This window comes from Lepisma saccharinum, chromosome 16 (genome assembly GCF_977018435.1).
Source record: "Lepisma saccharinum chromosome 16, izLepSacc3.1, whole genome shotgun sequence".
In the NCBI taxonomy this organism is placed as follows: Eukaryota; Metazoa; Arthropoda; class Insecta; order Zygentoma; family Lepismatidae; genus Lepisma; species Lepisma saccharinum.
In genome coordinates, this window is record NC_139244.1 from 49,642,153 (window position 1) to 49,786,331 (window position 144,179).

The window sequence follows — 144,179 nt, forward strand, 5'->3', positions numbered from 1 at the left end:
ATATATTTACGAAATATTCTCATCACAAAAATATAAGTGTTATTTTTATAGTACAAAATTTATTTCACAAAGGTGCTAAAATGAGAGACATAAGCCTCAACTCACACTATCTTGTGATATTCAAAAATCCACGTGACAAACACCAAATATACCATTTAGCACGACAATTCAAACCTGACAATAGTAAAAGTGTTTTGGAAGCTTTTCAAGATGCAACTAAAACACCACACAGTTATTTAATGTTCGATTTAACACAAAATACACCTGAAATTTTACGTATGAGGGCGCATATTTTCCCCGATGAACAAATGGCTATTTATGCCACTGGAAAGCATGTAAACAAACCATTTCTTGTGCGAACGTCATAATGAGATCACAACTAAAAGAACATGCTCCGGCACTTAAATTATTGTGTAAATTAAAACCTATTCAACGGAAACGCCTTTTGCAACGAGCAACACCAGGACTAGTTCGTGTAATAGGACAATGTGCAGCCAATACAGTACGCGGTAATATTCCGCTTTCAGGGGTACAAAAAACCAAGCTTCAAAAGTATAAGGCCAGTTTGCGTAAACTAGCGGCGAAGGGCACTTCGCTCAAAAATAAAAATAAAATATTAATTCAAAAAAGCGCCGGCTTTTTACCATTTTTAATCGGTCCGATTATATCAACGTTAGGTAGTGCATTGTTTTCACAATGAGCGTGAGAAAAATGATTCTTGTTCCCGAGGACTTTGCCACTAATATGCATGCCTCCGTTGAGAAAGCTCAGAGACACGAATCAAGATTAGATTCTAATATTCGTACAATATTAGCACGTGAAGATATAAGGGAAAGTGAAAAATGGAAACTTTACCAACAGGCAATTCGACCATTTGTTAATTTTACTAAGCCTATTACCACACACCTACCATTGATCGAAGAAGAAAATAAGCTGCCACAAATAAGTGAACCAGTGCAACAAGACGACCCCCCTCCTAGTGTTACTCTCAGAGAAGAAATTCTTGCTTCAGTACCGAAAACTGTTCAGAAGAAAACAGAACTTTTACTTAAAAGACTATTCTCTTCTCAATATATAAATTGGGACACATATGGAACAGTGTACATAAATGGAAAAAGAATTCAGGGTTCAAATATCATCGATCTGATTAATGATTCTGTTCGCCCCCGTAAGAAAAGTAGAGATCCTGTCGGGAGAGATCAGTTCCAATCTATCCTTCATTCTCTAAACATACCCAAAGAATATATAGTTACACGCACGCCCCCACCCCCTTCAAGAAATAGGAAAGCTGAGTTTATATGGGAAGATATATAAAGTATGGATCTTAAAACATTGTATTATACACATGAACTACCGACTTCATTTTCCAATACTGAAAAATTATCCAAACATTCTACGCAATCACGAAAGAATATTTCTCAGTGGCTATCAAAACAAGATGCATATACTTTACATGTTCCAGTTAGAAAAAAATTCCCACGTAAACGTTACGAAACCACTTTTCCCCTGGAACTTATGCAAATGGATTTGGCAGATATGCAGAATATCGCCAAGTACAATGACGGTATGCGCTATATACTTTGTGCAATTGACGTGTTTTCAAAGCAAGCGTTCTGTATACCAGTGAAAAGCAAAACGGGTGAAATTATGGCAAAAGCAATCACTAAAATTATAAACATGTTAGAATATCCTCCTGTTTACTCCCAGACAGATCAAGGAAAAGAGTTTTATAACGCTCAAGTGAAAAAAGTGTTTGACAAGTACAATATTATTCATTATAGCGTTTATTCAGAACTAAAGGCAGCAGTAGTGGAACGATTTATTCGTACTTTAAAATCAAAATTGTATAAACACTTCTCAGCCAATAATACATATCGTTATGTAGATATTCTCCCCCTTGTAGTAAAATCATATAATCACTCGTATCACCGTTCTATAAAAATGGCTCCCGTTGAGGTGAGCGAAAAGAATGAGCTGCAGGTCTGGTCTCAGTCTAGAAACAATACAAGTCAAAAAACCAATAATATCAAATTTAAATTTAATATCGGTAACTACGTAAGGATAAGTAAAGCCAAAATGAAATTCGAGAAAGGATATCTACCTAGTTGGACAGAGGAAAGTTTTATAATTAGTGATCGTATGAGTACTGATCCCCCTACATATCGTATAAAAGACTGGAGTAACGATCCTGTCAAGGGCATTTTCTATGAACCAGAATTACAAAAAATTACACTTGATCCAGACAAACCATTTACTATCGAGAAAATTCTAAAACGAAAGGGAGACTTTGTTGTAGTAAAATGGAAAAACTACCCCCTCGCATGTGCAAGTTATGTACATAAATCAGATATTACGCGTGTTTAGGTTAGTTGCCATTATGCCGCTGGACGAATTCTATGTTACATTACCTTCCAATGTAAACTTGAACTTGTTTCCTGATAATAAAATAGCACATTACCGTACTAAGCTGAGCGAACCAATAGAATTAAATGAACAATGGGTGGTGGCGGCCACAGAGCTTCATTTAACTTGGAGTTTTTATAATATTGTTTCCGATACAAATAGCATTTCATATCAATTTAAACCGAAAAAGAAGGACCAGATTTTTTATAGTGAAAGTATAGTTCCTAAAGGTTACTACTCCAATATTCAATTATTATTAAACAATATTCCCCCTTCAAAAAGAAAACTGCTTGCTCAACATGTCCGATTTGGCTATACTTTGTCCACACATAGTATGTATACACAAACAACGCTAGAGGAAGATGAAATTATGAAATTGTATATATCTCCACAATTAGCTCCAGTGTTTGGTTTTTCGTTGGATACTCCCAAGTCAAATATATCTATACATTCGGTTATTGGTCCAGGTACGGCAAAATCAAGTTCTATTTATCCTTGTAATTTAGATTATCATATCCCCCGTGAAATCAACATATGCACAGATATTGTCAAATATCAAGCAAATATACAGGGTGGTGCAAAATTCCGTTTACAACGCTTGGGAGGTGAATCGCCAAGTAGAAACAAGGAAAAAATGCCATGTGGAAAAATGTCGAAATCGGCACCGTTTGCGAGTGACAGGCGTGCGAAAATCGCCTCACACCATGTGTAAAGTACAATAACTCAAGAAGGAAGAAAGATGGTAATGTCGGATTAAAATAATACAAAGAAAGTCGTGTCTGACGAATACAATGGTGCAGCAATTGAGGCCCAGTGTAAATTGCGCAAGGGGATTCTCAAAGAAAGTGGGGAATCCCCTGATGGAAAATATAGGAAATTTACTACTATTTTCAACATAATGTTGAGATCGGAATGTAGGCAGTAAAAAATGACGACGTATGTCCACATGTCCCACTACTGCTGGGACACCGTCGCAAATGGAAAAAAATACCGGAAAATCATAAAAAAAATGTTTTTAATCCCTTAATGTTGACACACTACTTTGCAGTACGAAAAACAAAAGTTAAACAATGGCTACATGACGTCAGGCTGTACATACTACAAGAGAGCTCCCCAAAGAAAGTGGGTAATTCTCGAAGGAATGAAGACGGAGAATGGCGAGAAAACGCACACAATGGCATGTAACATTTCCAGGCACAGCTCATCTTGAAGGGATTCCATTGAGAAGCGAACAACCTCCGCACATGCAGATCGATGGTATGAAGTACAGCGATCTCCAGCACTATGAGGTGCTGATAGGGACTCACAATCACCGGTATACTCAGAGACGTTGTTGAAAATGTCCGCTATTGACTTCAAGACAAAGATGGCATCGGCGAAGCACTGATTGTCTGGTACGGTCAAATACCTCTGGCATGTCACCAATTGTCCCAGCAGCGGCACTAACACGAGCAACGAGGTCCTGAGCACTTTCCACAGGGGTTTCATACACGAGCCTTTTCATTTCTCCCCATACAAAGAAATCCAGTGGTGTGAGGTCGGAGGAACGAGGTGGCCACGGTAAAGGTCCACCCCTGCCAAGTCAACGATCGCCGAGTAAGGCCCTGGCTCCCCGGTCGAAATGTGCGGGGACGCCGTCGTGTTGAAACCAGATACGTTGTCTACCTGCCAGTGGCACGTTTTCCAAAAGTTCGGGTAATACGTCATGTAGAAATACCCGATCATTCCCACCACACAAAGTAGAGTGCAAAATGTACGGGCCTATCAAGTGGTCACCTACTACGGCACGCCACACATTCACTGCGAACCTATGTTGATGATGGCGCACAATGATTGCATGCGGATTGTCCATATCCCAGACGTGGCTGTTGTGGCTATTGAACATGCCGTCCCTGGTGAACATTGCCTCATCGGTCCACAAAACTATTGTTGGGAAATCTGGAATGGCAAGAGTTTCTTGCACGTATCATTGGCAGAAATCCATGCGTAGGGGAAAGTCCGTGGGCAGTATGTGGTGCACCTTATGCAATTTGTATGTGTGCAATCCCTCCTCCTGAAGAACGCGGAACACATTGCTATGGTGAGTTTGTGGCGTACGAGCAATGACACGTGTGCTGGTGCCAGGACGGTCTCGTATCGCGCCCGCAACACGTCCTCTTCAAATTGCACAGTGCGCACAGTGCGGGGTCTTCCACAATCCCACCTACGGGGTAGTAGAGATCCAGTTTCACGCAGTCGAGCATCAAGTCTTTGAAAGAGTGCATGTGCTGGTAACTGGCTATTGGGAAAACGTTCGTGATACGAACGCCGTGCTTCACGGCTGTTTCGGTTTGCCTCTCCACAAACGAGATGCATATCAGCAAGCTCGTGGGTAGAGTACTCCGCCATTGTCCTGTTCGAGAACTGCCCAGCAACAGGGGCACTTTCCCTCCGAGTGACGGATCACAACTACCGTTATTAGCACCCACGTAATGTCACACAGGTCCACGCAGTTGTTGCAAACCGAGAAAGAACACGGGAATACGTACTCTATGTACAATATTCCTTGGCGCAATTCAACCAGACTAAACTCCACGCTGCGACACGCAGAACAGACATAAAGAACAACGGTCGACTACACTCTGTACGTAGTATCCACCAACGCTAATACGTAACAGGTGACCTACAGTTCCAGCGTCTCTAGTGGGGCTTTCTGTATCAATTAGCTGAAATCAATCTCAGCGTAATCTGACGGCATAGCGTCATTATCGGGTCAATTTCCTATTTCCCGAGTGTGAGACGGTGTCCCAGCAGTAGTGGAACATGTGAACATACGTCGTCATTTTTACTGCCTACATTCCGATCTCAACATTAACGTTATGTAGAAAATAGTAGTAAATTTCCTATATTTTCCATCAGGGGATTCCCCACTTTCTTTGAGAGTCCCCTCGCACAATTTACACTGGGCCTCAATTGCAGCACCATTGTATTCGTCAGGCATGACTTTCTTTGTATTATTTTAATCCGACATTACCATCTTTCTTCCTTCTTGAGTTATTGTACTTTACACATGGTGTGAGGCGATTTTCGCACGCCTGTCACTCGCAAACGGTGCCGATTTCGACATTTTTTCACATGGCATTTTTTCCTTGTTTTTACTTGGCGATTCACCTCCCAAGCGTTGTAAACGGAATTTTGCACCACCCTGTAGGTCCCATAATACGAACGGTTAGTGTGGTTGATTATGAATATGGAGCAATAAAAAGTTATATATTTGAGCCCAGGCAGTATCTAAAAGTCGAGAAGCGTTACTTTGAAACAATTGAAATTATATTAAAAACAGAGCATGGAACTTTGCTTCCATTTGAGTTTGGAGCGTCAAGCGTTACATTACATTTTTAAAAAGTGGAATAATGATTTCTGAAGGCAGTGATAATGATTACTATGTAACTTTGGTTTCAAATGCATCCAAAAATATTTTTCCGACTAATACACCTTCTCATTTTTTAACTAAACTTTCTAATGCTGTTAAGCTCGAGTCTGGAGGCTGGTTAGTGGGTCTGTCTGAAATTCATTTCACAAACAGTCTGTTTAATATTCAAAAAGGACAAAATGAAATTATGTGGACTTATTATAACCAAGACTCGGATCAGTCAAGTAAACAGAGCGGTAAAACAATTGTTTCCCCTGGATATTATTATTGAAGTGTGGACTCTGTTTTACAAGTTTTAAATCAAGATCATATTGGAGAAGGGCTATTTCGATTCGGTTATAACTCGTCCAGCAATATTGTTGAGGGAAAATACAGTGCACAATTATCTACACTGAACTTCTCTGATATTTTGGCTCTGCAGTTAGGATTCGAACCAAATAGAAATCTTGTTAAACAACAGCATAGTTCGAAACAAACCAACCTAAATATTGGTTATCCCCAGCAGGTTTTAGTATACACTAATATACTCAGTTACCAGTTTGTAGGAGACACAATGGCACCTCTTTTAAGAATGTTTACATTTTCTTCACTACCTTATGGACGGTCACAATCTATAATATTTAACCCCGTTCATTATATGCCTGTATCGAAATATTTATTTGATACAATAGAAATAGTTTTAAGAGACAACACAGGTCGTAAACTCTCATTTGCCTTCGGAGATCTGAGTGTTAAACTACATTTCAAGAGACAATGAGATACGATAGACGTCAGTTATATCGAGATTATTATCTCAACCAGGCGGGAACAGGTTTACCTTATTTTTCCGGTCCTCCATATCAGAAAGGCCACGGAGCCCTCGGTTCAATATTTAAAAGCTTGTTTCGTTTTGCGGCCCCTTTATTAAAACAGGGTGCTAAAGCAATTGGCCATCAAGCTTTACAATCGGGAATGGAATTTGTTGGAGATGTTCTACAAAACAGGCCTCTCAAACAATCTTTCAGAGATCGTGTAAATCAGGCTGGACAAGCTCTTCGTGAAAAAGGTGAGAGAAAAATTTCTCAGATTTTTTCAGGAAAGGGGAGACAGAAACGAAAGGCTAAAAGTATAAAATTCGAACCACCTTTTATTACCTGCCAGTCGCGCAAAAAAAGGCGAAGGGTACACAAAGATATATTAGCTAATTAACTACCATGTCGTTAGTAAACTGTAACTCATCGGAATGCACAAATACAGAATTGGATTTGTTTTCTCTGCCATTAACTCAAACTAGCATTGAAAATTCTTGTTTAGTGGAGTATCGTCCCATTTCATCTTTAACTAGTAACAGTCCAGTCGAGTTTGCCATTACTGGAGACAGTGGGGAATACATTGATCCAGCACACATTTATCTGTACCTAAAATGTAAAATAACTAAACCAGATGGTACAGCTTTAGCTGCCGATAACCTGGTTGCCCCCGGAAACAATTTTCTACATACAGCATTCAGTCAGGTCGACGTTTCGTTAAATGACAAATTGATTTCGTCCTCTGCAGGGTGTTACGCTTACAGAGCCTACATTGAAACATTACTCAACTATTCTAATGAGGCTAAAAAATCTCATCTCACTGCTTCTCTCTGGTATCGCTATACGCCTGGAAAATTAAAAAATCTAACTGAAAAGAAAGGAATTGAAAAACGAATGAGTCTTGCTGCGCAAAGTCGGTCATTCGACATGTATGGTCGACTGTATTCTGATTTTATGTACCAACCTCGTCTTCTCTTGAACAATGTGTCCATGAGAATTAAATTACATAGATCAAACGATGCATTTTCATTGATGTCCGCCGAAAATACTTCGTATCGTGTAGAAATACAGGACATTTCTCTTTATGTAAAAAGAGTTACTGTATCTCCAGATATAGGTCTTGCTCATGCAAACGCTCTTGAAACTACTACAGCTAAATACCCAATTACACGCGTGGAAGTAAAATCAATAACTATCTCTCAAAATATTACTTCTTATAATCTAGATAATATATTTTTAGGCACTGTTCCTAAACGTGTAATATTAGGTTTTGTTGAAAATTCAGCTTTCAATGGTCAAATACATAAAAACCCCTTTAATTTCCATCATTTCGGATTGAATAAAATTCAACTCCAAGTTGGAACTAGAACCATTCCAAACCAACCTCTCTGCCCCAGCTTCACAGACAAAAATATTATCCAAGCATATTACAATTTATTCTCTGGAACGGGAATACATTACCAGGATACAGGAAATAGTCTCTCCCGAGAAGATTTTGATAATGGATTTGCTTTGTATCCCTTTATTCTTTCACCCACAATGGAAATTGACTCTACTTGGGACATATTACGCGATGGGAGTGTAAGTGCTAAACTGTCATTCTCTGCGCCGTTGCCTACGACGGTCACGTGCATTATTTATGGAGAGTTCGACTCTTTGCTGCAGATAGACAAGCACAGAGGTATTTTCCCAGATAATACAAAATAATAATCAGTTGAGCACCAGCCTGGAAGGAGTACGGATCACAATATGAGGGCTGTCGTTGATTTTCAAGGATTCCGAGACAATTCTGGCAACTTTATTCCTAAAGAACTAGCTATTGTCGATGCAGACTCAGATAGTATGCAATCATGGATATTTCTACCACCTTACGAATGGGATACTTTAAATATTGGAGCAAAAAACTAAAATATGTGGCAAACACAAAACAAGCATTCTCTCGAATGGCCTATCGGTGAACTTTGCTATTCAAATTGTTTTCTGTACTTTCCCAGTACACCGGAAACGCATCAGTTATCTATTCTTTTGGAGCTGACAAATGCAAGTTTCTGATTAAAGTACTTCACCGCACTGTGGTTAACCTCGAGGACTTAGGATGCCCTAAAGCGTCACTGTTAGCCTTCCCTGCACAAAATTGCTGTCGCAATTATCACAGATTAAGGACAATCAAATGTGCTCTTAGAGACGCACATTTATACGCATCTTATCTCCGTAGCTTCATGCTTCAACAGCATATTATAGGAGAAGCCACAAGGACTTCACCTAAACAGAACACCTCAACATCAGACAGTGGATATTCATCCTTAGCTTCGTTTTACAACGACGCTTCAAGTGTGTATTACTTATCCGAGCAAGGTTGCTGTTCCAAGGATAGTGCATTTTCGGATAGTGAACAATGAATAACATTGAAATTGAAAAAAAAACTGTTCAATCAGACAAATGTCTGTCTTTTATTTTTCGAGGTGTTTTTGCTAATAATACATTGCCAAAAATTGTGCAATTGCCTGCTGCATTGATTATTAACACCGACAATGAATCTGGACCAGGGATACACTGGACAAGTTTGTTTATAAACAGTGATAAGGAGGCCCAGTACTTTGATAGTTTTGGTCAGCCTCCTAGTGCAAATGTACTAAAATTTATAAAAAAGAACTGTATTTCATGGTGCATCAGTGAAACGGTGGTTCAAAACCCAAACTCATCCATGTGTGGAATTTATTGTATTATGTTTTTACATTATATGTGCCGTGAGTTACCCCTAACCTATTATCTGTCATTGTTTGGAACAAACTTAAAAAGAAATGACAGAATTGTATGGACAAAATTCTCAAGGGCCTTTAATTAATTTAGTGTGCCTGCAGTGAATACTGCATCGAAGACCAGTGTCTTATTTTCTCTATTGCACAAGCAATAGTAGAAAATTATCCCAACCCTACATGTTCAAAACATAAACTTGGTGTGAGAAAAATGAAAAAACTTCTGGCGTGTCAAGGTTGACATTCCAGAGAAAGAACTTTATATAAAACTAACACTGTCATTTGAATATGCTTTACATATGCGGGTACATAACAAAATAATTGAAAAAATAAAAAGCGTTGTGTGAACGCTATGTATTACAACATGTGTACAAGGTGACTTATAAAAAACTGTAAAGCGTTGTGTAAACGCTATGTGTAACCTTTTTGTAAAATTACTTTGACTCTGTATTCATTTTGTAGTAGATTAGTTTTATAACAATAAACTTGTATGTAAGGACTTGTGCGTTTTATTTCTTTTAAAAAATAAAAGGTTTATAGTTACATGTAGAGTAAAAAAAAGCTAATATTGTTGGTGCAAACGGTCCTAGGTTCGATCCTTGTTAGGGATCTTGTACAAATCTCAAATACATTAATCGCGACTGTTACTAGAATTCACTTTTATTCCGTCTCGCCACGCTAAACACTTTGCCGCTAAAACAAAAAAACACAACCGAGATAGAACTTGACAAGTTAGTTTGTATTTCGGATAAAACACTAGTCAAATTCCATTCTCGTATAACACTTGTACTTAGATAAAAAAATGCAATACTTACAATATGAATCATCATCGTGAAGAACAGAAAACTCAGCAGAAAACACAGAACAAACACAGTAGAAAAATAACAAAAATGTGAGGACAAATTCGGATTACCAAGTTTAAATACCCCAAAGAATTAAGGCCTTTTCCAACCACCCCTATTTTCCACACTGGGAAATAACAATCCCTTTAAATGCACGCTGCCTCGTTAACTCTAGACGTCCAAATTTAAAACCCACACCCTCTCTTTCCATTAGATAAATTCCTTACGTCCACCCGCCTTGAATTATATCACCTTCAACTGATGTCCTTTTAACTTAAAATCCTTTTTTCGTCCAAATTCTGTACCTGCCTTGGCGATTACTATTTTACTGCACATATCGCTCCACACGCAGACGGACTTTTCCGCTTAGCGGGAGACTTTTAAAATTAGCATTTTACAATCTCTTGTCTTTTTTCAAGGGACACAATCACCCCGTGATACATTTTCTTTTTCCACCTGAAATCGAAGCGGTTCGTATCTCTAACCAATTTATTTTCCCCAAAATGACTTGTTGTGTATTTGTCCCGTCACAACAACATCCCGTCTCGCCCACAACCCTTTCGCCTTGAACGCACACTCCCCAAATTTCTTTCTCCTCTACCTGCGCGGAATATTAATTCATTCTCTCTGTCGTCTACCTTCACCGCACTTCCCCAAATTCCTTTCTCGTCTACCTTCACCGCCGAGTCGAGATTCTGAGACAGTATTCTGTCTAGCGTGTCGTACCATCGTCTTTCATACCATAATGCAATTATTGCATAGTACTAATTAATAACGTTGCATATCGCGGGTTCGAGTACCGGGACCGTCCCCAATCGTAATTGAACCTGTACCTACACCCATTACCACCGTTCATAGCGGTTCATAAACCATAAACTCTTATTTTCAATATTATAAACATTAATATTATCGATTTATACATTACATACTTTGCAGTAATGAATATAAAACCATATGCATAGCGTTTAGTACCTCTAATTACCTTCTATATACATATTTTTCATAAAATAAAGAATTATATATTCATAAAAGTTATAATTAAGCAAATACATAAATGTAAAGTATTCTAAGTACATGCTAATTAGTTCTAAATACGTGCAAATTAGTTATAAGTACGTGCAAATTAATTAACACCCGTACAAATAAACTGCGAATATTAAATAGCGACCGAGCTTGGCTGGGATACCATCTACTCCTGTGGATGTTTGGGTGGTTGTATATCCGCTACATGTTCCTGCAGGAAAGGCCAGCTTGTATGTGCTGCAGCTTTCAAATGTGCAGATACTGGCACTAAGGAGTGCATGAATATCCGTGACTAGAAAAATGTTATAGCTACTATTCTTGTAGGCAAAATAAGGTTGAATAAGGATAACGTGCGGATTTATCATACACTGATACTGTTAATATTTCAATATGGTCTTATGCTTTGAATAATATTATTATTTTGCATCTTTACTTTAGCAATGTTCTTTACTTTTTTTCTGTATTAAAAACCTACTGTTACACTTTTTATTACTAGTTCAAAAGTATAGATACGAGACATAGCATGGATGCACGTAGCCGCAATTTTGTTTTTTAGCGATTTGGAACAAACAGCTTAAAATTTCAGATTAGAAAACATAATATTTGGATTCAGCATACCCAAAAACATAATGTATGACACCAAGATCACTATTTTCTTTCTGTTCCTTCAAAAGTTAATAGGAACTCATTTCGTATGGCCGCCATTTTGTTTTTTAGCGATTTGAAGCATATAACACCAAAATCGAGGGTAGCAAACAAAATATTCGTAATCAGCACATCAAATACATTCAGAAAATGTTGTTTGCCCGCTTTTCCTCAAAAATGCTTCCTACAGTCAGAATTTTCGAAAATTGTCCCAGTCTAGTACGAGATCGTACTGCACAGCGTAAATTTTAGTTATTATCCCACGAACATAAATTGTGTTCATTTTAAATTAATAGATTCTATAATATATTCATAAGCACCTATCACACGGAACTGGATTTCTAGTAGGAATGCCCTAGTTTGCGCTGATTCTGTGGAACAGCCAATCAGAGCAAAGTTTCGCCATGTGAAGATAATCTGTGAGTGTGCAAAGGAGCGCTTTTGTCCGTGGTTTCCGAGTGTTACTCCAGCAATGTATAACGTATACAGCATGAAAGGCGCGTTGAGTTACACCATCTATGCTGAGTGCATGGCGTTTACATTTGAAACAACTAAAATATTCTTCCATAGCTGTACAGTAAACGTTGTAAAGTATGTATTTAAGCAGCGCCATTGTTTTGTACCTAATAACGTTTTATACGAAACGTTATTCCTCTCGGTTGAATAGTTATCGGATTTTAAAAATGTGAAGTGATACATTGTTTACATCTCACGCGGCCGCCATTACAACTTCCCTCGTATGGGAACAAAAGTCTATCGACAAGTACGCTGATAAGTATCGTGTGAGGCGAAAACTAGCAAATTGGTAGCCAGTCCAGCGCCAACTATACCGCGTTTGATAGATCCTGTCCCGTTTCTCGAGCTTGCCGGTCGTTGACATTTCTAGCAGATACCACGCGCGTTGCCGCTGTAGACCGAGTGAACCCCGCATTGGGTAAAGTCGAAGCCAGTCTGCACCAGGCGCGGAGCGTCCATGTAAGCCGTGTAAGCCGGGCTTACACTTTATTAATTCTAGTAAAATGTATGTATTTATATGGCAAACTTCGTAAAAACTTCAAAGTTCAACTCGGCCCGATACCAGTCTTCGAGATCCTGTTTGTTAGATTGCAACACTTCAGCACCAGGGGGCTCATGGGAACTCCCGCCTTCTGCTTGCGGAAAGTTGTAAGCCGTCTGAATGTTGACTTACAAATTTCTGACCGCGAAGGAAGCAGTGCCTACCGTATCTGGATGGAGAAGAGCAAGGAATATAGGGAGAAGAGCGGGCCAAACCCTAGGATTGTAAACCTACGGCCACAGGCTTACAGCAGCGTTGCAAACCTCATGTTTAGAAAAAAGTGTTGTTCATGGAAGTCAGCAGTATTTCTTTTCACCAGGGAGGATTAAGCAAAGTATTTTGTTTTCAGGGGTTGGGGTAAACTAGGTGTATTTCCCTTCTCAAAATATCTGCAACGCCCTTACAATAATTAACAATTTGATGTGACTGAAATGAACATTCCGCGAGTCGCCACTGGACAAGACCTATAACTACGAACGATAGACATGCGAAGTGAACTATTGATTGATTGATTTTGTTGTTTTAAGTCCATTTTATGCACAGAAAGGCTAATCGGGACTGGACCTACAGTTTAAAGTGGGATCCGAACCACTATGTGCCTCCACTGGGTATCGAACTCCTGACCAAGGCGACGACGCTACCACTGCGCCATTGGGGAGGCCGGCGAAGAGAAGTAAAGCGTATCTGCGAACGCTAAAAGGTTGAGTTTTAGTGTCCTACGCGGAAAATCAGATATTCCTCGTTCTGGCTGACTATGTACGAGAACCAAAATAAATTTAAACATTCCACGTTATGATGATTCCCTTGCCTAAACCACGGTCTTGGCTGGCACTCAAATCGTGCTAACGATAAACATATATCGCCAACATGATTTCTATTATCACCTCGATAAATATTGTGGAGACATATATTTCCCTACCCGGCAATACTTCACAACATTGAATAAATATAGAACATATGAAAATTTCATTACTTCTTCACGAAGATCATAATTATTTTTAGCCGCGATGCATTTCACATGTATAATGAACGGGGTAGCATTGTATCACTGTATTAAGGGAAATGATATACAGTAGAGCGTCGATTATCCGAACGTCGGTCAACCGAACGACCGCTTAACCGAACTGTGTACTCGCTCACTTTCAGATATCTGTAATGAAAAAAATACGTTAATTTTGTGTACTGTGTGTATTGTTCATGCAAAATGAGTATGTAATATGTACATATTTTTGTTTAATAAACTGTACCACATACTATATATTCCTACTAAAGTTGCCTTTGTACGTTACTTTGTAATACATACTTAAAGAGATGCCTGTTTTTATGAATAAATTTACTGTACAGTACTTCTTTTTGGCAAATAAACATGTACAGTTCGATTATCCGAACAAACCAGTTTTCCGAACACCCATGTCCCCCAATTACTTCGGATAATCGACGCTCTACTGTACTTTCAAGCTAGGGTTTTTGTTTGGTTTTTTATCAATCAAGAGTAATGAAGAGATTCGTCACGCAATTTTGAGAACGTCACTCGAATGCCACTGCCTCGATTGGAAATGCAAATGTTTGGCTCCTTGCAGATTTGTCGACTCCCCGTCCACGGCACCAGCAATGCACGTTGCCGTCGTCTACCTTTCAGACGCAACGAATTTCCATCCTCTCTGAAGGGTACGTCACTTATATGAGTCAGCTTGCTCCTTGTCTCTAGTTTATCAACATGCATAATCGCAAAAGTTGGTTTTACTTGTATAAAGAACATAAAAAGCTTTCATCTCTCTGCGGTTAGGACGAATATTTGGATTGCTCAGACACACACACACACTCACACTCACTTCATTAATTACAGGTAAATTCGTTAGGAAAATGCAGGATAAACCAAAATTTAACCCGACAGAGGGTATAAAAAGGTTCTTGAACCTAGGACGAAAAAAAGTGGGATGTAGTTATCTTGATTGTAAGCACTACTATTTTAGCAGGACAATTCCATTGGCAATTGGGGTCATTTTGTGCTCCATTAAGGAATAGCTAAAACATTTTGCAGTTCTCGCTTCAATCAAGTTTTCTATTACGAATCTACTCCCCCACGCAGTTATGGTATCCGCCAAAAATATATTATACTATACTCTTTCATCGCAAAGATCAGGCTTATCATGCATCAGTCTTTCGTAAAATGAAATCTCAGAGGTACGAAAAATATCAGACTTCATATCATAAAAGTGTCATTACGGTATATTGAAAGTGTAACCTCAAGCACTACCCAGAGTGGAAGTATGTGATTATTTCACGACAAAATAATTTGTGTAACATTCTATTTCCAGGAGAATTTTTCAAGAGCTTTCTTGTGGAAAACAAAGAGAAAATGTATACGTAATCGAAACAAACAACTTCCTCAAATTCAATGAGAGGTGATTGAATATAATGCAGTGCGATAACTATACTTTCCTATGAAAGCTAGGATATTCGCACACAAATAAGGAAACTTAATAAAAACTAATGAGTTATGTTTATTCTTGTAAATACCATAAGCTGCATCAGGATGATTTTAGAATATCAAAAAATCAATATAGTGAGCTGCACAATTCATTCTTCACAAATAATGCACCATAAGCGCTGACAGACTAATTTAACTGTAACAAGTGCTTCCATATTTCCGCATTCGTCCAGCATTGTTAACGAAGTTTTATTTTTGACTTTTTAGTGCTTCTATTTAAGCCTAACACTGTATACGGCGCATGTTGATCGTTAATAGTTGCCCAGAAAGACAAATTTTATGCTTATTTTTCAGTATTTAAGTCAAACAGCGCTTCCATGGCATAAGGGGGTAAGTCGGGTATTAATTTTGGACACGATATATTTCGCTGACATGATAAATATTATGGATGCTATATCGTTGACAAGATACAATCACGTGGTAACATGTTCAGAATCTACCGATGTTCTTCGGTGCAAATATTACCGAAATTCTGAGCGTGAGCGAGCGAGAGAGAGAGAGAGTGAGAGAGAGAGAGAGAGAGAGAGAGAGATATGTATTCAATATTATTCACACCCACACCTTCCTTTCAGCACAAATTTCCTCATAAATACACTGTGTAAGGAAGAAGGAACGGAATAAGGACTGACGCAACAAAAAGGTAGGCACACGTACAGTGGGATCCATGAGTATTACCGTGCAAATTGTCCACGACTATATTCATTAAGTTTTCTCTCACATCCTACGTGTTTTTAAGCGATGGATTTTTATGTATGCTGGAGCAGAAGTTATCATAAGCTTTTTTGGTGTTGTCTTCTAATTCTTGAAGCTCTTATTGGGTCAAATAAAGTGCACGAACATGGTGATGGACAATTTGCACTGTAATACGCATGGATCCCACTCTACCATCTTCATGCTTTACCAACGAACACGTGCCAATAAAATTACAACAATCATTCAAATTAATAATATATCGTGGAAACGATATATATATCGGTGACACGATATATATCGCCAATAAATCGTGACGATACATATCGGTGACACGATATATATCGCCAAAATATCGTGACGATACATATCGTAGCCACGATATATGTCGCCAAAATATCGTGACGATACATATCAGTGACACGATATGTATCGCCAAAATATCGTGACGATACATATCGGCGACACGATATATATCGCCAAAATATCGTGACGATATATCGTCTCGTTGTTATTGCCTGGACGATATTTTTTCAATATCGCGATTGCCCAACACTAATTTTGACTCGTCTCATCTCGATAACATTTCTAGTTGAAATGGGGCAGTGATGCTTCCTAGAGATTAAAAAAGATTGCGACCTTTGATTTTTTCATAGGGAGTGATGGACTTATGTTTATTGTCTCAATAAACGTATAGATATTTGCCAATGCAGATCTCCAGAAACACAGGTTTATATTAATTTGAACCCCGCATACATTTTTCTACCTAATTTGTAAGTATGCTTTTAATTGAGTGTTAATTGTTTCAAATCTAATTTTGATATTGAATTAACACAAATCAACATTCATGCTGTACATCCACCATAAATGGCTTAACAATAATTTTATATACAGATATGGGATTTTAAAATTAACTGAACTGGAACTCTACAAGTGCGATATAATTTGATAATTCGCGATTAAAATTACCACCTGAGCGCTAGTGTCGCTTCCAATATGGCCGCTATAAGTAGGATAATTCTTTGTTTACATTCAGCAGTAGTACGAAACAGCAGCGTGTTATCATGGCTTCTATGGAGGAGAAACGTTTAAATTACGCGATATTTTTAAATATTGCGAATGCATATGTGAATTCCAGGAACTCTTACGAAGGTGAAGCTGTGATGAGGACGAAGCAGTTAATTATGATAGGCAAAAATAACAGATAAAATGCAGACGAAACTAATGTATAGCTACGCACTGGTTCTTCAAAGCAGTGCGTGCTGTATCATCTGCACCTCATGTTGTAACTGGGATTCTCGGCAATTATTGAAAATAAAGAAATTTTAATTGACCTATACTTGAAAGGCTGGCAGGAGAAAATTGCGAACATATCGTTGCAGTTCTTTCTCGATAATATTCACGATTTCATGACCAGGCTTCCTCACTGAAAAAGGACATCATATTGAATGAAGCAGCAACATTAGCATTTCCATTTTCTTTTTCTGGTTACATTTGACATTAATTCATTCTCAAACTATTTTCATCTTCTCTCTTAATCGACTTGCACCTGTTCCAAATTTCACACATACATAATACATGAATGCATTGGGTAAGACGCTTCATGACTTTTCCAAAAAGAAAAAAAAGTTTTATGTATAAAGTACAATTTAACACTTTACTTTCATGGCAATCTCTCGAAAAATAAAGTGAATAGACTCGTGCATTCTTCGTAATTTCCTTGCCGAATTACAGTGTTATTCCCCATGCCAATCTTCTGGCAATCAATTACGTTCCCCTGATTTATTTACAAATTTCATTTTGTTGATTCCACGGGGTGGAAATACAAGAAAACGTTTCATTTGTTGTGACCCATAAAACGATTTAGAGCACCAAAAAACCTGAACAGTAGACCTTACTCTTTCGCATATTCCCCATGCTTTAAACGACTTCAACACAACGTAGCCTACTTAGACTAGTTCCTGAAAGTCCCACCAGATGGCATATCGGTTAATTTTAATCGCGAATAGAGTTTACATATCCAGTGAGTGTGAAGTAATTATCCCTGGTTCGGACGTGTCATTCATAACCAGAGCTTGGGACATACATATATAATTCAAACACACACACTGGCGTACGCAGGATTTTTTTTCGAGAGGAGCTGGAATTGCAAAGGTGGATAGTAGCCCAACACATATATTTCTGCCTTGCGATACGCGACACAACTCAAGAAGCAGCGTTGCTAATGTCACAGATAGAAAAATCGCTGCAGTGCGCCGATGCACAGCTGTTACGTGCAACAAGAAAATTAGAGAATTCAGGTCTATCTAACGTTGAATTTAAAACGTCATGCATTATACCAGGACTAGGATTAATATGTATTAACAGGTGGCTTTGTATGTAGCTACATACATATGGACTAAAAATTCGCAAAATATGTACTAACACATATGTAAAATTGCCAAAAATGCTGCAAAGAAGACTTCTTCATAGTGATTCCTTATTTGAGTGATTTCAAACAAAATAAACGCTTTATTATTTTCCATTGCATTAATGCACTGGTGGCGTTCTAACTGTTCACTCCCAAAACCCGTCTACACTGGTACGGAACTGCAACGACAGATAATACATGACCGACACTACCACTGCATTGAGAACTAATAACATGCGAACGTGTTAAACCGCGACAATTGGAGCACAACACTCCTCCTCAAGCAGTATTATTGCCTCTCTGTGATCGGCGACAGTCGGTTGCCTTTCTTGTACATTTACAAACGATGCCGGCTTCCACAACAATATTATTTATTATTATTATTATTATTATTATGAACTTGTCACCCATCAAAGCATGGCAATTTTAACACAGGAAACAATATGCATTGCATTAAGCAGCAAAAATGACAGCCTCCTCTATGCAATTTCTACAAGAACACGTACCGGAGCCAAGAGTTGAAATGCTCATGGAGCCACATAATTTATTTCTTTTGAACAATTCCAAAATTATGAAATATGAACAATTTGTGAATTTCCCGAGCTTGGCTATGCAAGGTTTTGGATTTCAACTTTGACAGAGCTGGAGGCATTATGGAATTTGACGTTCATTAACAAACACACACTTTCACATACACACAGTGATGTGCGTCTACGCGTAAACAACGATAGTCTACATTCTACACGTAGACTATTTTATACACGTAGATGAAGTAATCTATGTAAACAACATGGCGAAAGGTGATAACTTAGCAAAGGGCGCTGTGGAAGTAAAACAAAATAATACTGCGTATCAGTTACTGATGTGTGAGGAGAACTTTTCATACACTTTCTTTCAAATTCGAACAATTTCTCATCTAGGAAGAAACTTAATATAGGAAATATTCTAGTGTTTTATGGGGAAAAGACGACTCTTGCCTCACGACTGCCATCTGTTGTTTTTTGCATACTATTTATCTTCTTCCATAGTTGATGAGAGAAGAGAAGAGAAGAGAAATTTTGTTGTAAATAGATTCTTTTCAGTTTGTTAGGAACCAATATAGTTGAAAATGTCACTTTTCTTTCATGAAAGCCTTGAAAATTAATTTTAATGCACTTTAGATTGTCTACGTAGTCTATGTAAACTACAACCCAATGTAACCTACGCGTAGATTACGTGGGCCTCCCCCCATGGCGCAGTGGTAGCGTCATTGCCTTGTAATCAAGGGGTCCCGGGTTCGATTCCCGGTGGAGGCACAAGTGGTTCGGATCCCACTTTAAACTGTAGGTCCAGTCCCGATTAGCCTTACTGTGCATAAAGTGGACTTAAAACACCAACTCAAACGTGTAGACAACGCATGTAGACGTAGACTTATAGTCTACGGCACATCACTGCATACACACACGCAATACACGTACACAACGTCAAACCGGTCAAATAGTATAAAATAAAAATATGGTGCTTCCAATCCAACAAAACTCACCGCCACTTTAACTGCCTTTCTCCTTCCGTGACAGAAATAGTGCTTCATTATTACAGTTGGCAACACTAGTTCCTAGCTAGCCAATGAACATGCACTGCATAAAAGAAGCAACCACTTCCTCATGCTATATTGCCACATTACCGTCCCTGCCGAACAGTGTGAACCGTGAGCTGGAGCGCTATTCATTTGTTTTCAATGATGTTTGCGCGAGTGTGTCCAGGAATGGAATGACAATGGCGAAGGTTGGCGAGCAGCGTAGAACACATGATGCTAAGAGAGAGGGAGACGAAACGAAAATTGGTATGTGCGCAACGGCAAAGATATGTGTGTTGCACTCGGAGCTGCTTTCTAGGGAAACGGTTTGCACAATAAGATATTTCACCATATAGAATTTTCTACTCTGAAAAATGTCAATCGGGGATAATTGTAAATGGGGTTTGAATTTACCAGTCTGGTTTTTCTAGAGTTCAGGGGCGGCGCCAGAAATTTTTCACCGGGTGGGCAGAAGCTGTATATTGATAGATTTGGGTGGGCAGGTATAAATGTAAGGCCATATACATATATGTATGACATACATGTATATGTATCCCTTCCTCTCTTACACTCCCCATTTCCCTTTTCTTTTTTACTCTTTAATGCCTTCTTATATCTTTCTCAGCTTGTTAACTCTTTCTCCCTTTCACCTTCTCTCGTTCCATTCTTCAAATGTTTCGCTTACCTGACACACACACACACACACACACACACACACACACACACACACGTGTGTGTTTAGTGTCTTTCATCTTTCTATTCTAATATATTCTCGCATCTTGTTCCACTTCTTCGTCTCCGATGGACACAATTATTTCAAGGAAGTGTTTGTGTGTTCGCAGCCATACGTTCTAATCACATTCTTTCATTCATATCAATGTAGTGAAATAAATGTGAATCGTGTGCATCACATTTTGTCCTTCAAGTGCAAAAAATACAAGGCATACTCAATTTTATATAGCTATCCGGCGACAGTGATGGAAAGTGTGATTGTAGATAATGGTGAAGAATGAAATTACTTTCTCGTAATTTAAATGCATTTTCCTGACCATTTAATTTTCATCATGTGAGTTTTGACTGAAACTTGGGGGTTAATGATCACTTTTCTTGGCTTACAAGGTTATTGCAACTGACAAATGTCTGAATGTATGTTTGCAGTAACGGCGATCGGGTGCCAAAACTTGGGGTCAAGAACAGTTTACTTTTTGGTAGAAAAGTCTTAGCATTAAGAGGCCATAGTGCAGAGGCAACAAGTGGCATAATGTGGCGGGGGGAAAGTTTCCCCCCTTGTTCCTCCTAATCGCCGCCACTGGATATTTGGATTAAAATTAATGTCTTATTGGGAGTGTGCACATACATACACATGCAAAAAAAAAAAAAAACACATATCTTTCTTCATTCTGCATAAAGTATCCCAAGGCTTATGAAAGGCTATTTTGACAAGACATCGCCCAAAAGTAATAATCAAGTAACATTGAAAAATCTGTTAAGAATTGAAGAGAGTATTTGCTTGCTAAGTTGCTATTCGTTTTCTGAAGTTAGTCTTTGTTACTCATGCGGGAGAAGTGATGCGCGTGTGGTTAGATAAACACATGCACTGAGGTAACAAATAGTTTACATTTTGCAGAAAGTGATTTTGGACACAAGGAATTTATCGAAATTGATCACCATACCCGGTAATTCATCTCTTTTTCACATATGACTTGGGTTGTATGGCGCGACCTTTTCGAAAGCGCTCAAATGTCAACCTCTATCCTGCCCAGCATAACCTGGAAACTTTAATCTTGCAGGTGAACGAATCTCTGGCGCCTGGAACCACAGTCAAAATAATAATTTGTGGTGGGTTGTATTTTCAGTGTCTGCGTGCATTTGTTTTCGTCCTTCGTCACTTTCACCAAATCACCATTGAACCTCATCGTCGCCATTAGCCAAGTTAGCAGAAAAGTGACTTCACATAGAACAAATCAGTCGAATCAGCAATAACTTACTCTTTCAAAAGTTGAGTTTCATTAGTTCATATCCTTCGAAAGTTGAGGTGGTAGTTTCAATTTCAAATTGTTTCATTCTTGGATCAAGGCAGCTAACTCCGTGAACAATAATGTTGTTTTCCGAAAGTCTCAAATATTTGTCTCTGGCAATACACCCTCTTAAATGTGGTGATAAAATGACATGTTTCCTGTAAGTTCTTTCTGTATATTATTTTTTCTCCAAGAGCATAACGTTGTCTCCTTATAATGAAGAGGTTCTGGCTTCTACTGTCACCTCCCCTGGTGGAAGCACAATGCACACTGGTTCGGACTCCACTTTAAACTGTAGGTTTAGTCCCGATTAGCCTATCTGAGCATAAAACTGGATTTAAAAACAAACAAACAAAATTTTCGAATGGATACTTCGTGACACCTTTTTCTTTACTTCATCTGCATCTACAGATTCTGTCGACCTTTTCGGTTGAACCTCTGATGCTTCTAAAGTTTAAACCATTCTCATCGTGATTGATTAGTTCTCTGACGCCCTCAAAACAAAGCTTTCCTACCAACCCTTTTCTTCTTTTAATTCTACGTAAGTTAATCACAAGAAAAATCGCATCATTACGTAACTGATAGGCTAGTATCAATTCAATAATTCTGTAGCTTTTTCGAAGGCTATTATCAATTCAATAATTCTGTAGCTTTTTTCCAAACCCACATAACTGTTACATCACAATTTATACACCTCGGTATTGTAGTGATTATTGTGATTACTTCTTATTAGTATTTATTAGCAGAACGAATACAAAGTTGTTGCTTGTATATCACGTAGATATTTGAAGATGACATGTATGTAAAAATTGTAATGAAATAAAGAAAGAGACACATCTGGAATTTCAATGTAGACCTAATTAAAAAGTCGAAATAATTCACAGTTTCAGTTATAACTTTTCGCCAACCTACATGAGGTGGTTAGTTATACGTATTTCTACATTTTTTCATCACATCCGAAGTACCTCATTTTTTTCTTTATGCAGTACTTTTCCAAGCAGTTTTCCCCAGTGAAGGCCCAGAGCTGCAGCCCTCAAGGTCACCCTAAATCCTGATCTCATCTTGACCATAGCCCGTACACCCGGCGTTCCCAGATTTAAAATTTCAAAAATGCTTAAATGCTGTGATTATAAAGTAAAACTTGACTAATTTCATATATGTTTGACCTTCATGGCATTATAATGGCTATTTTTCGCGATCCGCTTGCAACGCTCCACTCGCAACACTCGTTCTAGCATCTCTTTTCAATGCCTTTCCCGGCCGGACGCCGAGCACGTTTGACGTACAGGACTCCTATATTCCTTGCTGCCTTTATGGAGGGAAAGCTTCCATTTCTACAACACGCGCGTAAATGGGCTCTCTTACGCTGGCGTACGAGAGGTCTACCGTGATTGGTTCATGTGACCCTTCCTGCCTTCTGAAGCAGACGACAGCGGTAGCATTCCTACCCGGTTCTTCGCTCTCATGCAACTCGTGCTATGTGATGCTACAATACGCAATATTGACTGACGTAACTTTACCAATCTCAAATATACTGCTTCTTAATGGCCACTGCATTGTATAATTTATCGCACGAACAGCGATGTGTATTAGAAACTAAAAGATCAACACAGTTTTTGTCAAATAAGTTGGTGAAGTCCTCGTGATAGAAATTCAGCCTGTGGCTGCTCTACCACTTAACCCGCAAAACTATTATTTTTTTATTGTATTTTTTCGTTATTATCTAACTACTTAATATTGTCTGAATGGAAATGTTTAGCATTCATTTGAAAACTCTTAACATCGAATGGTCTCTGGAGAAAATTATTTTAAAATGTTTATCAGCATTCTCAAGATGTAATAAACAGTGGTCTGAATTACTAATCGGCACTGTTACGTCAGTAGAGTGTACGATATTTGGATCATCCACTCTGCTTTTCACAGTGCGCCAAGACGACAGAGGTCCCTGGTTCGAATCCCGGCGTGAGCACGGGTGTTCTTTGTCAGTGTCCCTTCATCAATATCATCACTCATATTCATATTCGCAATTAACCAAAAGTGGTAGAAAAGCGAAGTAAAATAAACCAAATCAATCAGTAGTTGGATCGCCCACAACAATGACATCTACTGTTGTGCAGAGGCGCTTGTGATTCAGGTAGGTTTTTAATGACTTGCGTCATGTAGAAAGATATAAAAAAAGGTATAGAACACCAGAGTTCAAAACATCTGTGGCATAGTGAGGCATCTAATTTTCTAGCTAAAACATGCAATGATGATGTTTTATTGAAAACCCAGCTTACTTCAGGCAAATAATACCTGTGGCGACTAATACCATAAGTAAATTATTAAGCAAGAAAGGGCCGACTCTTCCTTCGGACTTGGCGTTCCCACCCGAAATGTCCATGCTACGCCACTGTTCTCTAGTAATTCTTTTTGCATTCTAATGACAAAGTTAAGACAGCTTTTTATGGGATGATGATATGTGAACATTTCTATTATACGTAATATTCATGAGTAAAATATACAAGTAATGAATACCAGAATAAGTTTATTTATTGAAACATTCACATATCCCCCAGCGTATGTACTTAGTGAATTTGATTGGGTGGGCAGAGGATTTTTTGGGTGGGCGCTTGCCCACCCGTGCCCACCCCTGTCGCCGTCCCTGCTTGAGTTCTTCACTGCTTTAATTTGAAACTGTGATTTTCTCAAAATTTCGGAGGACTCTAGCCACATCATCCCCTCTCTGTACACGCCAGTGCATCTCCGCATATACGGTATATATATATATATATATATATATATATATATATATATATATATATATATATATATATATATATATATGTGTGTGTGTGTGTGTGTGTGTGTGTGTGTGTGTGTGTGTGTGTGTGTGTGTAGGGTTAAATTTTGTACCCCCCAAATGAAAAAAGTCCCTGCGCCCCTGCTTACTAAAGTAGGAAATGTACTTCAACATTCTAATAGGCTTGACCCAATGCAAGTTTTATAATGGAAAATAGAAGTTTCAAATTATTCGTATTTTCGGTCGAAATATGTCTACCGTTGTATAAAAAGCTGGGGGCTACAACAAGGGCTGAAATCAGATTTGGGAGGGCTTCGGCCCCTTTAACCCTCCTGTTGCGCCGTCCCTGTTCCGGAGGCGTGCGGAGGCATATGCATATTTTGATGTCTGGATTATAAATGATCAAGTTTTCATTGTATAAACGGAAGTCTTCTGCGTTGATAATACATGTATCGTAAACGTATTTCTATTGAGAAAGCGATAATAGAATATCTTCATTTTCTAAATTTATGATTGGCACATATTTTCTTGTTTCTTGCCGGTGCAAACTTGATGCGATATGATGTGGTTAAGTGAAATCTCTGTCACCGTGAAAGATAGCGAATATTAATTTGAATAATCTGGACAATTGATATAAATTTGGTGTATTTTAAATTACGCAAAGTAAACAAATGTGAATTATTCTTTTTCGTGCTCTTGCAGAAAGGAAAAGAAGAAGCGACATCTAGAAACGCAAGTGTAAACCCAGTGCTTTCATTTCGTGCGCAGTGTTGCTTTTTCATCACTTCCATCTTCTTCGACTGTACCTACGGATATTTTGTGAATCACAACTCACAAGATGGAATACGATGAGTGTGTGATGTAGAAGTGGAGAGAAGTTATTTTGTACTGGGTTGATTTTGTAAGACGATGCAGATATTATACATACCAGTAGTAAGTTGATTTCCATCCTGGATTACGTTGATTCTCGTAATATGTGCAAATTATAGCTAGTAATGGCCCCATGATGAGTGTTTTCAAAGGAGTTCTTAATTAACTCGGTGAAAACAGTGCAAACTGTAGAATTTGTTTCATGATGATATTATAGTTATTTATCACTATTCCAAGTTTAGATACTCAAATTTTGTTAATGACCATAAGAAGTGCTGAATTTCACACAAGATGCTTAATGTGTATTTTGACACTGACCTAGTAATATTTACTGTTGCATCCGTCAAGGTGTCATGTAGTATATCTATGTAGTTAAAAGTTATTTACATAGAAGTTTAGCAGGCGCGAATGTTGTGCACTTCATTATTGACATTTGATGAAATGTGAAAATAGTATTTTAGGCTGTTATGTTGGCATGTTACGATGGTAAATTAAGAAACCGACGAGAGTAAATGTGTAATTGTGAACAGCTGATAGCGAAGAAAAATAATTAAAAAAATATGTTAACAGTTTCATACATCGGAGACACATTTCTTCAATTTAACAGAAGAAACTACGGTACTACTTACGGAAATGAGTTTCTCTAAGGTTTCCAACGTTCGTCGAGGTATTTTCTTTCATCGTGGAATTATTTGACTGGGAAATAATGTATTTTTCAAGAGAGATATCTCACCGATGATCCCTACGTGAACTGGATGCTGCGCTCGTTTGATGACGTAATCCCCTGTCAGTGTTTCCAACCTATTTTTTTAAAACTATGCTTGCCTAATTTAATCTTATCGGAATGGTTCGTGGGGCTATCCATCAGCTACCTGTGCATAATGAACAATTTGCACACGTGACGAACACGATAGTAGGTATTTTTCGATGCATACCCACAATTGTAGTCAAGTTTTGCCGCTATATTGTGTGTTAAGGAAGCGAAAAAAAGGAATAACAAAAATTACTCTATGTGAAAAATTGTGTTTGTTTTCATGTAAAAAGCATAAAGGCACCTTGAACTATGTTCCGCAATACACAATTGGTAAGTACAAACCATGCGAAACACAAAATATCCCATTTTAATGTGTCTCCGATCTATGAAACTGGTACCGAAATATATATATTCCTCTGCTAATTTTGAATTGCATGACACTAGTAAGTTTCCTTTTAGAACAACAGCATGAAAATGGGATATCACATTGACTTGAGACTTCATTTCTTACATGTAAGTCTTTCGCTATTTTTCATGTAGTTGTGTGGCTCTTATTTAGAGATATCCTTATTACATTCATTTGGTTACTGATAGTGTTACACGTAATTTTGTCAAAAGAGGAGAGAAATGTTTTACTGAAGTGAAATCTACATCAGGCAATTTTAAATTGTTTCTGAAGTGTATACTTTTTTAAAGCACTATTTAAAACAATTTAACCTTTGACTGCATGTAGAAGATGACTTTATTGGTGTTAAAAAACCAGGTTTTGAATCCTAGATAAGACACCAGTAGACTACCATAATGGCTTTACATTTTATGATTGTGTATGAGAAGCTTTTTTTTTTAAGCATATTTATCTCACAAAAATGTTAAGTGAGTGTTCTGAGTTACTTCCGTAGCAGTATAATTTTCGTTTTTAAAATGCTACATTCATAGCCTATCTAGGAAATTTATCTCCGGCAGATAGCTACAGGTTGATAGTCATTGCAGTCTTTAAAAAATATAATTCAGAATGAAGGTTTTCCAGAATCTTTTAATTGCTGCACCTCAAACTTCACAATGTTTAAACTTTCCAATGAAAGATTCTTTGCAAAGTACAAATACACAGCAGGAATGTGTGGGTTTTCACTATGCTGAGTTTGCTTTTAGTTCCACACCATGTATCTGTTAATATAAGAACCACAAGTAAGGTCCAGATTCTGATTGCTTTTTTCCATACTAATTATTACATGAATGCATTTTCTACATGATTCATTTTCCAGTCATGGCTGTAACCACATATTTCAGCATAGTTATTACTTATTTAGAATGATTTTGTCATTCCACATACTCCTACATACAAGTCTCCCAGCAAGCAGCAATTTGTTTATTGCTGTCTTGGTTGAGGACTACTACTGTCATCTACAGAGCATTTCACATGGGGAAGGAAGGGATCCTTGAGACTGGTTTTCTTGTGAAATGATCTGTAGATAGCAGCAGTAGTCTGTATCCAAGACAACAATGAACAAATGGCTGCTTGCTTGGAAACGAGTATCTGGAATGGATCTCATTCATTGGAAACTTTTCAAACACCTTCTTGGTCAAGCCCCGCCCTTCGACTTGTAACAAACATTGCAGTGTATTAATGCTGAGACCTCTAAACCTAACATTTGGCCAGAGGTTAGCAGATGAAGGGTGGGGTTTGACTAAGAAAGGTGGTTGATAAGCATGCCAACAGTTATACTCATCTGAATGGACAAATCATTCTCTATTTTACAGTATCCAAAATAAATGTGCCTTTTTATAAATTGTTTTTTTTCTAGGATTGTCGAAATTCATTGCCGTATGGTTTTCACATTTTTCTTCCTCTTCTCCATGTTTATAGACAATTCTTCATGTGAAAATGATGATACAAGCATGGATGCTTGCAAAACTAATTTTGTAAGATGTAATTCACAGTAAAATAGTACTTTGCTCAACTTAATTACTTTCTTGAAGCTTCAAACTTACTTCCACAATAATTTCCAGTATTCTAAAAGACTTCCTAATGCTTGTATAAAACTTGTGAAAATCATTGTGTTATGAATTCTTCCAGAATCTTTTCAGGCAAAATGTTGATTTAGGATTTTTCATGTGATAATATGGTCAGTACCTTGGCATGTGTGTCTTGCATCTGCTGACAAAATGTTGACTGCCATTATTGTTAACCAAGATTATGTGTCACTTGAAATATTACTGTCCCTAACTATTAAGAGTCCAAGAGGAGGACCTAAATCCTATTGATTGCAAACCACAGATAGCATGGTGGCAGTCGGACATCTTTTGACCCTGTGTTAACATCTTGTCCCACACTGTGTCCGTGCAATCTAAAGACGCATCCCCGCTATACCTGTTGGCAGGGCCGAATGCAAATGCCATCATGCTTTGCCGATACCGATGGACGTCTCCACAGCACTACAATGTGGAGATGGGCATCAGTCTGGTTCAACAACTTGTTGGCAGCACACGTGAAAAACTCTGTGAAAATGCACGGTTGGCAATATATGTTGTTTTTTTAAAAAAAAATTAGCAGTTCTTTGTGTAAAAATGATTATAAACAGTGTTTTACTTAAGAACAAAAAAATATTTTGAACAAGTAAAAAGTTTAAAACAATGAGAAAAATACTTATTTTATAATAATAATGATTAATAAGGAATGTGTTAATCATCCAACAAAGGACTGTGTTTCTAGTTATAAAGTAAACACTTGACTAAGTGCTTAAAACACCTATGATTACGAGGATGATGAGCTTTTAGTAGCAGCTTCTGTAATTGTTATTGCTGGTTCTATCAAGCGCCTGCAGAGATTTGGGATTCGTCTTAGTCTGAAAAGTCAAAATATGTATAGCCGAAGTGATTTCATCAAATACTATTGGACTTTTTGTTGTCCTTTCCTCTTTACATTCTTTTGCAAAATTCTTCATTCAACTTCTTCAGAATTTCAAATTGAAACCACAGTTTTCATTAACTAACAATTTGTTCTGATTTTTATAGTCCTCCAGTCTGCACTCCCACAGCAGAGGATATCACGGTACATTTCTATTAACATTATAACTTGCTACTTCGTCCACTCTGTGATTAATAGTTGAATTACAAGACCTGATTCTTCCTCAACCTATGTAGACATGCTCGGTGCCACTTGGTGCACCCCCACTTCGTTCGTCTGCATGATATCCTTTGAATAAATTGCTGCTAGTAGGCTTGGAATCATCCTGTGTCTGACCTATTTGTTTGGCTTTGGCATTCAGTCCTGCTGACAGTCATAATTGGGAAGCGCCTTAAGGCTACGGGATGCAAGCAGGTTCTAGTCTCCTTGGGGAAAAATCTTTTCTCCGGTGATTTCGGCCTGTTTATGGGACTGGTGGCCACCCACCGGCATGAATGAAATTGGGGAGCTATGAGTGAGTAGCATAACCTGGTCATGGAAAGCCTACAATGTCGTGATGACTACGTGTCACCTTGTAACTGATTGGATGACCTAACGTGAGAGAATGTGGGTGGCAGTCTGTAGGTATGTCCTGTCCCTCGCAGGCTGTTACGCCATGGATTATTATTTATTGTTGATAACACCTTACCGTTTTTGCTCCCCTGAAATTATGTTCACTGGAGATATTAATTTCTAGAATTTCACGAATAGGATAAACTAACAATCAGAAGTATGGTACCAGTTTCATAGATCGAATACACATTGAAATCGGATATTTTGTGTTTCGCATGGTTCGTACTTACCAATTATGTATTGCGGAACATAGTTCAAGGTGCCATTATCCTTTTTACACAAAAACAAACACTTTTTCTACTAAAATAACGCATTTTTCTAAGTGCTACCGAACGCACGCAATGGTGCGATATCGCTTACTTTGCGAATGATATTCGCTTCTTTTGTTTTCGAATATCAGTGGTTCCAACCTTCTTCACCGAAAAATACCTACTATCGTGTTCGTCATGTGTGCAAATTGTACATTATGCACGGGTAGCTGATGGATAGCCCCACGAACCATTCCGATAAGGTTTGGTTAGGTTAGGCAAGCATAGTTAAAAAAGGGGGGGGGGGGTTGGAAACACTGACAGGGGGTTACGTCATCCAATGTATATAGCATCTGGTTCACGTAGGGAAGCCATGGCAATTGTGTGTCGGTGAGATATTTCTATTGAAAAATACATGATTTCCCAGTCAAATAGATTCCATGATGAAAGATAATACCTCGACTAACATTGGAAACCTTAGAGAAACTCATTTCCGTAAGTAGTACCGTAGTTTCTTCTGTAAAAATGAAGAAATGTGTCCTCGATGTATGAAACTGTTACCGAAATTCATTTCCGTAAGTAGTTTCTTGTGTAAAGTTGAAAAAATGTGTCTCCGATGTATGAAACTGTTACCAGAAGTATTTTAAGTGGGCAAGAACAATGTTTCACTGACAGACATAAACAGCAAGCAGAATATCAGGCGATATCAGGGATAACTCTGTTGGTAAAGCATAGGCACAGTATGCCAGAGACCTAGGTTTGAGTCCTGGTGAAATGCATTTTTTTTTTTTGCTGAAATTTCTACATGGTAAGAGTGTCAACAGTCATGTCATATTAAATGTGCAAAAAGTAGGAAATGTGTTCATGCTTGTTTGATAGATTTTTTCATATTTATTTTTGTTTTGTAGGTAAAGTGTCATACTGCTTCCTGCAGTAATGTGTGAGGAGGAATGCTCTCTGAACACAGGAGATTTGCCAGCTGTGAAGCTGTTTTCAGAAAACATAGTCTCTTCGACCAAAAAACCAACTGTCAAGATGAGGAATGCAGTTGCAGCTGATGCAAAAACTGTTGGTATAGAACAAAGCATGCACGTGAATCCTAGTGCAGGATCAGTCGTAAGCATGGAGACTTCATCTCCAGCGATGTTTGAAGTTCAAATGACTGAAGATATGGTAGCCGAGGAAGTTGTGTGTACAGAGGAAATGGAGACCGATTATGCAAGTTTTGATGCATCATCTTCCCTGTTTTGTTCCAGTGTTAAATCTGCAAGTGCTGTGATAACTGAGGAACAAGTGAAGGAAAGTTATAGTATTGACAATAGTGTTGCAGTCAGTGAAGAACAAAATCGGTTTATTTGTGAAAGTGAACTGTCTGATTTGATTGTTCAAAGTTGTACAGAGTCTGGAAGTGGGGATATGAATGCATCTCAAGTTACGTTCTGCTGCGAGAACTCTGGTGCTAGTGGTAGTGGAGAGGTTACTAAAAGTGGTGAAGAAGACAGTTTCGGAAAGACAGACATCACTGCTAAGAAGATTTATGGAACCAAAATACCTGCCTCAAGGGACAGGAGAATGAACGATGGTGCAAGGCACAGGAGGGAAATTCTTTCCTTGCCACATCTCTCTGATGAACTAAGACATGGTTACAGGTAAGTTACAGGCTACTATATAAAACGAACAAGATACTAGGTATGGAGCAGATTAATCAGCATGTTTCCTTGCATGTGTGTATTTTAGTTTGTTTTCATTCAAAAGGCCCGATTATAGTACCCTTGACCCTCTGTACCGCGTCAAGAAAGTGAAATATTTTGTATGCTCCATGAAGATGATGTTTACGAATGTTTTCTGTTGTTTTTAGCTCGTGGAAATGTGTTCTTGTGAAGTAAAGTATGTCTGTTACCTTAGCATGAAGCAGAACAGCTCGAAGGCTTCGCTCAAGTGAATATAGAACCCAACACAACATTCCACAACAGCTGGAGATGGGACGTTTCATAAATGTATTATAAAATAAAGTAAATGTAACATGAAGTACTGAAAACTTATGAAACCAAAATAGAAGTGAAATTATTGTTAGGAGTATTTGATTTATTGCTTATAATTTCACGAGGTTAGGTTAGGACTGTTAGGTTTTTGTTCAATTAGGATTGTTAAGTTTGATGGTGTGATCTTTTATACATGTTTTTTAGCTACTTCAGTGTGCATACAACCAGTTTTTACTAATAAAAAGTGGCAAAAGTACTCCAAGATGGCAGGTTTTTACTTACGCAGGTCATGCTTCATTATGAAATATCCGTTATTTTTGTTTTGTACATGCTAGAACCAATTTTATATATTAAGTAAAACATCATAATTTACTGACAAAGAAAATCAAATCAACGTGATTATCAAGGGGGTACAGTGGGTCAATGTCCCCCCCATTACTTTTCTCTTCGTAATTTTTCATGCAATATGACCCTTTGGCCATGATCAACTTGTGTGTGTGTGGTATTCAAGGTTTGGAATGTCAATGCTTTCTGAAATCTGATTGTTGCTACACTATGCTAAATTTAGACCTTCTATTAATTGGATGCCAAGAAACGAACTTACTTAAAAACAACTTTTTGCTTAGAATTGTGATTATCACCAGGTTTCTGAATATGTTTTGTGCATATTTGGGAAACAAAATTGCCTTTCATTATACACATGAGAAATCACTTCTTTCCAATTTTGCAATCCTAACAGATTTACTCACACTTACGATAAAGTAAAATTTGTGTATAGAGTACCATGTTTCCGAGCCATTTGCCTACTGTTTCGAATTTTAATTTCCTGTGCACAAATACATACAGGAGAGCATTAAGTAGCCTCTGTATTTTTGTTTAGACCTTCATGCAGATCAGCCTTGTCACTCGCGTGCTGCATATGGCCCCAGCGTTCCTCAATTCCTTGGCCCCACATACATTTCACGCATGCAGGACTGTCAAAACATACATTGTTGTCTAGAGGCCAGCATAGTCTGCCTTTTACCTACCCACTGCCCGCTTGCACGCAATAACAGGTTTACCTGCTCGCCTGCCCACGGCAACGAGTCGACTTGCGTCTCTACCCGGGTTCTTGGTCTTCAAGGCATTCTGCGCTTACAAGGTACCTGGGCATTCAACAAGACCCGGGCACCTGCAAAACCTGCTGGAAGGAAACAGCCCTCCGGCAGCGTGTCGCTCCAGGTGTTTCATCACTACGTGGACGGCTGCAGCCAGTGTTGCCTACTTACGTAGCTACTAAATCCTACGAAGTCCTAGGAGGAGCTTCTTCTCCAAGGAGAATTTATATACTTAGCGATTTCAGTTCAGCGTAAGCAGTTTTTATCTTATTGCCATGAAATGCACGCAATATTACAGCTTCATTTATCTAAATGAATGATCAAGCAAACAAAAATCTCACTGAAAACTAATTGTTTTTCATTGCATGGTGCCTTAACCAGGCACGCAGTGGCGCAACCAGAGGGGGCAGGGTGCATTGTTCACAACCTTGGACGAAAATTGTCTAGCGGAGGGGTCAAACATTAATGTACAAGTCTCATCAAGTTCAATGCCGTAGCAAAGGGGTAGCGGGAGTCGGCCCTGAGCACCGAACGATCTAAGTGAGAAAAGTTTTAAAACGGAGAATGCTATGGCGGCCCGTGATATTATTTGCTATTAATGTTGGTTTGTTACGAGTTGGATGAATTAATTATGTAATACGTCACTCCATGTGAAAAGAAAATATTGTAGATGGAAATTTTACATGCCATATGTATGTACATTCGGAATGCATTTAACATGCACTTTCTTTCTTTCAAAAATAGTTTGTGTGCTTGTTTTCCATTATTAGCTAATGTGAAATTGACGTGTTGGAAAAAAATATTTCTAATCCTCTGTTTCAACACAAATGCGTGAGAACCGACTTCTACCCCCTTTTTGCGTGATTTATGAGGATAATAATGCCTTTCATGCTACTTTATTACTATTATTGTGATTGTTGTTAACGTTTATCCAAGTACTTGCCCCCCCCCTCCCCCAAAACGAGGGTAACGGCAATGCCCCTGGCTGGCTACGGCCCTGGTGTTCGCAGTAGAACAGTGTGTTGTTTGACTCGCGACCTCAGCGTCGAACGTGACATGTTTCAGTCCTGCCCTATATCACTATATATACGTATATTGGTTATTTACGACATATACTTATGGATCCTGTGCCACGGAAAACCTATTTCAATGTGTGTGTGTGGGGGGGGGGAGCAACATTCGTAAATCTCATTTCATTGGTGATGTGGCTTACGAAGCGTTGAGTTCCCTTTTTTAAGTAGTGAAAATCTATTGCAGTTGGCAACACTGCAGAACGCTGTGGGCCAGGTGCAGTTTCTACTCGAAGCAACTACGTCATGCAGAGGGAGAGGTCTGCAGTTGATGGAAAGAACGAACTGAGACCTACTAGGTATCGTAAGACTGTGGGTACCCGGCGGGTCTACAATGCCTGCCAGGAACGATCTGGGCAGGTGGGCATACAAGGTGCTCAAGCAAGGGTGTTGCGCAGGTTGCATGGCATTTCAGGAGCGATGTCTCGTGAACGGGTCTGCTCCAGGTCTTGTGCAGGCCTCTGTTGTTGTCCAGCTTTTCCCTTTCTCATGAAAAAGCCTGGAGTCATCGGAACTTCACCAGATCGACCTTTTCTTCCTAAACAGATAAAACAGCCCAACTATCTAAAATGACTGACAAACTTTTGTTGTCTGCATTAAAAATTCCCTGCTCACAGAAACAAAATGTGGACAAGCTGGTTTCTAAAACAATGGGTAAAATCTCTGGGAAACAAAAGTAGAATTGTTCACAAACAGTTTCTTGCCAAAACATTTGCTCAATTGTAACCAATTTATATTTGAAATGAACATGTAAAATTGCATCACTGGTTGCTAATTTTTGGGTCTTGCTGGAGGACTCTGTATATGTATAATTTACATAATATACTGATTCTGCAAGAGAAATCACTGGAATTTCCCCATCGGAGGCGAATCCCTTAGTTTTGGGACCTCAAGGCTTGGTATGTGCAGCCCGGAGAGTTGTGTCATCAACATCATATGTTATGAGTTTGACATGGCTGATGCAGATGGTTGTGAGTGAGTAGCATGTGTCTGTATTAGGGTTTTGATCTGATACTTGGCAAGTGATACATAACATTTAGGGAGCTTACAGACTGGAGTGACAAGTAATAAGAAACTTATGAAAGGCCACAAGCAACATGTGTCACTTGTCACATGAAACAGTCTTTTTGTTCCAGAGTGACACTTCAAGTTGGATATGTTGCTTGCCTCTAGCCATTTTCTCTGTTGGTCATACAGATGCACGGAATGCTTTTTTACATACTGACGAAGCCGGCCCCCGTGGCAGAGTGGTTAGCACATCACGCTACGATGCCAGGTGCCCCGGGTTCGAATCCCAGCCTGGGCATGGATGTTTGTGAGTGTCCATTCATCAATTTCATGACATCATCACTCACCCCATCTTCGCAAATTAGCCAATAGTGCCACAAAAGGCGAGATAAAATAAAGCAAGTCAATCAATCAATACATGTAGCGCATTCGGTTTAGCCTGAGCTCTGGCATGCACAAAGCAGGAAATGTTTGTCGTCTGCAGAAGACGTCATGTGACTCATAGGAGCAGTGTTGCAATTCGTGCAAGTTACAATTCCACTGGACATGAAACTGGCAAAGACTATATCTATATCCTACGCTGTTGTCTCATTAAAAATAATATTTACAAATCTAAAGTAGTGCACTGTCCTTCATGATTGTTAAATTTGTCAATTGTTCTACGAAGAACACACTTGTCAAATTCGTTCACATCACTTTCTTTCTTCTGTGTGGTTTGTTAGGCGTTACTACTTCGTTCCGGTTACTTTCTTGCAATCATTTTCATTTAAGATGCGTTTCAAAGTACTTACTGACACACCAGTATCCGCGCAAACACACTTTTGCACTTGTTTAACATTCAACGGGAGACCACTGTCAGCTTCTTTCTTCATAAACTTATGTACGTTGAGATAATTTATCTACTCTGACCGTGAATCACTTTGCTTTCTCCAATATTCTTTCCAGTTTTCACCACAGCTTCCGTTGAATTAAAACACCCTTCAACAACTCAGCTCAACAATCATCTTACTCGTAGTGACACGATCTGCCCCCTCCCCCTGAAGAGGAAAGGTAGGAGAGGGGAGAATGCCTCTTTTGCCAAGGGGCTTAATAAATGGGGGTTACACCGACACAAATAATTCTGTCATTCTCAAACTGTCGCTTTAAAAAACAAAAACTAAATGCAGACACCAGTAAGTACAGAACACCCCTTGAAGTCAGATTATGGATATGGGTAATTGTTAAGGCGGTTAGCAACTCTGATCTCAGTGGAACTCTCACATAGTCGCGCTGACGGCAGACTTTAGCGCAGCTGAACGCCAGAGCTCAAGTTAAACCGAATGGCCTTTACTGACAGAGCGCATATCACTTTATTGTGATAACTGACTTAGTCACCAAAACCTTCAGTCACCAAAATGAGATTCCATAGCAAAATATCTGATGCCAAAATTAATATGTATCCAAAACCTAAATGATATTTATTTATTATTATTATTATTATTTTTGCAGAATATTGCAAGATCTGATGTCGGATTACAATCGAGGTACAAACACTCCTTTCATCAATCCTCCAGACTGCAGCACCAAAGAAACGAAGGATTATTATGAAGTTATATCTAACCCTATGTGGCTGAAAAAGAGTAAGTATAAGTACAATTCTAAAAATAAACATGAGGAATTAATTTGTTTAAACTTAAAACAGTATCCAAGGGCCTCCCTGATAGCGCAGTGGTAGCGTCGTTGCCGTGTAAGCAAGGGGTCCCAGGTTTGATACCCGGTGGAAGCACAAGTGGTTCGGATCCCACTTTAAACTGTAGGTCCTGTCCCAATTAGCCTTACTGTGCATAAAGTGGACTTAAAACAACAAACCAATCAATCAGAACAGTGTACATGTTTTATATTTCATTCAGATTCATATTTTTTTTCTCATTGCAATACCAAATGTTAGAATTTTTAGCCAGGCTTTTATTCACCATGTGTCTCATAAATTGAGTAATTTGGGCATTTGCTGCCTGGTTTAATTATGAATCCAATTCAGCTAATCCGATGCTGAAATGCATGAGAAAGATTTAACAGAATACCAAAGACTCAGGTTTGATTTCTCGTTGAAGCACAGTTTTTCTCTGTATCACTCTTTCATGTAGCGGGTTGTGAATTTATTCTTCTCATAATGTTATGTACCATTAATTATTGAGGGGCCTCCCCGTTACCCTGCGGAGGCACATAGTGGTTCGGATTCCACTTTAAACTGTAGGCAGAGTCCCGATTAGCCTTACTGTGCATAAAGTGGACTTAAAACATCAATTCAACCAACCAACCATTAATTTTTGATTTGAGGAAAATATGGTTAGATATCACATAAAATCTTTGAAGGATTACATGCAAATTACCGCTGACCCATTACCAGTTTGACCTGACCCCAAATTCCATACAAATTCCCACTGATATTGATATCAATATTTAGAAATTAAAACAATTTAAAAGTAGTTAAAAAATGTATATGCAACTTTTAAAAAATATTTTCTAATTAGGAACTATTTCATACTAATCTTTTAAATATTCATAATTCCACATATAAGGTGGAATATAACGCCATGCCAGGAAGGCATATTCACATGCATGATATGGCACCACAAATTCTTGATCTACCCCATTTTGGAGGTACCAGGCTGGGTGAGTCCCAGAGCTGCTTTGTGTGGGGATGAAGCCAGAAAAATTCCGACCTTTGATCACCCACCCTACTGACTAGACAACCATGGCTCTAATTCCACATATGATAATTATTTCTTCCTACAATGCTGTTGCCAAAATAATTAAAAATTCACGTTTTGCATAATTTCCAGGATATCTATCTAGACTGCAAAATTCTCGCATGGCATTTTTGCAGACCCCACAAGATTCCAGAACTCAGAAAAGTATTACCTGGTATCTGTCAATACCAATAACGTCAGCATGATTATCAGCTCCATCCTAATGCAAATATATGTTGATCTTGTCAAGAAAATACTTTTTTGTTTGAATCAGAAAATTGCACTATGTGACATTGCTATGCTTATGCGTGTGTTTCATGTAAAATGTGTATAAAACCAAAGAAGAAATGCATGCAGTCTGTCAAACTGCATATCATTGTAGAAACACTGCCATCGTAGGTGAGAAAATGAATGAATGCAGACACAATGTAGTAGGCAATGACTGTAGGGCAGGTACTAGCTATGTGATTGCTACCCTCAAGCCTTGTTGATGAGCAGGGAACTGATTTATATGTTAATACATATTTATGTATGAAGCTGAAATCAGTTATACTGTATTTTGTATTATCTTTGTGCATCATGTCATGCAGACTCGAAAAATTCAGTTTCTATTTTACATATTTATATATTATGTTTTGGCTCATATTTTACATATACTAGTTATTTTTCCATATTATTTCCATATTTCAGAACATTTCTCAACATATACTCTATATTCGCAAAATAACAACATGTACCCGTGTGATCGAAAGAGTTGGGTGAATTTCTTGCATATAACAAAGTCTGAAGTGACATTAAACAAATTTAAGTTTACAATTTTTTTTGTACCCTCCAATTGCGTTAATTATAAGTTTTCTGTCATCCGAATAATAATGTTTTTTGTTTTCAATTTTTTACACCATCCAACTGTTTGTTATTGTAAAGCACTTGAAATTCCTGTTTATTTACAGTTGTTATCAACAATAGAGAATGAGGGCTCAAGCATCGGCTCCTGGTTGTTACAAACATTATTTTTGCAACATTCGAAGAGAGTCCCAAGTCGAGCAGCCCATTGCTAACCCCTTGTTACTAGTTGTGTGTGGCCAACAGCAGTGCCAGAAACAATGATTTTTTGGCACACTTACGAGATTCGCTTCTGGTTCCTCTTCAAGACAGTCACTGTATTAGTTACAAATGCCGAGATTGTATTTTATGTAGCTCGTGTAGTGTCTTATATTATTAAAAATGTAAATTTTACAATTTTAAGTCCATATTTAACTCCATATTTAGGTGAAAATAACTAAATATGTATTTACATATTTAGCGCATTTTTACTACGTATAAATCCGTTCCCTGCTGATGAGTATCAGGTAGAATGGAAATGTCTTGTTGACCTTCATTACTTTTCTGTTGTGTTCATTAGTAGTTTTAATGTGGATATTGTTAACCCATTAATGATTTTAATGCCATATTTCACTAATGGAAGATGGTAGCAATTAACCACATTTCCTCATTCAGAACGATGGTGTTTTAAAATTCATACACTGTTATTAATTTATTTGCATCTTGAATTACCATTTTACCACTCCCATGTCTTTTTTGTGTATATCAGATGAGATTGGCTTGCTAGTGCAGCAATAGACCGTTGGAGTAGAATACAAACAATCGATGTTTGACCACAATTTTCATAATTGATATTCATCATGAAGATAATGGTAAATGTCTCAGAAAATTACACTTGCTTCAGAGTGTACTTGACATATTGTGTAGCATTGTACTCTAGCATGTTTAATTTTTTAATGGTTGTATTTCTATTTTCCAGTTAAAAATAAGTTTTATAACAATGAATACAAGTCATTAACTGAATTTGTAAATGATGTACGGTTAATGCTGGAGAATTGCTATCGGTTTTATGGTCCGGATAATCAAAATACCAAGAGGGCTCTTCGCCTGGAGCAGATGCTGGAACAGCGAATTGTCACTTTGCCAAGGTGAGTTAAACATGATTATGTGTGTGGGTAGTGTGAAAAAATTACAATAGAATTTTGTAGAAATTCCTTGTGTAATGTTAGCAACAATGTATCTGAAATAAGTGTTGAAGCTTTCCTTCTGGTGAATGATAAATAGATTCTTTCGGGCTACCTTGAAGATGAGAGTGATATGAGCTCTCATAACCGTGGAAACTCCTCCAGAACTCCTGGTCGATTGCCCGAGAGAATCTCAGAATATAATGTGCTCTGATTCGATGGCACTGTCTTGAAAGACTCTACTTAGAATTGTTTCTAATACTCATAATACTATTGGTTTGCAATTATCAGCAAGCCCATTTAGTGGAAACCACTCATTCAGATGTTTAAAACCTGATAGATCAAAGAACCAACTTCAAATTCTATGTTTGTCTCTTCCGTCGAAAGCCAGGGAGGGTCACGTGAACCCTTAAACCAGTCAGCTTGCTCTAGCTGTCAAGGTGATGGTGAAATTCTTGTGGTATTATGCTTTCCCAAACTTATGCCTGACAGCAAAATACACCCCCAAACAAGGTGCAGCTAAGCCTAACGGTTGCCACCGGGTAGCAAGCAAATGGGCCTCTGATTCTCTGCCTCTCCGTGATGTGCAAGCAAAGGTCACATGTTGACAGCAGAAGGTGTCGTTTAGAACTGGACAAAAATCAGGCATGTGGAAACACCACCTTTTCCCCCTAGGCGATCAGGCTTTAATGGAAAAATTATTTACATAAAATAAATTATGAAAGTAAAACTGTTATCAGATAGGATGAAGTAGTAGAAATTGTGTGAGCATTGATTGTGTTGTGTTATATAGAATAGAACAGTATTACAAGTTTTTTTTGTATATTTTGTCACACTGGGTAGTTTCTTTGTGCCCCTGCAAAATTAAGTGGCCATTAACATAATCATTAAGAACTATTTTAATGGTAATCTGACAGGCTAAGGGACATGTGTTTTTATTATACTGGTATTATTATTATTATTATTATTATTACAAGAAACAAATATTATTTGAACCAAGATGTTATATTGTCAATTTGTTTAAAAAGTATTATTGTTTTTCAGAAGCTAATATTCACTCTTTTGGAATGCACCTTTACTTCCTTAAGTTTTCACCACATCATGTGGCTTTTTCATGAGAAGGAACAAGACTTGGGTTTCATTATGTGTTTACCCAAATGGTATCCAACCTCATGAAGAAGGTAGATTATGTTGCGAGAGTTTAAGGGAGTAAAAGTACATGTAAAAAAAAGTGAATATTACGTGTGTAAAATTATTGACGTTTGAAGTGAGTTATGATCTATGTAATATTTGTGTTGACAAATTTTAAATGAATTATTTTTTCTGAATAACTGTAGGGAACTGAGGGAGCAGTGTTGTTTAGATGCATTTCCAGAATACACTGTTGATCTTGGACCTTATACCAGGAGGAAACCTGCTCGTTTGTCAAGTGGTAAGTTTCTTGTTGCTCTATTGTCAAGTCAGAATTTGTGTTGATAAAATCAGAGGCTTATGTTAATTAAATTCTAGGGATGGGCCGATACAGATACATACTGTAAGGTAAAAGCTAAAGTCCCCCATGCACATAGCACCATGTCATGAGGCACATTTAGGGGATGTGGAGGTAGGGCCCCACACATTCTTGATCTCTGCCATTTTGGAGGTGATGTGATCAGCACCATGCTCTGGCTGCCTTAAGTTTTCACCACATCATGCAGCTTGTTCATGAGAAGGAACGCGGTTTGGATTTCATTATGTGTTTACCGGCCAAAAAAGTGAATATTACATGTGTGAAAATATTAATGTTTGAAGTGAGTTATGATCTATGTAATATTTTGTGTTGTCAAACTTGGAATAACTTATTTTTCTGGAAAGGGGGCGGGGGGGGGGGGGTTATGTCCGAAAGAATGTGATCGCTTCTGTCTCAATTTTGGTGTTTCAAACACATTTGGCAATTTCCCCCTCCAAAAGTATTAGCAGTAAGTGCATACATTTTTCCACATCGATTTCAAGCATGCCAGGCATTATGCGGGTATCTTATGGAGATTCACATGCTGGCGTAGCCTGCGTGGGGGTCCGATGAATTTCAAATGTCATGTAAAAAAAATATTACTTTCCCTTTTTTATTCTTCTAACTGATTATGGATTGTTTTATCATCAGGATTATAGCCCAAAGTATACTGAACAAAACGAGGTATCATTTGTACCTCTAACGTTCTTAGTCTCTGAAATATAAAATTTCATTATTCATTGCAGCCCCAATAGTTCCCAAGAAAATGTAGCGAAACCCACGAGAGAAAACACAAATTTTAACAAAACCTATACGGCAGAACCACAGTTCTCTATGCGGTCCGTGCACATTATATACTGAAGGTGAAGAAAAAGAGAGCATTGTATCAGCACCTTTTTGAAAACATTTTCAGAAACTTTTATTTTTCCCTTTCCAGACCATAATTTTGCACCTTAAAATCCTTTCCCTACTGATAAGAATACCAATTAATCTGTCCCAGCTCTAATTTATAGTTAACCATATTAGCAGTTATGATTGAAAAGAGTTATTTTTCATGATGTTTAGTAACCATGGTGTTAGCAGTTTGAAGTGATTTTTCTTGTCCAAAAAAGGTGTAAGTTGAAATAACCTTGTGTGTTTGTGTTTTGAAAAAAATGTAGTTTATACTTTATAAGCATCATTTTATGGTTTCAGACAACTCGTTTTCATCTCAATTGTTGAATCGGGTGAAAGATGAGCGATCGAAGAGAGAAAGAGAAAACAGAAGGAAACAGCAGGAAGAGAGGAAGGCTGAGAAAGAAGAGAAACAGAGGGAAGTTATAGAATGGGAAGATGATCTGCTGAATGGAGACAAGAAGAAACAAATGAAAGCTATGTGGGAGGTAAGGAAACTGATTTGATTACCAGTGAGCCAAGGACTGTAAACTAGGGATGGTCACTAAATCCAAATAGTCACAAATCCAGATTGAGATATCTGAATATCCCGATAATTCAGATATGTGGATAGTAGATTTGATGAAGAATTTGTAGAAAATCCGTACAGTAAAATACAAATATGACGAATAAAAGAATATGTGGATAGCCAGTAAAATGGATAAACGATAAAACTGCCCGGATAATACACATTCGGACATCTAGACATTTTAGATAATCTGAATATCCAGATATCAGATATTGGCATAATCTGGATATCAGACCTGGATAATCTGAATATCCAGTTAATTTTGATATCCAAATAATCTGGGCAATTCGGATATCCAGATAATTTTAATATCTGAATAAAATTTTATCTGCATTTTGCCATCCCTACTATAAACCACCCGGTTTTCAAAGCCAAGTAATAGAGCTTCAACTTTTTGTGGGAAAATATTGGCTCTGAATAAGCAAGTGACTATGAGGGCTTCCCCGATGGCATAGTGGTAACATCATCACCTGGTATTTGTTGCCCTGGGTTCGATACCTGGTGGAGGCACATTGCACAGTGGTTCAGATTCTGCTTTAAACTGTAGGTCCAGTCCCAATTCCTTTCGTTGCATAAAATGGGTTTTGAAAACAAACTCAAACAAGCAAGCAAGTGGCCATGGTTGATTAGTAATGAGTACTTATTAATCTGTTCAGAATATTACAGGCTCATACTTTTTGAGTCTGGCCATTCCACAGTCTGGAAAATACCACATGACACTTTCATAGAGTCACAATATTCTGGATATTATTCAAAGTGCACAATTTTTATGATTTTTTTTAATATTTTAGGACAAGGATGGATTTCTAGGTTAAAAAATTGCTTTTTTTAATATTTCAATCATGTCACATATGAAACTGCTTACAGTGGAATACTTATATATTAGAGAAAATAACTCCATGCTGCAACAGCCCTCTAGGGCTTTGGCATTGAATGATGTGGTTAGTTCATCAGGTACCATTGCCTCTTCTTTCTGGCTTTCAAGACCGGAGGGATATACTATTTTTTATAAAAATTTTGGGAGCTCCCACAGAGAATTGAACCTGGGACTGCTCACTGAAGGTGAGAGCACTAATTGTTTTACTGATTGGGCCTCTTATGTGTTAAGAATTATTATTTTCAATGTTAAATTGCTCAGTGTTCAAGTATGAGTATTATCTAAGTTTCAGTATTTTATTTATATTTTTTGTATATAAACACAATGAAACCTGCTGTAAGTGGACTCTTTACGAAATGGAAATCTGGCTAGGAAGAAAATATTTCGTGGTCCCTTGTCAAGCCAACCTCTTTCCTCCTCTCGCTTTCGATTTCTGTATAAGTTTATAATGTCCATTCGTGGAAAATCTTGGTATAGTGGAACCAGGAGCAAAACAACCTGCGCAGACCCACGAGTCCTGTGCACCGTACCCCCGCGAGTAGGGGAGGCGGAGAGTTGACCATGCTTCCTTATGGCCCGAGGTGGAGGGAAGAAGGAAAAGGTGCGCGGGGACTTCTCGTCCCAAGGTTTTTTTCCTTGTGGTCGATCTATAACTCGGTGGTATAGGATGCAAAATACTCAGGTTTGATCCCTGGTTGAGCTACAATTTTCATGAAAATTTTTAGTAAGTTGCATCGTCTGTAAGCTATTTCATACAGCTGGCTGAGCTAGAATGAAAACAATTAAATATTTTCTGTGCTTTCAGTTGCCACAAATTGGCCATTTTGTTTGCCTTACGCTGAAGGTGCTAAACATCAGTGAAGTTCCGCAGTTTGAGCTGGAAAGAATATTTCTGATGCCTCAGGCTTCAAAGACGCTAGCAATGCTCATGACATCTCTGCTAAGGTAAGGAGGACAATTCTTTCTTCTCGATACTCTCTGTGCTTCACACAGTGATAATTTGGGTTGTGGATATTTATGGCTTTTTTTTTCTGGTATGTGTGATATGCTTCAGAAATATGGAGAAATTCACACCAAACCAGGGTAAGTTCAGTAGCTTACTTGGTGGAGAAATGGTATAGCTATATGTTCCAGGCACCTGGGTTTGAGTCTGGTAGAACCTCCATTTTCATGTTATATGTATATGTAGTTCATCTCCTATGTGTCAAATTATAATACAGTAAAACTTCTCAATAATGGACAGGCCTGGGGGAAAAATAAATATTCGTTATTAAGAAGTGTCCGCTATTCAGAAAAAAAGTGTAGGATAAGCATATTACAGTACGTACTTTACGAACATAATGTTTTTATTTTTCCTACATTCAAAAAACAAAATACTGTACTACATATGGTGAATTTAAATTTACTAAAGTATCCCTACATACATTACAAATTTCAAAATAGAAAATACAGTACACGTAGTGTAATCCTTTGTTAAATTACTGCATTCAAAATGCTCTGTCATTTTCAATAGGCTCTAACTATTTCTGGCCAGACCCAGATTGTCCAAAATAATCATCTATATTTTTCTGAATCTTAAAGTTCTTTATAATTGTCTTTTCAATGTGTGTTTCAAGTTCAGATGCTAAACTGAGTCCCTCTTCTTCTGTTTTTCTTTTTCCATTAAAGTCAGTCATTTTTGTTTCTGCGACATTGTAGCAGAAGTGACACACACTTCTCAATGTAAGCCTTGTTGTGTGTGTGATTTCTTATCTATACGTGCACAAGACATACAAAATATGTAGGTTCAAATTAAACAACATAACTTTAATGCCTGGAAGCCATTCACGTACATCTTACACATGGTTACTATAACAACCAATCAATAACATGCTATAAAATACAAATTCTTCTTCTTCCTCTTATCATGCATCTATCACTCAAGATAACCACAAAGAATACTGTCTACTGTCTGCACTTTTAAAAGGAAATATGCTCGGTGTAACATGAAACAATGGACACTAGTTCGAAATACTGACCATTGTTGTGTCGAATTCCAGGAATTGCGACCGTTTTCTTTCAGGCTGTCCGTTATTAAGAAGTTTTATTTGCTTTGGGAGGTAGTTTTCAGTGTCCACGTCCGTTATTAAGAATGTCTGTTATTTAGAAGTAATATTGCCATTAAACCCCATGTATTTCTGCTGGGGAATTTAAAAATGTCCGTAATTTAGAGGTGTCCGTTAGGAGAAGTTTTACTGTGTATAAATTCTTGTTATAAATACTAATTAAATTAAGGTAATTCATATTTTGGGAAATGAGAGACGTGGTTGTAAATACAGAGAAACTTAGTACAGGAACCTCAATACTACATCTTTCAGGGGACCAAGCTGAAAACACTTAAAATGTGGGAAAATGTAAAATCAAGGAAAATTTTGTAATATTTTACTATGTTGGGAACATCAAGATAGACCATATAATGTGAGAAAATGAAAAATTGAGGAACAAAATTGGGGTTCCACTGTACTCACTTTCCACAAAGTGAAGCTCTTTTTGCTTGTTCTGTTAATTTTGGTAGATGGCAATGGCCACTGATATTAATAGAACATCCAAAAATAACTTCATGGGAAAAGTGAGTAGTAAGTTTCTCTGTATTTAAGGTGCTGTGTTCCAGCATATGTATGCATGTATATTTGTTCAGACATTTCTATGTGATTGAACTTATTTTATATTTGTCAGATTTTAAAGGTATGTGAAAGTGGATTATGTTTGCTCCTCCCGTGTCAGATAAATTAGATTTGTTTGATGACAACATTTACATTTGAAAATTTGCACAAAGTAGACATTGGACATTGTAACTCAGGCACCCATGCAGTGAATGCACAAGAAGTATGTGAAAATATCCCACCACATATTATTGATGTTTGGAGTAGGGCTACATTTTCAAATTTCCTGCTTTTTACGTGTTTCACTCTTGTTGCAGTAGTTAATGAATAAACTTGAGATAAAGAAATAGAAAAGTACATAAAAATTTGCCATAGTTCTGAGAAGTATGCTGAATGATTTGTTTCTGGTATTTTCCTCTCTTGAACATCAATGACATTTTATTTTTTTATGCAGGACCTTTTGATCTAGACTGACAACGATTACACTGGTCAATGATTACACTGGTCAACAGGTTTTCAATGTCTCTCAGATGACTGTTGTGTCTGAATATTTTCAGCATGCTGATTTCAAAAATGAAATCCATTTTTACCCATCACATCTAGTTTTTTTTCCAGAAGACAGCAATATATTAAGTGCCTTAATTTCACAATAAAATGTGTAGTCCCATTATTTCCCCAATAGATGGCTCTGTTTAAATGGTAAAATATTGATTTTCCACAATAAAATTCCTCAAGTTTTAAACTATGAGTGCTTGCATTTAATCCACCTTCACATGACACATTTGCATGATAATTGTGTTAACTTTGATTACGTGATTTTATTTTCAAAATCCTCTATGAAAGATTTCTTCTCAAAATGTCCCAACACTCAATATTATAATATGGTGAGTTGATTGAACTTTGTGGCATGGAGAAAAATCCTGACATGATGGGAAGAAATTGATGTAATTCTGTGATCAGAATTCAAACTACTTCCAGAATCACCAATTGGTTTGTAAACAACTGAAATTTCCCTTGTATAAATTCCTTTTATTGTGTTCTGTAATAGGTGTAATTGAATGGTGAATATGAGGATTTTCATAATTGGGAAAAGAGAGACGCGGGAGTATATAAATACGGAGAAACTAGTACGCACATTATCCACGAAACTGTTTTTTTCTTCCAACGTTCCAACGAGGATGGTGGCAGTGGCCACTGAAATTAATAGAACAAAGAAGAAAAAACAGTTTCGCAGATAAAGTGAGTACTAGTTTCTCCGTATTTATGAGGATTTTCTTTGTGAACAGTCCTGTCGTGATGGGAAAAGATTGGTGTCAATTTGCATGATCAGCATTGAAAATACTTCCAGAATAACTTATTGATTTGGAAACAATTGAAATTTCCCTTTTGTTGCTTTTTGTAATAAATGTAATACCGTGTGTCCCAGAAGTCTTTCCCTGATTACAAACTTTATTCATATCCGCTATATGCAATGTAGAGATGTGAAAGTGGTGCCAAAATGTTGGAAAACTAACCAAGTTTATTTGTTGCAGGTTTCAGTAATGTGGCTGTAGTGTAGCAGTGTCAATGCCAAGGAATCCCGAATTAATGCTCTTGATGTTGGGTGGCATCTTTCCATACAATGTTTCTTGGACTTGACATAATTTGGGAATGAAGATAAATTCCATTTTTTTAAATACCAACTTATTGATGGCAGATATTCTGTACATTTGAAAGTTCCTCTGCACTGTTATTGGTGACCGGGTCTCGTGATGCCAGAGGACATGCTGTGCTTTTTCCTGATTTGTGAACATTTACGGTTTTCTGGGCACTGACATGGCTACACTACAGCCACGTTACTCAAACCTGCAACAAAAAAAATTGGCACTACTTTCACATCTCTACCTTGCATATAACGGATATGAATAAAGTTTGTAATCAGGGAAAGACTTTTGGGACACCCTGTATAATGGCAAATATGAGGATTTTGATTGTGAAATTGTGAAAAATTGTGACGTGATGGGAGACAATGTATGTTATTTCTATGATCAGCATTCAAAATACTTCCAGAAACACCAATTGATTTGAAAACATACAAACTTTTTTTTCTGAAAATGTCAACCAGGGTTACTGAAGTTTACCATCAACTGTCATTGGTTATTCTAATGTATTTTCTTTCTTCTTTCTTATTTTGTAGTTCACCCACAGTTCGATTGAAACTAGACCGCCTGCCACCAATGCCATATAAAATATGGGCAAGAAAACTTACCCAAAGAGTTTCCCAGTGGTACAGGGTATATACAAGGGAAAACAAAGATGCTATTAAGGTTTGTAATGAACTTTATTTGTTACTGTAGTTCTTGCATATACAGATCTAATACAGTAATTATTGAAAATGTTGTTGAAAAAATCCTGTGTGTATGTGCAAGATCTATAGATGAAATCTATTGATAATGGAAATTAATAATTACTTAAATATGATACTTCTTATTCACAATTTTTAATACCATTAAACTTGGCTTTCTTTGTGGTGGAATGGGTAGCATCAAAATATTAAAATTGCTGTGAAAACCTATTTTTTTCATGTAACTCCTCTAAAAATGTTCAAACTCTGGAAAACCATATATGGCATATATTTTTCACGGAGCATATTTCCATGTTCTCGAGCATAGGGTAACTTTTTTCATTATGTTCACTTGTATATAGAATATTCACGAATACTACATCTGTCGAAGTTTTCATCAACCCTGGCTTGTCAGCCTACTACAGCAAGAGGGGTACCTTCAAGCTGCAGTTGATAAACCATCAAAGAAGAATCACACCTTTTGAATATTTTTTGGATTGACAAACCATTGCTTGTTCATAGTACATTTTCAAGCTGGAAGTAATGGGCCCGTGTATAATAAGATTATTATTTCACATAAGAGGAACAAAGAGGTTAAGTTGCTTTTTTGCCACTAACATTTTTGTTTATGAGAGGCTGAAATGGTTTATCTATGACAGTAAAGCTGATCTCCATGGAGTTGACAGATTTTACGAATTTGCACACATTTACTGTAAAGTAAAAAGCAATGAGTGCATGAACAAATTTAAGAAAACAATTAACCTTAAGAAGCACCCTGACTTTATGGATTGTCATCCAGCTTGAAGAATGCCCAGCTTGCAGAAAATTTGAAACATGTAACCAAAAAAAACCATCAAACTCTCAAGTTGACTAGTATGACTTGCCATGCAAGTTTTGAAGAATAGTTGAACATTTGCAGGAGGCATAACATGTTGACTGCTTCATTCATTTCAAAAAGTCTTCCACTGATGTAGTGGGAAATGCAGTGGTTCAATCCTTAACGGTTTCTGGCTGACATGTGGGAGACCCAGGTTTGAAACCCAGGTTGAAGTGGAATTTTTCAAACAATGTCTTAAATCAGCTCACCCAGTCTCTAATCAGTGGGTATCTGGAGCACAGTGCTGATTGCACCACCTCAATTTGGCCAGGTACGAGGGACATTCCGAAAGTAAGTTTCGTCATTGTTTTTCACAGGGAGGCTTTATTACAAACAGAAGAATACAATGTCATAACAAAATACAATCTTTTGGCTATTTTTCCACATAGTCGCCACCGACATTGATACATTTGTCGTACCGTGAAATCAATTTCAAGAAACCCTCCTGGTAAAAATTGTTGCCCTGTTGCACCTCTTTGTTGCTTCCGAAGTGACATCCCGATAGTGTTGACTTCAACGCAGGAAAAACGTGGAAGTCTGATGGGGCAAGATTGGGGCTACAGGACGGGTGACTCAGTCTCTCCCATCCTAGACGATGAATGTGTTCTGCAGTGACCCTTGCTGTGTGGGGTCTTGCTGAATGTGTTCTGCAGTGACCCTTGCTGTGTGGGGTCTTGCATTGTCGTCCAAGAACAAAACTCATCAACTAAAGAGCCCTGGTCTCTTGCGTCGAATGGTGGACTTCAGTTTGCTTAGTGTGTGGCACACACTTCCATTTGTAACCATGTTTCTGCCATACTGGTTTGCACTCGAATGAGCTCGGGCACGTCGGTCTGCTGCATATCTCTATTCTTCCAAACTCAGCGCATACACCATCACTCCTCTGCTCTCGTCCCTCCCGCCATGAATTCAGGAAAGATTGTCTTTTGTTATGGCAATGTGTTTTCTCACTTTGTAATACAGCTTCCCTGTGAAAAAAATGACGAAACTTGCTTTCGAAATGTCCCTTGTAATTAACAAATTTAGCAAAGTAATTGAGAATTCTGTCTGCTTCAATTTGACTACTATATACTGCCTGTTGCAACTAGATGTACTTCTCATGTGTTTCCTTTTCAGGTGTTCGATATAATTGGAGTGGAACCTCAGTTTTGGAATATTCTTGGAGATTGGAATCTATTGGAAGAATATGAATTTCACGAGCTTAGCTTTCATCAAAGGGTGTGGCTGGTCAAGGGCCTTTGTGATTATTTATTGGTGAGTTGGTGCACAGAAAGCATTTCAAAATGAATGCATTCAAATTGCATTCTGTTAATAAGAGAATTGCAGGGAATTGTATTCCAAGTAAGACCACTTTTGGGCAGTGGTAACTGTGTCACATTGTAGCCAAGGTATTCTGGGTTTGATTCCCAGTTCCCATCCCAATCAGCCTGTTAATTCCCTTGGACTCAGATTTAAATGCCCTCTACTTGGGCACTTTGTACAGCACATTGCACAATACTTTGTAGGGATAGGTGGGGTACTTTTTTTTTACTTGTCCCACACTATATTCATTGAAGAATTTAGTTATTTTTGATGAACATATCCAGGACCAGTTTCTTCATTTTAGACGTCATGATGGTGCCAAAGGGGTCAGGAGAAGGTGTGAATTCCTTCCCAGCAAGCAAACAAGAAAAATATATATATGCTCTCTTTTAGTCAAATATGTATTTTTAATGGTATTTAGATGTAACAGTTGGGCTGAAAAGTTCATAGGCTGACTCATAGATGGTGTTACTAGAATTAAATCCATGTGATTTTTACTTAGTACTAACCTTCAAAAGATACGTGTATAAATTTCACAGCTGCCGGATAATTAGTTCGTGAGATATAGCATTGTGAGTGAAGCGGGTTTTGTTATTGTGAAAAAATGGATAAAAAAGAATTTCGTGTGTTAATAAAGCATTGCTTTTTGGCGAAAAAAATTACTGTTTAAGCCAAGGCTTGGCTTGATAAACATTATTCGGACTCTGCACCAGGAAAATCAACCGTTGAGAAGTGGTTTGCTAAATTTAAACGAGGCGAAATGAGCATCAAAGACGATGCACGCAGTGGACGCCCCAAAGAGGCTGTTACCGACGAAAACATCAAAAAAGTCCACAAAATAATTTTAAATGATCGTAAAGTGAAGTTGATCGAGATAGCTGAGACTTTAAAAATATCAAAGGAACGTGTTGGACATATTGTGCATGAATATTTGAACATGCGAGAGCTGTGTGCAAAATGGGTGCCGCGCGTGCTCACAATCGATCAAAAGCAACAACGTTTTGATGATTCGGAGCAATGTTTAGCAATATTGAACCGTAATAAACACGAATTTTTCCGTCGATATATTACAATGGATGAAACATGGCTCCATAACTACACTCCAGAGTCAATCGACGGTCAGCCGAGTGGACTGCACGTGATGAACGGAATCCAAAGCGTGGAAAGACTCAACAGTCGGCTGGCAAGGTTATGGCATCAGTATTCTGGGATGCGCATGGTATTATATTCATCGATTACCTCAAAAAGGGCCAGACCATCAACAGCGATTATTACATAGCGTTGTTGGAGCGTTTAAAGGATGAAATCACGAAAAACGTCCCCATTTGAAGAAGAAAAAAGTGCTGTTTCATCAAGTCAAGACAATGCACCGTATCACAAACCAATGAAAACGATGGCAAAATTATATGAATTAGACTACGAATTGCTTCCCCATCCACCATATTCTCCAGATCTGGCCCCCAGTGACTTTTTCCTGTTTGCAGACCTTAAAAGAATGCTCGCTGGAAAGAAATTTCGCTCTGATGAAGAGGTAATCGCCGAAACTGAGGCCTATTTTGAGGCTAAAGAGAAATCGTACTATAAAAATGGCATCGAAAAATTGCATGACCGCTATAATCGTTGTATCGCCCCCAAAGGCAACTATATTGAATAATAAAATCGAATTTTGTCAAAAAAATATTTTTTACTATGTTAGCCTACGAACTTTCCAGCCCAACTAAACTTGACTCCTACCATCTCTTCATATGAGATGTTGCATTTTTCTGTCAGTGTGTATATCACCCATCTGAGGATAGAGGAGGGAGAAGTCACTTCTCCAAGAGAGCATTTTTTTAGCAAATTTTATAACAGAACAGTTGGGAAAATGTATAAAGCAGGAATTTAGAAGTTTTGATAAACATAAGATCTAGGTATCCTATTATTTAACATGGCTCTTTGCTGGGACCTAGATGACAATGCATTAAGTGGGGTAACGTAAAATGCGGGAATGTAAAAATGGGAGTTTCACTGTATTAGCTTTTTAATGACACATTTTCAGCAATTTAAAAACCACCAAATGGAACAACATTTAAAGAATGTGATTTGTCCCATTCATGCTGCTGATAACATGGTGTTTACAGCATGGAATCTTCTTTCTCTCATTGTGATACACAACTCCTCCTCCATTGAGTTCATTGTCCGTGGCTTGAAAGTTTAAATTTAGATATCGAGGCCAGATCCTTATTTACTATGTTAATTTACAGGTTGATGATCTTTAGTTAGCCTCTATGGCTTTGATTTTATCTGTAACAGTATCCCTTTCTTATGAAGTGATATGCGGATCAAAGAAAATGTTTTGAATGAATGTGTTACTGGAAGTTGTCAACTACAAGACCAAGAGTTACTCACTCACGGGAAACTGCTGAAACTAGAGTTTAGAGCACACAGATGGGCGAGACTTCGAGGTGCCACGCGTCTTTATTTCGGAACATTCCTGCGATTCTATCTCTCATTTCTCATGTGACACTGGTGATTATTTCCAAAGTAGTGCATTCAGCGATGAAAGAGCTTGACCTACCATTCACAATAACAAGGAATGCAAGTCCAGTGGGCCTTTTAGGTTGATTCCCCCAAGTTGTTACCAGCTCTTAGGACAAGGAAACACAGGGTGGCTACTCACCGGGAATTCTGCATGAATTATTGGCTGCAGGAGTTATACTTGAAATCTGCGTGAATTTTGCTCCATAGGCATGAAAAATGGCAACTTTTATTAATCCAAATCCCATTGAATTTATACATATTTATAAATGCCCTGAGGCAAGTTTTTCACAGTTGAGCTTTTATTTTTATAGAGGAAGGAAAAGATAGCTGCGTGGAAAATAAAACCGAGTTCTCTCAGTCTGTTTACTTTGTTAGTGTCTTTTGCAGAACAATCTATCTGACAGACAGAAGATTATTGCAAGCTATCAAGTTGATAAGGTAAATTTGAGATTGAAATTCTTGTACAGTTAACAATTTTTAGTAGGTTAGTATATCCTGCAATGTTTGTGACATGTGTTTGTAGATGTATTTCGAGTATGAGTATATCAAATGGCAAATGTAAACTCTACACCTTGAATTAAATATTTTAAATATATATCAGTTTAATTGGATTGAATTTGAATGTTTGGATACAAATATATTAAGAATATATGTGAGAAGCAGTAATACGTTAGGTTGAAATGGAGAAAACATCTGCTTGTACCCTTGAATTTTGAGAAGTTCACCTTGAAAACTGGGAATTATACTTGAATTTTATTGTAGTCCTAGAGTAGCCACCTTGAAACAAGTCAAGGCCAATTTAAAATAACATCCAAGCTCTCTCCACATTCTATCTTCTCTTCTCGACTTATGCAGGTGCCTACTTCTAATTAAGTGTGGACGGGTCTTGTAAACAACTTCAGATTAAAAATTATCCGTATTTTGATTTATCCGCACTGAAATACAGGGCTAGCATAAATGATTCATTCGTTTTGAAAAGGCTATATTTTCAAAAGTATTACACGTACGCACATGAAAGATAGATGAAAAGAACCACAAACTCACCAAGTTTGTATTGTGTATTCCAGGTGGCAGCACGAGATCATTATCTTTTTCTATTATCTATTATATTGCTGCCAAGTTGATATTCAGCAGTGAAGCAACGTTCCACTTATCCGGGAACGTGAATCGCCATAATGTGCGATTCTGGGGCACGGAAAACCCACGTGCAGTCGTGACAGTTGAAAGAGATTTGCCAAAGGTGAATGTTTTCTGTGCAGTGTCACAAACAAAGATGTATGGGCCGTTTTTTTTCTTCGCTGAGCAAATTGTGTCCGGTAAATGTTACCTGGATCTGTTGCAGTTGTGGTTGTTCCCGCAACTCAGTGCTGACTTCAGGGATTTTGTCTTCCAACAAGACGGGGCACCCCCTCATTGGAACATCCAAGTTCGTGACTACTTAAACGATGAACTGCCGCATCGCTGGATTGGGCGTATTTGTGAGGATGACCTAGCTTTGTTCCCCGGGCCTCCCAGATCTCCTGATTTAACGCCCTGCGACTTCTTCCTGTGGGGGTACGTTAAGGACCTTGTTTACGTACCCCCACTACCGCAATCCTTAGTCGAGCTCAAAGAACGCATCAGTGCTGCAGTGCAGACCATTGTCAGGACTATGCTACAAAATGTATGTAATGAGCTCGAGTATCGTCTGGACGTGTGTCGTGTAACCAAAGGGGCACATATCGAACATTTGTAGAGGGTGTATAAACTTGGTGAGTTTGTGGTTCTTTTCATATATCTTTCATGTGTGTACGTGTAATACTTTTGAAAATATAGCCTTTTCAAAACGAATGAATCATTTATGCTAGCCCTGTACATTAAAATCCTGCCATATCAGCTGGGGAATGGAAAGAACTTCAAATTAAGGGGTACTTCATATTAACCAATATTGTATTAACGAGGTTTTCATGTAACTGTTATTGTACTGATAAAGTGGTCCAGTAACAAAAAACATTTCTTGATCATTGACTTTCTTTAAGTTTCGAAAAATTTAAATATTATAGTTTTTAGGGCCATGTTTTCTTCCCTAGTTCTACTATGTTATCACATCATTTTTATTTACAGTGTGTTAATTGTGATTATTTTTAATACAAAATTAAAATTTGTACAGCAGAGTAATGAAAATATTGTCTTATCCACATGAATGAAAATGTTCAATAAAAGAGTGAACCATGTTGGACACCAGATAGTATTGTAAACGAAATCCCAGCTTCAATATTTGTTGAACTTTCCTGGCAGCCAATGATGAAGAGGTTTTCTCAGCATATCAACCAGGTGATTTCCAGGTATGTTTCAGTGATTTCGAGAGCTAATGTCACTCTTCATCTTCAGGGATTGATGTGCCTCATTTCTCTCATCTTCAAGGATTGAAGTGCCTCATTTCTCTTCTTCAGGGATTGAAGTGCCTCATTTCTCTCATCGTCAGGGATTGAAGTGCCTCATTTCTCTCATCGTCAGGGATTGAAGTGCCTCATTTCTCTCATCGTCAGGGATTGAAGTGCCTCATTTCATCATCTTCAGGGATTGAAGTGCCTTATTTCTCTCATCTTCAGGGATTGAAGTGCCTCATTTCTTTCACTTCAATCCTTGAAGATGAGAGTGATATTAGCTCTTGAAAGTTCGGAAGCCTATCTGGAAATCACGTGGTTGATATTTCAAGAAAACCTTTCCATAATCAATATTTGTCAGGTTTTTCTCTTTCATGAAGTCAGTAATTTGTACCCTTTGAATAGTTTCCACTCCCAATCTAGTGAGTTACAAAACTATGTGCATTGTTTTCAGCATAACCACAAAACCATTCAGGAGGCAATAAATGATCAACCATCGGAAGATCTGCAAGTATATAATCTAGGAGAGGACAGCGATGGTAACCAGTATCTTCATTTCCCTCAGTTCTGTGGACAAGATGTCCGTGTGTACAGGCAGAGTCATTGGGATGTGTCTCCGCCAAGGGAAGCCATCCCTCCAAAGGGACAGAGATCCAAGGGTGGGGTAAGTTAAGTTTTCTTCAGTAAATCTGTTTCATATTGAAGAGACTGCATGTGTTTCAATTCTAATAATTTCATATTTTATTACCAGTCATTACTGTGATGTGACTATAGTTAATATTGCATGCTTACTATTGATTAGGATATTTTATAGGGATGGACCGATATGAAATTTTGGCCGATACCGATAGAGTACCGACATAAAATTTACGGATAACGATAACCGAAATTCTACCGATCCGATATAAAATTCCAAACGGTTCCATTGACTTCCTTAATAAATGTGTTACCAGATGAAACAAGCTTTTGCAATGCATTTACTGAAAACAAAAGTACAGAATGGAAATTATATATATAAATGGCACACCATTGCACTAAATTATGAGATATTTATAGAGATATCGGATCTGTTAACTTATTGGCAAGTTCCAATGTGCGTATATCGGCCGATATCAATAGAGTACCGATTAATATGTCCCATTCATAGTGTTTTATAATTTTTCTTTGTTTTGACTGATTTAATGAAACTATATGTACTTTCATTTCTTTTGTTACAACTCACATGTGGTGTTAAATTTGAAATAACTTTTGCCTCACTTATTTCTTACCAGCTTTAGCTTCAAAGTTTTGTTGTACGACAAATGGTTTCGTTCATGCACTATCAATGATTGTAGTTTTTCTCATTACGGGTAAATGATGATGCCATAGGAAAAGTTGTTTTGTGTGCTAAAATTTGCAATGTGTGAATCCATTGTGCAAGTGCAATGTATATTCTGCCATAGATTCAACAAACGGCCACCTTGACGTAAGCAAATTTCAAAATTGGAACCTTCCTCTATCCAATGATGTGCACATTATGTTCCTCTCGTGTATGGTTTGTTGCAAATATCATTTTGAAATCTGCTCCTCCTTTTTGAGTAATCTGCTACTTTCCAGGTCCAATGTAATTTTAGAATTCTAGTTCCTGTGAAATAGGCAAATTCTTAAAGCTTCTGTAGCAAAAAGTATCTGACAAATCAGGAACGAAAGTATTGCATACTGAACTAATATCGTATTTTTTTCATAAAAGGGAACAAGGTCAAGAGTCAAGAGAGAAGTGATCCTGAGTACTGATGAAAGTAGCGACGAAGAACCAGCGAGACAGGAAACATCGAAGCAGGACAGCAGGAGGAGAGGCAGAAGAAGAACGAGAAGACAGGAGGCAACGCCCAGCAAAAGCAGGAGTGAGGAGAATAGTGATTCCAAAGATGAGGCTGAGAGGGAGAAAGACTGGAGATGGGAGAGGTGGAAAAGTGAACTCCTCGGGGAGATGCCTGGTCGCGTTACAAGATCGATTGTGAAAAACCTCAGTCTGGATTTGATGAGTACTGTTAAGAATGCGGTAAGTTAATTTTTATGTTTGCTTGATGGTTGTTTAAAAAAAAAATAATGTTTAACTAAGAATGGCAGACTAGTGACTAACAGCCTGCATCATTAAACAGGAAGGCAGTTAGCGCAGAGGTTCCCAAGAACCTCACTAGAGAAGCATTTCTGGGTAGCCTTAAGGGTGAAATTCTGCCTTGGAGATCTTATACAGGATATCTACCAGTCAGGGAATTTACTTTTTCCGTAAAAGCCATGGAAATGTCAGGGAAATTTGCTGTGTTTCTGTAAAAATCAACATTTTTATAGTAGTAGTAGATTTGTTGATCAAAAGAAAATCTACAAGCAAAAATTTTAAATTTGTTGTAGACCAACTATACTTCAGTGTAGTGTACTGAGTATTACTGATACTGATATAACTGACAGTTATAGTGGAAATTGCATTTTGAATTTCTTCAAGTAGAAATTTACTACAGAAAATGTCTATTGGCATTTAACACTTTCTTGTTGCAATATTTGGGTTGTGTTTGGTTGATATTAGGATTAATTAATACATATACAGTCAAACCCCAATTTTACGTTTTTCAGGGGCCCGTAAATAAAAAAACTTAATAATGCTGGAAACATAAAAAGCAGGAAAACATAAGGGAGGGGTGAACAGTAAGGAATGACTACATAATCAACTTCTGAGGGGGTATATTGTGTCAAAAATTATTTAAGAACGGGAAAGAACTATGATTATGAATTTGTAAGGAAAAAGCAAGACCTGCTGTGAAAGTCAATGACGGATTAACGAAGGACCCATTTCCGAGGATATGGACGGTGGATGACTGCTTCTAATTGCTGCGTATTAGGTTCAGTTGATGCATCTGATTGTGTGGGATATACGTTTACTCTGTAAACTGGTAATTAGTTGCTAGTTTTAGAAGTCTCTGGTAATTGGAGGGAGGTGATCATTTATAGATGGACGTCAACCATCTTTATATACTGTCATGAAAGTGTCCTGAAGACATGCAGAATGGTTGAGGTCCCACTTTGAGCTACATATGTATCCAGTCCCGATCAGCCCAACAGCATGAAGTGAACAAAACAAGCTTTGTCAAACTTACGCATTTTTAGATGTCACAATAGGTGGATTGTTATCAGTGACGTGCGCAGTATTTTTCGAAAAAGGTGAGGGTGCACTTTGCACCATGCCGTGATGCATATATAGGGGTATGTGATAGGTGATGTGATCAGTACCATGCTCTACCTGCCTTTACCCCACATATTCTTTGATCTCTGCCAATTTGGAGAGGATGTGATCAGCACCATGCTGGGAAGCCTTTACCCCCAATGCTGCCCCCAGGCAAAATTTATTTGAGGCTGGGTGAGCTCCAGAGTCGCTTTATGTGCCAGCTTAGTTCACCCACCCTCAGAATCAAACCCAGGTCTCCAGCATGGCAGCCAGACACCTTACCGACTAGCCCATCATGGCTTCCCAGTGAAAAAATAAATAAATATGTGCTCTTTTGGCCAATACGCATTTGAATGGCATGTAGATGTGCACTAAATTGGCTGCTCTCAGAAAATATTGTCGCACCCCTCGCCACTGTACAACACACAAGTCACATAATATGCATAGAGAAAACATTCTCTGCCTCACATAGAAGAATACATTTATCTGAACTTCACCCCTCCTTTCCCCCAACACAATTGTTTACAAGAATATTTTTCCGTCAGTGAGTAAAATATCACCCTATCTGCTCATAGAAAGAAAATAATCACTTTAGCTTGTGCGTTTTCAGCTTCATTCTGATAACCAAATGATATAGCGTTCGTGAAAGAACTTCAGTTTAAAAATAATTGAACTAGGTATTTCCTTAGGAATCCAAACTACTTCCCATTGAAGAAAAAGTGCAGTTGTTATCCGGTATGGCAAATCCTTATTATTATTTTTCATTTCCAACGCTGCTAACAAGAAGAAAAAAAGCTTTTACATGCAAGCACCCCACCCTCCTTTTTTCCTTCTCGTCAACTAGGAAAGATTCCGGAAATGTTTGGGTAGAGAGAAACAAATGGTGATAGTCCTGTTGTCAATTTTCCACTCACGTTTTGTGGAGGGGGGAAGGCCGAACAAAGACGCCTCAGTCGCACACATTGTGTCCAAACTCTAGGTAAGGCAGCATTTAGTGAGAATCTGTTTGGCAAGAGTGCGTTTGTTGTCAGGATCGGTCCGTTTCATCTTCAAGGGGAATGCAAGAAGTGCCTTTTGTCTCTTCTTGTCCGTCAAGGGAGGTAGGACAAATGCAACAGGTACACCCCCCACATGGAACCATGCCTCTTCGCTCCCTCCTCTCGCATGAAAAACCTAACATTTGGAATTTCCAGGTGATGGGGTGTATGAAACAGCTGCGAAAGCAAGGAAAGGAGGGAAAAATTGCCTGGCCAACAGACCAGCCTTTTGGCAAATTTTACAACATCAGCACTCCTTGGAAAAACGTATAAAGCGGGAAACAGGAGTTAGAGCGAACATAAGATCAAGGTGAACAAACTATTTTTTAACATAGCCTTTTGCCGAGAACTGGATAGCTGAACGTATTAACCATGGAAATGTAAAATCGGGGTGTGACTGTATTACTAAATTTTACTATAATTTTTAATTTTGCTATAATTATGTTTTTTAATAAAAAAGAAGAATGCTTCGTCATTAGTCAATATGTGGCAGTGTAAAAGCACACCTCTGATGCCCCTATCCAACAGTCAATTTCTGTTAAGTTCCCTTCTTGTTATTAGTTTTAACTTGGGGAATTCTAAGTTTGGTGTTTAGCTAGTGCTAATGACCTTTTCACTCACATGTAAATCCACAAATTGCCGTATTGACTTGGTCTGAAAAACCTTGAAAAGTCAGGAAATTTTGTTTTATCTTTTTCTTACTCTCTCACTGTCTTTTCTCTTGCATTCTCTCTCTCTCACAATTTCTTTTTCTCATTCATTTTTTGTTAGTCTTTATTTTTCTCTCTTTATTCTTATTAACTTTCTCTTTAACACCCTCTTTTCATGCATGAGAGCATTTTGCTGTGCCTTAGGCCTGTTCTATTAGAATCATTAACCTTTGTGTTAATGAAATAATGAAACATTGTGTTCGTTTGTCAAGTGCTAAATTTCTTGGTCTTGTGGAACCGTGATTTTAGGTTACTGTTTATGTTATCCCACTTAATATGGTCAATCATCCAGGCCCCGGCTAAAGGCCATGTTCAATAATGGAAAAAGCTTCATATTTCTGGTGAATAAAAGATTAAGATTTCTGTACAAAACTGGGCACATTGGGGGATCAAAACTGTTTATAAAAGGGCATTTCAGTGGTAAAATGCTGAATATAACCCTGAATTGAATTTAAAAACTACACTTATTACACAAAACAACATTTTCCTTCCAAAAGCACATTTATGTATTTATCAGAGTACTAAGTTTATTCCTGTGTAAAGAAGTTCATTTTTGCTTCTCAAATATTTACAGCGGAATTAATCAATTTTCTGTAATTTGCATAACTCGCAGGATAATTCAGGCTTTAGAAAGTGTTACTTACATTGGTAAATCTACTCTAAATTTCATCTTTGAGAGTTTATTTTGCTTTTTGCAGTTCAATTTGCATCATTTTGTGACAGAACGGGATAGGGAAATGCACCTTACACCTTTCTAAAACATGAAAAGTGAACAATACAACATGGTATTTCACATTTCTTGTTTCTGTCAAAAACGAAATATCCCAATAATAGGGCCTTTACCTTGATCTTTACTGTTTTCCACTGTATACATTTCCCAAATTTGCACACTGTTGCCAAAATGATAGTTGCTAAATGCTGCTTTCCCTAAGGTTTGAACACAATCTAAGAATGTGACTTGAGGGGTCTTTGTTTGCCCTTCCCCCTCCACAAAAACACACTTGGAAGATTTACATGTATCCATCCCTATTATTTCTTTACTCATGCTTTTACAGAATTCTTCCTTACTTCCTAGTTGACAGGGGGGGAGGGGGGGGATGAAACTTGTTTGTGAAAACTTGTCCTTCCTGTCCATTGCATTCTTAGCTATGAAAAATAAAATACTCATGAAGAGTTTACCAACCTAGGTTATCCAATATTGAAGAACTACCAGGGTGGCGACAGACCTGGAAAACCGGGAAAAGTTAGGGAATTTGAGAGGTCAAAAATAGTCAGGGAATTTTGTCTCAATTGAACTTTTTTTTAATGCAATGGAACAAATGTACCAGGCGTTTGCTTTCAAAGATGTCGTTATGAAGTACTGCATAACTGGACATCTTGTTGCTAAGTCTCAGCATCAACTTTTAGGCCCTTTTTATCCACAACACAACCACGGTGCCAGAAACCAGTGATGGTAGGATGGATCGGGGGAGAGAATTTTCCAGAGGGGCAGAACAATTTGATAAGCCTCTAAATATTATGTGGAAAATTCATTGAATTATCATTTGTTCTAGTCTGTACGGGAGTAGTAAAGGGGCAGAACTATCAACAGATGGAAGGGAGTGAGGTGTGGGGGGCGCCGTCTGATAGTTGTCATAGTACAGCATTTTGTCGGACATTCTGAAGGAATATGAAAACAAAGAAGGGTGCTATGCAACCCTGTAATTTGTAGAATGTCATGGTACAGCATGAACATTTTAGGCTCCATTGATGCATACGATTTTTGTCGGATATTGCAGTCCGATTAATGTTGAACTTCGACAAAATGTCTCACTACAACATGCAGCAAAAATTGCATGCATGGCACTCTTGTGGAATTCATTTTTGTTGGATGTCTTCAGAGTGCAACATCTGACAAAAATCGCATTGTATATACAGAGCCTTGTATATCTGAGTTTGTCTGGTGTGATACCACATTTCATTGAACAAACTTTTTGGGCCTTTTTGTGCATGCGATTTTTGTTGAATGTAGCAGTTCGATATTTGTCATTCTGCGACATCCGACAAAAATGGCATGCATTGCTCTCTTGTAAATCAGATGTTTCTTGGATGTCCTTGTATGACATTTTTTGTCGTTTACGATGTTTGTCGGATGGAACATCAAACAAAATTCGCATGCAAATTGGAGCCTTAGTCTGCTTCACCACTGCAAATATGCTGCTGAAATGTTATTACTCTTCTGGCTCATTTAACCTTATTTAATGTAGCAATACATATGAAGGTTTTCCTTCATCATCCAGGTGTAATACTGGTTTGGCACAAGTTAACGTACGTTTACAATGACATTGGACTATTCTTGGATATCAAGAAGAAACCAGCAAATCGGAACATATATGTTGAATAACATCACGAAAAAGTGAAACAGAAATCTGCATTGGTAAATGTTATAAAAATTTGACAAGTGCTTACACCCAACCCCAATACTTGCATTGCAAATCACGATCCGCTGTTTCCTGTCTTGAGAGATGGTTATTAATCTGTCACTGAGTGAAGTTAATGTCCAATATTATGAAATAAAATACTAATAATAAATACATAAATATTTTAATATAATTACTCGAATCATTAAATCCTAAAAGCATATCACTATCTTTAGTAACAGACGTTTCTCTGCCAGCCCTGCTAACTTTTTACTTTTCATCTGCTGATTTATACAAGGGGTATCCAAAAACTAAGTTCAACATAGTAGGGACTTTGATTTTTCGCAAATATGATAACAGTGAAAAATGTTATTTGCTGCGTAGTAGTGTTTATGAATGTGTAGTGATGACTGGACACATTTTTCGCCCATTCAAAATAGTGAAATAACGCAAATTTGGCATAAAATGTGAATTGTTGGCATTTCTCATGAATTTCAAAAAAGTGCTTTAACAACGAAAGATACCACGAAATCCAACATTTTTGTCTTTTTTAGGCTTAAAGATAACAAAATGTGCTATATTTGTGTATATAGAACATGCAAGTTTTCCAACATTATATCCAAGACAAAACTATAATGCATGTTATTCATGGAATAATTCCAACAGCCCACATTAAGTCACATATTTCCCATGATTTTTTCAACTTCTATCAGAACAATTTGCATCACAGAGCAAAGTTCTGTTTGGGGATCAAGCGTGTATCTAGCATAACACGAGAGCCGTATCATCAGTATTTGTGCAATTTTGTCAGAGATAGAGTGCTCACCTACTGCCACAGTGGAGTCGTAACATTGCCATTTGTCGAGCATGAAATTATGGAAAATAACTTCCTCAAAAATCGGTTCCAACATCTCAAACTACCACGAAAATACGTAAACCATGTGACCTACAATTTAAAATAATAGTTTAAAAGCAGAATGGAAGAATAAATTTTGGTATATTTGGCAGAAAAATATTATAAAATAAAAACGCGAATTTTGGGAAACTTAATAAGTAAAAAAGTCAAAAAAAGATACTACCAATTTTTGGTGCCATAATATATCTGTATCTGCCACGTGAGATTGATTTAAAATTTTTGATTGTGTCACCTTGTATGACCATTTTGCACCCTTCAGTATATATGGGGAAAAATCCACTTACCTTAAAATTAAAAAGGTGGTATGGAAAATAACTTTCCCAATATAACTTCCAAGGAGTGGCGATGCTAGATAAAGGGCAACTAGGCACTGCTCCACAACAATTTTAACATAAAAAGTTCATCTGAAGAGATGATCGGTATATAACTAATTTTTTTCCCCTTCAACTCCTACATTGCTGCAACCAGATTTATGGGGTGTGCACCCTGTGCAAGGCTAGTTTTTACTGCATCCTGTTTGAGAGAGTCCGATCTCTGCTCTGCCCTGAGACGTGACATCACTGACTGATTCTAATGTTTACAGCATAGGCAATGGACGGTATCCCCTCACAATGGAAAAGTGCAAAATTCGTAGCCATCTTTGGGCAGTGGACGAAGTGCCCAGCCCATTCGTGGTTACCTCGTTCACCATTCAGTGTTTCCAACACTTGGCAAGCACTTCATTCATTCTTCCAACTAGAAAAAAAATCCCTTGAATGCTTTTCTTCGAGCTTGTTCCGGCGACCTGAAAAGTTGACAACCCTTTCTATTGCACAAAAAGATCCTCCTTCCTTTCCATTGCATACGGCTTTGAGTTAGTGTGTGAGTTTGCATTGCGTTCCATCTGTGAGCGTATTGATCGCTTATGAAATAATTAGTTTTTCGCGAGTGAAAGAGTTTATAGTACGTGTAAAGAGGAATATTGAGGTTAACTACCCCCTCCCTACCCAAAAGAAAAATGTGCCTTGCCTGCCTGCTTCCAAGGCATCAAACTCTTACGAACATGTGTATACCATGTGACCTACAATTGAAAACAATAGTTTAAAAACACCATGAAGATATAATTTTAGGTACATTTTCCAGAAAATGTGCTAAAATGAAAATGTGAATTTTGGGAAAAATAACATCGAATAGTAAAAGAATATAAGAAAGAATAACACCAAAGATAACGAAAATGAAGGTCCTTGCCGATTAGACATAAATAAAGAAGAATATCAGTAGTAATGTATTACATTAGTTAGTGACTCCTAACCTAATTTTCGGCATAATCACTACGGTTTTTCTGGCATTTGTCATAGCATGGCACTAAATTTTGTATACCAATTTTCTTGTGTCTCACAGCAAAGACTGGAACTATTTGTACTATAGTGTAACTGTCAAAACCTTGTCCTCTTGAGCTGAACAAAATGAGAAAAGTCAGTACATGCAAACCCAGCATTGTGGTCCAAGATTTCTCATGATGTGATGCCAAAGAGCCCAAATTTACTCAGCTGTATGAGGTCGTGCACATTGGATTGGCCTTCCGTGAATTGTCTGCACTATTGTCTGACTATATCACTCACGACATCCGGCCTGTACACCTCACACGATTGCTGGTGGCCATATGCCGGATTCTGAGCATGCAACAATCTAATTACCACACGTACCTCACAGTCAGTGGGAGACTGTATGAGAGTTGTCATCTAGAACTGTCCTAAAACTGCTGCACTGAGGCTCCAACAGATTACATCCAGTTTTTCCCGCCTACATATGTGTGTCACGCTCCAACCACTAGCATCGCGTACAGACGACATTGGAACTTTTTATGGATGCCCCTCATGTATAAACGTTTGGAAGCTCTTATCAATAGCCTGCTCCTGTTTTAATATTTGATTAGCTAAATCAGGCACCTGTACTGTGCAGTAGTACTACATAATTTGTATTCATGTCCAGATATTATTAGAATAATTAAATCAAGAAGACTTAGGTGGGCAGGCCATGTGGCACGAATGGGAGAGGAAAGAGGAGTTTACAGGATTCTTGTTGGGAAACCAGATGGTAAGAGACCTGTAGGAAGGCCAAGACGAAGATGGAGGGACAACGTTGAGATGGACCTAAGGGAAATCGGCAGGGATGGAAAAGAGTATATAGAACTTGCTCAAGACAGGGAAAGATGGAAGGCCTGTGTTGCTGCAGCCATGAACCTTCGGGTTTAAGAAGGCTAGGGAGTTAGTTAGTTAGTTAGTACTGTGCAGTAGGTTCCCCTTCTATAAATTGCTTGTGTCCGTATATACTCTTTTCACCAGCAATAATGGTACAACTGCATGTAGCCAATTTCACTTGGATATACTGTGAATGTTTGTACTGAAGGAGACATCCCATTGATAATGAAGTATATGTGACACTTTGTTTTGTACGATTCAATTGTTTCACTTGGGTAAGAGTTAAGTTGTTTGCTTTATTGATAAAAGATAAGTAGGTTTATGCATCAAAAAATAGTCCGCACTCATGGTTCTTGCAAGCAAAAGGTTCCAAACCTCAGTGGAAACATCAACATATAATACCGAGAAATGCTAAATAGATTGATAACTTACAAAATTTATTTTTTCATCAATCACACTTCACTCTGATCTCATTTAGTTGTAACTTTAAAAATAATCAAATATTTTATTGAAACCTGGCTGCATATCAAAAACTCCCGCATTCGCTCCCTAGCTTGTGAATTGTAATAATTTTCCAAATTCACTATTTTGCAGTTTGAATGTAAATCATACAGAAATGAAGTCAATTTCTTGTAAGCTAATATGGGTACTTAATACAATACATACCTGGATCTGCATGACTTTCTTATTTCCATTTGCAACAATGTAGATTCGGTTTATAATTGTCAGGGGAAAATTTAAATTTTGTCCTGGAAAACCTGGTAAAGTCAGGGAATTTTATTTCTGCTTGTTTGTAGCCACCCTGACTACACTTTTTTCTTCCTTTTAATGGGAAGTTGTTAATCAAATCAGGAAATAAGGAATATTGGCATTGGCAGTTTTGGGACTTGCTCATTTTCTTTTGGTTGCCAAGAAGTGTCGAAATTCAGTTTTTCTCACTTCTCCTTGACATTGAGCCTGTTACAATTAATGTTTGCTGGATGATGCATTTTTTTTTATGAGTATAACAAACAGCAACAATTGCAGAACTATTTATTATTTATTGCAAGGAATGGTTGGAAAGAGAGTTTCCCTAGTCTGCCATGTGCAGAGAGTTTTGTTATTCTGGAGAAAGAACAAGACATGAGCAGAAGCATGATTACACTATTTTTACACATAGTTCCCAGCGAAATTCAGGCACTAGTCGTACCACTTCACACATATCAGGAAATCCTGTTTTGTAGTGAAACTCTTCCCTCCCACTGCCTTCTTCAGAACAGGGAAGAAGTTGAAGTCACTGGGTGCAAGGTCAGGACTGTGTTGTGTGTCTCGCATCATCCATCACACTTTCCCGGCCGTCACGAAATTGCTGATACCATCGCCGCAAAATTTGCTTTGACATTATGGGAGGCCCATGCAATTCCACCTGCCGTTTTCCGTACTGGAAGTTCCACATGCACATTCATAGTAAACAACAGCTCACAGTTTATCCTTTGTCCATGATTGCAACACACCTCTGTTCTGCATACTGAATGCACACTTCTCAACTCTTCCTGTCTTCATACAACAGTACGCTGGCCCCCTCTGCAAGGAAAAGGTTGTGGGTCAGACAACAAAGGAAGGATGATGTATAATCACTAGAGGCATGCAAATTTCGTTTTTGACAAAAACACGAAATATGAAATAACATGCTGTAATGTTAATTTCGCATGTCTCTGAAAGGTGTGAGGTGCATATTTCTATGCGAAATATACTCTTAAACACGAAATTTACCGTTTATATACTGACACGACACTTTCTGAAGTCTGAAGTATCCTGTGAGTTATGCAATTCACAGAAAATTGATTAATTCTGCTGTAAATATTTGAGAAGCAAAAATGGACCGCTTTACCCAGGAATAAACTTAATACTCTGGTAACTACATAAATGTGCTATTAGAAGGGAAAAGTTTATTTTGTGTAATAAGTACAGTTTTTAAATCAAATTTAGGATTATATTCACAATTTTAAAACCAAAATGTCATATACCACTTTTGTTGTGATTATTAACCGCTATAACGCCGACAATTTATTTTATTTACCGCTTTTGAACCCGAAATAGACTGTTTTTGTACCGAAATTTTGCTTTTTTATTTACCAAAAATATGTGCCTCTAATAATCACAACATATTACCAACCCAAAATCTCCATGCTTTCTGGAAATTCACACATGGGAAACTTTTTTTATGACTTTCCCTTGTACTAACATTACTTGAGATTTATTACTTATATTTTTATCTTGTTTGCAGTTAGATGAACCTGAGCTTAAACCTAAAGCAAAGAAGAAAGGAAACCAGAATAATGTACATTCTAAGGTTAGTGATACAGATTCCTCTAGTGAAGATTTGGAATCAACACATACTGACAGGACAGAAACTTCCACCAAGTCATGCAGTACTCCTCAGGATGAACATCTTCATACTGCTACCAAAGGTGCGGAACAGAACTCTTCAGCTAGTGATACTGGTGTTGCAAATAGGGATAGAGAGCATGATGGTGAACTGTCCAGCAATGAGCATAATAGTACAAGCAGAGACATAACCAGATCCACCGGAGTAGCCAACGTGGACAGCGTCAAGAGCGAAAAGTTAGAAGAGTGTGTTAGTGCGTGTGAAAAGACTTCAGTTCAATCTTTAGCCTTTGACGTTAACTGTGATTCTGTTCAGGGTGAACCCAGTGTAAGTAGTAAACAGTTCGGTGAACCTCAAGGTGACGACGAAGCAAATGGCTGTGATATAAAACTTGGTGAACGTCACCAACTTTACGATGCAAGCAAATATGCACCGAACATTTCCCAGTTTGAATTAGTGGTGGACAGTGTGGACGGTGTTCGCCAGCTCATAGCAAAGTTCTCGGATGATGTGGAAATCTTAAGAAAGTTACAAAAGGTGAGTTCATTAAGTATACACCTCATGAAGGAAAGGGGGACTGGGAGGTATGGATTGATTTTTGTCACTGGGAATTTTGCATGAATTCTCTTCACAAACATTTAAAAATTGGCCATATTTAATTCAAAATGCACTTATATTTCTTTGAGTATTTTTTATTTAGCCTTCACCCATTAACTGCATGGTTCAGGGGATGGGTGGATCTTTATTTTATTTTAAAAAATGGCTCATTATTTTGTGGATAATTTAGTCTTATGTTAATTGTTAGTTTTCAACATCTCAATGGGTTTCAATAAATTATTCACATGTGTAGTTAATTGTGTAAGCAACTAATATTAAATATTTACAATCAGATTAAAATTTATATATAATCGCGTTTGGACTCTTAATTAAAAATTACCACTATACATACATAAATACGAGTTACAACAAAATTTAATTTAATCAATTCTGCATTAATCTATGCTAACCAATTTTTTTTTAGTATGCCTTTGAATTTTTATCGTCATGCGAACAAAGAAAAGTTTTTTTTTCTTTCAAAACGATATATCTTTCTGAAATTCTATTTAATAAAGAACGGATGATCCGATCATGATGTAGGTCAGGCAAAAAGGTTTTGAACATAATTCTTAATTTTCAGATTTTTAAAATTGATCAAATAACCATTCTTATCAATTTTTGTTTTGAAGCTCTTTGCATGTGTTTTTAAAATCCATTCATTATCAATGTCAATTCACATTGTGAAACTGATTTTATGGAGATTTTTATTCAACGGAGTAGCTAAAGATGTATGTGGAACATGGTAACACCTCACACCTGTTGAACCGTGGAAACTGTAGGCTGTCACTGGGAGTCGGTCCATGCGGTACATGTGGTGCTACTTAGTAAGAATCTTCCTCCACCTTCTATGAACATTTCATTGCATAGGACTCATTTAATAGTGAACAACAAGGAATGAAACTGTGGAATTTTCTCTGTTGTCACAATCATGGAAATTGAGCAAAGAGCTACAATAAAACAATGTTTTATTTAGCATACTACCAGACTAGGGTTTCTTACCAACACCTATAATGTATTAAATATTATAGATACTCGAGTTTGGACTCCAATTAAAAATTAACTTTACAGCAAGAATAGCCCAGTAATATTTATTTTGATTGCACAGTTTAAGCTCATTAACAAAAATAATAGATCTCAAGAGAACTAAGCTGATCATATTTAGAAACTTCACACACACATAGAAATTGAAATCAGTGACTGACTTGGGGGTAATCGGTGTATGTTTCTAAGTAGGTAACTGGAATGTGGCAAGTGAGTATAAACCGTTTAATGTATTAATGTTTCCTTCAATTGTATTGTAGAAGGCTCAAAAAGATAGCCGTCCCACCTGCGAAGTGAGGCTGGCAAACCGTCTGGCAGCCCTTCTGGAGGAGCTTGAACCGTGGGAGTCAAATTTAGTTGGTGCTGCGAGGAGAATGAGATTTCGCTTGTATAAAGAGTGGGAGGACTACAAGAACAGGTAAAATTTATTGTACATGCATAACTGAAACTTGTGCTAATATAGTTAAACCAGAATGGAATTTTAAATTCCAGCATTTCTTACAAGTCGCATGATAATTACTAGGGATGTGCTGAAGCCGATTACAGATGTATGAAAATGGGCAGAAATTGACATATCTGCATCGGTGTCGGCATAGGCGAAAATCTGATATTTAAACCGGTACAGATAATACTAGAGTCTTACATTCTAAGAAGTTTTATATTTTAATTTTGTAAGATTTATTTTTGTAATGAAATTATTGCAAACTCCCATTCAGAGGATCAACCTACCTCAAAATCAGAAATAAAACAGAACATTGCTGAACCAACTATTCCACGTGACCAGGATTCGCTGCTGTATTGGAAATTCAAAAATGAGTACCCAAACCTGAAGCAAGTGGTGAGAAAATACTTGGGCATACCTGCTGCATCAGTATTCAGTGTCGGTGGACAGATTTGCGATAAGAGAAGAAGTAGGTTGGTTACTTCCAGAAGTGCTTCCAAAACTTGTGTTTCTGAAGTTTAATCTGCGAGCATTAAATTTACAACATTAGGAACAGGAATTCATTTTGCATTTCAAAGAACTGCATGTGTACTAATGTTAAATCTCTTGAGAATCTATGTTCTTAAAGGTTCACATTACCACTTTTTTTTTAGATGCAAATGTACATTTGCATCTCTTGAGAATATATATTATATATATACATATGATGTGCAATAGAAATGTACATAGCAAATTTATTTTTGTAGTGCTGAAAATAACATCCCATTTCTGTTGAATAATCTTGTGCATCAGAATTGGTTAAATATCGGCATCGGTTCCAAAAATTACACTGATGAACAAATTCAAACTTTTTTTTGCTCCTTTGAACGAAAATAGGTGATTATTTATAATTCGACCCCGCTGAATCCAAATCTGAAAGTAGAAATGCTGTATCACCTATCGTTTTCCCTGGATTTTCATTTTTTGTTTTTAATAAAAATTTTATTCCCTTTGTAATAATACATCGAAATTTGAAATTATTTTTGTTTGTTTGCTCATGAAATAAGATTTAAATATTGAAGTGAATAGCTATGAAATATAAAAAAATTAAAATATATGTATAGGACCAATTTTGACTGTTCAGTGAAGAAATTTCATGCAAAAAAATGGAAAAAAACACATTTTTACTCGCATTTTCAAAATTTCTTTCTTGAACTCTGCCGTTTCTAACTGCCACCAGAAACCTCTTCCTTGAGGTTCCAATTATAGTCTGCTAACATGTTCTGTACCGATTTTCCTGCATATCGTTTCTCCATGACAGAAATATCCTGGTGAAATCTCTCGCCGCATTCGTCACTAACCGTGCCCAAGTTAAGGGGGAAAAAGTCCAAATGCGAATGTTAAAAAGTGAATTTTCAAGGACATATTGAACCCCATGCGCTGATAATACTTCAACAATTTCTTAACAAGTTCCTTGTAGTTGTCAGCTTTCACATTTCCAAGAAAATTACAGCATACTTGTCTGAAAGCTAACCATGCGCATTTCTCTTTTTCTGTTAGCAATTCCACAAAGTTGTCATCATGAATGATCTCATGGATTTGAGGCCCAATAAATATGCCTTCTTTTAACTTACTATCACTGAGTTTAGGAAATGTTTTTCTCAAGTACACAAAACCCTCACCGTGTTTATCCAAAGCCAATCCACAATGTTGTAATGCCCGGCTGTCCCATTCGCAAGGAAAGCAACAAAATTTTGTAAACCCAGATTGCATGCTTAACAGTATACCAATCATTTTGAGGTCTTCGCTTATCTGCCAACCATATTTTTCATAATTTATCACTTTTAATATTGTATCCATACTTTTGTATGTTTCCTTCATGGTGGAAGAATAGGCAAGGGGTACTGATGGGTATATATTCACATTATGCAACAATACTACTTTTAAACTATTCTTAGATGAATCTAAATATAGTCTCCACTCGTTTGGGTTGTGACTCCTTCCAAGTTCTTGCGGAAGGCCTTCTACATCATTGCAGTAAGTTAACTCATTACTAACAGAAAAAAAATGTGTCCGTGATTGTTGGTGTTTCCGATATGACATCTTAACACCATCTTGTAATAAATTCCACCCTCTGAGACGAGAACCTAATAATTCCACTTGAACTTTAGAAAGGTTGAGGTCTCTGACTAGACCATTTAGTTCGGATTGGGAAATAAAGTGAGGTATATTTGGATGAGGAAAATTTGGATCGTTGTTTGAATATGAGGGTCCAGGTTCGTCATCTGGAGAAGCACTGCTTGGTTCTGTTTCATCCACTGTCCATTCTTTAGAAGGCTTAGGAATTGGTATAAAATCATGACTCGTAGGTTTCTTGGCTGAAGGAACATCAGGATAAAATGTAGAATGTTTTGATTTAGAACTATATCCCACTATGTTTGTTAAACAGAAGTAACAATCCTTAGTATGATCTTTCTGTTCTGTCCATATTACAGGGTTTCAGAAGGGCATTGATTTGTGAGTGCCATTAAGCCAACCACGTAAAGTTCGCGAACAATTACAACAAATTTTACCTGGTGCCCAGCTTTCTCCCTCCTCTACTTTACTTCCAAAATACAACTCATATGCTTTTTTCACTATAGGAGTGATCGTATTTCTCTGTGACTTCGGAGTAAATTCCCCGCAAACATAACAAAACAAGTTTGGGTTATTCACACATTTGTGTGACATGGCAAACTCATTAATTGACTTATAATATATTTCTTTTAAAAAAAACAATTATGAATGCTCTTATCGTTTTGTTAAAATACAACTTACACTACACTTCACTATACACAATATTACATTCACAATTTCACGAACATACACAAACATAAAATACGGCTACTCGCGAAGTTATCGGAAAGGAAGTTAATACTAGTCTAACCCACAAAAGAACAAATTTTAACAGAGAAACAGGAAATTTCTCTACTGCCAGATGTTTCCTCCACTAAATATTAAGTGCCAGTCATAAACACACAAGGTCGCTGAAAAGTTCTTATCCATGTGCTAGGAACCAAACGTTAAGCCGGATGCGGAGCAGGGTGCGGAGAACTGAAACCATAAAACTATAAAATGTGGGTGTTCTGCAAAAAATTTAGGTGACGCAGGAAAACGGATGCGATATTCGTTATCAGCACATCTGAATACATAAAGATCACTTAGTTTTATTTAAAGGAGTATTTCATTGTTTATCAGTGTTATCGGTGAGTACATCGGCATCAGTAAATGTTCAGCTTCGTCATATCCCTAATAATTACTATGTGTAGCATGTACCTTTACTGGCTATTTGAGAAAATCTACTCGGAATATATTGTATGATTTTTCTTCTATGTACGCATCTTGCATTTTAGAATTATTTCTCTTGTAGCCTACGGTTGTTACAAGCAAAGAAACCGTTTTTGTTGCGACCTTTCAGGAAAATACACACTCCCTTCATCAGACATTTATTTTTAAATATTTTCAGATTTCAGAAATAACACAGATTTGCTCCCATCACATTATTTTAAATACGTAATTGTAAATGCAGACGTGGCTGTCTTCACAGGCAGCTTATTTCTTCGGGGAGAGGATACAAAAAGGTTTCTACTATTTCTAGCACTTATTCATCATAGGTACTTGCATTCTGAATACAACTTGTTCTTTTTCCCTGTATTAATTTTGCATAAACTCAATGTATAGTAATGTTGTCTTGTATTTGTTTATGTAGGAATAACTAGAAATAAAACAACAATGGATGGGTCATAAGCAAATAACTTAAAAGGCCGAAAGTTGTTAGCAAAGGATAGATTCCATTGGGGAATGCTTGCTGTGATTCCAGTTTTCTGAAATATATTTTCATCACCAGTGCATTCCTATTTGGTTGCTCATACCCTTCTTTTAAAAATATTTTCATCCTGTACCTGATATTTATTAATTTTCTTCATGTAAATCTTTGCAGGAAACTAGATAAAATAGACCCTGCAGAGGAAGCATGGAAATCTGAACCAGAGTACGAAGAGGAAATTCTAGAAGACTCAAAAGAAGAAAAGGGTAAAGAGGAAGATGATGATGAGGAGGAGGAGGAAGAAACTTTCGGTAAGTTGAGTCTGTTGACTTGCTTAGATAAGGTTCATATAGTTAGTTCGTTGATGGGTATTGAAATGCTACGGAATTAGATATCACAAAATGTCATGGAAATCACCTTTGACAATGGTTTTGTTGTAACACCTTTATCCCCCCCATTTTTTGTATGTGTGTCATAAGTCGGGCTCGGAAGTTTATGAAAAATTATATTTTTTCTGGAGCCTTTAAAACAATGCTAAACCAGATTATCAGTCCATTTCCCTTCAGTTAGAACCAGCAAATATTTTTTTTTATTTTGCATTTTTTGGGTTTGTCATTTTTCAGTATTTTTTTCTGTTTTTGTTGCATTTTCATCATTTTTGAGGTTTATTTTTCTCTTTCCCTGTTGTTTCATGAATTTTAAATGCATTTGCTAGCATAACTTACGTGCTAAAATTTCCTGACATGGTCCCTTTAGCAAGTTCACCATCAATCGAAAATACGGTCATTGGAAAAGCACAATATTATTATTCACTGAAATGTTTGGCAATGGATTAAAATACTTTATGGGAAGCTTACTTTGAGGTTCCCTTGCTGGACACTATCGCCTTAATATATGGTTTTAAAGTAAAATTAGTCACAATATAAAAACATATATATAATGTGATGTACGCAAACACAACTGTATTTTCAGATGCTGGCTGAATACTGTGTCGTGGAAGGCTCACTCTAAATGGAAGTGAATGGCTTGTATAGAAAAACCTTGCGGTTTATTTTATGGAACCTTGAAGTAAAAATAAATAAAACTGCATTAGCACGTAACTGCTTTTCTCTCTTTGCTTCAGTAGTTTAAGCTACCAAGCAACGGGTTTTATCAAATTTTTCAACTACTGTCTTGTAATTTATGAAACATCAGGCTTTCATTTTCAGAGCAAAAATTATTTCTAAGTCAATGTTTTTCCATTTAGGTCATTTTAAGCTCATTCTGCAGGTAATTTATGACATTTTTTAGGTCATCAACTTTCGAGCCCTAGTCATAATGCTTGTGGTATTGTCTTGTATTGGTTGCTTTGCATATTGCTAAGAGGCAGAACATCAGGACTTACTGTTAAGAAATCTGTCACTGTGACTCTGCATAGTCATTTACAACTGCCAACGTGAACCTGCCATTTTCTTTTTTAACCTTTCATCTGACTTAATTTTTCGTTCCTGCCCCTGTGGGACAAAAATATCAGAAATGGTTTGAAGTATCAAGATAATATAGATTACAACTCCACACATACCTAGCTCAGTAACTAAAGTGGTTTGTGTTGGAGAAAATTAGGGAAAAGCTGAATTTTGTCAGGATATTAGTCCCCCACAGAAGCCCCCATTCCTTCACTCTGCCCCCCCCCCTTCCATGAAGATCAAAATGGCACAAAATTGCTTCTGCAGTTATCTGGAACAATGTATTGTAGGATCTTAGGATTTTTAAAAAAATCTATTACGTACTCTTATTGTCATAAAAACTTTCATTTGTAAATGTTTTCTGCATGTTATTCAGGTTTATTGTAATTTCACGAATAATGGAGAAAATTATAAAATTGCATAACCTTCGGCTAATAAGTTGAATGAAGCAAAACTGTTTCAAGTTGAAGCTGTATGCAAATTTGTAAGCTTTAGAAGAATGTATAATTTTAATACATTAGTTTGTAAAATTAATGGTTAAGTGCCTGTGTTCAACAAGAAGATTATAAGCACATAGAACAGGGAATAGGAGTATCTTTGGAACACTGTCTAGAAATCCATTTGATGCATTTGAATCAGCTTTGTGGCAAATTGATTAGAAGGATGAATCTTAACAGTGAATATTTTCACTTTTTTTTTACCACTACTGTATTTTAAAAGGTACTCACTCAATATTTGAATAGACGCATAGAGACTGAAGTTAATATAAAAATTAAGCTTTTCTAGCCTGTTTTGCATTATTCCCGAGTAAATTTATTGTTGTGTTATCCAAATTCAGTGGCTCATTGTAACCTCATTGATCTGCATTTTGAAAAATTTCAATATTTCTGTAAAATATTCTGCTAAAATTGTGTTTTGTAAGTCTCACAGAGACAGATGACTCTGGCTCAAGTTTCTTCCAACGTGACTGTTCAGAGTGTAATTGTTGACCCTTTCAAAGGCGTTATTGGAAAGTTTGCCCTAGGAGGTGACTTTCAACCATGCTCCATGAGCATTTGGGAAACTGAAATTAATTTTCTTCACCAGGCTGTTCCGTGTAGTTGTCTTTTGTTGCAAATGATTTCCTGTATGAAATTGTTCACTACCTCCATTGCTGTCACTGGATTCGTGAATTTTACATAACTCTCAGGATAATGCAAACTCTTGAAAGCATTGGTGGACAAATAAAATTTAAATTTCATAAAGAGTTTATTTCACATTTTACATTGAACTTTGCATTATTTTGTGAAGTAGCATGGAAGGATGATAGATTTCCTACCTTCTTGAAAATATTAAATTGATGAGCCTTCCCGATTGTATAGTGTCACCTTGTAATCAAGAGATTCTATGTTCAGTCCCCAGTGGAGGCATGTTGCACAGTGGTGTCGACCCCACTTCAGCCTGTAGGTCCAGTCCCGTTTAGGCATAAAGTGGACTTAAAACGAACTTTGACTTCTGACAAACATTAAATTAATACTGTACTTTCAACAGTAAATTTTGTTACACCTGGTAACACTAATAAAGTATTCAGCTAAGTTGGACATGTTGTCTCATGTGCTGTAAAGGTGTGTTGATAGCCAGTTAAATTTCTGATATGTAGCTTCTTTTTGTATCCATCACTCATGCATTAAAAACCGTGATAGAATCATTTGATTACTTCTGGAAATGATGTCCATTTTATATCTGGTCAGTATTAGTAAATTGTAGGGAAGGGACAGATTAATCGTTACTCTTATCGGTATCGGCCGATGTAGGCATTTTTGTAAATCAGTTTATGGGTAAAATTACTTATAAGTATCAATCCAATATATCTATAAATATAATTTTTACATTGCAAAAGCTTGCTTCATCTTGTACCATAATTTTATTAAGGAGTTCAATGAACCATTTGGAATTTTATATCGGATCGGTAGACTATTGGTTATCGGTACTGGTAAATATCATATCGGTCCATCCCTAGTAAATTCTATATTCAGACTTTATTGATTAAGTCTCCAGGTAGCACTTATATGTGTTATTTTTGCAAGTAATAATGTCTTCCAGATTTGAAACATTTCATTGCACCTTTTTGTCTTTCTAGATGATGGCCCTCATCCTCGTTACCTTGCTCGTCGTGTCAAACGCAAAAGGCCCCTTGTTGATGCATGGGATGAAGGCAGTATTGATTCAGGTGAATCGGCAGATATGGGTGACTTGGGGCAGAAGAAAATGAGACGATCTGGGGATTCAAGTGCAGCAGATGCAGCAAGGAAGAAACAGAGAAGGAAGCCGGTTCCAAAGAAACTCCAACACCTGTCGAAGAATAGCGTTGCCGAAGCGAATAGGATATTGGAATGGGAAATGTACAGACAGCAGTTAATCAAGATGCCTTCTGCTAGTGAAGGTGGGGAAACCTCAAAACCAAGTGATACGTGTGGTCAGGTTCTGAGGAAGCTACTCAGCGGATATGACTCTGGGAAAAATATGGAAACTGTGAAGGTATTCGTAAGTGGAAGTAAGATTGTGCCCCCATACAGTGTACAAAGTGGTAGTACTAGTATTTGCATTTCCGATGCACAGGCAAGCACCACTAGTACATCTGGAGACAGAACACCACCAGAACGTAGCTTGCCATCAGATAAACCAGCAGTATCTGTTCATGGTGGCATTAAATCAGATCCCCTTGTTCTAAACAGAACGTCTGCCAAATATCACAAGCGACCAGTTATGCTGAAGAATGTAAATATGTCCAAAGGTGCCAAGAAATCCCCAGTGTATTATGTGATTAGTCAAAGTGGAGATCAAATGAATGTAGTTAGGACTCCTGTAAGTGGAAACGGTTCGGCTAGAACTAAAGTGGTTCTACCTTCTGGCAAAGGTAAGACTTCTCTAATTGCATTGAAAAAACCCAGTGATACTTCCCCAGTGATTCAGCTAAATGCGTTTAACAACAATCGTACTGGTGCTAAGGTGAGTGAAAGGAAGAAGGAAAAAGGAAGTGCACGGTATATTACTGTGCCATCGGTACCGAAAGTGCAAGGTACTTCCAGCAAGACATTGTCAGATGATCTACCAAATGCACTGATGGTTAGTTCTCAAGAGCTTGTTGCAAGCAACATTGTTCAGACACACCGACAATTGCACAAGATTCCTGTTAACAGGCAAAAGTTCAAAAACATTCATCCATGCCCCGTGGAAGAAATCGCTCAGTTGAGAGCAGTTCCTGGGAGCTCTGATTTGGAAACAGGGGCACAATCTACATCATTAATACTGCAGAAGTTCACCATTCCTAATGTCTCCAACCCGGACACGCTACCTCAGATTGCTCAGAGAAGTGCAGAAACCGTGACCGTTTCGGCAACACCGTCAGTCATATCAGCAGTTCCTAAACTCACCACAACGTCAAGTTCTATGACAGCGTCTGCTACAAATTCGGCAAAGTACGTGCAGTGGTCATCTTTCAAAGATGTTCTGGAAAAGGCAGTGAAACAAATTCAGTCATCAGAGAGCATCGGGAAGCAGCCAGTCGTCCTGGTTCCAGCCGTGAATTCAGATGGCCAGCCGCTGCTCATTCAGTACGTTGGGAGTGAAGCATCGCAGATAATTAAAAGTATGGGTAAAGGATCCATTACGGTTAAACCTCCTAAGCTTCAAGGTAGTGGCATTGTTCCCTCCAAGATGCTGCAAAGTCAAACAACTTCCACTCAGATGATCCAGCGTTCTTTATCTAGTACCTGCGTGAAAAGTGGCTCCTCCATGAATTTGGGCCTCAGTATTTTCCCAAAGGCAACAAATCAACAGGTGATATCAGCTGGAAGGAGCACTACATGTGTTTTAGGACCCAATTCAGAATTTTCGTCTACTGGTAGTGAATCTCAGTCAAATATTTCGGGAGATAATTGTTTTATTGTTGCAACTCCAACATCTACATCAGTTAACAAAGTGGATGATAGCGAGACTGATAATATTAATAGCCAATTACCAAATATGGGAGAATCGGCCATGACAGAATTTTACTCTGAACCGCAGACTATAAAAGCAAGCAACCAGATTATTGTGGAGTCACATGAACAGCAGCACAGCTTGGAACTTACAGAGCCGCAGCTGTATGCTTCAGTCCCAGTTGATGTGCCGCAGCCTTCAATTTTGGGGACTGAAACATTGTTCTCAAACCAGCAACTTGTGGTCAGTACAGGAAGTTCCATGCCAGTTGAACAGTCAACAGTAATGTTGGAGACTTCACCTGTTTCATTCGATGCTGTACCAAGTTTGTCAACAGAATCCCACTTATTAGGGGACTTGTGTGATGGAAACCAACTGCAAGGAAGCTACCCAGATGTCATTCAGACAGAATTACAAGAGCCTGCTGTGATGGAAGTGCAGGCAGATTTTCCATTGGAAACGCTTCACCAGGTTACCAGTACACTAACAGACAACTTATACCAGGGAGATGTACAAACTATTTCACAGCCAAACATACAAGTTGTGAATCAGGAGGATACCATCTTGTCAAGTCTTCAAATTTCTCCAACAGCCCACACACTTGCCTCCGTAGACACAGCAACTATAAATAATTCTATATCACAGGTTCAGAATTTGTTGCCAATCAATGTCTTTCAACCAACGAAACAGAATCAAATTATATTACAACAGAGTCCAGCATTGAACCTTCTAAGTAAACCTGGAACTATATTGGTGAACAAACCTGGCATACCAGCAAAGCAGCAGACACTCATCTTCCAGACAAACAACACCTCTGCTACTCTAAAACCATTTGCCGGAGTTTCAGCTTTCCAAGATCCAAGCCAGGCATCGTTGATTCTGCAGGCTGATGGTTCTTCAGCTTCTTTGAAGTCTGTGTCAGTCCCTACAGTATTCCAAAATTCCGCAGCACAGCAGACGCTTATTTTGCAACCCATGGTTTCTTCTACAAATGTTAAAGCTGCAACTTCGCCAGTTCTTCAAGCATCTCCTCAACAAACACTAATTCTGCAGGCAAACAGTTTAACATCTACCCCGATGCAAAATTCCCCCAAACAGCAGATGGTGCTTTTCCAAACAGGGGGATCTGTCACACCACTTAAAAAGTCTACCTCACCGACAAAAGGCTCCCCAAAGCAACAGACATTATTTTTGAAAACACCTGGGCCTGTTGGAACATCCACTGGTCAAACAAAGCCTCAAACCTTGCTGGTGCAGACAAGCCCATCCTCTTCAACTTTGAACCCAGTTGCATCTTCGGTGATCTTGAATTCCTCAGGAGAGCAAAGCATAATCTTACAAGGCAATTCCATTGCATATCCCAAACCACTTGCGCCCGTGCAGCTCGTTCAAACTAAGCCGTTAAAACAAAAATCACAGTTGTCAGGAACTGGTAAAAAAGCTTCCCGCCAAAGTAACATTTCTCCAGCAGTCGCACAGCAGGTAGCCAAGAGTTACGCAGGTAAATCAAATATTCTTTACTGTATCCCTTCTGCTTTATCAAGTCCGACTGCAGGTACACCTCGAACCGAGAGACAAATCAAAACAAATGTTAAGCAAAGCAGGATCACCCAATCTCAAAGTGTGAAAAAAGTAACCTATCCTGCAGGTATCTCAGCACTTCAAACGACTGCCACAACTACCTCCTTGCCGTCTGTAGTCGCTCTTGCCAGCACTTCGACCGTACCTCAGCAGGCTGCTTGCGTGCAGGAGAAAATTCCTGCCTCGCAAACCCTTTTAACAGCAGCCGCAAACGTGCTGCATCAGGCGACTACAGTCCCCCAGAAGGCTGCAATTTCTAACAGTCTTGTTCAGAACAAACAACCCACACAGCAGAACACAAACAAGCAGCAGTTAGCAGGGAAACCAGGAGGGAAAGTACAAAGTTCCCACACTGGGAAACTCGTGGTTGTTTCTTCTCCTCAAGGCAAGAAACTAGGTATCCTGTTATCTAATGGCCAAATTCAGTATATATCACAGAACCAACTAGTTCAGATACTGAAAACAAACAAAAACGCAACAGTGTCTGGGCAGAGGACCAATGAGCAAGTGGCTAACGTAGCTAGTCAACAAACAGATCATGACGCAGAGGATAGTCTTGTGACCAATGTACAATCTTCTGGTATGATTACCATCTCACATTCAGGGAGGTGAAGTGTCTTATAATAAACTAAGTGCTTAAGAATAAATGGTAATGGCACGCAAGCGGAATAATGAAGGTAAAGGAATATATTGAAATTATGTTTGGTAACAGATCTGTATGTTTTATATTTTAGTTCCAATCTTTTTTCATTAATTGTGGAGTTTTCTTAATACTATTGAATTGCAATTCAACCCTATTTTTTTCCCTTCGTCATGAAACTTTCTCCCTTTTCAATCATTAATGAATGCAATCAAAGTGCATTTTATGGAAAAAAAGTAAAAAATAAACTGATGGCATTGAAGAAATAGGTTGGATAGTGCAAAATGTTTTTAAAAAGTGTGTGCATATGTGTGAATATATCTTATGAAGTGATTTTATGCTTTTTTAAAAATGAGTATTCAGTGGTTGGACACTGAAGAAATAAGTGTACATATTGTATAGTTTGTTCATATACTGAAGACGTATACATATATAATAATGATAATATATATATTCTCCTGTACAATAAAGACAAAATAAATTATTTTTGTCCCTTTTTTGCCAGTTTAATTTGTTTTGTAGCTACCTATGCTTTACAGGCTATCTACTTGTCAGGCATTAAATGTTGATTTTGCTGGAATTTTATATCCTTGGGTGGATATTCTCCTCCCCCAACAACCATCTTCCACTATTCTCTATTCCAATCATTATACAGACGAATTCATTAAAACCATCATTTTAGGAATATTTAAATAAATTACAAAATTTTCAATCTATTTTCATTTCAAAGTTATAAGGAAGAAATGAAGCATATGTTTGAAAAATTTCACCAATAAGCAGGGACGGCGACAGGGGTGGGCACGAGTGGGCAATTACCCACCCAAAAATTGCTGTACCCACCCAATTGCCCATCCAATCAAATTCAATAAATATACACATGGGAAAATGCGAATGGTTCAATAAATAAGTTTATTATGGTGTTCACTCCATGTGAATATTATCTATATTACAGACAAGTTCACATATTATCATTCAGTAAAAAGCTTTGTTGTCCTTTTCTGAAACACTGATTTGGTGAATAGCTTTACGAAAGTTAGAGTAAATAATAAGTTGAATGGAATTAATTTAAGCTTTTCTTTCTTTGAACTTCCTTAACTTTATCATTGGAAAGCAAAAGGAATTTCCAAAGCTTTTGAAACAAAACTGTGATCTAATACCCACTTGTATGCTTAAGCAGCCAGTAGGCTTAGGAGGCTTTATGGGAGGCGCAAACTTGGGCAAATATGATCAAGATTAGAACAGGATTATGGACCTGAGGATGACTGCAGCTCCTGGTCTTCACAGGGACGATGCATCAAATTGCTTTGAAAATGTGCCACATACTGAAAAGAAATAGATACTTGAAATGTGGCAAAAATATAGAAATATAATTAACTGTCTGCCATAACTTGGCCAAAACGTTATAACTGAAACTGAGTGTACAAGGGGTGGAGTGGAGTTGCTTGATGTTGTCAACTCCGGGCTTCCGGCCTGGGTATGATTAAGGTAATCTGTTAAACAAATAAAAACCTCTTCTTCACGTTGCTTCCTCCAGCAACAAACAAGGTTGTTTAGTTAGGTCTAAGTATATTCAAATACTAAGGCAGAGGTAATTTGATTTGTCCCTTCATCATCATGATTTTATATACCTGTCATCTTCTAATTTCGATATGAGGTGTGTCTCCCTAAGTTTGCCACCTTAACCAAATTTGTATTAAAAATCACGAAGAAATATATATTTTTTTCAAAATATGAAAATACTTTTGCAATGATAATGTTCAATAGAACAACAAATTTTGAGAAGAAAAATGGTCCCCTTTCTCGAACAGTGACCAAGAGAAGGGAGGGGGGGGGGGGGTTTGCAACTGCCGAAGTTAATAGTGTGTGGATGCAATTTTTTTTCATACTAAACAAAGGCAATATTAATTATACAATATCCATGCATATAATCAGTATAGATTGTAACAAGCACAATTTTAGTCCAAGACAATTTCACTTGACACTGAGAATCAAGTATCAATTTGAACACACTGGACAAACAAAAACACATTTATCATTTTTCGTTAATCCCATACATCCTTCGTGAACGTAACGATGACATAAACTACAGCATATCATATGTAGGACACGATCATCTTTGCAAAGGAAACAATACCAGCTGTCTAGATTTGCCTGCTCCAGGATTCTTTTTGGATGGGGACGGGTTGTGTTTTTAGGACTTACAGTGTTGGGGGTGGTTGTGGCTGTTGGATAACCAAGTGCGTTGAAACAGGAAGGACCGGGATCTGATGGACGGGAGAACAAACTTTTCTGAAATTGGACAGCGCGGCTGTTAATTGGTGGATGGTTCATCTTCGGGAGTCGATCTTACATGTTATACACCCTTTAAGTTTTGGTGGCCCTCAACGTTTAAAATCTGTATGCAAATCTAATGAATTCTAAGTATTACTCTATTTAAGGAAACAAGTTTCATTGTCATAACATAAGTTCTGACGCACAATACAGTGGCGAACTTAAGAACACGTGCATCTTTTATTAAACATGTCAGAAATTGCGACATAACAATTATACATTTAATTTTAACAATATACCCCTAGAAAGTACACAATGTAGGCTTTGAAATCATATATTACACTATCTAAATGCAATAGTTATTCTCTTGTATTAAACGGATGCTTACGGAGCAAATGTTATATCAGCACTAGCCAGCAACCACTACCAACAGAATGTGGCGACTATCTCCAAGCAAGCACATGCTAACGGAAATCGACCTTAAGTGTTCAACGTAGTTTCCAAGGCACCATGTACATGGCATGAAGTAGCTTCTGATATCTTTTGGCTAAACATAGAATCTGTGGGGTGGCGAACTTATGGCTACCTACCTTGGTATCCAAATTAAAATAAAAATTACAATTTTATATTCGTTCTACTAATAAGAAGCAATCACAAAAATAGATTTTTGATAAAACGGCTCTGTAGGTTTGAAAAATAGCTGCAGAATTATTGACTTGATAATGAATGAATTAATTAATTAAAATTTTTTGGTGCTTCGGCACTTCAGGCCATTCTGCACCCTTCAAAACTTGATAATGAGTTAGCAACCGCATTTAGAAATCTTCTTACATGAGTTGTTGTTATAAGTCCACTTTATGCACAGATAGGCTAATCGGGACTGGACCTACAGTTTAAAGTGGGGTCCGAACCACTACGTGTCTCCACCAGTTATTGAACTCGGGACTCCTTCATCACAAGGCGACGACTCTACCACTATGCCATCAGGGAGGCAACAAATCTTCTTACAGATAAATTTTGCCTATCAGTTCTGCAATCATGTGATTTTCTTGTGATTAACTAACATAGAATAGAAACTAAATTTTAGAACTTTGTGCTTCATAACATAATACATAGGCCTACAATGTTATTTATTTATTTATTACTTTCGGGTGATATTTAGCCTAAATGTCCTTCTTTAGCCTAGGTAAATATTATGCAGAATGAACTAAGAATTTGATTTATACCCAGGTTCTTTATTTTTTTTTAATTTTGCTAATAAGACACTATCCATACTTATGTCAAACGCTGAGCTGTGTTGGGCACTCGGAATGCATACGTGATGTAGTGGCACCTTTATCCAGGTCGGATTGATTTTAGTTATTATGTATTAGTTTTAATGTGCGAATTAATTAATGTTTAAATTATGTTCTTCATTTTATTGCAAGAGCTTTTACTATTCATTCTTTTCAGTAAGAGGTTTACCCCCATATTATGTGAAGGACTCGATTAGCCAATTAGAAATAAATAACAGTCTGGGTGTGAAACAAAGTTGCGAACACACTATGTTTGCATTTCTCAGTTCGTTGATTTCATCAATATGTTGTACGTGAATCTCACGATTCACGATTATTGGTACTGCACGGCAATCGAAACTCGATGGGGACATTTTAGAATGTAGAGTCTTGAATTTCAGTCGCCTTGGCCAGCTTGTAAATCCTGTACTTCTTACAGCCATGGGAGTGCGCACGGGGTGCCAAAGGTACCGGCTACCCCAAATGTCTTCTCAAAAAATAAAAAAAATGTGTTTAAGTACCTACCATTAAAATAATAAAAATATTATCCATGGTAAAAAAGTAAAGAATTTAATTTCATTTGAAATTACCAGCTCTCTCTCTCTCTTTCTCTCCCTCTCCACAAAATAATGTGATATTTCTTTACTACAGTAATCAGTAATAATGTAGTAAATAAATTATTTTTTTCCCTTTATAAACCGCAGAGCCCCTTCACATATCGGCCCATACTTATTATTTTCCCGAGGACAGACTCGTTTGTTAATGCAACCTTCCAACATTTCCAATAAGACTTTAATGTTCAAAGAGTTTCATGAATGCTCTCGGTTTAAAATGATATATAACAGTACAGCAATATATTTTATGAAGTAATGTGCACTATAAAACATGATAAAACTGAACCTACAGATGTATTTCGTGAGAGTGATTCAGCTGATAGTACCTGTAGAGATATAGCATTGTATTTATCATTTTCAATTGTTTACTCTCATTTCTTAAAATATCGACACAGGGATAGTAAAACCTGTGCAAAAGTGATAACAAATACTTATTCTATAATGTTAAGATTTCATGTTCATATACCTAATAGTTTCTGTGAAAAGGAGCATGAAGTTACGACTATTAGTCTAGCCTTGTCCAGATAGGTAACTGAAACTTCCCTTAAGGGACCCCAAAATAAATTAGTCTGCGCACACCTATGCTTACAACATCACAAGTATAATTATTATTTCGTATTTTGCCTAAGACTCCCAAGTTGTTGTTTTCAATTCAAGTGGCAACCTTGCTACGCGTCCCTGGAAGTTACATCAGAGCTATCGTTTGGTGAGTTGGGTTGAATACATACAGGTTAGATTTTCAACGCTCCTAGATCAGAAAGTAGGCACTTTTGAGGTTATGTGTATGAGGAAAAGTTTCTTGTTTTTTTTATATATCTATCAGCATCAAACTGTTGTTGAAGTTGTTTTAGGACACCCTGTATATGTTGGAGGGGAGGGGGCTTGAGTTCATGTAAACTCATATAAGGTCTTACATTTATAATGCCCACCCTAGTTTATGAATATACAGCTTCTGCCCACCCCGTGAAAAATTTCTGGCGCCGCCTGTGTAATAAGAATGAGCAATTACCAATGAAAGAGTAAATTCAACATCGAGAAATAGATTCACAAAATAATAACGTACTACACAATTCAGGTACTCACGTTTTCCGCGAAGCTGTTTTAGGTAATTTTCTATTAACTTCGGTAGCCACTGCCACCATCCTCGGAATTTGAGAGTACCTGAATTATCTCTTATCACGTCTCTCAATCCCACAGTATGAACTACTACACAAGTTAACACCTGGATAAAGTTACGACAGTAAGTGGGAGAAGTAACTGTAAGATGTAGAACTTCAACCTTGGTACTTGTAACTAACTCATAATAGTGCATTTTTTCCAGTTTCTATTTTTATGAAGTTGTAATAATTCTATAATTACAAAAAATGACTTCCTTCTTATTTTTGCATTAAATAAATGTGAAGATTGATTTATTTTTTTATTGAAGTGTATTTTTAATATATGTGGGTTGTAAATAAAGTAGTGGCAACACTCTCAGGAAAAGGTAACGACACTGTACATGTGCTATCAGGCAGTGAGCAATGTCATTTTGGACCCATGTCGATGTGTGGAGTGCCAAATGTGGTCAGTACAGGGAGTGCTGTTGTGTACGTAGGAGGTCAAAATGAACACCATTTTCTGTACTGCTCTAAAACATGTTTATAAAGGTAGAACGGTGATTCTGTGTGGATCAAAATCCAGGTTTGATCGTGGCAAAAATACACAAGAATGAGATCAAAACTTGCATGAGCCTGAAGCAACAATAACTAGCCTTACCTGATGGTTGCACAATAGTGACAATATCGGGAACCCAGCATGATGCAATTTTCCTCATGTTGAGGTTGTTCTCATGGACGCATCACAAGCTCCTAATGAAATGCAGTTGCCCATTATGCAACCATCAGATACGGCTAGGTATTTTTGCTACAGGCTTCATGCAAGTCTTGCTGACATTGTCGTGTATTTACTTGTGATTTCAGTAAAGATAGGTTTAGGTCTCTAGAGAATTATGTAATCTAGAGGATAAAAATATTTCCACTAGGTGCAAGGAAAAAAATCGTAAATTCGGCCCTGGTTCAAAATTTTAGTTGAATATGGCGAAAGAAAAGTGGGTGGACAAGCATGTATTTGAAAATTTTATTTCACTCCTTCCACAAATAATATCAAGAATTTAGGATGAAACTTTTTTTATATAATATATTCTTGTGCTAATGTTTTTTGAAACTCTGTCCTGATATTGTTTGTTAGATACAGTAGAATCCTGATTTCATGTTTCTGGATTTTATATTTTCCGTCATTAAATATTCCATTTGCATGGTCCCAAGGGAGGAAAATGTTATAAAATTTTTCCAGATTCATTGGTAGAGAGACAGTTTCAAATAAACACTATGTTTAATGTTAGGCAACATGTAACTGTGTTAGTAATTTGCTGTAGTGCAACATTCTTAACCCCGCCCAATCTCATGTTAAGTTCTGCAGTTATGGAGGTCTCTAAGATTCTGTGCTACAAATGTAAAGCTGCAACTTTACTTTTGACCGAACATCATGGGCAGCACTTTCCGTTGAACAGGATTTCAGTAATTGTAATCTAGTATTTGTAGGTTTCGTCTTAACCTTTCCTTGACCTTGCTCAGCTTGCCTTACAAAGTTTGCAGTTAGTCTAAATTTGAGGAAGAAGACCTTGAAAGGTCAGGATGTCACTTAGAAGGAAGATGACCTCTCTTGTGATATCTAGATCTGGTGAACATAGCACTTCCTAGAATACTTTCACAGCGAAGGTCCTGCCCTTTGCTAGAGTGATAAGCCACAACTAACTTTTTGTGTTCTCAACCTTTGCATGTGGAGGAAGGTTAGTTCTGTTTCTAACTTCACATGCTGGGTGACAGGCAGGCTTCACTTCCTATACACTATGTGTCTGCTGTTTCTTGCTGTTACTTCCTGCTAACCAATACCCATGAATTGTAGTATACATCAAGTGCACATTATAATTCACCCAACCTTACCTTACATGGTTGCCATCTAAAATCCATAACTAAATGGTACACCCTCGTATATTTTTTTATTTATTTATTTATTTAATAGAAGATTCCAAATACAGCGTTAGCCATTTTACATTGGAACGTTTTTATAGAACATAAGGACAAAAAAATAATAACATAATACATCAAAAATAATAACATAAAAAAAAATTACATGTGGTTAAAAGACTTACATATTTTTTGCTAACTTTCTTCTAAAACTGTCCAGATTTTCAAAAATGTCTATTTGGCTTCCTAGATTATTATATTCACTGGGCAGTCTATGGAACAGAGAGCGCTGGATGAGACACAATCTCGGCTTCTGAGAGGCAAAAAGTTGAGTGCTTCTTGTTGAACGGGCAGGCACACGAAAGTGAATTTCCTGAAGAAGGCGGTCACTTCTGAGGTTGCCATTCACTATTTTATGTAGAAATATTTGGTCAGCCTGTCTATGTCTCTCTTGTGGAGTTTGGATATTTAACATTTGCAGGAGGATGGACTTTTGCAAGTGTTTTGTGGACTGAATTCGGTGTCGAACAATGGCCAGGAAGAAATTTAGGACGGAATTAAGTCTATCTGAATTTGAGGGGCATGCCATAGACCAGATCGGAGAACAGTATTCAATTTTAGGTGACACAAAAGATTTGTAAAAGGTGCTGAGGGCAGTCAAGTTGTTTATTTCCGTGAAACGATAGAGAAGACCCAGCATACGCATTGAACCCCTTGTGACTGTAGAGATGTGATCGACAGAGGAGCTCAGAGACTTCGTCTAGCAAGTTAGTATGACATTGAGGGCATCAAATTAATAGCAAAATAAAATATCTAATAATATTGCATAATTTTAAGAAATTGAGCAACAGGAATAGATAGGGTTACCAGATCGCTGTAAGCCGTATAGGACATGCTGTCCCAAAATGTAGAACATTAAGTCAAAATGTAGGATGCAAAACATTCTCAATAAATAATACATATTTCTATAAAGCACGTTAGAAAGAAGTTGAAAAATGACACTTTTCAGTTTTAAAAGAAATGAATTCTTAATGAATGTTTAAATGCAAAATTTCAAAACTTGCAATCATATTAATCAGTGCACCTCTGACTACATGATTTAATGCGTACTTCTCTTTCCTTCTCTCCTTCGTTCTTTCTTTCTTTCCTTCATTATTTCTTACTCTTTCGTTCTTTCCTTCTTTCTTTTTCTTTCTTTGAAAGAAAGAAAGAGAAAGAAAAAAGGAAAGAAAGAAAGAGAGAGAGAGGGAGGGGGGAATAAAATAATAAAATAAGAGAGAGTGAGGAAGTCGAAGAAAGAAAGAAAGAGAAGAAATAAAGGTCTCTCTCTCTCACAAAGAAAGAAAGAGAAAGAAGAGGAGATAACTCTTTTTTTCCTCTCTAAAGAAGAAAAAAAGTTCTATTTTCCTTTTTCTTTCTGGAGGAGGGGGTGCATGGAGATAGGGTTCAAAAAGAGAGAGAGAGAGAGAAAGCTTTCTCTCTCTCTCTCTCTCTCTCTCTCCGGAAGAGAAAGAAAAAGAGGAAGAGTTTTTTCTTTCCTTCCTTTTTCCTTCTTTCTTCTCTCTCGCTCTCTCTCTCTCCTTATTTCAATCTTTCTCTTTCTTTCTTTTTCTTTTCTTTCAGTCTTCCCTTCTTTCTTTATTTTGAAGAAAAAAAGAAAGAAATTTCTCTTTTTACACCTTTTTCTCTTTTGGGTGGGGAGGCAGGTCCTTTATCTTTCTCTTCCTCTTTATCTTTCTAAAAAAATATTTTTTTCTCTCTCCTTGTTTATTCTTTTTTGTTTTTTTCTTCCCCCCCCTATCTATCTATCTATCTATCTCTCTCTCTCTCTCTCACACACAAGATGGAGAAAGGAAAGAGAAAGATAAATAGGAAGAGAAAGTAAGGAAAGAGAAAGATAAATTAAAAAAAAAAAAACATTTTACAGACTTTATGAAAAAATAATTTCTCTCGTAAGTCTGTTGTGCTGATGAGTACTCTGAACATTTGAATTATGACCTGTAATGGCAAACAAATATTCAACAATTACCGTAATTTAAAATGGTTTGAGAAGTTTCATCTTGGGTAGTCTTTAGTTCAATAACAGGGTGTCTACCAAAGTAACACATCCAGAATTCTTGACTTTTCTGGACTTTTCTAGACCTCTTTTCCGTCTTTTACTTTTTCTTGACTTCCATGACTTTCTTGACTGGCAGACACCCTGAATAACTTTGTTCTATATACCCCTGCTTTACAATCAAATTATATTGAATAAGAATGGGCAACACCTTGTTTCATCAGTATAAACCCTAAGGCAAGAAATTCTCCTCAGGCATTGAACAGTGACGTTATCAGAAAGTGGTCTCAAAGCTTTGTTCATTAAGCGCTTCCGTTTTTCGGTATGTTTAATAGCAGGACAAACTTTTTTCTTTCTGGGCAACGACTGAATTAAAATAAATTTCACTATTGAGTTTGGAAGCGCAGTCCATAGACTTGTAACGTGCATAACTTTTTTCTGTTACCTACTTTCCTAATTAATATTATGTGATGCTCAAAATGTAGGACATTTATGACATTTATCAAATTCCTCCCGGATGCCAGCTAAAATGTAGGACATGTCCGGAAAAAACCGGACGTCTGGTAACCCTAGGAATAGAGAACACCTCAGTGAATTTGATCCAAGTTTTCAATTGGTTCATGACACAACTGAGGGTTAAGTAGTTCATGCAATGTTCAGGGCTCGAAAACTCTCGGTTGCCAGGTCGCCATGGCGACTAAAAATTTCAGCCTGACGACTGTGATCTTATGCTGTAATATGTACGAAATTTTGATGATTCCAAGTTCAAATTGCAGTACAGCGTAAGTTAGCAAATGATTTTTTTAAAAAATCAATGTTATGAACATTCCAGAGGGTGAGTAATAATTTCTTACTCTTTGTCCCCCAACACCCCATTTCCTGTTTTCTCGAATTATTTATCGATGTTTTGAATACCGTGATGCTCAGCTTCTTATACAGAGTGTTTCAAAAGTTGCACAACCCAAACTTTGAAAATGTATATCATGAAAACAGTAAGAGATATTTACACCGGGCTTTCTGCATCATAGTCTCATCCATTGAGATATTTTTCAATGCTTAAAGTTATCATTTTTGTCCATACAGAAAATTTAGATAAATTAATAACTGGCGGAAGGGAGCGTTAAAATTTTTCAAGAAATTCACCTTTGAATGAGAAAAATATGTAAGAAATTATCAAAGGGCCATAATTAGACGCCTAATGACTGATGCCATATCAATCTCATTTGCGACCAATATTGGTCATGTGCAACATTTGATCGAATCCCCCTCAGGCTTGGATGTTTGTGTTTGTCCAAATAATGAGAACCAATGTGAATACAGTGAAACTTGACATGTGTGAAAGATTGTGTGAATGACGGGGGATACTGCCGAATAGGGGTATTCCATTAAAAATAAAAATAAAAGTGGTTAGAACAATGGCACGGTATATCAGAGACCTGTGTTCGAGTCCTGGTCGAACCTGCATCAATTCTCAGATGTTTTCAGCAAATGAACAATATTTTTTTAAAATATTGTAATTGCTTTTATTTGGATACATGCTAACATAAATTTATTAACCCAGTGATAGAGTACGTGATTAGTTTAGTGCAGAAAACCTGGTGTAAATACCTCTTACGGTTTTCATGATATACATTTTCAAAGTTTGGGTTGTGCAGATTTGAAACACGGTGTAGTATGCACAATTGCTAGTAGGTAGTTTCCTGGCGCCTGATTTTCAGAGCTGGCACCTAGCTTTGAAGAAATTTTTTCGAGCACTGGCAATGTTAATTGAATATAAGATTCTGTCATGTAGCAAGAGTCTGGTAACTGTTGGATGGACTGTATAATCATTGAATTAGTGCATCGTAGTGTAACTGGTAAGTCTGTAGGCATTATAGTTGAGGACTGTCTTGAATCACTGAGCATGGATCCACATGGAAGTTTACTAAGGATGAAGTACCATCTTCTGTAGGTGGAAGGGTTAGGTGTAGATGATCCTGTCCCTATGGGTAGTGGAAAGCTGCTGATGGCAGTGCTTCTTGGATTGGCAGGGACAATGCTAGTCCTGGTCATTTACAGAACATCAAGACATCATGGATACAAAATCTGGAACTCAGAGAAGGTTATTAATAACAGGTTTCCAACTTCACATTAAATCATTTCATGGTACTTTCATACGAGGCATATTCGGAAAGTAAGTACTGAAAGGGTGTAAAAATTAAAAGTAAAATAGTTTCGTACCTTTTTTTATTTGCATTGCATTTTACAGACCTTAAACTACTTTTCTACGTAGTTTCCACCATTGTTCAAGCATTTGTCGTAGCGTGGCACTAGTTTTTGTATCCCATCATCATAGAATGTTCCCACCTGTGACGAAAGCCATCCATGCACTGCTGCTTCGACGCCGTCATCCTCGTCGAAACGCTGACCAGCAAGAAACTTCTTCTTCAGATGAAGAAAGAGATGGTAGTCACTTGGTGCCAAGTCAGAGCTGTTGGTGGATGAACAAATTGTTCCCAACTGAATGACGTGATGAAATTTTGAGTTTGTTGGTCCGTATGCGGATGAGCATTATCGTGAAGCAACACAATGCCTTTGCTAAGCATTCCGTGTCTTTTGTTTTGAATTGCACGACGCAGCCGGATTAATGTGTCACAGCAGGCATCTTTGTTGGTGGTCTGTCCTCTAGGCAAGAATTCAACCATTCTTGCATTGAGAAAACAAATCACAGACCGGACATCACAGTCGGCGGGCCGATTGATTTTCTTGAACATTTCAAACCTTCAGAAAACTACGAAGAAAAAGCATGACCTGCTCCCACATATGCTTGTGGCTAACTAACGGATGAAGGATGTCAGCGAGAATTCATATGGTCGGGACTGCATCCCTACAGCGGCAATATTTGCAAACTGTGCTTACTTTACGAATACGCCTCGTAGATTGGGGGACATGTAGTTGTGGCGTCACAGTGTCAATTGCAGCACAAATTCTTTCGTGTAAGTCTGGTAGACCACAAACCTTTGTAACATACACTTTACCCTTATCAAAACCCTACAAGATAAGCACAGTAAGGTCCGGTGACCATGTCATGAACCGAGATCCTCTCCTAATCCATCTATCATTGAAGTGGTCATCAAGTAAACGTCAGACTTCCATGGCAAAATGGCATGCGGGCCATGGGGCTCCATCTTGTTGGGAGATTGTTCCTTCTGGAAGTTGAGACAACGTATTCCTGTAACATGCCTGTGTACAGATTTCAATTCTGCAAGTATCAATACACAAATCGTCTTCTGTTGTGGTGTCCACTTGGCGACTAACACCTTCAGTTTGATCGATTTTATAGTTACTGTGCATGCACAACATGCTAGCTTTTAAACTTTTCCAGTTACTCTTCATAATGATACCAACTTTCAGTCATTCGAACTAGTTGTTTCAATGTTACAAATTTTTATTTTATTATTATAGTCCTAAGTGGAACATCCTGTATTTAGTAATGTCAGGTGGTGGATTAGTGACTTGCAGTGATAAGAATTGTGATTGTATCTTACAAATAACAGTCCTGTATCATATCTTTGGTACATTCATAGTTGGCATGGTCAACTGAAGGATAGTTCACTCAATGAACAGGTAGGAATTGAGAGATTTTTGGTTTAATGGAATCAGGGAGGATGTAATTTTTGCACACAAAGCACCTTGACAGCACGGTTGTATAAATAGAGTACCAAAAGTAGTCTGTCTTTCCAAGGGGTACCCCCTGAGATATCTGAAAAGACTTCATACAATCCCACTTTTGAAATTGTAGTGTGAATACTTCAGAATACTTTTGCATTTCATATTGATCCCAACTTCAGGAGAGGTTAACACAAGGCAAGTGAAAACATTTAACAGATGGGTTCTACAATATCAGCGTTATTGGTACAATAACTCCACTCCTTAGAGCTAGTCTACACATACTCAGGGGTAAACATGTTCTTGACTGGAATTATAACACAAAGTGTATCTTGAGAAAGGGAACAGATGCATAGGTGTGCACAGACTAATTTGTTTGGGGGTACCTTAAGGGAAGTTTTGATTGCCTATGTGGACAATGTTATCCTAATTGCCCTAACTTCATGTTCCTTTTTCATAGAAAGTATTGTTGCATTCTTCGGAATGTTTCTCATAAATGCCTTCTCCGACACGTCACTTGAACTTGTAGTTGTATGTCCTGTACTTTGAACTGGAATAAGGCACGTATTCAGGGGGAGGGCTAAGGGGGCTGAAGCCCTTCCCGAAATCCTATAAATATCTAATGCAAACTGTGTGTGGCAATTAATTATACTTCCTTAGCAGAATTAAACATCTTGTATAATAAGTTATAATATACTGAGAAATTCATTTTCAGGGCTTCTACCCTCAAGTTGTTCACCTTTAGATGGTGGCTGTTGATAAGGAATGAGCCCCTCCCAAAATAAAATCCTTTATTAATGCACGGTATTATAATTTTTCCATATTTAGGATAGTTTTTAATAATAATAATTATTGAAATATTAAAACTGAATATAATGTTAATTTTTAACTATAGAAGGAAATAAAATATGTGAATTAGAAGTGTTTTCAATCAAATTTCCTTGTAACCATATCAAAATAACCGTTGAATATTTTATGGCTATCTTGTGGTAGGAAAGTTAAATTGAGCATTAAGGTATGATTTCTGGATTTATCTAATCATTGAAAACTGGTGGGGGAGAAAGTTCTTATTCTTCAAACCCCCCTCTCCCACAAACACATGTGTAAATTATACGATATACATATTTGTAATGTTATTAAAAGTAAAAATAAATTACTCAATGAAAATGAAATTATTATTATTAATTTCATGAAATTAATTTGTTACTTTTATACATATCAGATATTGTAAAGCAGCTTTCTAATTCCTTTACTAACTAGTTAAAGATGGTAATAAATTATTACATAATTGAAGTGGTTTTATCATGTGTAAGTTTTTGTGTAGTTTTTGCTTTATGTTAATATAAAGTCAGTCAGATTTCATAGTTATTATTGTCTTGCATTCTTGTTTTACTTATATTGTGTGTATTGACCCAAGTAAAGTAACCAAAAGTGGTTGACCCAATGTTGGGCCAACCGTACTGAAAATGGTTGGCCAACGGTTGGCCCAATGCAAAAACATACTGTTGGCCAACGGTAATTTAGGCCGTGGTTCCAACGTTTCTTGAAAACGTTACTGAAAACTAAAGAATGGATAGGTTTGTTTTCTGATATATACATAATTTATTGTGAGGCCAAATGTAAACAATAATTCAAGTTATTTATTAAAATAAAACAAATACACAGCACTTTCTCAGTCACATGGTGTTGCTGTTTTCAAGGCACCATACCTTCAAGTGACAGCACAAAAACCTTCTAGAGTTTACTTAGTTTTCCACCTTTCATGGAATTTAGTCTGCACATAACCTTGCTTAACCACCTTCACAAAAAGAATGTTCTTGTTCTACTACAGCAAAGAGACAATAAGCAATTCCAAACACATCTTTCATCCATGACGGGAGTGGTGAGTGACTCCAAGTTAAAAATAGCTTCTACTTTCATTAAAAATATATATATTTCCAGTATGTGCTGTGACTGAAATATTCGAAAAAAAAAGAAAAAAAAAAGCACTGGCCGTGTCCCAAAGGTGCAAGACCGTACTTGAAGCGAGCATCCTCCGAGTATGGTCTTGGAGTCCGGTCTTGAAGTCGTGGACTGGAAGTGAAAGTCTTTCGAAATGCACTTCGACTGCATCGCCAAATACGATCAATAGATAGAACTGAGTACTCGTTCTTTTCCCCACGTTTTAAACACTTGTCTTTCACCATAGAAATCACGTTGCATTTTCAAATGTTCGTACACATACATTTCCACACATTAGAAGCACTTTAACCAACAACTTGCTGACCCATAATGTATATTTAACATGTGTTGCTGGCTTTCTACCTCCGCAATTTTAAACAAACGAACAACGAGTGTGGAAATCACGTGACCGAGTCAGCTTCCATCTGCACTGCGAGCTATGCTCTTGCGTACTCCTGTTCTTGGCGCTTTCGAACTGTACTAGGTGACGTCACTTCCGCCAAAACGATGCTTCAAGTGTACGTACTTCGTACCTTTTGGACAGAGCCACGGTTATATGTCACTTACACTCTAGAATTTTCAGCATTCTCCTGAAAGTTGTCTTAGCATTAAAAAGTTGTTTTTAAAACTGATTTTAACTCACGTTTCCATGGTTGGGCAAATGTTGGCAACCACCGTTGGCCCAACGTAAGACCAACGTCAATTTGCTAACCAACGTAAAGCCAACCTTTCCCACGTAAAAACTGACGTTGGCCCAACGGTGGTGGTTACTTCAATACTCACAACTACACTAATTTGTATGTTTTCGGTATCAGGGATGCCTATCCCCAAACGACCCATGACGCACTCCCTCCCCCAAAGAGGTAGAACATATCCCTTTCCCCGTTTATGCCGAATTAATTACTGAAATTATTTTCGACCAGGATAAACGTATCAATAATAATGATAATAATAATAACAAAACCAACATTAATAATGGCTTTATTATTATTATTACGCATAAGGGGGCAGAAGTCTGTGCCAAACCATTTGTTTGGAACAAACGATTTGAAATATTTTTTTTAGCACCATCAATTTCAAATTAGCTGCTTGGGAAACAGGCACACAAACTATTTTTGAATGGCAGAAAGTGAACGATAAATGCATTCCGAAGATACATACATGTGTAACTTTCATGTACAACATATGTTTTACACATATGCAACATGAAGCGACATAAAATAAGAAAATGCATATGCAAGAAGTTAATACTAAATTGTGTACCTATTCAAAGCTTATTCAATACAAATATACAACACATATTATTTAAATACATTACATTACAGAAAAGAAGTACATTGCAATGCAAGGAAACTTTTAGATCGAATTCTTGCAATTGAAAACAATATTGATTTAATAAGGCACAAATAATTTCACTGGACGCCATGGCATTATCTCTCTTACAACTTTTTTGCATTTAGATCATCCGGCGCCCATGGCCGACTCCCGTGGCCCCCTAGCTACAGTTCTGAACTTGACGAAAATGGGAAAAGGAGACAATGAAAGCGAAGCGAGCAAGAAAAAATTACAAATTTATTTTTATTTGCATAAAACTTGAAATCGAAGGGGTAATTGCTCCTCTATGCTCCGCCTGCAGGTGCCCTTGGCCGTCAATGTTTGCCCTCCTTAACCCCCTAGAATTGACTTCCGTCGAAGGTTGTGGGGCAATGTCCCCTGTGGTTGCGCCACTGTATAATAGACATATTTAAGCAATGTAGGTTTACTTTACATACTTTAGGCTCATGTTTGCTAACATAAAACGTACAACACTGCTGAGGCTCACCACCATTGTTATTGTACTGAACCTTATTCTGCACAGTTTGTCTGCTCTACTAACCTCGTATTAATGCGAATAGCACGTCCTCCCCTCCATCCAAACCGATTCTCAAGGCATAAGAGATGATGTTTCATTTCAATCCTATCGCCGCAATCACAAACAGGTAGGTAGAAAAACTATACATAATAACCAAAACTAAAAATCAATAAGCCAATCAAACGAAACTCCCCTCCCCATTTTTGTTTGAAGATATATAGAATTGGTATAAAATTTTGTCCCCCCCAAAAATTCCCGTGACGCAGGGCATCCCTGTTCGATATTATTCTTAGTAAAGTATATACTTTAATAGTTCCTGAGAAACAGCCGTTTACAATTTTTGGCCCCAAACTTTGAAGCAGCCTAAGACGGCCAAAATTTTTTTTATTGCGAAACAATAAATCAATGATGTCTGTGACATCACCCTGACAGATTTTCTCAAATCTGCCTGAATTGAAATGGATTTGCCTATATTTGAAATTAAAAGTAATTGCTTATCATACGTATGTTTGTTATAAAAAGAACTCTCCCCCCAATTTTTGGTGGGGGGGATTTTTGAGGCCAAAATTGTTGGTGGGGGAAATCTTCCCCGTCCCTACGGGATTTCGCACCCTGATATTAGACGAATGAACTAGGTATAGGGACACCAAAAAACTACTTTCCTACCGGATGTTTGCAGGGTAATGTTTTATTCTAGGTTGTCCTAAATTGGAATCCTAGGTAAGCTAGGGGACAATACTATTATGGGGTGACGTGCACTTCGGCACGCGTGCACATCCGCACAATCCGATTTTCGTGCTCATCCGCACTGTATTTTTATCTTGCAGTGTTATCTTGCTCATCCCCACGCACCCAGCGGTCACCTGGTGCACACATGACCTCATGACCTTGGGTGCATGGAGGCTTATTTACATATCCATGCAAAATTTAGACGACTTAAGACATGCCGCTCAAGAGCATGGAAAAAAAAGCAATGATTACATATTCACATCGCATTCGATTCATACCCCTAGGCGGCTTTGAGAGAAGCCTTGTCGAGTTTATTCCGTACTAAAGCCCCTATCACACGGAACTGGATATCTAGTTGGAATGCCCTAGTTGGTGATGAACTGACTTTCTAGGTAGAAATCATGGCCGCCTGGCTGACTGCTTGACTGGTTTTGAGGAATAGGACATGTTCTAATTGCTACTAACTTTCTTCGACTAGATTCTGTGGAACAGCCAATCAGAGCAAAGTTTGGCCATGTGAAAGACAATCTGTGAGTTCGCAAAGCAGCGTTTTTTGTCTGTGGTTTCCGAGTGCATACAGCACGAAAGGCATGTTTACAATTGAAAAAGCTAAAATATTCTTCCATACGTGTATAGTAAACGTTGTAAAGTATGTATTTAATCAGCGCCATTCTTCTCTACCTAAAACCATTTAATACGAAGCGATATTCCTCTCGGTTTAATAGTTATCGTATTTTAAAAGTGTGAAGTGATACGTTGTTTACATCTCGCGCGGCCGCCATTATGGGAACGAAAGACTATCGACAAGTACGGTGTAACAAGGACCGTGTGAGGCGAAAACTAGCAAATGGGTAGCCAGTCCAGCGTCAACTAGAGCATTCCTACTGGATATCCAGTTCCGTGTGATTCAGGCTTAACTGCTATTTCGTACTAACTACAAGTACTTCGTTGAAAGGATCACATGCCAAAGTACTAAATACCCTTAAGTATTTACACAAATTACATTATCTACTCCAGTTTATTTTTTTTCTTTTTCTACTGGTGGGCAGTCCTCCGTGATGACCAACCATCCATCGTCAATAAACTCCAGGGGCACAAGTGCCAGTGAAGCACACATCCGCACATGTTTGCGTACATCTTCTTTGTTAGTGTACTCCTCCACCATGCCCAGAGCTTGTACTTTCCGCCAAATAGCCTGGTTAAAATGATAGTTACACCCTGAGACCTCGGGGAATACAACCTTCAGGGCATTCACAGCCGTAGTTTCAAAAACGACTTTCAGCATTTTCGGGTTAGCTTGATCACACCACGTTTTTACGATTGAAAACAGGTGCCTGTATGTGACCTCTCGTTTGTTGAGCAGCAATGCTTAGAGAACAGGTACGACCTATGTACTGCCTTGTACACTTCCTATGTCTGCATGTAGCGTATATAGCTGTGCAAAATGTTTAGAGCAGCAATTGAAAGTTCCATCCATGAACCATTCTTCGCTGTTTGTCAATGCTTGCCTCAAACCCTCGTAACCGAAACACATAATTCGTTTCTCTTCTTCCAATCTGTTGTATTGCAAGAATGAGGATCCATCTTTAAATTGGAGAATATGGTCAGGGAAAGAGATGTTGCTAAGCGTTGGTGTGTCCTCTTTAAGGACGAGAGCTTTCCTTCTTATCGCTGTACAGCGGAATCGTTGTCACCAAATCTAAACCTTGTTTTACAGGTACTGTCATTTCGTCTTTAAAACTCTGGCATACCGGTGTAAATATTTCTTACTCTGTTCTTCTCTTGCAATTTGCGAGTCGTTTTCGTATCTCGCAAGCAGCGACGTCTGGCATACATGGTGTGATCTCTCTCCAAAAATACAGTTTCGTCCATCGTCTTCACTTTGCAAGGACACTTCGACTTCCTTCTTTGCACACACAACTGGAAGAAAGAAGATAATTACAACGAAGATCAAAATCAACTAATTACAAGCACTTGAGAAATTTTGACTTACCCTGTAGCTGAATCCCGATTCTTCCTTTGCCAATAGGGCCTCCCCCATGGCGCAGTGGTAGCGTCTTTGCCTTGTAATCAAGGGGTCCCGGGTTCGATACCCGGTGGGGGCACAAGTGGTTCGGATCCCACTTTAAACTGTAGGTCCAGTCCCGATTAGCCTTACTGTGCATAAAGTGGACTTAAAACAGCAACTCAAACAAACAAACAAACTCCTTTGCCAATGATACTGAAATCCTTCTTCATGCATCAACAGCTCTTTACCCATAGCACTTGTTCTGAACTCCATTGCACTCAATATCCCCCCCTAGGTCATGAGACCAGGTTTGTGCACCAGGTGGCCGCTGGGTGTATGCGGATGAGCACGATAACACTGCAAGATAAAAATACTGTGCGGATGAGCACGCGTGCCGATATGCACGAAATCCTATTATGGGAAGAATGTGCCCCCTCCCCCCGCCCTGGAAAAATACTTTGCTTGTCCGTTCCTGGCAAAATCCTGCGGATGTCCATGGTGAACATATTGTTGCTCCTAACCTGCATTAACACGTAATTAATATTTGTATGTGTGTTATTTAGGGTAGCTTCTCTGTCACTTTTGACTAATCGCGACGATGAGGATGAGTGATAATAAGCTGGTAAAGTCGTCTGCTGGTCCCGCGCATGGGTGCGGCAATGTTGGCTGCATACAACCGGTTGCTAAGCCGCCAACATAGGGAAACGCTATTCCGCGTTCTTGCAGTTTGGAAAGATGAGCCAAAAACAATGAAGACCGGAGAGTTAGCACATAGTGAAAACCACTTTGCAGAGCTTTACATACGTAAGATAAGAAGGTGTCTTCGAAGGAAGGGTGCAACGAAGCCTGAAAGAAAAATAATATGATATTATACAAAGTGCTACTCAGATGATGTCGCACATGTTGCGACTGGCACTTTTTCGAAATGTCTACAGCAGTTTTCTTAATAATAACTTTGTGTGAGCGAAGATATGTTTACGGGAGCCGAATCAAGTATTATTTAACCAATGTGGCCTGTAGGCTTGTTACTAGGTAATCACGAGGACAAAAGGGTTGAACACAATATGTGCCGTTTCCTTTATTCGTAACTACATATTTTGTCGTTCTTATTCCAATTTATCGAATGAAAACAATTTGTTGTAATTAATAATGGTCTGCCAAACTAAAAACATCTTCAGGTCTAACAAGTGGGCGAGTTTTTGTAGCTCTGCAATTGATTTTTCATGAGATTGTAGGAAGGGAGAGAAAATATTGAAATTCTCTAAACAAAAATATCAGCAGTACGGATAACTTTGATTTAGTATTCATAACATATAATTCACTTTATCACACACACACACACACACACACACACACACACATATATATATATATATATATATATATATTAGTTTATGTTATTCTTTATTGTTACTTCCATTGTTGTTTTTGCTGTTATTTCCATTAATAGATTAAAAAGTGATATTGGCATGAATTATGAGCGTCGGGAAAGGGAGTCGAATCGGTTGTTGGACACCCATGGAAACTGACATAGTTCATTTCAAGTAAGAAAAAAAGCAGAAAGGTTATTGTTAATAAGATAAATAGAGAGCAGAATAACCAAAATAAAAACTGCATTTAGTTGGAAAAATACAGAAACCAGGTTACGTTTTCTCATTCTACAATTTAATTCAAGGACTAAATGGTTTAGCAGTTTCCAAAAATTAGAGTTTTATATGAGACGTCACACAAATTTTAGGACAAATATTTAGCCTAACTTTTGTGGGTAAAATTTAGTAACAATCTAGAATAACTACGCATTTCAGTACACCAACTATATGAAATGTGAAAAAAAATAAAAACAGTTGTGCTATTCACTTATCTGGTGGATCGAGTAGAAGAATCTTTCGAAGGATATAATAATAATGATAATAATAATAATAATAATTATTATTATTATTGAATAAAATTGGTTCATATCCATGAGTTCATGAGTCCATGTTCTAAGAGTTCAGTATTCTTACGGTAGACAATTTACCGTAAGTGAAATGTCCGTTCGTCGTTGGAGAGATGAACGACGCAATCTGTCGTCACCAACCTCTCTCTTATACGTGGTACAGTCTCCTCCGTGGAGGCTGTTAGTCCATTCTTCCTTCCACTCCTGGATGATCTGGGAGGTAATTCGACAATGGTAGGGGCATATCTGCCAATTACTTTGTAAACTCTCTTCTTGGTCTTCCTTGCGGCTCTGCGTTTGATTATTTTGTCGGTAGGCCATAGCCCCATAATTATCAGTAACGTTTTTCGAAATACACCTGTCAGTCTAATGATCGCCTTCATTTGTGATGCTGTTATTTTTGTTACATACGTTGTACAGTGCGTTCTTTTTGGCTGTGGGCCGAGATAGCGCGTGAACAACTTTGAACAACTCTTATAACAAAGGTTAGTACTCGTTATGCAATATAAATATATATGTCTACATGCTAAAGATATGTGCGTAGATAAGCGAGACGTTACTAGACAAAAATGCCGACATCTGCTCCATGTCACGCGCTATCTCGGCCCATAGCCAAATCGAACGGACTGAATATTTTAGGTAGTCTACTCAGATTGGTCCGTCGAAAGAAGCAATAGCTTTGTAGATTGATATGTATGGGTTTGTAAGTTACATAGAGAGACTAAATGTATTCGAACCTATTGCTACTTTATTACAGACTCAGCTTTTGAAGTTACGTAATCCATGTCATCGTTGCATTTCTCGTTGCTTCACACCTAGATATTTAGCTTCCTTTACTCTTCTAAGATTTTTCTCTTGAATTTTATTTGTGGGTGTTTATTAGCATTCAACTTACCCTTTAGGATTATGAAGTGGGCCTCCTGGGTAGCAATCATCAATTTCACCGTATCACACAAGTCCTCGAAAGAGTTTATCGCAATACTGGACTTCCCCTCAACTCTGTTCTGAAATTATCTTATATTACAATTATTACGTCATCTGCATAGTCTATTTGTGCTTTTGATCCCGAAATATTTCCTAATTGTTCTAGAGATGGATCCAAGTTTATATTCCACAATTCTGGACCTAGAATTAGTCTCTGTGAACATCCTTGTGTTGTTGATTTTGAGGCCGTGAATTTAGAACATCTGATATGCTTTCCTGTCGGTGCAATTGCTTCCATAATTCTGTCGATGGTTCTTGGGCAATACCTATATGTCTCTTAAGATCCTGAAAAGATGCGGCTTGGTTGGTACAGGTAGGTGTCAGTTCAAAGCCCCACAACGCCGTCAACGTCTCTACCATCTGTGAGGGCCTCTTTTTTTAAACTGGAAGAGAGACGCAAGGCCATTTGTACCGTACAGCCTTGCGCCGGAGAACCAACTGCAATCGACTTGATATATCGCTTGCAAATATACTCGATATAAATGTCGATTGCATCTGTGCATAGGTATCAAGATCTCGCTTTCATGTCCATGCGATCTTTTGTAATACACCATTCTTCCTTTTGAGTCTGCAATACTGACATGTTTAAATCAGATAATAAAAATTTCACAAAGCACTTGGAATATCTCTCATTAGGGAGACAAATTTATGGTAAATAAAAACTGAGGAGAGCGGTAAATAAAATGTTAGATCAGCGGTGGAAAAAAAATTGGCACACACTTTTACATCATGAGAGGAAACAACATACAAGAGAGCTATAAATTGATAAACTACTTCATTTTTATATACTGTACACATACACAAGTACTTAGCTGTCCAACCAAAAAGAAAACAACACAAAATCACTTCATTTCTAAATTGCATATTTGGGGGAAGAAAGGAATGCAGCTTGACAGGGAGCGAAGTTTTCGAACTGAGAGTATGTGCATGGGAAATCCCAATTTGCAGCGTCTTCCTGATGTGATCGAAGATAAAACGTTCTTCAGCTGCAAGTGGTAGGAAACTTTAGGCAAACGTTTCGTTACAAATCGACAGTTTGCGCGCACAACCTCGATTGCCGGTTTTTGCGTGTTTTCTACTTAATTTGATGATATTTCACGGTTATTTGGCGAAAAAGCGTTCATTTCGTGGAAAAGCACACATTTCGCATTACTTCGCGAATAAAACTCATGCATATTTCATCATTGGGGGTGTAGTTACGTGCAGAATGTTCAAAATTGCATCTTCTTTTCACATTTCGCGATTTCGCGCATCGCAAAAATTCAATGTCCCTACCTATCACTCAAGCTAACTTACAAGCTTAAGGAATTACGTACTTCGCAGACTCAAAATGAAAAACCGTTAGTGGTCTTACATTACATACCTACTATTTACATACACACACACTGGCTATCAAGACTTACATCATTACATAGCTACATTTGCCTGAAGTGACATGGCAAGGTCTCAGGGATTACTGTTAATACTGTAATTGTACCGTGGTAAGCTGGCCAAGTTCACCCCAGCATAATAACAGTGGATGCTGAGCCAGAGTGGGACCCTTCCGATCCATCAATATTCCAGAGCTGACGAACTCGTACAGCTCGGAAAACGTCATGTACTATCACACCATAGTATAGGGCTACCAACGCAGAGGCAGGCCCATTGTCCTAGGTGGAACTTCCACGACGTCTCCTACCAAACGGTAGGGAAAAAAACCTTATCGGGAGAGGTCTTACAGTTTTTCTTGCCATCCAAATAACAGGAATCCATGAGATATAGGGTGGAAACGTAACGTGTAAAGTGCTTTTAATTAAAGAAAGAAAAAAGAAATTGCCTTGGTCAGCAGCTATATTGTGTTTAATACGGAAACAAGGCATAATAGTATTACAGCAAGAATCCAAGTTACTTCAGTAAAAATATAACACACAGGATATTACTAGTAGATAAATAGCAGATGAAGAGAATAACTAGCATTTATTCTGCAATCTAATCTATCAAGAGATGAGACTCTGAGTTCACTAGACGCCATCTAACTGAAATCTGGTTAGCATACTTTGGCACTCTTAGACCTATTGGCCACAGGGTTTATCTATTTTACAGACAAACCCCTTAACCAGAAATTACAGAAAATAATTACAGAAAAAAATTGAAAATAATAAAATGCAAAAACTTACGTACTATCTTGCAGCTGCTAGCATCTCTCCTCTTCTGAATGGAAATCCGGTATTAAGAACTTTTACTTAAGTAAAAGTAGAATAGAATTATTATACGCGTCGGGCCGTCAGTTTTTGAATGTAGTTCCATAGCTACTGTAACGAGCTTCAACAATGAATAATAAGTGTTGCCTTGATTGTATGTGACTTATTCTACTTCACTTTTTGTGCCACTTTTGGCTAATTTGCGAAGATGGGGATGAGAGATGATATGAAGAAATTGATGAATAGACAGTCACAAAAATCCATGCCCAGGCCAGGATTCGAACCCGGGACCTCTGGCGTTGTAGCGTGATATGCTAACCACTCCGCTACGAGACCGGCCAGTGTTGCATATTAAAAACATTGTTGTGCTGTTGTGTTAGATGACGTTCACTTACAAAATAATCTAGAATGTAAAGGAAGAAGTTTTGAACTTGAAGAAAGTAAATATTGAAACTTTTTTTTTAATAGCCATTTTGACATCGTTGCTCTTTACCTGTATCAGTTCATTTTGAATTTCAGAATGTGGATAACTGTTGTGAATCTCATTTTATTGTGTACGTCTGAAATGTTTTAGTGGTAATTGGTCATATTTCGAAAGACATTTCATCCAATACGTGAAGTTTCCTTAATTTTCTGTTGTTTCTGCTGTGTATAATGATTCTCGATGTTCTCGAACCGCTAAGTTATGAGAAGTCAAAAATTGTGTTTATGCTTATCAACCATTGTAAGAGAACGTTTCATTGCTGTTCTAAAATCAGATGACTACCACCCGGTTTATTTAAAATACTAAATAGTTGACGTATTCAGTCAAAGTGTAATGTTTCACTAGAATTTATAATCGGTTAAAAATATAATGTTGTAGTTTTATCGGCCACAAAAATTAGCCCATTCCATCTATTTCTCTTACGTCTATTGATTACATTAGAAAGAAATAATAATAAGCCCATGGGAGGCGAGGCCCCCTCGCCCACCCCTTTGCTACCCCTCTGTTGTTTTCATAATTCCTCCCATTGTCACGCTAAACTGAAGGTCAGATTTGAGAAGTAAAATGAATAATCCAAGAAATAAAAACGCACTCTCTGCAGTGATCTCAGCTGATTCCCTTTTAACACATCTTGTAGACTCGTTCTGATCCAAATTTAAACTGTAGGTCCAGTTCCGATTAGCCTATCATGCAGGGTGCGAAATCCTAAGTGGGGGACAGGGGGAATTTTCCCCCACCAACAGTCTTGACTTCTAAAATCCCCCCACCAAAAATTTCCGGGAGCAGAGTGTTTCATATAAAAACAAAAGGTGAGCAATTATTTATTTCTTCAAATATACTTTACTAAGGATAGTATCGAAAACACACACAAAGACACAAAGTATGTGTTTTAGTGTTGCATACTTTCTCTCTCTCTCTCTCATTCAAGAGACTATTTACAGATCTTACACCAACAACAAATGTTATAGTGATATAATATATTCATAACAAAGGCAAAATAACAATGCAAGACAAATATAATTATGAAATCTAATTGATTTATACTAATAGAAAGCAAAAACTGAACAAAAACTTAAAATATAGTAAAAATATTTAAACTATTTTGTCATTTATTGACATCCTTAACCAATCAGTATAGGAATTAGTTTGCTACTTTTTAAATATCTGATATATATAAAAGATATGTATATACTTAATAATAATTATTATAATAATAATAATGTATTTTAAATCATAATTTACTTGTATATTTATTATTATAAATATGTATTATATGTATAAATATTTATATATTTGTGTATATATATACACACATATTATATATATATATATATATATATATATGTGTGTGTGTGTGTGTGTGTGTGTGTGTGTGTGTGTGTGTGTGTGTGTGTGTGTGTGTGTGTGTGTGTGTGTAGATTAAGATCTCCCTTCCCCCCACCAATTTTCAATGATTTCGCACCCTGCTATCATGAGCATAAAGTGGACCTCTCGAACCTGTTAAACGTGGTGACAAAGTACAGAACGAATGAGTCTTGAATATTATATATCCTAAACATGGCAGTCGGGAGGGGCGATCCCCGTGGATCCACACCTGACCCCAAGCAACCAGCCTCTTCCCCTACGTGGCATAAAGGCGACAACAGAAATACTAATAATTTAATAAGAAATTAATGCATATTTCATATTCCATGGCTGGCCCTAGTCGGTGCGGGGCCTGGGACATACAATATATAGGAAACCTACAACCAATAGTTTTCAGAAGTATATATATATATATATATATATATATATATATATATATATATATATATATATATATATATATATATATATTTCGTATTATTACATAAGAACAAAAAAACAGAACATGATGAAGGTTAAAACAAGGGTAGTAAAAGTTTCTGAGCGATTGTTGTTTTTCATTTTCGTTGTGCCACTGGTGCGAAGTTCATTAAATTTAATTACAAAACTGTGTGTGTTTCATAACAAATGATTATTTTGCGTTTCAAATTAGAAATTTTAAATTATATCAACATGTTCTGTCATAATTCATTTTGTTTAATTTTCATTGAATTTTGACACTGTAGTGAATTCACTTTAGAATTCCATTTTATAATTAAAGGAATAGAGTACATTAACTACAGTAAAACCTCGTTAATACGGACCCCGATAAGCCGGACTTCGCTTAATCCGGACAGGCAAAAGGGGAAAAAACAACATAATGCAAGGTTTTAAATGTGACTAGAAGTCAACAAGAGAACTTCCCGAAGAAAAGGCAGTCAACCACTGATGAAATTCTGTTTCCCTCAGACTTTGTACTGTACTGTATAGTGTATTTAGGCCTATGCCCTTTAAATACACCATAATAAACGTGTTTTGTTGCTATAAACGGAGTCTTAATGCACTTCCTACTGTTCTTTTAGGTTATTTCAGTTAATCTGGACTTTTGTTAAACCAGTCAACTTATCCCCCCCATTAGTTCGGATTAACGAGGTTTTACTGTATTTTTGATTCAAACATTTGAACAATATTTTTATGCAACACATTGTTTAGAGTATGATTTCAGTAATTTTGAATATTTTTGAGTGTATTAAACAATTGACGAAATTACGGAAATCAAATCAGTTGCTTATTGGAAGCACCAGTGTCCTATAAACCCGTAACAAACAGTGAACATTTTTTTTGCGCGGGGCCTCAGGCGGGAATAAATGAAACGAAGGAATACATAATGCATGAAAATTAAGGAAATAACGTATCAAGTAAATTGTCATAAAGCAAATCAAGTTACACTGGAATCAATGTTCAGTGAATCTCATAATCTTTCTGAGAAATTGACTTCCCTAGTGTAGTGGTTAACGTGTAATCGATCGCAATATGCACACGAGGGGAGCAACCATTTATGTCAGTGAAAATGTTGTGGAAATTGATACGTGTAGTAAGAGAGGGGCTCGATCACAAAGAGTGTTTTCTAAAGCTCTCTTACGTAATAATGGGCTTTATGACGACACAGAACGAGCAAACTGGTAATACAATAAATTTAACCCTTCCCTGTATGTACCCGTACATTCGATAAAGTTACACCAGCAAATCAAATGAGATAATTAAACTACTTAAAAAATCTTACAGTTGATTAATCTGTTTTGTTTTCTTGGGGTAGCAAAATCAATCAGGTTGTTTGTAAATATAGAGGGGATGGGGGAGGAGGGGAGTGGTGCAACTTCGTAATGCGATGTGTGAGAAAAAGAGTGCGCTAGGGAACAATTTCTGTCGTCAATTTTCTCCCCACTCAACTTTATCAGTAATTCTCTCTCCCCTCCCCGCTATTGGATAGAACGTAGCTCCTTCTCTTGTATGTCCTCGCTTTCAATTAATTACGTTACCATGGTTACCGCATCCTTCCCTACCCGCGGAATGGTCCAGTCGGCGAGAGCAAAGTTGCAACTCGCACCAACATTTTCGTGCTGCGACTTGAAATTTTCGACTTCTGGTTCTCTTTCTACGTTCTTGCGTTTCGTCTCTCCGTTCGTTCCCATTGCTGTCGCTTCACTCTTCATACACTTTCTTTGTTTCGGTTTGTGGTAAGAATGAACAAAAACTGAAGAGGTACCTCTCACACGACATCGTGTCCGTTCAACTATCGATATTTCATAAACCAACGGGGCTACGAATATGAAATTTGGTGGAATCATTAGTCCTAACAAACTGAACATCAATAAAGTAGACCGGTTCGTCTCTCTAGCCGTGAGAGACAGGACTTGACATGAACTGATCTGTCGATACGCTAGAAACTAAGAAATATCATGTAAAGTTTTCTGAAGTTAAACATAAGGTTAGGCAATATAGATAGTAGGCTATGAAGAAACCTGCGTGAATTTACTGCATAATATAACTGTTACAAAATATTCATTTCAGTATATTTTATATATATAAAGCCCCAATCCCACTGACTGACTTACTCACTGTGAAGGAAGCTTCGGAGGAAAAAAAAAGCTTCATTACGACCCCCCCCCCATAAGTCAAAACACTGAGAAAAATTCAAATATTCCTCATTTTCCACAGATTTCAGGTTAAAATGCCTTTGTTTGGGTTCCACTTCTAGGGCGAAATCCGTAATTTTTTATACTTGCCTCAGGATCAATGCAGATGAATCAACTTCAGATACAAAACATGCTTTAAACAAGAGTGACATCTACATAAGCTTCAGTCCATAAACACATATACAGTTATATATAACTTATTACTCAATACAAAAATGGACATTCAAAAATAAACAAAATGGAATACTTAACATAATCCACGCCCGGTCTGATAACGAAGTTATTATTATGCCGTTTGCAGCATAATATAAATGAAATTCTACTTTCTGTAGACATTCCCAGTGATAAGACATGTCTGACAGTATTCTTGCATATGCAGGTGTCCTCTGTGGTCTTAATCGACGAAGTTTGTTGTTGTTGTTGTTGTTGGGGTTATCGATACGAACAACTTTTTCCAAGTAATGTTTTGCTCGTCAAACCCTCTTTTAGAGCACTTCTATCCTGTATGTATGCATCCATGCGTCACAGAATCAGTGTTGCCACTGCCACTTATTTTTCTGTTGGATATCATAAAAAAAGCTAATATGCTAAGCAGATTGCAGAATGTCTGCAGAGACATGTACAGGTTAAAAAGTCACTGGGTTTATTCCCTCCCCCCTAAACCATGCGTGTGGGAAGCGAGGAAGCGACCAATACAGCGCGATAAGAAACTCAGCAGCCAGTAGAACGATGTTCACGTAGTACTTCCTCCCGCCACGTCGTAACTCGCGTTGCTACCGCTGTTGTCTGGTTGGTCTGCAGTGTATTCCCCGCTCCCCACTTCCCTTGCCAGCATGAAGAGCGCCCGCCGTAAGACTAGACAAAAGCTACAGTAGCTCCCAGATTCCAGAACACTCATTATCTTTTTCCCATTCTTTTCACTTTATTTTTCATTATTGTGATTTTCTTGCCTCTCACTTCTCGCTCTGGCGGACGCTTGGTTGTGCGTTGAAAATTTTGGCAGGGAAAATGGCATGTCAGGGATTAGTGTACAGGAGAGTTCATCCAATGACCTCTGTTGTAAGATCGAAGTACTGTAGTACTATTATAACAATAGTATATAAAACATATAAAATTTGCTTCATATTTAAATAGGAGTGTTCTGAATTTCTTGCCCATAAATGAGGTAAAATTGCATTGCTAATACTTGACAGAACGGTGTTACAGGGTGTTTCTAAAGGTCATTTACAACGCTTGGGAGGTGATTCCTCACACGAAAACAAGCAAAAAGTGTGAGTAACATTTTTACGACTGAGGCTTCGTTTCCGAGATAGGAGCCTCGCAAAAGGTGACAAAGTGAACGTCACACCTAACTGGGACGAATACTATCACACATAGAGAGACGGTTCCAAGGGAATCATAAAGGAATCGTATGTGCTCAGTCCGGAAGTCACTATGGAAAGTTCACTGCACGCATGCGGAATGGAGTCCTCAAAGGAATTGGGGCTTTCCAGCAAGAACAATGCATGGAAAGGGTATGTAACGCAGCAAGAAGGACCGTGACAATGAGAAATGCGTTAAAGATAACACATCCCGACCTCAAACATCAAAACATGAGCACGGAATACAAAATCCGAAAAGTTGAGCACGGTTGCATACCCCAGTTACACGCGAGGAATGAACGAATCATGTCATGTGCCATACGAGAGACACATTACTCCACCAGGAGGAGGGAAAGAAAAACACAATATCAGATGATTGCGACAACGTGTATTTTTACAGGCGACAAATACGTAATACCCCCTCCCCACACGCACAACAAACAACAAATGGTACAATGTCTTATGCACAGACAGTGCGTGTCACTGTACACCAACTGAAGATGTCACTTTCACCACACAAAGGAAGTGGGGAGCAATACCAAGAGTGTTCTCACTGGGATTTGCCGAGGGCGATAATCACAGCCGGTTTTCAAAATGTCTGCCGTTCACTTCTAAGCAGAGATGACAGCGACGAATCAAGGATTGTCGAGTAGGTACAAACAAGCCAGGTGTATCTGCTACCGTTGCGGCGGCGACGTTGGTGAGAGCAACGAGGTCCTCAGCTGATGTGACAGGTGTGTCGTATACGAGAGTTTTCATTTCTCCCCAGAAGAAAAAATCGAGAGGGTTGAGATCTGGCGACCTCGGTAGCCAAGGCACATGCAGGAAATATACTACATTACGATCGAAATGAGCTGGTGCCCCATCGTGTTGGTACCACATTTCTTGCCGCAGTGCCAAAGGTACGGTCTCCAACAGTTTCGGCAGAATCTCACTAAGAAATGCATGATACGTGCGACCATTCAGGCGAACAGGGAGAATGTATGATCCAATTAAATGATCATGTACTATTCCGCATCACACATTCACTGAAAACTTGTGCTGGTGATGGGCCACAAAAAGTGCATGTGGGTTGTCAAAGTCCCAGACATGACTGTTTCTACTAATGAAGACATCCATCCTGGTGCATATGGCTTCATCTGTCCACAATACCTTTGCCCCGAAGTGAGGGTTTGTGTCCAGCTGATGCAACAACCATTGGCAAAACTCCATACGAGGGCGAAAGTCACGAGGTAACAGTTCTTGTACTTTCTGCAGTTTAAAAGGGTGCATTCCTTCCTCTGACAACACTCGCCAAACATTCACATGAGACGTGTTTCGTGCCCGAGCGAGTGCCAGGATGTTCTGCGACCGCTGTTAACACATCTTCTGCAAACTGACGTGTGCTTACACTTCGGGGTCTTCAAACTTCTTGCCGCGGTGGTAACACTGACGCTGTTTCACGCAGTCGACCGCCCACTACCTGAAAGAAGGCGGGAGACGGTAAACGTCTACGTGCAAAGCGTTCTCCATAAAGACGCCTCGCCTCACGGCTATTACCACGTGCCTCCCCATACCTGAGATGCATGTCTGCTAGCTGCTGGGTCGTATACGCAGCCATCTGTGTAATAGGGAGCTGGAACTGCAAAGTATCGTTCTTGTTTAACACTGGCACACTGCACAAATTGGCCGTATCACTGTACGAACACCATAGACCAATTGATGCGATATTTGACTTGCCCACTACACCACGTCAACTTCTTTCAATACAACTACTAGTAATCTTCAATGCGTATGACAACCTAGAGCGAACTGCTGATCATATCCCAGCACCTGCAACACGACTGGGAAGACTGAAAGTGACATCTTCAGTTGGTGTACAGTGACACGCACTGTCTGTGCGTAAGACATTGTAGCATTTGTTGTTTGTTGTGCGTGTGGGGAGGGGGTATTACGTAGTTGTCGCCTGTAAAAATACACGTTATCGCAATCATCTGATATTGTGTTTTTCTTTCCCTCCTCCTGGTGGAGTAATGTGTCTCTCGTATGGCACATGACATGATTCGTTCATTCCTCGCGTGTAACTGGGGTATGCAACCGTGCTCAACTTTTCGGATTTTGTATTCCGTGCTCATGTTTTGATGTTTGAGGTCGGGATGTGTTATCTTTAACGCATTTCTCATTGTCACGGTCCTTCTTGCTGCGTTACATACCCTTTCCATGCATTGTTCTTGCTGGAAAGCCCCAATTCCTTCGAGGACTCCATTCCGCATGCGTGCAGTGAACTTTCCATAGTGACTTCCGGACTGAGCACATACGATTCCTTTATGATTCCCTTGGAACCGTCTCTCTATGTGTGATAGTATTCGTCCCAGTTAGGTGTGACGTTCACTTTGTCACCTTTTGCGAGGCTCCTATCTCGGAAACGAAGCCTCAGTCGTAAAAATGTTACTCACACTTTTTGCTTGTTTTCGTGTGAGGAATCACCTCCCAAGCGTTGTAAACGACCTTTAGAAACACCTTGTATATATATATATATATTGTATGTGTATACACACACACACATACAGTTTATTCAAATCTCGTATCGACATTTTTGTCCGGACACCCCTGAATACGGTAGTTCATTAGCTGATATAAATCTGCCAATCGAAAGTAATCAATCACTGGCTCTGGAATAATGCTTAATAATTATTCTATTCTTACTTTTTCGTCGACCCTTTTTTGTTTTTCTGAATTGATACTCTTTACACAGGAATGGCGACAATACTATGCCACATGGAAATTGCAATGCTTGCACAGAAGAATTATCTCTGCTACAGAAGCCTTCACTATTGAACCCACTGACGCCATCTTTGACGACCCCGTTTCAAAACTTTCACAAACAATATCTTAACTGGCAAAAATTAGCCTGCTGCCGTATCGAGCGAGCGTTGAGGGCTTGACTCATTATTCTGGGATCAATATCGTGCTTGAACGTATTAAATCCTTTGTGTTTGCGCCCATAAAAGTATTTTTACCATTATCATCGTCGTCATGTACTTTTCAAAGTAACGAAAATACAAATACAAATTCGCGTTTGGAATGAAGATTCGCGTTTTCAACAACAAAAGAAAAAAAAAACATCGCAAAATTCATGAATGAATGTTTTCCTTTAATGGATTCTTTCGCACGTACAGCAAAATAAACTAAAATAATATATAATTTTAACTTTTCGTGAAATTTGTGCGCATGCATTTTTCCGATCCATACAAATAACCCGAAGAAAACAATAAACTGTACAAAATACATAAATATTCATGTTCTCACATATATGTGATTTACTGAACATTCGTTGTTCCATCATGAACGAACTGAATCTATTTTTCTTTTCACGAATGGTGATCGTATTTATTGACCGTGTATTAGTAATTTTTTCGTTCTGCATTAAATTTAAATGACTTTTTTTTAAAACCAGAAAAGTTCTTGCATTAAACCTAAATATGTCACTTTTGTAATCAAGGGGTCCCGGGTTTGATACCTGGTGGAGGCACATGTGGTTCGGATTCCACTTTAAGCTGTAGGTCCAGTCCCAATTAGCCTTACTGTGCATAAAGTGGACTTAAAACACCATATCAATCAATCAATATGTCACTTTTGTTTCAGAAAACAGTAAAATATGCTTAAAATAATGTTGAGTGACACTAGATAATAGCCTGGGTAGAGTCAGTTTATTTTCGGAACATATCGAGCTGACTGCGTGAGTCTAGCTAGCGAGCCTGCCAGCAGCGTAGATGGTGAGTAAGAGTGTTAGCGATTGGTGGAGGGTTGAGATGACTCAGCGTCTCGCCGGTTGATTGGTGGCTTCGGGAGTTATGACTTGCTCCCAAGCTGCAATTGCATAACAGGCAATGATGTTATGAAAATAACCTAACTCTGTAAACTGTCAGTTTCGCAGAAGTCAGATGCGTTGACGCAGTAAAGGACCCAGAATGTAGTGCAGTCGCATTAAATGAACTCCAATAATGTATATTTTGGCTAAAAGAACATTACGTATCTATTTTTTCATGTTTGGATTTGTCGACAGGGCGTTTGTCTCTCTTGACACCTCCGACGTTGCCATCGCGTTGCCAACGGTTGCACCAATGGCGTTTGAAAGTACGAAACTATGCTTACTTTTAACAAGTTTACTTTGTACCCTACTGGTGTCCCTTAATTACACTACAGCAAAATGAATAGAGAGAAACTGAATTTTTGAAATTTTTGGCCAAATTTAACTTTCAAACTGCTCATCGTACAACAATTTGTTTATTTTCATCTGGGATAAGTTTTACCCTTACCACTGACCAGTAGCGCACTCTGAAATTTTATTTTGAGTTGGGTTGAACCTGGAGCCTAAAGTTCTATATGCATTTCACTCCCCCCACACTTAACTCCTAGAGGTTATAATTGAAAAGTTAGCGCTCTTGCCATTAGTACGAAAGGTCCCGGGTTCGATAACAATGCACAGATTGGCCAACGGAAAATGACCTAAGTGACCCTAAATGTACTGCTGCACCATGAATATAATTGGAGTTTGTGTTATACAGGGCTGCTATAAATGATTCATTCGATTTAAAAATCTGTATTTTTCAAAGTATTGCACATACAGGTATGAATAATGCATGAAAGTAACTGTAAACTCACCAAGTTTGCATCGTGACACACCAGTTGGCAGCACGAGTGCAGTGCCTGTATAAACTGGTGATAAAGTGAGAAAAGAGTTTTTGTGTGTTGGAATAGCCTATGCGAATGTTCATTTGTTATTGCAGTACAGCGTGCATTCAGAAGAGAGTACAGAAAAGAACCAGCATGTAAACAGAGCATTTTGCGGTGGTATCGGCAGTTTAAGGACACACTGGTTGTCTGTGTAAACAGAAAGTGTGGGTCGACCAAGCATGTCAGCTGAAACAGTGGAGAGAGTTGCATATGTAGAATGTGAGGAAAACTTGGTGAGTTTACAGTTATTTTAATGTATCATTCATATCTGTATGTGAAATACTTTGGAAAATACAGTGTTTTGAAATCGAATGAATCATTTATAGTAACCCTGTATTTATTATATCCCAAAGTAACTATTACCTGAGGGTATGTACTCGTTACCAAGTTCTCTCGTCTCTTAAGGGAGGGGGGCTGGGTTGAGTGACCCTTACACATTCGGGCCACGTGACTGGTGCATATAACGAACGGGGCTGTTTGCCTAACTCACGTCCATATGACAGTGTACGACTGAACTCACTAAACCAATCACCTGCTAACCCTAAATAACCGCTTAAACGTTCCAAGTGATTGGAATGCCTATGTACAAGTTAAACATGGTCAGATACAGTAAAATGCATTCTGTACATAAAACACAAACGACGTTAAATACCCTTTCAACCTTTACACAACATGGCGCCTGAGGAATCTAAACTAACTCTATCCTGATAGTAAACAACAGACTATTGGACATATGTGTTCTTCTTCCTCTTGGCTTGATTATACATAATACCATTGTGTCGCCCCTGTCAACACATGCTTTTTCAGGCACTAAACTATTCAATCTGTATTATATTAATCTATGTTGGAATCTTTTCTTTAAAAATGTGTTATTGTTAATGTAATGAATTGTTGAACTTAAATCAGGAAAAATGATGAAACTATGGAAATACTAAACAACTATGTAGTAACCTTGGTAAATTGTAAACAACAATATGATATAAAAGAGCTAGACTTTTGTGAGTCTGCGGGACATTCTCCTGGTTGCCGAAAGGTTGATGGTTCAGGGGACGTTGGGGAATATCTTGCTTCAATCTTCGGATTGGCTGGTGTACTTGTACTCCATTTTGGCGGATATTCACAAACCCAACTCTGAATAAGGTGTTCTCCTGTATCATCAAAAGACCAGGGTTATAAACTTCGGTATAACTAATAGGTTTAGGCCTACAAGTTATACCGGGTGAATTGTCTGTTTGAAAAAGTGTTTGTATACCATCGGAAGTATAAATAAATCTTCGAGTAAAAGATCTTAAGGATCTTTCATTTCAACCTTGCATAGGTGATAATTAAAAATAAATCCTGCACCACAGACCACGCAAGGGCTTGGTCTTCCTAACCCTTAGAAGCCTTTGAGAAGTCCGATAAAAGGGTTGTAACCGGACTAACATAAAGCCCTAAAGGCAGAAGGTGCGTGTCACCATACAGCTCACTCACAACAACCTACATCTTTAAGAACTTATAATGTAAACATTGTTTATCCTGGTAACCAGAACGACCAGGCTACTTTTAGTATACATGAAAAAGTTGTATAATCTCTCATAAATAATGGTAAAATGTAAGCGAAGAGAAAATATGATGCAAATTAACTAATAAATTATGGAGCGACCACAAACAGGAGAACCTTCGAATAATAGTCTCCGCGCACCTCCTCCTTCTTCCGTTCAACTCGGGCCATAAGGTAGCATGCTCCACCCTGCCCCTCCCCTCCACGCGGGAGTACGGTGTACAGGAGTCGCGGGTATGCGCAGGCTCATTTGCTTGTGGTTCAATTATAGCACATAAAACCGTTTTATGTGCTATAGTGGAACCAAAATTCTGAGAAAATGACGTCCTGGTTTATTTTTTAAAGGTATCGAGACATGAGCGCATGCCTCTGAATGTATGCGGGTGGAGGCGGGCTTGTTCAGGGGGTTCCCCCTTTATTATAGTGTACGACTGAAACAAATCCCAAAAGAAACAACAGGCTCGGTTATTACCAGACAGGCTGATATAAGCTAATTAACAAAATATTGTTTTTTACAGCATTGTTAAGATATGACATGAATGATTTAAGACAGGATTCTTGCTTGTATCAGTCTCTTCTTGTTTGTTTGCTTGAATTTTGTTTAAAGTTCGCATTTATGCATAATCTAATTGGGACCGGACCTACAGTTTAAAGTGGGATATCAACCACTATGTGCTTCCAGTGGACGTCGCACCCGGGACCCTTTGATTACAAGGCGAAGACGTTACACTACGTCTCTTCTTTCCCAATATAATCACCAGGGCTCGGAAGTTGAGGACGGAAAAAAATATGAGAAAAAGACCCTTCAAAATACCGTTAAAATTGGAGAAAATGACCAAAACGATAAGAAAAAAGACCTACAAAATATGTTGTTTTTACAATATTTTCTCACATGTTCCGGTTTGTTCCCAGGCATCACATGCTTCCAAAACACATACATTGACCAACTAAAAATGTAAAAAACGATAAAAGATAAGATGTACTTGAAGAAAGTTTTCGAAAACACGCTATTTAATTTAAATGAAAGTTACGTACAAACCTTACTGGTATGGCTATTGTTTCAGTAATCCCGCCTCCTACGTGCTTTTGCTGTCAATTGAGCAGTTGTTAATTTTGTATGAAAATATTACAAAAACTTGAAAGAAAGCTTTAAAAGGACCAAAAAGATGCAAAATATTAAAAAAAAAAGAAGACGACAAAAGGCAAAAATTGGAAAAAAGGACAAAAAAGGCAAAAGTTACGGATTCTGACTCCCTTTCGCGTGAAATGTATAAATACCTTCCTTGGATACGTCTATTACATCACAAACAAAATAAGACATTTTCTCAACTTCCTGGCTCTGATAAGCACACTCCTATAAATTGCAACTTCTATTGTTCATGCATTTGGAAACTGCAGCTTCATGAGCTCGGCGCTCAAAACGATTCCTTACCGTAACGTAGGGTGACCATAATATTTTGACCCAAAAACGGGAAATCTCAAGATCAGTTGCCCCCCAATTTCCTGAATAATCGGTTAGGCGTAATTATATTATTTTTACTATTACTAACATATTGTTATTTATTAGAGGATGGATCGCGTAAATGATACACCATAAACTACAAATGAAATATTAAAACCAATAAGTTGCTGACCAAGGCAGTTTTATTAAGATAAAAACACTTAACACGTAACGTTTCGACCCTGTATCAGGGTCTTCCTCAGGCGAAGAACTAAACTAAAATTTTAGTTTAGTTCTTCGTCTGAGGAAGACCCTGATACAGGGTCGAAACGTTACGTGTTAAGTGTTTTTATCTTAATAAACTGCCTTGGTCAGCAACTTATTGGTTTTAATATGGAAACAAGGCTTAATTATATTACAAATAAAATATGATCTCCCGTTGTGAAAAGGTATTAATTTTTATATTATCTGTATAATTGTATAATTTACATAGGATTTCTCGTTCTTTTTGATCATCCTTTGATGTTTAACCTATGCTGAATTTGAGTAGTGTCAGAAGTATTTAGCAGAAAAAATAATTTTCTTGATAGCAGCTATATTATCCATCAATCGTTTATAAATCTCCCCGGAAAACCTTACCCGCATATCAGACACACAACTCTTACATTATTCTTTTAAATTTGTGTGAAGACGCAGAAACTGCATGCTTATTAACTGCTCTATACATATCGGAACACATGCAAAACAATGCATTATTTTAAAGATGAATTAATGTCTCTCAAATTTAGACGTCGTTTTCAAGATAAGTCCTTTCATAAAACGGGACAAATAGTGGATTTTTATTAATATGGACCGGGACACGCCTCTGAAACGGGACGTATGGTCATCTTGCCATAACGGAACACGATAATTTCCCGAAGTGACCTGGCAACACTTATCGTGGTAACCGCCATTGTGTCGAGTGACGCAAGACAGTTTGTGTGTGCCTCTGGTCTTCACCGTGCGAGAGAAAGGTGATCGCGAGTGATCGTGAAGTGAAACATTAAGATCTTTATCAGTTATTCTTCTCGTCTCTTCCCCTTGGGGTAATTCAACGCAGATAGGTGAGTCTTTAATTCATGAACATCTTATTCATCCCTCGAAACGACCCAACAACAGGCGTCTGCCAGCGTAACGATTTTTACGCACGATAAGCACGACCCGAAGAGTATCAGTCATGGAGGAAACAGGATTTATCCGAGAGTCGCTCTTGAAGTAGATTTCCTTTTCAAAATCAACAACCTCATCTAAATACCGCGCAGATTAGAATTTAGTAGAGATACAGCGTGTTGTTAGCAAGAAGTAGATAAAAACGACTTAGCATTTTTAGAAACATAACTTGTTGTATTGTCAGGAAATTCATTTTAACACCTTGTAACGTTTATCATTTTAGAAATTTCTTCTACGTTTGACGTAGACATCAGCCATTACACTATTTTCACCCATCAGGTAGCTACGGTCTGAGCCCTTAATGCCTATTGTGTTTCTGTCAACGGTTTCTAGGATTCAAGAGCAGAATATCGTTTCAGCTTACAGAAATCACTATTGTGTTATACCCTTTTCGACTGTCGATGCATATCTTGATCTTTAGTGCCTATACGTATCTAAAATATTCAGAAACAGGTGAAAACAGTGTTTTGTCGCACATTCTGTGTAGGTTTTTATAAGAGCGGATTAAAACAGGTACGACAAGGTGAACATTTTGTGAAATGCTTCGATTTCCAAACTAAAACTTGTAGCTTTTTAAAAGAATTTAAATTGATATATGTCCGAATATATACTTATGGAGCTGAGAGGAAATTAAAAATATAACTTGCAGAAAGGGTTGATATGCACTACAAGTCCTTCATCATATCATCACTCATCCTCATCTTCGTCTTTAGTCCTTTATTATTTTTAAATCTTAGGGAACAACTGATTTTAAAATAAATCTCCTACTTTGAAAACCAATTAGAATTAAGTTTTTGTTTTAAGCCTATGCACAGATAGGCTAATAGGCTAAACCTATGGTTTAAAGTGGGAACCAAACCACTGTCTGTCTCGAGCTGATACTGAACTTAGGCCCCCTTGATTATAAGAAGACGATGCTACCTTTACGCCATCTGGGAAGCCGAAGACGAACAATAATATGTAAATATACAAAGTTCGTCTATATTCGGAAATTGCCGTTGTTTATAGTATGGAATAATTCAATTTTGAATGTGAGGTATTGCGTTTAAGGTTCTTCATTAATTCACAGTGTAGCCAAACACAAAATTCGATACGCTAGCCTGTGTAGTAAAGTAACTATTGCTTGTTATTGTCAGTGCCTATTAACTTGCCTTTCTCACAATTTTAGTGCTTTCTTGCCCGCCTATTTGGTTATATTTAGTGCTTGTAAATTTCTGCTCTACATGAAATAATAATAGGCCTCCCAGATGGCGTAGTGTTACAGCTGTTACCATATAATCAAGAGGCCGCGGATTTGATACCCTGAGGTTCGGATCCCACTTTAAAATGTAGGTCGAGTCCTGATTAGCCTATCTGTGCATAAAAGTTAACTTGAAACTCCAACTGTAGATACAATACAAGGTCACTCTCCCGTTACACATTGAAACATCATTAATTCGTATGACAACGAATTTCCTTCCTACCTATGTGTAAGGATTACTTGTAAATATTGCAGCAAAGCCTACGTTCAGAGATAAGTCTATTGGACAGAAGTCTATAGGACAGAAGTCTATAGGGCATTCAGCGCGAGCAAACTTAAGAACACATCCTGACTAGATATGCTACCGGAACAAGTTTTGGGCTTGTTTTATTTTCGAGAGCGGAATGAGATATGCCTCTGAAATCGAGAGTAGACGAAAGTTTGTCTAGATTTTGGTCAATTGTCAAATTTAATTTACCACGAGATTTTTCAGACGTACCAAGCCGATATATGCTTGATTATTTATAGATAAATTATATGTGCAGCGTGGTTACATATATTTGCGATTAGAATGCTGTTTTTAGGGGAAGCAGCATTAAAACAAGATGTCATGCATTAAAACAGCACATAGATATATTTATTTAGCCTTATACTCACTATCCAACTAAACGAAATTAATCACGTCAATATGAATTGTTCGTGAGTAAAAACTGTAGTTGACTGAATGATTGATTTGTTATATTGTACGTTGCTTTACATCACTTTTGGATAATATCGACGATGAAGAAGAATGGTGATTATCAGGGAACGGATTTATATGTAAGTACAGTCGGAGAAAGAATTACCTGGGCCACGGGACCTAGAATTTCGTAACGTCTTAAAGCCTGTTGTTTATGCAACCCAAATAACAAATTATTCGCTTAAGTTTGTCTGGTGGATCTGAGTTCTCGGGAAGGATTGAGCATTGATAGCATGAGTCACGTGACTCATGCCGCCCCAGCAACAACAAACAACAGTTGGGTGCTAGCAAGAAGAACATTTCAGCAACTGGTTTCTTAACAAGATCTACTGGTAAGAAAATATTTTTCGAGTGATACTACTCATTGTCAAGAAGGTTCACTGAAATGATGGTTCTCATCACAGGCCACATGCCACACGTTAATGGTTTAAGTCCAGTTTATGCACTGGACCTACAGATTAAAGTGGGATCCGAACCAAATGTTCCTCTATCTGGTATTGAATTCGGAAGCCTTTGGTTACATGTCGAAGACGTTACCACTACGCCATCGGAGAGGCAATGGAACGCCTTGAGAAAGAGACGAGTGAAACCATATTTGGCGTAAATTTTAAAAATAAGACAATATTTTGTGGTCACAGTTTCGAACCGTGGGAGAGGCATTTTTTGTCCCATCGTCCATTTCACGAGTTTATAATTCTTCCTCACCGACACGATTAACGCCAGTGAGAGAAGAAAAGCGAAGTAAAATAACTGAAACAGAAATAGGAAAAAGCGAAACAAATTTTATCCATAATATTCAGTCGTGTTCAAGGAATGCTACCTTTAAAGAGAGCCGTGGTCTCTAACTTGTCTTTTCCCCTTCCTTTGTGCTCTCGATTCCCTCTGTCACGATTAGTCTAAAACTAATTAATGCGACGTTAATTAAACAATCCAAACAACGAAACAATGCACAATCAACTGCTCAACATTCCAATTTTTTTCGAATCGGAAAACAATTGAGATGCAGTAAAATGAAGCAAGAAGCAGTAATAAACTGGGAATTTGGTACGGTACAGAATTAAATCGGTGAAGATGTTCCATTTGATTGGATTTTTGTTATTTAGTGTCGCTATTCTTTCACTTTTGGAAAATAGCGACGATGAAGATGAGTAATGAGTGATGATATGATGACATTGATTAACGGACACTCACCAAGAACACCCATGGCCAAGCCGAGATTCGAACCAGGGGCCCATGCTGTCGTAGCGCGCTGTGCTAACCACTCTGCCATGGAGGTTGGTTAGGAGTGGACATTATACCATATTTTGTGTGCGCAATTGGGATCAATCAATGGAATGACTAGGCATATTACATTATTAATATATTCATATCATAATATGACGTCATATTATTCGGCACGAAGTAACATCATAGACATTCAATCTTGTATTATTGCCTTTCAACTATTTCTTCGACTTCAGGTTAATAACATCAATAAGATAAATTATGAAACAAATGATAACGAATGTGGGATATTGACAGTTATTTCGAATTACCTGACACAAGCAACATTAAGCAGACTCGGTGGGCAAATTCATTAAGTGGTCAACTTTCGATCTCGTCACCAAGTTCCCGGATTTGAGTACCGTCCTTGTCACAGGTGTTTGAGTTTTTCGTCATTAATTTCATGTAATGGTCACTCGTCCGCGACTACAAAGAAAAGTGATGTTACGTAACAAAACTAATAAAAATAAACATAATCGAAGAGTACTTATTTCATCTCTCACGAAATCTCCTATAAAACCGGGATATATGAAATATATGTATCTTCACATACTTTTTCGATTTCTATATTTAACTAGCCGAGACCGAGAACGGGAGAGCAATTTTCAATGCGAGAAACGGAGAGACGGAAACACTGTAAAGTCTTGTTTCTTTCTTGACATCTCCCTAATTGAGTTGTTGTTCTGTTCGTTATTGGCTTTGTATTGGCAATTGTCATTATTCTTCCCCTGTAGGTAAACCATAACGACGATTTATGATGAAATAAAGCAGATAAAAGGGCAAGAACAAGAAAGCCATGCCTGCCTGGGACTTCAACCCAGAACCTTACGTAACGAGATTTGAAATTCTGGAGAAGGCATCTGTGTTTCGCTTGGCTTTATCTTTCCTCAACTTCTGTTATTTTATCATGCACGTATAATTAAAATGGATCTGAGAAAATACGTTGCGATCCATAATTGTGTTGGTTTTTGTATGTGGTTGAACATGACATTTTCGTACACTGTGACAATTTCTTTTTTTAGTTTTTCTGCACAGATAAGCTAATCTGGACTGGACCTTCAGTTTAAAATGACATACGAACTACTACGTGCATCCACCGTGTATCGAACCTGGGATCCCTTGATTATAAGGTGACGACGTTATCATTAAGCCATCGAGGAGGCCCCGTGAGAAAATATTATTCACTCGATCTATAAAATAATTTATTTAAACATTTACATTTTCGTTATCTTCTTTCATTTTGTTAAATACTCTTCTATGTCTCTTGTTTGTCTTGGAATTTCTTCTTGTTTCAGGAAAAAAATAATACATGCAGGCTGTATACCCCTCCCCCCATACAAATAGATAGAAAGCTCACTCTCGAGAACTAATTTATAAATAACGTAACCATTAGGAAACAATTCGAACGTTAACTGATATAACTGCAGATGAAACAATACTTACAGACGCTAACGAAATATCTATTCTTGTATAACCTCACAGGCAACAGGTATCTGGTGAGTCATTCACTCTTGCTAACTACGAGCGAAGGTCACTGAACCAAATGGTGGCAAACAGCCCTCTGCTCTACGAAACTAAGGTTAGCAGACGAGGCCCGTGTTCCTGTTATCAATGACGAACGAAATAAGGAGGAACACAGCTTTCATATCAAACTAGACCTGTGTTTTGGTCCCGTCATTGCATGATGAACACTTTCTCCTTGTGGCCTTGAAGGCCTACGTAAAGGTTTCTCTGCAAGAAAGATATCTTACCATTGAAGGGAGGAAAAGTGTGTGTGTGTATCGAGGTCCTTCAACTTTCGTATTCTTCTTCATTTCAGAACGCGTGCTGTATCGTCGATTTAATCCAATCTAGCCGTTCTAGGTTCTGTTTCTTTTCGGTAATTTCATATTGTCTTCCTGCTTATGTTATTCGCGACGAAGCTTCTGGTTTCGATAATCTGGACAATAACGGGATTGTGTTGGTTGGTTGATTTTTGGTGTCTAAGTCCACTTTATGCACAGTAAGCTAATCGGGAATGCACCTACAGTTTAAAGTGGTATCCGAACCAATATGTGCCTACACATTACTTTGCTGCTAGATATTTGCATGCTAAGATGTAGGAAATGCTACATTTTCAGTGTGTGGAATTAAGATTTATTTCTGATACGAAGAATCGGAGAATGGAGTAGTGTTTGAATTTTAGCCCCCCCCCCCCCCCCCAACACACACACACAGGATATCGGTCGTGGTTTTTATAACGAAATATAACATGGATGAATTGTGTCAAAAAAAACTGGAGCCTATTCACATCCCTACGGAACTTGGAGGAAAGTCCACATAGAAATTAGAAAGTTCTGTTCCGACAAACTCGGGACGTATAGTAAATGAAAAAGCAAAGTGCTAACTTGTGCTTTGCACCAAGCCATGAAGACGTGTAGGGGGTGCGGAGTTAGGGTCCCACACTTTCTTGTTACGGTCGAAGGTGGGGATAATGTGATCAGCACCACGCCCCTGGCCGCCTTTACCCCCCCCCCCCAAAGTTTCCTAGAGGTACCCACTTTATACGACGCTGGGTGGGCGCCAGAGCCACTTGAACAGGTGGACAAAATTCCAATTTTCCCCAGTCGGGGATCGAACTCAGATCTCTCGCATGGTAATCAAACTCCCTAACGACCGAGCTACCGCGGCACATATAGTATAGTAGCCTTTGTAATTAAGGCAATAATTATTTTAGCGTTTCGTTCAACGGTATTAGGGGAATCATTTTCGGACATAGGCTATAACTCTTGTCGGTTCTGCGACCTGGCTTGAGAAAAAGCGATTTTATGACGAACAACATTCCACCTAACAAGTCACGTGACTTTCCTACATTTCCTGTGTCTGTTGGCTATTGCATGAAAGACGAGTTGCTCCTTGAGACAGACAGAATCACCCGATCACCTAAAGGTGCAATGTGTGTTGCCTACCTTTCCGGCATTATTTACTGCCATTAAGTCTTATGGGGAAGAACTTTTTTCCACCACTGTACATATTTATGTTTGAAGTTGAAATCAGTATATTTTGTATTATCTTTGCGCGTCATGGGATGTGGACTCGAGACATTCACTTTTTATTTTCCATATTTGTACATATTTTAGGTTTTGGCTCATATTTAACATATTTGAGTTATTTTTATATATTATTTATGTGTTTCAGAACATTTCTCAACATATATTCCATATTCGCGCAATAACTACATGTGCCCTTGTGACCAAAAGATTGGGTGAATTTCTTGCGAATAACTGACAAAGTCCGAAGCGAGGTTAAACAAACAAAAATATACCCAATTTTTATACCATCCAATTGCAATAATTACAATTAATGTCATGCGAACAATAATGTTCCTTTCCTTTCTTTTTTTTACCTCCCAACTGTGTGCTTTTGCTTTGTAAAACGCTTGATTCCTGTCTATTTACAATTCTTTACTGCAGTAGAGAGTGAGGGTTCAAGCCAGCTTCTGGTTATTACAAACGTTATTTTATCAACGTTGGAAGAGAGTCCCAAGTCGAGCAGTCCATTGCTAAGCCCACCCTCGCCACTAGTTGCGCGCCCGACAGCAGCGCCAGAAGCAACACTATTGTGGCACACGTACGGAATTCGCTTCTGGTTTCTCTCAAGACAGTCACGACAGCAGCGCCAGAAGCAACGATTTTGTGACACACGTACGGGATTCGCTTCTGGTTTCTCTCAACAGTCACGACAGAAGCGGCAGAAGCAACAAAATTGTGGCACACGTACGGAAGTCGCTTCTGGTTTCTCTCAAGACAGTCACGACAGCAGCGCCAGAAGCAACGATTTTGTGACACACGTACGGGATTCGCTTCTGGTTTCTCTCAAGACAGTCACGACAGCAGCGCCAGAAGCAACGATTTTGTGACACACGGACGGGATTCGCTTCTGGTTTCTCTTAAAGACAGTCACGGCAATAGTTACAATGCCGAGACTGTATTTTATGTAGCTCATGTAGCTCTTATATTATTAAACAGGTAACAGTTTTATAATTTTAAGTCCATACTTAACTCCATATTTGTGAAAATAACTAAATATGTATTTACATATTTAGCACACTGATGGATGAAAGGACGCACATGGACAGGGCACAGAACACAAACCCTGAAGAGGATTTTACTGACTTTGAATCTAGCTTGTCATAGCCTCGTTATCCTGCAAGAATGCAATTTCCAATGTGCAATAGGTGGAAGAGAGTTTGCCACTAAGGTGGCTTCTGAAAACACCACTTTCACTCCAGAACGAACGGTGTGTTACGCAGTTTCCCGTTCACAATATGTAAGATAAGATACATTTTCTCATATCTCATTATGCTTACTGACATTAGTTCTGGAGTGTAGAGATTAAAACAGGGATTAGTCAACCACTTCCGCGCATTAAGATAGGATACAATGCTATCATTATTAAAGGGTTAATTCCGAACATACGTGTATTTGTGTGAATTATAAATATATATGTGAAACTATATGCTTATAATTCCCACTCACAACACATTAAGAAGAACGAAACGGTGACTTTTCGTGACCAAAGGGGAAGAGTTGAGTTGAGAGAAGCAGTAGTCATTAATCCCCTGATTGCACATTCCACAATTTAGATAAAATTGCTTTCATGAATAAACAGTCATGTAATTAAATGTTTAAATAACAAATATGCATTTCTCACTCGCACGGTTTTAGTATAAACAAGCGTCGTTGAAAGAAATATATTTTCCAGTTTTATCTTGTAATTATCCATAGCCGGTTTCTTGGTTGACTGGTTAGCACAGCGCGCTACGATGCCAGCGGCCCTGGTTCGACTCCCGGTGTAGTCATGAGTGTTTTTTGTGAGTGTGCCTTCATTAATTTCTTCATAACATCACTCATCCTCATTTTCGCGATTAGCCAAAAGTGGCGAAGTAAAGTAAATCAAATCAATGAATCAAAAAAATCCACGCCAAGTTTCACATTTATAACTCGAATGGTTTTGGAGATATCACAAAATTTCTAGCACTAGCTAAGACTTCAAGTGTAAAAAATATATATTTTCACATTTATTTGTTCCCGGGATAACAACAGGTCACTTCTGTTGGATTGTTATCTCACGATATCAGATAGACGGCCAATTAAGTTAGTTGATGTTATATTAGTTGACGAACAAAACGTTATAATTGAAAGTAAGTTAATTTGTACTAGACGAAAAGTATCATTTGTAATATAGTTGTTTAGTGTCTTGACTTATTTGTATTATTGCTACTTACATCGTTATACAGGGCTACTATAAATGATTCATTCGATTTCAAAACATTGTATTTTCCAAAGTATTGCACATAACAGACATAAATGATACATGAAAACGACTGTAAACTCACCAAGTTTGCATCTTGACACACCAGTTGGCAGCACGAGTGTAGTGCCTGCACAAGATGGCGACGAACGGAGAAAAGAGTTTTTGTGTGTTGGAATATGTGAAATGTTCGTCCGTTATTACAGTGCAGCGTGCATTCAGAAGAGAGTACAGAAAAGAACCCGGGAAGGCTCAGGGAACGCATCAATGCTTCTCTGATGACCATTGGCACGGCTTGTTACAAAATGTATGGGTGGAACTCTACTACCACTTGGATGTGTGTCGTGTGGCCACATAGAACATTTGTAGAATGTAAGGAAAACTTGGTGAGTTTACAGTTATTTTCGTGTATTATTTATATCTGTATGTGCAATACTTTGGAAAATACAGTGTTTTGAAATCGAATGAATCATTTATAGTAGCCCTGTATAAATTACATTAATTTTTGTTTTACATATATACATTTATATGAACATAATTGCTTATTCCTCAACATATCTAAACTAATGTAGAAATTGGTTACCAATGTGGGAATAAGAAATGTATTTACTCATCTAGAGAATGAAAATAAAATACATTGAAACTTGACTTCTTTACTTCGCTTTTCTGCCACTTTTAGCTAATCGCGAAGATGAGAGAGTGATGACACGATGAGACTGAGAAAGATACACTCACAAAGAACATCTATACCAGGCCCGGGATTCGAACCTGGGACTCCTGGTGTCGTCGTAGCACACTGTGATAATCATTCAACTTGGTTGATTGATTGAGTTTGTGTTTTAAGTTCACTTTATGCAGAGTAAGGCTAATTTGGACTGGACTTACAGTTTAAAGTAGGATCCGAAACACTATGTGCCTCCACCGGGTATCCAATCCGGGACCTCTTGATTACAAGGCGACGACCTTTTCACTACTCCATTGGAGAGGCCCCATTCAACTTGAGTAAGTTGGTTAACTTTTAAAGGCTTTCAGTTGAAAAATGAAAACTTATTTTAAAAAAAATTATAGCCCTTCATCATCTTTATATGCACACATATCCAATTTGTTTATGGATCCCACTTTAAACTGTAGGTCCAGTCCCGATTAGCCTTACTGTGCATAAAGTGGACTTAAAACAATAAATCAATCAATCAATCAAAACCAATTTGTTTATTTACCAATATAAATGGTGTGAGATCAGTTGAAGTAAATGAAATGGAGATTCATGACAATGTAATCAATTCGTCAACAATGGTTGCTAAGGCAACAACCATACACAACTGGGCAACTGTTGCTGCATCTTGCTTACAATTCTAACCGCATAACCTCGTCGAATATTAGCGACTACAATGTGTAGTAAATTCGTATGTACCGGCAAGATTCTTTTTGATAGCTGGTTAATCTCCAGTGGAAAAAATAACATTCATCCGAAGTTTGTAAGCGGTTGAACTTTGTAATCGATTTGTGACATACATATTCATTGCTTACAGCGCCCTGCACTGTTATCAAGCGTGAAGCAAGGACCCGCTGTCCTCTGATCTGTGATGAGGCGAAATTTAATGCATAATCCTCCGGATCGAGTAGTTTGATCCGTATTTCCATTATCCCCTACTCTGTCCGCAACCCAATCAACGTTGGAGCGTGGAGGGTTCCATACGCGACAGGATAACGAGAAATCGCGCCATTCTACGGTGTTGTAATTGAATTTTCTTGCAGTGATTTTTTTTTGTGTTACGGGATCGGTTTTTAGAACGACACTATCGACAGTGACGTCATTTTCGTTTCACCACAAGATATGATTACTTTTTATCTTCCGACGTACATGCACTGGACACTCAATTGTATTTTTCCCTCTGAATTATTTGTCATTTACTGCGTTTCACTATAGTTTTATGCTTCGTTTTTAAAGTTTTTATAGCAGCGTCAGTAGCAGAATGGTTAGTGTAAGGGCTGCGGCATGCATGTTTTATTGAGTTTGTTCATTATATATATATATATATATATATATATATATATATATATATATATATATATATATATACACACACACATACACACATATATACACACATATATATATACAGGGTGATTCAAAAGTCTCTTGACATTTTAATCAAAAAGTATTGTATTGACCAAATTGACAGTACTGCTGAAAAGTACTCTTAAATAGAAGTCAAACTCAGTACATTTCAATGTAGTGGCCCTGTAAGTCTAGGCATAATATCCACCTCTCTTGCCGGAACACATGCTCCAACATAGCTGGCGTGATCTCCACTGTTGCTGCAGCTATTCGCTCTGTGGTGTTGATCTATACTTGCTACACCCTAGACTTAATGAACCACAAGACAAAAAAGTCTAGAGGAGTGAGGTCTAAGAGCGAGCCACCCAAAGTCTTGGTGAGCCACAACCGATCCGCCTATCGGTGAAGATGTCAGCGAGGTAGTCCCGAACGATTCTGGCAAAATGGGGTGGCGCACCATATTGCTGGAAAATAAGAGTGTCATTTATCCCATCCTAAAACTTTTCATTAGCGATATAACGAAAATGTCAAGAGACTTTTGATTCATCCTGTATATGGGGGGGGGGGGATTCCATGTCAAAGTGCTACTGAATCTTAATTTTTACAATTAAATGCAATGATATAACTTTATTCTATCTTATGAGTGAACAACCTAAGATTGCCATTCGAAAAAAGAATCAATTATTCTACATCATTAATTTAGAACGCCGGCCCCCGTGGCGGAGTGGTTAGCACATCGCGCTACGACACCAGGAGTCCCGGGTTCGAATCCTGGTCTGGGCATGGATGTTTGTAGGTGTCCATTCATTAATTTCATCATGTCATCACTCATCCTCATCTTCGCAAATTAGCCAAAGTGGCACAAAATGTTTAGTAAAATAAAGCAAATCAATCAACCAATCATTAACTTAGAAGGTATGTTATATATTGTTGCTTTTTTAACTTTTTGATTTACTTTTGTTTTGTATTGTGTTAATTTCTCCTATAACTGTTACAATTCCCCTTGAAATCCACTAGGATATTCAAAGGTCACTTACTTTCTCTTTGTCTTAAATAACTTACTTTTCATCATTTGAAAATTCACAGAAATTAATATACATTTCTTATTAAGTAAAGAGTCAGGGTTTCATCTGTCCCAACCGTGACACAAAATTGCTCACTTACGTACATTTACACATCTGGGAAAGTATTTTAGGATAGTTATGTTTGATCGATAGTGTCAATTTTCATATTTCATTGCACTGTAAGAAAAAATGTTGCTTAATTACCTATCGGTAGAATAGTTACTTTAATATAAAAAAAATGTCAAAGGATACAAATGCATTAATAATGCTAATATGAGTAAGAGTAATTTTATTTTTCTTAGTATCGTTCGGTACTAAATTTACTATTAAATCTTATTTTCATCACTCTCCGTCTATTTTCATATTTTTAGGTAAACTAATTTCAATATCTAATCTATTTACTTTATTTTTCGATCAGAAGTTAAAAGTTTTGGCGGTGTGGTTAGTACATCGCGCTACGACGCCAAAGATCTCTGGTTGCAATCCCGGCCTCTGCATGGGAATTGTTTGCGAGTGTACCTTCATCAATTTCATCAGATCATCACTCACCCTGATCTTGGCGATTAACAAAAAGTGGCAGAAAAGCGACGCCAAGTAAAAAAAAAGCAAATAATTTCTCGAGCAGGATCTCCAATAAGCCATCAACACTAGGCAAGTCCAAGTACTTGGCAACCCGTTGGGATGAGAATGATAGAAAGATAGGTAACAGTGGGGCTTGATAAATGAAGCTTCCAACTATGCACCATAAGTAGTTGCTATTTTGTAAACAATTTCGTAAGATTGACGCCCGCTCAGACGTAGAGAAACGTGGGAACAGATGACTTTCTGGCGTCTCAGTGGGCTAGAACCTTCACGACAACCAGCAGACTTCTGGCACGGAGATTACTGCTTCGGTTCCGCGCGTTTCCCTGTAGTGGGCGTTACACCATTGGATTTCAATAGTCTATAGAGGCAGACAACATAATCGTAATGTAGAATTTTTATTTTCTGGCCTTCTTCAGTCGTTTACCTTTCGGTTTTTCCTTTATTCAATTTTATTTGCACGGTTCACCTTAGTGAGACTTTAGTGGTTTCCCAAAACTTTTTTTTAAAATTTAAATAAATATTATTGTTTACTTATGACACGCATCTATTGTTGCCGCATTTTTCTCTTACCATATCACGTGACTTAATTGGAAGATTGGACATAATTATTAACGTCTGACCGAAAGATGGGGCTAGTAACAAATTCAGTCAGAAGTGAACATTACGACTTACGTAAAGACGTTAGCAAGCGACGAAAGGTTCCTTTCTTTGAACATTTTTTGTCATAATTTCATTCTGTTTTTCGTTGCTTTCTTCTGATGTTAATCGAATATGAGGTACATCTCGAAACTACTTTTCTGTCCATGAAATATAAGAGTGAGTGTTTGGTTCTATTTAAAGGTAAGATATCTGTTTTTCATACCAAAATTCTTGCCTTGATTTCTAATGAGTGGAATCAATGAATAATACAATTAAAGAACATTACACGTCTTGATCAAAGTGGGCACCTCCGTTACGAATGCAGGCACGCAGGTTTTTTCAGACATTTGGTCTCTTAACTCGTGATGTGTTGGTCTCCTTGATGTGTTGACCAGCTGTTAAGATCCTCTCCCTGAGCTTTTCTTGCGAGTTTACCTGTGTCTTGTCATGTGGCTCCAAATGTAAAAGTCGCAAGGCGTCAAATCCATCGGAGGATTGAGCTGGGCAGTCATCATGCTGATAAATCATGTCATGTCTTGTAGCTAGAGGCACATCCTCCAACAACATTGCCATCCCGTTCCTCAAAAAATGTTCATAAGTGATGCCATTTAAGATTTGGGGCAGGAAAAATGGCTCAATCAAATGATTGTTGATGACGCCCATCCATACTTCTTCCTGGGCGTGCGACAGTGGCTGGATGAAAATTACCCAAAGAAATGGATTGGCCGAGGCGACCCGATTCCATGGCCGGCTCGATCCCCGATTTTAAGCCTTGCCACTTTTACACTTGGAGCCACATGACAAGACACAGGTAAACTCGCAAGAAGAGCTCAGGGAGAGGATCTTAACACCAGGTCAACACATCAAAGACACCATCACATCACGAGTTAAGAGACCAAATGTCCGAAAAAACCTGCGTGCCTGCATTCGTAACGGAGGTGCCCACTTTGATCAAGACGTGTAATGTTCTTTAATTGTATTATTCATTGATTCCACTCACATGAAGATGAATGAAGTATTATTTCTTGTACACAAATGTGAATGTTAGCAACATTTGTACCTTGTTGGATAGCAGATGTCACAAGGAAGTAATTTAAGTAATTTGTACGCTTCGTGTCGTACCATTTTTGTTATTAATACGTTGCCAAGTAAACTAAGAGTGCATTTTTTTATCATCACTTGTAAGTTTAGACCCACCCGTTACTTACATGTGATTGTTATTTGGGAAAAACTTTTTTTTCAACGAACCACTTACTTGTTAGCTATCAGAAAACGCTGAAATAAGTTCCATACAATGAGCAGTTTTTTCTCCATTCATCTTTTTATGTGGAAAATTGTCATTTAATTAAAAAAAACAATTGAAATTCGATTATCTCGAAAACTACTAATTTTCGGACGGGGTATCATATGGTCAAATTTATTGCAAATTGTCTCTACTATAACCCCTTTCATGGAATACATCTAATTACCAGTCACCCTGTATATATATAAAGGGTGAGTCACAAATATGGCTATACGCTTGAAGTAAATGTAGTGTGTTACTGTACAGCACCAAGTTACAGTTGCAGCGTGGGCAATTGCATGCCAGAATGGTCGTGAGATTGGCGAGACGTGATTTTAACGTAACATTATTGTCGTCGAATGTGGGAAAGTGTAGAGAACGACTGCTTACATTAAATTGTTGTTTAGTTTAAATCCATTGCTGTGCTCACGATTCTCACGATCATTCTGCTGTGCAATCGCTCCTGTAATTTTCTGCTGCATGTTCAGCACCATCTTGGCTATTGACGTAAGCTTGGGCGCATGGCATATCTGAACTGAAAAAAAATGAAGTTTCAAGTTTAGCATACCATTCAACATTTCCCTCTACATTGTACAGCAACACAATACATTTACTTCAAACGTGTAGCCATATTTCTGAATCACAATGTACATGCAAAAAGAAATAATTGTGGTTGTAAATGCTATGTGCATTTTATTTAAATGCAGAACTTGTCGCTAGTGCATTTTGAACACGAACTTAATCAGTCCCTAGATTTCATAGATCTTTCACACGCTGTTGTTACATTCACGCCTGAAACGGCAGGTCACATACGTTTTGCAAGTAGAAGGGGCTTCAGGAAGAATAATTTTAAATAATTCTTCTTATGTTTTTCAGATCTCCTTCTGGGTCCATAGTATATCTTTTGTGAATTATGAGTGTGTCGAAACCTATCCCCCAACTTTTTTCTAGACACGTCCCTGGTATAAGTATATGCAGCTTTATTTTGCAGCACGTTGAAACGTGCTTGTTCGAACATGAAATGTGTCAAGATTTTGCCGTCTTAACATGAATCACGATGGACGTCCGCAGGATTTTTTCCATGAATGGGCAAGCAAGGTAATTTTATCCGGGTGGGGGCAAAGGAGACATATTTTACCCCCATAATAGTGATGCCTGCTCAAAAATCACTGCTACAGTCTGAAATTATTATGTTCCTTCAAAGCAGTTACAACAATTACAAAAATTACTGTGACTGAAATTATGTATGAAATATATAATTTTTAGGTTGACATTCATATTCCAGGGGGGAGGGGTCGTGTGTCCCCTTGTCCCCCCTTTCGGACGACCATGTGAAGCAAAGTTAAAAAACATTCTCCCATTATCATGCTCATAAATTCATTTTTATTCAATACGTTAGCTCGCTTCTACTTCTTTTCAAAGGGTAATATATAAATATTATATAACATTGAAGCAGCTAGGAGAAGGATATATATCAAATGAAAGTCGCGTGCCAACATTATACGGCATAATTCTCGCCCTGTCATAATTCACGCGTGATAAACACGCCTTCCGTCACACTTCACTCAACCTTTCATTAATTTTAACATCTTTTTCGTGCTTGAGACGAGGGTAATTGTGAGACGGACACGCGAAAGCTGCTAATCACGGAAAACAAGATCTCTTTTTCCGTACGAAGAGGCGTGCTGTGAATAAACGTGCAATAGTCATGCAATCAGGATTGCCAGGTCACTTAAATTCTGTATTCTTCGTCGTATAATCCGAACAACAGCAACCAAAGGAAATTGGTGTAGTTTTTTGTGTGTAGAGACTAACCAGGATGTAACACACACAGACACAGAGAGAGAGAGAGAGAGAGAGAGAGAGAGAGAGAGAGAGAGAGAGAGAGAGAGAGAGAGAAATAGATAGGTAGATTCAATGGCGGCGATGGGGGCGATTGCCCCCTCCTTTTCGCCACTTTTGCCCGCGCATTATGCTAAACCTTATCTACAAAGGGAAATAAACTGTCTTTAACTGTTTTTTATTCTTAGTTACCAAAATATTTAGTAGGGATAAATGTATTTGAATACTTGAATGAGTGTTTGCCGTGTTAAAAATTCAGTGGCAGATTAATGTCTTTTTTCGAGGTAGAGTATTTTTATGTCTATCATCGAGTTGATTATTAGAATTTTAGGATTTCTCAGAAGGTGATAATGATTTTATTAACAGTAGCAGGTTGGCTACTCACAGGAAATTCCTTGAATTCCGGGATTTATGAGTGAATTATTGGCTTCGGGAATTATACGTAAATTCTTCTCGGTAGACGTGGAAATTTGCAGCTTTTATTAATCAGGGTGGCGACAGACCTGGAAAACTGGGAAAAGTCAGAAAATTTCACAGGTCAAAAGAAGTCAGGGAAATGTCAGGGAATTTTGTCTTTATCGACAAATGTTACTTTAAACTGTAGATGCGATACAATGAACCTGCCAGGCAGGATGGCGCATTTAATTAATCTCTAATTATCACATTTAAAAATGTACTGAATTGTTATTTTCTCTTGTTTGTATGGGAGTAATGAGGGAGTGGAGTTGTCAACCGGAGAAGTTCGGGGGGGGGGGGGGTGCACCCACCAAGGACCCATCCGACAGATGTCCAACACTAAAGCACGGGATTTTGTTAAACATTCTGAAGGAACATGGAAACCAATGAGAGCTTGTAATGCAACTTATTTTTTCGGATTTCGTGGTACGACATTTTATCGGATGAGCATTATTAGGCTCCATTGATGCACACGATTTTTGTCTGATATTGCCATTCAACTAATGTCGAATTGCAACAAAATGTTTCACTATGACATCCAACAGAAAATGTATGCATGGCACTCTCCTGTAACAGATTTTTTGTTTCATGCGATACGACATTTCATCGGACAAACTTTAGGCTCCGTTTATGTGTGCGAATTTTGTTGGACGTACCTGTCAACATAAAAAAATGACAACTTTCGTTTTCTGCTCCACTCACTTTTGCACATCCTCTTCCCGTTCTATTATCCTCACGATAGATGGTTTTTAATTTACTACTGGGGGTAGCTTATGTCCAATGTTATGGAATAAAGTAATAATAAATAGCTAAACAATTTTAATATACTAATAATCACTTTCCTCAATAGCGTATCATTCTACAGAATGATGGGATCGAACCAACCACTCCCAATAGATTAAATGGAAAATGTAGCTATTCACCATTCATCCACGTTGATGATGAGACCACTTGTCCTCATGACAAGTTGGATCCTTGGCTGCGAAAGGTACAACTGAAATACAATACCTAAATATACGAGGTGCATTCAAGTTACAACACCTCCTTTTTTTGCAGGACCGGAAGCAGATAGAACCATGTGGTTTGTTGTTCAATCGGTGTCACACCACACACATAAATGGAGAAAACGAATGATTACACGCTGCTCTTGTAATGAAAACGTCGCCATTTTAAGTATCCAAAACAGTCCTCACTCTGGCCGCTGCCGCTAGAGTTCTATGTGTTATACAGTGCTGCCATCTCTGTCACGCTGTTGCCCGTCTCTAATCAAAACAAAAAGTGAGTCCCTTCCCAGTCTACACCAGTCAACACCTCTCTCTGCTGCTTCCTATACGCTGATGGGTCAGTTTTAACCTTCCTATTTTTGCAAGCTGCTTACTTCTTGTTTACCTCTTGTAAACCTTGCAGCCTCAGTATATCAGGAAGTGGAAGTCTGCTTAAAACTCGACTGTGCATAATTCAAATACCCGAGAGGACTGGACAGCTGGTGTAAACAAGTGAATGAACTTAGGTGAAATGAAGCTTAGTGAAAGTTAAAATACAAATAAAGAATAATCCTATGGATTGATACGATAATCGATGTTCCTCTGCAGCTCTACTGAAGTTTCACTTTTTTTTTTTTATCTATTTTGATTAAATTTACTAGGCTGGAACTTTATATGAGGGACATCCAGAGAGTATGTTTCGATCAGCCATAAATTAAAACAAGAAGATTGGTAGTAATTGACATTTATTGTATTAGTTATGGCGACCCATAACTTACTTTTTGAATTATTCATCACCATTGTTCAGGCATTTATTGTAGCGTGGCACTACATTTTGTATGCCCATGTCATGTTTCTGCCTCCAGAAAGTGGAACTTTATGTAGAACAGTGTCACTATCATAAGTCATAACGTATCTGCTGGCAGGAATCGCTTTAGCTGAAGGAAGAGATGGAAGTTGGTACGCGTGAGGTTGGACCTCCCACTTGAAATAATGCTAAAGAGCGCATGTGCGCTCAGCTGTATGTGGTCATGCATGGTCTGTCAGCCTTTCCATGTAACCATCGTCTGACCATACTGTCTCTTATGACGTCCAGTCCTTACACCTCACAGGATTGTCGGTGGACCTTAGCCGGCATTCGCTTATGAGCGTGCAGACATCTGATTCCGACACTTACTTCAGTAGGCAGGAGACTGTATGAGATCTGCCATCTTTCTCCTAGCGCTGTTGTAAATCTATTCCATTTACATCACTGCGACTGCACCCGATTACAGCCACATACCACCTCTTCATATCTGTATACGTGTGTTGTGCACCAACCACCAAGACCAGCAGAACTTAGTTTCTGGATGCCCCTCGTATATAAACTTGCGAATGCTGTGATCAACCGCAAGTTTCTGTTTTAACAAGCTAAATCAGATGCCTGTACGATGCAGTAGACGTATAACTTGCTTGCATTTTTTCTTTTTCTTTTTTGCCAGCAATAATGCTAACTGCATGTTGTCAGTTACACGGTACTCGAATTTGTGAATGTTTTTACTGAAGAAGTTCCTTTGATAATGTAAGGAAATATGCCACTTTGTTTTGCATGGTCCCATTGCTTCACTTTCAGAACATATAGGCCTACATAGTTCCGAGAAGCAGTTTTATGCAGGGTAGGCATGCTTAAAACAACCTGTTTTAAATATTTAAAACACATGACTTTGTTCTTTTTACAGATGTTCAAAGCATTTAAAGCACAGTGTTTTAACGCTTTTAAAACTTGTTAAAACTTGATATTTAATAGTCTGTGGTTATTTGCGTGTTTTGTGACTTAATTTTTTCATTCAGACCGTAGACCTATAATTTGCAGGCCTATAGGCCCATACATGTCCACATATGTATAATAATGTAAAAGGCTTGGAGGAATTCGAAATTACTTTCGTAAAAATAACTAATTCACTCTAGTCTCATTTAGTCGTAACTAAAAAAATAATTAAATATTTTATTTAAACCTGTTTCCATGTGATAGAATCTCTCTCCAGATTATGAATTGCTATATTTTTCCAAATTCACTATTTTCCAGTTTGAATATAAATCATAGAGAAATGGATTAAATTTCTTGTAAGCTAGTATGAGAACAACACACGGATTTAGTTTAAAATTGTCATGGAAAAAAATGCTACATTTTTTCTGGAAAACTTGGAAATGTCAGGGAATTTCATTTCTGTTTGTTTGTAGCCACCCTGTTAATCCAAACCTCATTGAATTCATACGAATTTATAAATACCCTGTGGCATGTTTTCACAGCTTAACTTTTATTCTTATCGAGGAAGGAAAATAATAAATCTGCAATGAAAATCAAATCAGAAATCTCTCAGTACTACATTTTATTAATGATCTTTAGAGAATAATATATCTGGCAGACATAGCAAGTCATGGGAAGTCGCGAAATCTAACATTTTTGGAAATTGTAAGCTACGAGTTCCATTACAACCGAAATTCGACTGCGTTAGCATCAGTTCGTTGTATGTTGTTTGCTCACGTGCACGTTCTTGCAGAGTTTGTAGCAGACGGTAGTGTTTTAATATTCTTAAATATTGTTTTGTGTAATCATAAGCATTTCCCTAATTACACATGGTAATAAGTAAGGTTTAAATAGAGGAAACATTTGACTGTACCCTTAATTTTATAGTGATGAAACATTGGAAAGTTTTGTTGAAAACCGGAACTTATACTTGAATTTTATCATGATCGTCGAGTAGCCACTCTGAGTAGCTTCTTCCCACTTTATTCTGCGATTCTCAGTTATTTTGTATCAGATCAGACTTACCAACGAAATCGGATTTTTATATGTTATTTTCGGAATATTTCTGGCAATTATGCATTTGCAGCTTGGAAACTAGTCATGAATCCCGAATCCTCGAATCAGCAAGTGAGCCGCTGACGTCATCTCAACCCAGCACGTATCACTAAGCCTCCCGCTCCCGCTCTACACTGTTGATAGGCTCGTTAACTAGACGCTTCCAGTTAGCTGGAGTTGTTGCGAACGTAATTTGACTGTGCATTTTGTGATATTTTGATAGTAACTATTGCAAACGTGTAGGTTTCCTATTACAAATTGCTATATTTCTATATAGGGTGAGGCAAGAGTCCAGCACAACACTTTAAATTTGGAAATGGCTTGACGGAAGACGATGAAACTTCGGATATGGGTAATTGGGGGTGGAGGCACACCTGATGGGGCCAGTATACATCATGTCGGACATCTTGAAAGCCGCCATTTTGGAATTACCTCCACACATTTTCAAATTGGAATGGCGTCACGTGGCACATCATTTATGATGTGCGTTTTCTCAGAAACAAGAATATGCAGTTATATTTGCATTATCTTTATTTGGTGAGCATATTTTGACAGTTGAAGTTCACATTTGGCGTTCAACAAGATGTGCTCTATGCGTTGCCCGTTCTGTGCCACACAAAATGCAAGACGTTTCCGCCAGTCCTCATGGACACGCAATAACACTGGAGGGTCGACAGAGTCACATGTTTGATGGATCCGGTGCTGGAAGATGTCGGAGATCATTGACTTTGTCTTGATAAACTATGGCTTTAAGATGGCCCTAAAGGTAAAAGCCAGAAGACGGAAGGTCCGGAGAACAAGGTGGCCACTCTGTGAGTCCTGCTGCATTTGAATTTTGTAGGGGTGCCACTTGTTCCAATGCAACACCCAGAGTATGGATCTTTGACAGACTCCTGACACCCAACTGAAACGTCGGGTTTCAGGCTCTTGACTAAGGATGTCACAATTGCCGTTGCTGCTTCCACGTCGGTAGCGGTTCTCGGCCGACCACTACGTTCTCTGTCGTTCACGGATCCCATCTCTTTAAACTTCTGCAACATACGCAACACTGTGGTATGTGAGATGCCGTCTCCCTCTGTCTGCCTGGCGTTGAAATACTCTGCGATGACCCTCGCACTGCACTCCCCACTCATTACAACAATTTCAACCCGTCCATGGAGGGTTAGCACCATGTTACATGAACCCTTTTATCAGCTGGTGTTCCGTGTGATGCACTAAAAATGCATCAATTGTGAAGAACATTTCAAAGGTACAAAAATTACACATTTAGTCGTATCAATTGATGCATGAAAAGTGAAATTGTGTTACCTTTGAAATGATCTTTACAATTGATGCATTTTTAGTGCATCACATGCAACACCAGCTGAAAAAAGTGCTCCTTTATGCATTTCTGTGTGTATTTTGACACACCAAAGAGTGCATAATTTGCAGTCCATGCACGTTAATGTGTTATTGGAGTAAACATGTGTGTATCAATTAACACGTTTTGGGTCCTGTGTGAAGCCATGTTTTTTTTCCACTCGAGTCATTCCATGCGAAATCAACACAGCCCCCAACCTGACCACCTCCGATTTTCATGAAATTTGGGGAGTTGAAACTATGCAAGGAACATAGTAACTATGAAAATTTTTAGTCCTGTGCGTCTTGTACTTGTTAAATTATTCAAGGTCAAAGTTAGCAGAAATTGCCCTTTTTGAGCCCGCTTAGCTATACTAAATGTGCTGTAACTCCGCCCCTATTTTGCCTAGGAAGCTCAAATAAAGCTTATTGTACAGGGAATTGAACAAGCTTTCACGTGATATATAACAAGCCTACCTTTGGATAAAAATATAATTTTGTCATGTGACCTTGACTTTGACCTTGAATATCTCAAAACACGTCATCAGCAAAAATCGTGAAAAAAATATATTTGGTCTCTCATGTCATACTCTAAAAATATCAAAAAATCATTCTGGGACTGCAATGGGATCAGAAGATACAAAATACTATGTTTAACTATGTGACTGATAAAAGCCTCATTACATGAACTATGACGAGTCAAAAGTCCTTTAACACCCACTACAAAATGTAAAGGAGTTATCCTGGTCATGGAAGAAATAGGTTAGGCACAGGGAGATCTCTAGCTGTGTGTGTCAAGCGCAGGTCCGGCATATTGTTGACCGCCATATTGAATTCAACGCAAACATTTCAAAGGAAAGTGTGTGAAGTGATATATCAAATCAGGCTAGAATTTCACGAGAAATGAAGGTGCGAAGGTTTTCCAAACTTATTTTTTGGCAGCAAAACGTTAT

General features: G+C 38.0%; 1 protein-coding gene across 1 annotated transcript; it reads left to right on the plus strand.

Annotated features, from left to right (window-relative positions):
* The first annotated feature begins 25,677 nt into the window (after window positions 1-25,677).
* Window positions 25,678-82,796, plus strand: LOC146000479 (uncharacterized). Its single transcript, XM_083138158.1, has 15 exons — window positions 25,678-25,805; window positions 31,170-31,910; window positions 36,907-37,037; window positions 39,949-40,117; window positions 41,491-41,585; window positions 42,837-43,024; window positions 44,787-44,926; window positions 48,800-48,929; window positions 50,940-51,077; window positions 56,466-56,675; window positions 57,741-58,052; window positions 68,719-69,357; window positions 70,719-70,876; window positions 74,859-74,995; window positions 78,249-82,796. Exons 2-15 carry the CDS (start codon window positions 31,198-31,200, stop codon window positions 82,280-82,282), a joined length of 7,194 nt encoding a protein of 2,397 aa, XP_082994284.1. The 5' UTR covers window positions 25,678-25,805; window positions 31,170-31,197; the 3' UTR covers window positions 82,283-82,796.
* The last annotated feature ends 61,383 nt before the right edge of the window (window positions 82,797-144,179 follow it).

Excerpts from the sequence above, each read along its gene's own strand:
- LOC146000479 (XM_083138158.1), top strand. The coding sequence starts at position 31,198 with ATGTGTGAGGAGGAATGCTCTCTGAACACAGGAGATTTGCCAGCTGTG. Across the intron at positions 58,053-68,718 it reads TGAGTACTGTTAAGAATGCG|TTAGATGAACCTGAGCTTAA; the intron begins GTAAGTTAATTT and ends TCTTGTTTGCAG. Across the intron at positions 74,996-78,248 it reads GGAGGAGGAAGAAACTTTCG|ATGATGGCCCTCATCCTCGT; the intron begins GTAAGTTGAGTC and ends TTGTCTTTCTAG.